Source organism: Vigna umbellata, chromosome 7 (genome assembly GCF_029865625.1).
Source record: "Vigna umbellata cultivar VRB3 chromosome 7, Vumbellata_1.0, whole genome shotgun sequence".
Taxonomy (NCBI): Eukaryota; Viridiplantae; Streptophyta; class Magnoliopsida; order Fabales; family Fabaceae; genus Vigna; species Vigna umbellata.
In genome coordinates this window covers 2,050,465-2,167,964 of record NC_142171.1, presented here as the reverse complement: position 1 = coordinate 2,167,964, position 117,500 = coordinate 2,050,465, and the positions used below count along the sequence as shown (strand labels likewise).

At 34.2% G+C, this 117,500-nt stretch overlaps 7 protein-coding genes across 9 annotated transcripts; 3 read left to right on the top strand and 4 right to left on the bottom strand.

Moving 5' to 3' along the window:
* The first annotated feature begins 2,291 nt into the window (after positions 1-2,291).
* LOC148194937 (uncharacterized) lies at positions 2,292-3,038 on the top strand. Its single transcript, XM_088094402.1, has one exon. It carries the CDS (start codon positions 2,292-2,294, stop codon positions 3,036-3,038), a length of 747 nt encoding a protein of 248 aa, XP_087950528.1.
* Positions 3,039-10,120: 7,082 nt separating this feature from the next.
* Positions 10,121-22,643, bottom strand: LOC148194936 (protein NARROW LEAF 1-like). Its single transcript, XM_088094191.1, has 6 exons — positions 22,364-22,643; positions 20,854-21,357; positions 19,871-20,014; positions 18,605-18,845; positions 16,990-17,490; positions 10,121-10,910 (listed from the first exon to the last, which is right to left on the bottom strand). Exons 2-6 carry the CDS (start codon positions 21,343-21,345, stop codon positions 10,483-10,485), a joined length of 1,806 nt encoding a protein of 601 aa, XP_087950317.1. The 5' UTR covers positions 21,346-21,357; positions 22,364-22,643; the 3' UTR covers positions 10,121-10,482.
* Positions 22,644-47,187: 24,544 nt separating this feature from the next.
* Positions 47,188-56,721, bottom strand: LOC148194935 (uncharacterized). Of its 3 annotated transcripts, none has more exons than XM_088094339.1 (6): positions 56,437-56,721; positions 55,898-56,122; positions 55,625-55,801; positions 55,302-55,526; positions 55,078-55,206; positions 47,188-47,695 (listed from the first exon to the last, which is right to left on the bottom strand). In XM_088094339.1, the coding sequence occupies exons 2-6, from the start codon at positions 56,108-56,110 to the stop codon at positions 47,462-47,464; spliced, it is 978 nt and encodes a 325-aa protein (XP_087950465.1). In that variant the 5' UTR covers positions 56,111-56,122; positions 56,437-56,721; the 3' UTR covers positions 47,188-47,461. The 3 variants fall into 3 exon arrangements, with proteins under 3 accessions (XP_087950465.1, XP_047149863.1, XP_087950466.1); XM_047293907.2 differs by having other exon boundaries at positions 56,481-56,720; XM_088094340.1 differs by lacking the exon at positions 56,437-56,721 and adding an exon at positions 56,306-56,434.
* A 20,604-nt stretch (positions 56,722-77,325) lies between these two features.
* LOC124846260 (TMV resistance protein N-like) lies at positions 77,326-82,759 on the top strand. Its single transcript, XM_047323482.2, has 4 exons — positions 77,326-78,358; positions 78,728-79,820; positions 79,918-80,214; positions 80,292-82,759. Exons 1-4 carry the CDS (start codon positions 77,769-77,771, stop codon positions 82,344-82,346), a joined length of 4,035 nt encoding a protein of 1,344 aa, XP_047179438.2. The 5' UTR covers positions 77,326-77,768; the 3' UTR covers positions 82,347-82,759.
* An 8,785-nt stretch (positions 82,760-91,544) lies between these two features.
* Positions 91,545-95,261, bottom strand: LOC124846259 (uncharacterized protein At4g19900-like). The gene is made up of 5 exons (XM_088093898.1): positions 93,945-95,261; positions 93,708-93,857; positions 93,329-93,463; positions 92,173-92,367; positions 91,545-92,002 (listed from the first exon to the last, which is right to left on the bottom strand). The coding sequence occupies exons 1-5, from the start codon at positions 95,111-95,113 to the stop codon at positions 91,816-91,818; spliced, it is 1,836 nt and encodes a 611-aa protein (XP_087950024.1). The 5' UTR covers positions 95,114-95,261; the 3' UTR covers positions 91,545-91,815.
* Positions 95,262-104,211: 8,950 nt separating this feature from the next.
* On the top strand, positions 104,212-105,364 carry LOC148194934 (uncharacterized). Its single transcript, XM_088094305.1, has one exon. The coding sequence runs from the start codon at positions 104,354-104,356 to the stop codon at positions 105,362-105,364; it is 1,011 nt and encodes a 336-aa protein (XP_087950431.1). The 5' UTR covers positions 104,212-104,353.
* Positions 105,365-107,506: 2,142 nt separating this feature from the next.
* Positions 107,507-112,094, bottom strand: LOC148194933 (uncharacterized). The gene is made up of 6 exons (XM_088095533.1): positions 111,543-112,094; positions 111,276-111,471; positions 109,464-109,642; positions 109,020-109,267; positions 108,506-108,678; positions 107,507-108,015 (listed from the first exon to the last, which is right to left on the bottom strand). Exons 1-6 carry the CDS (start codon positions 112,052-112,054, stop codon positions 107,848-107,850), a joined length of 1,476 nt encoding a protein of 491 aa, XP_087951659.1. The 5' UTR covers positions 112,055-112,094; the 3' UTR covers positions 107,507-107,847.
* Between the last annotated feature and the right edge of the window lie 5,406 nt (positions 112,095-117,500).

Sequence of the window (117,500 nt, the reverse complement as noted above, 5' to 3'; positions counted from 1 at the left end):
ACCCTTGCCTACACCACAAACATACGCCCACACAAAACTGCCATTACACCACCATTCTTTCACTGATGCACGCTCAAATTATTTCTATTTAACTTATTCTATTTCATCCATTTCCAAATTTTCCATTCTACAAATTTTAACTTTAATTCAAGGTTAAATATGTCTTTTGTTCTTCATATTTGTTCGCGAATCTCAAATGGGTTCTTTTTTTTTGTCCCAATTGAATCTAAATACTTATTAATTTGACGCAATAAAGCTCTCTCCATCAGTTTTTGACTGACGCCGTCTAACTGTGATAACGTGATGGAGACATTAATAGCTCATTTATAGTTATTCAATCACGTGGAAATTTAATTTTAAAAAATTAGTTTTTGACATGGATATTTGTATTTACGAATTTTTTTTTACTAAAGTTGCATTAGGGGATTAGGGATTACTATCTGGTGAGTTAAAACTTGGGGAGTAAGTGAAAATTAGGGATTTCATTTCGCAAGAAGAAGAAGTAGACGAAGACAATCACGTGGAGGTGGAGGAACCGAAGTGAAAGTTTACGCCAATTAAGGTTAGTATGATGTGTGCTATCTTTATGCGTTGTGGCCCCGATTTTGTTTCGTTTACGCGGATGTACTGATATTGCGTTCTTTATGTGTTGTGGTCCCGAAATTTCATGTTCTATCTTTATAACATGTGTGTGCTATCTTCTTGGTTTGTTGTTCTGTGATGGGTCACGAATTTGGTATCTTATTGTATGATGGGGCCTGATTTTGCATCTTCAAATGTCTACTATACTGCAAACATTGTGGTCCCAAAATTTCATTTTTCAAATTGTATAGAAGTAGTGGTCCCCTTGTTTGTGTGAGTGTTTTCCTAGTGGGGATGTTAGTTTATTCCCATGTCCCCTTTATGTGTGAGTGTTTCCTTAGTGAGTAAGGAGTGTAATAATAATTTTTCCCCCCATGACGTACAGCTCTTTAAATCTTGTGCTTCATACATAAAATAGCATGGCTGATGAACGTATTAAAGTTTTGGTCCACCATACTGACCATTTTGTTACACAAGATAATGGAAATTTAAAATTTGATGGAGAGATAGCAGAATGGTCTTGTGATCCATACCTATGGAGCTATTTTGGAATATTAGCTTCAGTGAAAGACTTAGGTCATATAGATATAAAAGAACTTTGGTACAGTTTAGGTGTTTCAGTAGTGTCAGATAGGTTAGAATTATTGACTGATGATAAGGGTGTCATGCATATGCTGAATATTGCAAGGATAAATGATGAAATTCATTTGTACGTGGTTCATAATACCATGGAACCAAACATAATAGAAATGATTGATTGGGTTGATGTTGATGTTAATGATGAAGTTCATGTTGCCAAACAAGTGGAGGATGGTAGGGGTGAAGTTGGTAGAGAAATGGAGGAGGGTGAGGGTAAGGTTCAGCCTGAAGTTGGAACACAAATGGAGGAGGTTCAGGGTCATGGTGATGGTGAACAAGTTGGTAGAGAAATGAAGGAGGGTGATGGTGAGGTTCAGCCTGAAGTTGGAACACAAATGGAGGAGGTTCAAGGTCATGGTGATGGTGAACAAGTTGGTAAAGAAATGGAGGAGGGTGATGGTGAACAATTTGGTAGAGAAATGGAGGAGGGTGAGGGTGAGATTCAACTTGAAGTTGGAACACAAATGGAGGAGGTTTAGGGTCATGGTGATGGTGAACAAGTTGATAGGGAAATGGAGGAGGGTGAGGGTGAGGTTCAGCCTGAAGTTGATGTTGCTAAACAGATTGAAAATGGAGACGATGGTGAAGTACATGATGTAGAGGAGGAAGAAGTACATGACGTAGAGGAGGAAGAAGTACATGATGCAGAGGAGGCTGAAGTACATGATGTACATGATTTTGAGCTACAAGATGTACAAGAAGATGAGGATGAGGATGAGGATGAGGGTGGACATGAGGATGACAATGAGGGTGGACATAATGGTGATGATGAGGGTGGACATGATGCTGACGATGAGGATGAGGATGTAGATGATGGTGAATATGAAAATGTAGATGACTCTATTAGTGAAGAAAGTCTAGTTGATGTCAGGGTTGCATGTGACATTGGGACTTCTAAAGGACAACCTTGCAGTCCAGAAGGTGAATGTTCAAGGAGAACTAATAATGATTCCATGGATGATGTTCGTGGCTTGTCTGACATTGAGTAGGTGTTAGATGAGTTGAATAGTGGTCCAGATAGTGAGAACGATGATGCTTCCATTCCCAAAACTTTGTTCCTCACATTTACTATGCCTAAAAGTTTAGGGGAATATAAATGGGAAGTAGGAACCTATTTCATTGAGAAAAAGAAATTCACTGATGCAATTAGGGGGTATGCACTGAGTAATGGTAGAAATTTAAAATTCATTAAGAATGACAAGAAGAGGGTTATTGTAAAATGTTTGGGGTGCAATGGAAAATGCAAATGGTATGCTTATTGTGCCTATATGTGTGGTGGCAAGTCATGGCAGTTAAGAAAAGTGATTGATGATCACACCTCTAGTAGAGATTTCAATGTGAAGTTGATAAGTAGCAAATGGTTGAGTGAAAGGATGGAAAAAACTTTCAGAGAGAACCCTAATATTAAGGTCATGGACATTAGGGACAAACTCAGTAGGAAATGGAATGTAGGAATCTCTAGAAATATGGCTTTTAAGGCAAGATCCATGGCAAAATATAATGTTGAGGGGTCATTCAAAGAACAATTCAGAAGACTCCATGATTATGGTCATGAGCTTCTGCAAAGAAATTCAGGTTCAACAGTCCAAATAAAAGTTGAAAGTCATAATATGGAGTGTATTTTCAAAAGAATTTATGTATGCTTAAAGGTCTGCAAAGATAGCTTCATTAATAGTAGACCCATTATTGGGTTGGATGGATGTTTTTTGAAAGGCAAGTATGGAGGGGAGTTACTAACAGCAGTTGGAAGAGATGGAAATGAACAAATTATGCCCATTGCATATGCTGTTGTTGAGGTAGAAAACAAAGACTCGTGAACTTGGTTCTTGGACCTTCTCATTTAGGACCTTGGTGGGGAAGATGTTTGTTCATCATGCACATTCATTTCAGACCAACAAAAGGTCAATCAGTCAAATGTTAAGTAGAATATATTTCACATATAACTCAACTCACTATAGTCATTTTAAATGTCAGGGTCTTTTGCAAGCTCTTCAAGATCTTCTACCTGGGGTAGACCAAAGATATTGTGTTAGACATTTGTATTCAAACTTCAGAAAGCAATATCCTAGAAAAGACCTTAAATGTCTCATGTGGAGTACAGCAACAGCCACATATCCACAACTATGGGAGTCCGAAATGAGGAAAATTAAAGAGGTCAATGTAGACGTATTTAAATACTTGATTGCAATTCCACTTAGGTATGTATTCATTGTTCCTCATACTTTATATTTACTGATATATTTAGTTTGAATGAATATATTTACTGATATATTCATCTCTCAGGTTTTGGTCAAGATCTAGATTCACCCCTACATCACATTATGACACTCTTGTCAACAACATGTGTGAGGGCTTGAACAGTGTGCTACTTCATACTAGGTCTAAGCTAATTATATCCATGTTAGAAGACATTAGGGTTTACATTATGAAGACATCAAGGTTTTGTCTGCCCTAAGGTTCTCAACAAATTTCAAAAGCAGTCATGGTTAACAAGATATTGGTTACCAAGGTAACTATAATCATACAATTCACTTGGTCTTCACTTTATGTCTACTTTGTTATAGTAACTGTGTTGTCATTTTGTAATTATGGCAAGTGGTCATCAAACCAATTATTTGAAGTCATACACATTTCACAATTTGGGCAGCAATTTCTTGTCAATCTTAACAATAAAGACTGCGGTTGTAGAAAATGGTTAATCAGTGGCATTCCTTGCACTCACGCCATCACTACAATGAAGTTCTTGAATTTAAATGCAGAAGACTACATTGGGCATTGATTTAGGAAGTCTACTTATGAAGAGACCTACAACACCATCATTTATCCTATCAACGGTCAACATATGTGGGAGATTACACCATGTCCAGATGTATTACCCCCAAAGAAAAGGGCAATGCAAGGAAGGCCCAAGAAAAAATGAAGACTACAAGCCTTGGAGTTGAAGAAGAATGACAGTGAATTAAGAAAGGGTGGGAGCAAAAAAACATGTGGTCTCTGCAAAGAAATGGGACACAACAAAAGATCTTGTCCACAACGACCTACAACAACAGAAGTGCCTCCTGACCAACCTTGTCAACCAACTAGAAGTGACAATACCTTCAACACATGTCCCTGCTGACCGACCAACTCAGGAGTCTACTGTGCTTCCTTCTCATCAATGAAGTCTTATTTACTTCCATTTTGAAGACATTGTTGTAAATATCATGTAATCTGTATTGATGAAGGAACAATGTTTTATCAGTTATCTTTTGGTGCAATTTCACTAGGTTGTTATCAGGTTTGTTATGCACTGAGTAAGACAATGTAGTCTGCATAGGTGTAATATGTATCAGGTTTGTTATGCACTTAGTAAGACCATTACGTATTGATGTGGTGATCATTCTTGTATGATGGTTATTGACCATTACGTATGATGTTTTGTGCACTTTCTTTAACTTTATTGTCTCAAATTAGCAAGTATTTGGATTAACAAAGGAAATATAACAAATAAGACAAATAAGACGACAGTATTAAACACTAACAAGTCACCTTTATAAATAAAACAGACAATAACATTCCAAATATCAAATTATATTACATAACCTTCCACTAACAAATCAACCTAGTTTCTTCAACATTGATATCACAATTACATTACAAACACATATAATAACCACCATCCCCGTTAACACCTTCAACCACTTTTTCAGACTAATTGTTTTGTAAACAAGCTATTTTCAGCTTTTCAACATCTTTGTCTTCCATCTTCATCAAACTTCCACCCACTTCTTTATTTCTTCCACTTTCTTCTACAGTGACCACATTTCCTTCATGAATTACATCTTCACTGCACCACTGAAAGAAGTTGCATCCAGAAGAACAATCTTCACTCCCACCATGTCCAAGAAGAAAACACACTTCGTGAACGCAATCTTGACTCCCACCCTCTGGAAGAAGAAGAAAACCACATTAAAAGTCAGATTATTGCATCCACTAAACTTACCTTGAACTTGGGGCATCCCCAAAATCTTTAGCCCTTGTTTTTAGGGTTCTTGCAATGTGGAAGACTGCATTCCGACCACAGAAGCAAGTGGGTTTTACACCCAACCTGCTGACACTGCCACAACTCTGTTGAAACCCCAAACCCAAGCATTTGCAAGAAGAGGATGAAGCAGACATTTGATGAGCTCAAGTATGAACACTTCTTCCACAACTCTACTTCCAGCACTCTTCCTCCCCAGCACGAACAAGTATAAACTTTCGATGTCAAGATTGATTTAAATATTAGGGCTTAGGGCTACCAACATAAAAAATTTAGTTGTCCACGTGGATGTTTCATTATACAAAAGAACACCCATTCAACTTAATCATATTGCCACACATATAAAAGTATTTACAGCTCACCATGTGCAGACAACGTCAGTCGAAAATTAACGGATAGGGCTTTATTGCCTCAAATTAACAAGTATTTGGATTCAATTGGGACAAAAAAAACGAGGACCCAGTTGAGATTTGCGAACAAATATGAGGACCAAAAGTCATATTTAACCTTAATTCAACTAATTTTCATATCATATAAAACATAACCACTAGACCTTTACCTCACTACACTAAACTAGGGTTAATTAAACAATATTGTACCCTAATTATTTTATCCAAAAGACAAGATTCTCATTTAAATCAAAATTTCAAAGACATCTACAAATAGAGTCTTACATTTTCTCCCTCTACAAACAATTTTCCTCCTAAACAATGAGGATTATCTACTCACACAAATATATAGATATATTTAAAACAAACAAAAAATAAGAAAGATATACACTAACATCGCTTTCCGAAGTGTTGCAGCCAGGATTTGAGCAGTGGCCCTCCATGCACAAGATTAACTCTTCCATCACCCACCTAGCATACACATTTTTTTAATCGACACGGTTATTACATCCGGTATCGACAACCGAAACTATTGTCACAGTCCAAAAGTTTGGCTATCAATAGAGTATTCCCTCTACACGATACTTGAGTTTCTAAATTAAAACGTGTGAGTTTGATCCCCCTTGATTTTTCCCGAGTGTGTTATAGTTGTTGTGAGCAGTCTCTCTCCAAGTGTGTTCCATTCATCTCTGCATTCACGTTTGTAAGTGTTTCCTTCTCTCCCTCAGTCATTTTGTTTAATATTTCCTCAATGTTCTTTACTTCATGATCTTCCATTTTTAAGAGTCTTATTTGTTCTCGTTATACTTGTTTGCTTGTTTTTGTTATTACTTTATATTCTTTCATCACTTTGAACTCTTATCTTCTCTTCTTGCTCTTGACATTCATTAAAACGAAATTTTAACTTAAGCAAATCATAAACATAGACTTGTTGGATTTAAATCTAGTAAGATCCCCTACAAGGACCGTAAAACACATTCATTCCTATACATCAAGAATGGACTCCAAAGTTGAACTATAAACAGCAAAAGACTTAAAATAAACTAGTTATATAAACACTCCTTACAACAAAATAATTCTTTCACTTTTGTCTTTTATTATTTTTAGAAGAAGAAAAAATGAATAAAAATTTGACAAACTTGGAGGTTCAATAAAACTAACTTATAAACGCTTAAAGAACAACTTTTCCTTTATGACTAACTATGGAATACGAAGTCCAACCAAACAGCAAGTGCTTCGTAGCCACCAAACTAAGATGTTATGGTGAAATTAGAGATTTCAGTATATATTGTTGTTTTCAAAATTACGGTTATCGCGAAAGACAACTACGTTTGGAGCAAGGTGCTGGTGTCACCTCTATCCCTCCTCTTCCCTCACCACCCTTCAGAAATAGTAAGCTCTTTTTAAATATTTCATTATTATTATTACAATTATTTATTTTTAACATTCTAAATTATTATTTCTCATATTTAAAGATCTCGCATGGGTAGCTTTGTCGATACTAAATTTGGTGACCTTAGATCTATTTCCAATCCCTCACATCTACAAAGAACGAGAGATTGCTCCTCACATTCCTCTCCGTGTGAAAGCTTTATCCACCGAACTTTCCTTACGACTACTTTCCCTTGGAGAATAGTCTCGTTGAGAGACTACGAATGTGATTATCTTTGTTTATTATTATTATTATATGTTATTTTTTCTTATTATTAAAAATGATTGTACTCTTAATTGTCAATTGTGGCCGACATTTCAACATTTTATTTTGTTTTATTTATACAATGCAATTACTATCTATGTTGTTTTAACATTTCATTTTGTTTTATTCATGGGGGCCATTTTCGTACCACGGTTTGGACATCTCGATATACACTTATGAGACTAAGACAATACAAAATTGCATCATTTGAAAAAGATTTGTGTAGTTCCAATGACTTTATTGACTTAGCGTTATAATCACATACCGAATACAAAATCTATCAATTTCAAAATGTATATCTACTTTCAATACTTTCAACAATTTCAAAAAACTATCTTAAAAAAAACTAAAAAATTAAAGAATTTTACTAAACAAAAACACAAAGAGGGCAAATAAGTATGTCAATATATCTTAATGTAATCAAAAGGGTCAACAAATATGATTCATCAAAAATCTCATCGATAAAAACTTTGTTTTAACACTTAAAACATTTGTCGACAAAAACTTTGTTTTAACACTTAAAACATTTGGTAATTATCTGGAGTTCGTAATCAGTTACCAGAGGATGTTTTAACACTTAATCACATTTTAAATCTTTGCTAATGACTTTTTAATTTATTATGCAATATTTTAAAAATTTATTTCGCTTTACACAATTCCGTGAACATTTTACTTAACGATTATAAAAATTATATTAATAATATTTATATAAAACATTTCACTAATACACGAAAAACTAAAACTTAAAAATAATATATAACTCAATAATAATATTACATTATATATTCCTTCTTTGATATAAGTACATTATTTAATATTACATATTTGAAATATACTACTATAATTATAAATAGGAGTGATAAAATGTGTCCATTTTGACTTGAACTATAAAAAATGCCCATAAGAAAATTAGCAACCTAGGCCAGCGAATCAGTTTGTCAAATTTCAATTTTATAATTTCACATTTTTTAATTTTTTTATTTAATATGTATTTTAAAAACATGCCTAATTATATTAATATTTTCTTTAAGTATTTAGTTAATTAATATCTTAATGAAACAAATAAATAATAATAATTACCTTTACCTATTAAAGTATTTTATAATTAATAATAAAAAATTTAATTTATAAGTGTTAATTTAAGTTTAAAAAATAATGTTCAAAAATTATACAAAAAAAGTAATCTTACAATTGTTTTTTCATTTTAATTTTTTAAATAAGAAAAGGAATGATTTGATTAATATAGATTAAAAATAACAATTCATCTCACTATCAGTAAACAAGTTAGAAGATTAAACATGTCTCATCATCATAAGAGTTGGCAGGCTACGGATTGACCTACCATTTTTCATCCCATCATCCATCATCTTTGCATTGTTTTCTTCTTCCTAATCATCATCATCAACAACCTTGTTTTCTCCCTCATATTTTCATCTCTATACTCACAAGAAACGAAGGCATGACATCCATCATCTTCATCTCTACTTTAAAAAACGAGCACACGTCACAAAAATTTCAATCTACAAAAATCACAACAATTAGAAATCTCAATTGCTAAAAATTAGGACAACCAAAAATCACAATCAAAGTCATCACAAATTACTTTGTCAATGTTGAGACTCAACTCCTAATCTCGCTCTCCCTCACATCACATGGTAAGGCCTTCTCTCAAGCTTGCATGATGGTGGCAACTCTCATGGTAATAATAGTTTGCATGATAGTGTTAATGTATGGTAATAATGGTAACTCACAAATAAAATTACAACTTTCTTTTTCAATCTAACATGTTTTTAAATATGCAACCAAAATCAAAAAAATACAAACATGTTTTAAAATTTTTATTTTTCTCATATTAAACAATAAATAAATCATATATTTCAAAAACTAAATCATAATTCTAAGTGATCTCATAAGTTAATCCAACATGTTTAAAAACTCTTTTTTATGTTTTGATTGATAAAGCAACCCAGCCACATTTTTTATCCCGCTCTACTCAGCACGTAATAGGGCAACTCTCTCGTCTCTGTGTTGTGTTGTGGGTGAGAACGAAGAAAAGAAAAATAAAATAAAAATATGTTAAGCAGGTTGCATGTATATTGATAAGTCCAAACATGTAATCCGCCTCCTTTTTTATTGACTGGACCCGACCCGACCCGATCATTCCTCATTACTGATTCAATTACCTATACCTATTCTGTCATAATTTGTGGCTGCTTACAAGGTTAAAACGAGGTCACAGTTTTTTCCTCCATTCCCATAAGTTTTTTTCCTGCACCCTTATATAAATAAACTTTCCATTTTATTCTTTTTAAACTCTGCATCCGAAAATCAAAATCACTTTCAAATTATATAATCCAAAAAAATTTCTTCTAAAGAAAAATAGCTCTTAAACCATACAATTCAAAGATCATTTTTTACTTTCAGATGATAAATCCAAAAAGGACAATGGAAACAAAAATGAGGGTGCAGGAAGAGACAGTCAACGAAATGTGTCTAATGCAAAGTTGCAACCAAACACTCAATTAGTTCTTTGTGAAGCACAAATTCAAAAGACTGAGCTTGCTATTGAGTCCATTACCTGAGAAAATTACTAACCACAAAATGTGAGCACAAAGAAAATTGAACTCGTCCTTAACATCTCCAACAAAAAGATCGCCATAGGAATTCCATGAAGGGCTAGAAATTAAATTTCCCCTTGCATAAATACAATAACTGCATAGTAAAAGGAAAAAAAGAAACAAAACTTACGGCTAACACTATAAACTGAGCATGAGGATAAAACATGATACTAAATAGACCGAAGCTGCTTAACAAGGATATATTTCACATTCCGTTAACTTACAATAGCTGCTTCTCCATCAGGAGTGCTTATAATACAAAGTCTACAAAAGTGGTATAAATCATTCAACACAGAACAAGCTAATTGTCCTCTATAAAATATTATATAACCCACAAGTGAATAATATCACTTTGCTTAAACAAGATTTATAAAAGAGAAAAAAAAGAATAAGAATATCATCCAGAAGTGAACCTTGTTTACCCTTTTCTGCTGAAGCTCCTCCCATGATAGGCACCACATGCTAAGGCCATGCAAATGAGACAGTCGCTTCATCTGGTATATATGCTGCATCTTACTTCATCTTTTAACCTACTACTTACTTTAATTCTTTGATGCAAAAAGAAGGATCTGAGTGCTTTCTTCTCTTCATTTCCGGCTCTCCTAAATGCAAGGAAACAAAATTTTCTTCACCAGGGCCACTCCTAAGTTCAGCTAGACTTTTCAGTTCCATGTCTTCTTTCAGGTAGCTGTGACGTACTGGAGACTTGCCAGCATAACTTGGTATGAATTGGTGTTCTACATTTGGCACTGTTTCAATCTCATTTCTGATATGAAACCCACAGAGCCTTAATGATGGATTGATTCTCTGTGAGGGTTCATCTTCAACTTGAGCATGTGGGATATTCAAGCAAATAGGCTCAAAGCTCTCTTCAAGTTTTTCTTTTATTGTCACAGTTGGAGAGGATTCTGCAACTGTAGAGTCAATTCCAGCAGAGGGACCATTTCTTTGCTCTAGCACCGCAGCTACAAAAATGACATACAAGGAAAGGAAAAGTCAGCTGTAAATGTTCAACAATGAAATAAACCATCATAAGCTAGGATATTTCCACTGACGCTCCAAATCCATTTCTAAAGGTTGGCAAAATGAGCCATGCCTTAAATCCTCTATATATGGCATTCAGTATATATCAGAAGTAGCAAACTTTCAAATTTCATCATATTTTTTCTCATCGGAGCTTGAGATTTTAAGGGGCTTAAAAGTCATTCAGCCATGTGGATGAAAATTAGATATTGTATAATGGGCTGGTAAATTGGACGTTCCATATGATCTGATGGTCTCAATCTGAAGGCTCGCTAAAACAGAGGCCTAATGACCTGCAGCTGGCAGGAGACAATGTGCGGACACAAATGGCTTGGGAGATTCAAAGTTTGGTGTTGTCAATCTGAAGGATCACCAAAACAGCGGCTGAATGGTTAGCAGGAGACATAGTGTGTGCACGCAAATGGCTTGGGAGATCTAATTTGGCAATCATCAGTTAAAAACAATTCTTAGCAAGGGTGTCTAGTGTAACAGACCCAATACTGATTAATGCCAACAAGGAACGTGAGCGGAATAATGTGGAGACAACGCAAATTGGTAAAAGTGATGATCAACAGAAGAATAAACAGCTGGCACAGGACCCAAGGCACATGGGAGTGCGTAAGAGTGAAAGGAAGAGAATAACGAATTCTCTGCTGCAAGATTTTGTAGTACCGTGATAGAAATAGGGCAGCAGTATAGGGAGAGTGGGGGCTGATGTAATTTTTCTCTCTGGTTGTCTTTTCCTTCTTTAGAGGATATTCTCATTCTCTGTTTTTCTGGTTTCTGCATCTGTACTAGCTAATAGCTGATGAGGCCATAGCTTTCCTTCTTATGCATTGTAAGAAATCCATCACCATAGTACCAGTACAGATTACCATCCTGATTTACCCAATTCTCGATAAATAACATCCAGCTGCAAATGTTGGCAGCTAGCAGCAGAAAAGTGAGTGTAAGAAGCCACTAAACCAGATGCCAGGAGGATGAAAGGATGAGGTGCTAAGAACTGAAGATGAAACACAGTGAGTGACTACTAACGAGGAAATGAGGGAAATTGTCAACGACATAAAGTAGAGCTCTAGATTTATAGAACTTGGCTCGGCAGCAAAATAGTAACAGGTCATGGAAGAAAATACTGCTATGAAACCATGTTGAAAATATAAGGTTATAGGTATTGAGGAAAGAACTTGAGAGAATAAAGCTTAGAAAAAATATTCTCTTGCATATTGTAATGTGTTAAAATGTAAATAAAAAATGATGGCATAAACCTTTATTTATACTAATACTAGATCATAATCCTAACTAAATAAGCAAATAAATCAAGAAATATTGAAACTAATCATATGAGATGATGCCACACACACACACTCTCTTGCATACATACACTCACACACACAAACACATATAAACAGGTTTTCTTTATTTGAAATTGAAACATTAAAATTACACGAGTTGAAAAAAATAAAGACATCAGCCTTAATATCTAAATCAAAAAGCCTCCTTGATCTAGAGTTGAAAGTTGAACCAAAAACAGTAAAGAAAACGGAAGTAGTTGTTTTATATCTAATGAAAAAGAACGAATGGGGGGAAAGACAATAGATAGAGAGAGAGAGAGAGAGAAGAAAATTGATTGAAAATCAAATCAGTAACTCGTTAAAGATTCTGCTCATGAGAATCAGATATAAACAGATGTCTGAACTTTGTCCATAAACGAAGTTGCTTGATCTTAGATACTTTTAAAATAACAGCATTATCAAATATAGGAAATGATGTTCGAAATTGAGCACACAGGCTGTTGCTTACAAATATGTTTAAATAAAAAATGCAAAAATTATTTCCACATAATGACCCTTGAAATTGAAAGAATAGAAAAATTGGTTGAAGAATACACAATAACCATGATGAATAAAATTGTGGGCAGGGATGATTCTCTAGGACTGTCACGACACCAACAGACTCATGGAAAATCTTGGGACCTGGAAAACTAGCAGGTTCAAACTGATTTATCTGGGAAAGCCTCAAAGAAAATAAATAATTCTAGCGAATTTGAGGGGCCAAGCTAATCTCTCAAGGAAAGCCATGAGATCAACTGCTTTCTCTCATAATGCCCAATACCAAAGAGGGAAGATTTGAGTAGAGATTTGAGTAGAGAGACAGTAAACCAAACATTGGCAAAAGAAAATAACAGAGCAGGGCAAAACATAGCAGGTTCTAGGATGAGGATGCCAAATAGAAGTCTAAACAGGTCAGGCTTTGGCAGGGCGAAACATGGCCCACATCATCATTATTATTAAACCTGGGTCTGACTTATTTATCTGTTACATGTACTTTTTCTGAAAGCCTCAGTCTGGCCAGTTTAAAAATCTTTCTTGAAAGTGTTAATGGAAAGGCGTACAAACAAGTGAATAAATCTAACTAGGTCAACAAACCTAAAAACACCAATGGGCTTTGTTCTTTTTTTTCTTTTTCTATTTTATAAATTCATACTAGACATCACTATGTATTTTGATATCTCAGTTATGCTGACATCCTAAAACACAACAATCATTTGCCTTCACATGCAAAAATTTATTAATAAACAAAAAATAAATATACAAAAAACATGGAGGGCTAAACCCATATAATAAAAATCAAACAATTCTAAGCATAGGTAGTTGAAAATTATTATGAAAAAAGTCATGTTGTAACCTAGATGACATCCCATCATACCATTCATACAAAATTTGATTTTCTAACCCTATAGTAGCTAGTTTATCCACACAATGATTATTGCTCTGATAAATATGTGAACTTTTAAACTCCACGTTTTTACAGATTTCCAAACATTTCTGCCACTGTCTTTTAAGAGACCATGGGACAACTTGAATAGAGGAATGGGCCTTGTTCCACATAAATATCTTTTATTTTCTAAAAACTAATACTAAAAAAATAAGACAGTCAAAAAGCAATAAGCCATTACATTAAAATTGGGTGGACACACAACATAGATAAGTCCTCACCTTGTCACATTATAAAAAAAGTGAAAAGAAAAAAATCTAAGCTAAAATAATTAAGCAATGAAAAATGTAAAAAAATGAAAAGTTTCAATCACAATCATTGAAAATTTGTAACTATAAGATGAAAAGGTCATTCCCCACTATACCCTATATTCCAGCTCCCACGGGACTTGGATTTTCCCCATACAACCCTTCACCATCCACACTATCAGGCTTAGAGCATGGATAATATAGTAAGTGACACTACCTTTCAACGCCTACACTATCTAGGATGAGTTTTGACATCATCTTCTTAGAATTTGGGTTTTGGAACTAATTGAATCCCATCAAACTGATTTTACTGTCTCATAGTCCCGTTCTCCAAACAAAAACTGAAAATACGGAAATTGATCTTTTCTTTGTCCTGGAGAAGGTTCTGGATATACAGTTCTTTTGTTCAATGTTCCAGCCCAAGATCAGTGGGCCGTTTCCTCAGCTCACTTTCTTTTACCAAGACACAAGGTAAATGTTACTAAAATACTTTCTTCTCATCCCCATTGAGATTTCAGGGGGTGTGTAAGACATGTAATAAATGACATGTAATAGTTTCTGCAAGGAAAAAAGGTATGCTGCTTTGTTTGTATTTGTTAAAATTATGATAGCTATTGTAGTGTACAGCTTACATAAAGGTGTTCTTCAGTGTGTACCTAGATTTGGGTTAAGGAAGATCGGCCGTAGCATTCCTCTGAGATATGCCTGTACAACACACACACATCAGCTGAGTATACAAACTGACTTTTATCATTCAACTTCAAGTCGATATCAAAGCACTGTCACCAGTCAACCACTGTCTGCTGTCTCTGGTCACCGGCTGCCACCGCTGTTCTGTCCAGCAAAAGGTTAGGTATGCCTCAAAGAGCATGACCCAACCCTGGTGTTTGCTTAACCAAAGGCTCCACCACGTGCTTTGTTAGGCCCTCATCAAGCACATATATCTCCAAAGATGTTTGGTTTTACTTGTTTTGTTCATATTATCTCTCTAGGTTTAAACAAACTCTCTACAAAGGCTATTAAATTGTTTTATAGATATTTTTTCCTTCAAAAGAGATACAAATGCTACTGTCCAACTACCAAAAGATACTATCTTATGTTACATTTTTTGAGAACACCCTTTTTCTCATCCTCCATGGAAGCTCATGTGGCCATTCAATAGGTTCTACTTATTCCAAACTTTGGTCCTCCAATAATTTTGGTTTCTTCTACCTCCAACCCTAATGAAAACCAGTCCAACATTATTCCACCACCTTTCCTTACATATCGTCATAGCACACCCAGAGCTCTACCACTACTCTTCCCAAAGTCTCATGATTTAGATCCTTCTCCATCAACTCTTTCACATTACTCCACTTCAAATTGGCCAATTTCTCTTAGAAAGGGTATTTGGCCTACTCGTAATCCATATCCTACTTACAATTTTGATTTATCAGTGTCTCCATCATATTCCACTTTTAGATTTTCTTTATCTGCCACCATTGTCCCAAACATTCATGAGGCACTTGATCATCATGCATGGCAACAAGCTCTACCAAGCAATGGCACATGGGATCTTGTTCCTGCAAAAGAAGACTGTTAATTGTAGATGGGTGTATGTTGTTTAAGTTGAACCTAGTGACGAAGTAGATTGCCTTAAAAGGGTTGGTGACCGAAGGATATACTATAATTTATGGGCTTCACTACTGAGTTGCTTCTCTCCCATGGCCAAGTTCAGCACAATTAGGCTCTTATGTATAATGCTTGCTATTCGCCATTGGTCACTTCAACTTGACACTAAAAATGGTTTCCTTCATGGTGATCTTGAGAAGGAAATTTACATGAAACAACCTACCAAATTTGTTGCTAAGGGGCAGTTTGGTCTTGTCCCAGACTTGATTTGATAAATTCAGTCACACTATGCACGCTTTTGGATTGGAACAAAGTGAGGCAGATCATTCAATTTTTCATTGTTCCACCCCAATGCAGAAGCTAAATATAAATCTATGTCTCTAGCCACTTGTAAACTTGTCCTTGAGAGGCCTAGAATTCAACTTATATGTTTTAACCTTGGTGCTTACAATCTATATGCTCCAGGTTGAGGATGAGTATTAAAATTATGTTTGACTATTATTGTGTAGTGATCGGAAAACATAAAGCTGTTTTTGGGTGTACCTAGCTTTAGGCTAAGGAACATAGGTTGTAGCCTTCCTCTTTGAGATATGCTTGTACTCGTCTTTTATATATACACAAACATACATCAGCTGAGTACATACTCACTGGTTTTTATTATTCTAATTCATGTGTACTGGTGCAGTGGTGTTATGGGAAAGTCACCATTTAATGTCTAGAAATTTCTCAACTCTGGGACAGCAATGGAGTGTTTAAATTTCTGTAATCTGATGTCATTTAATCCTACTTCCATGTATTTCAAATGGATGCTCTGTTAGCTGAGGAAACGAATTTGGAGCCAAGCCATTTGAAACATGCTGGTAAAATGCATGGTGGTGGAGATAAAAACTCAGACAAAATTCAAGCTATAAAGATGACACGGCAGGAGAAACAGTTAATTTGAAAGAAGAAAAAGAATAATGGAGTTAAAATACAACTTATCAGGGAACTCAGAAGTGGAGTAGTGATTGAACAAATTATTCTAATCATGATCCTAACTAATGAAGACCAGAGAAATTTTGTAACAAATCCTGAGATGAGAAAATATGAAAAATAATCATAAAAAATAGTTTAGAATGTTTTAACAGACTATATAAACTTAAGTCTTTTGCTTGGGGTGCCCAAGGAGAAGAAGGTGCTATCCAAGGGTGTGGTCGAGGTTTTGAAGTAACTTTTTGCTTCAAAACCTTCTCATTTGAATATTTCTTCTTGCTATCCAAGGCTGAATTTTATCTTCATTTTCTTTGCCTAGATCATAAAGTCTCAAACAATTGTGAAGTAATAAACACTGGAAAGTGCAGACTTTTAATATTGAGGTAACTGCATTATTAACTGAATGTTAGCAAACCTTGGAGTGCTTCATTTGTAGTAATGAGATCAAGTTCAAGGAGATCAAGAAGTCGACCAAGATCAACTCCACTTGTCCAATTTTCTGGGGGTTGACCAACTTTTAGTTTCAATCGACCCCGATTAGCTGTCCCACCCCAGATAATGCCAACAGGACGTGGCTTCTCCCCATTTTGTCCAGTCAAAAGAATAAGGCTTCCACTGTCACCTTCAAGGTCAAATGTCTGCTGGTTCTCACCAACAACAAGAAAATCAGTGAGAAAACAAATCCCCTTCTCATCATTGTACTCTAGGGCATAGGCCATTATAGTCCCTGTAGTCAAACCAGAACTTCTTCCGACTTTAACCACTTGTCTTCCAATGAGACTGTTGATTGGAGACTGCAAGTCTATGATGTTTACATCACCAATCTCACCTACACCTTTTACAGTTGTAATTACATTGTTCATATTGAAATCCTCTGCAAATGGGATGAAGGCCCCATCAGCTCGCACAAATGTTTCTGCAAGAATACAAAATTGTAATGTGCATGTGCATCAGTCAAGGGTTGGGATCCAACAGAATTCTAAGCCAGAATCATAACCAACAAAATCGAAATGAGAATATCATGAATTTGACAATATAAGAACTTAAAACACTACTAAAGTGAAACATCTCCAGGTAGGGTGAAAGAATTAGATTTAGCATATAATGTAATGTTGGGATGAAAATGAAACCAAAATTACACTATAGGGCTCATCAGATCTCAAGCACAACCAAGACAATAGATCAGTGTAGTCATTACTGTGGAGGAACTGCAGGAAGAACACCATGGATTATTCAGCACATTTTTTTCATGTCGAGCAAAACAATATAATGCCTCACAGAAATAATTAGCAGAAAAACTCCCAACATTACATTTTCTTTCCACCGTAACAGATTTCACTTTTCAAGATAATTCTCTAAACAGAAACATCTCTAACTGTAAAACCATAATTGTTAAAATCTTAGCCTAAGCCTTTCAAATTCTGAGTACAGGTCATTCCCTTAGGAAATTAAGATGTAGCTTTCCTCTATATGGTACTTCTTTACAGTACTCTTTTGCATCTATAACTAAACAGAAACGGGATATAAAGTCTTGGCGTACACATTTTGTATACTCTATTTTACCCTTTGTAACTATTACCGTGTGAACAGTTATTTCTCTCCCACAATCTTATTTTTTTATTTAGTCTTTGTTCTCTCTCGTTTACTTCAGTAATTACACTCCCCAAATAATTCATATCCTCCAGCAGCACACCACAAACCACCCACCTATTTATTAATTAACCTTCAGATTTGTCTTTTATTTTTCATTTATTTTTTAAAGGATACAAAGAGGCACAAAGTTCCTCTTTTTCCCAAGTTAGTAGTTTCTAATAAAATCAAAACACTTTCTAAAGAAACATCTTGTTATGTAAAGAAACTCAACATCATCATGTAAGCAATAGGAACAAAAGTTTAGTTCCTATTATTTGCATTAAAGACGAGTTAGACCCCAAATTTTAAGATGGACAAATAGCTTGACTGAGAACTTCAGCTTGCTGATCATCACCAGTAAAATATTCATGATAATCTCCAAATTAGAACCACATTACCTGGGTTTGTTCCTGCAAAAATTCCATACCAAAGATCATCAGTAATAAATGATGTTGCCCTCTCAACTGCACCAAGATATACACCAGGTCCGAGACTGGGTGGTAATGGATGAAACATCTTCTGGTTTGGATAGTCTAAATCAACAGCCACATGACGATTTGTTAGAAAGCCAACTTCTCGATTTCCAGTTCGGCTTTTGACAATAGCACCCAATGTTCCATATGTCTCTTGGCTTGCAACCTTAAAGGGGAAGAAATTATAAAGGAAGAAAGGGAAATAATTACCAAGACTTCAGATAGATGCCAGCATTACATGGAGGTTCAAGGTAGGTAATGAGGAGAAGAAATCAATATTTGGAAAAAAGAAAAATAAGAACAAATCCAAGAAAAGCAGTATCTGAGCAAGTTAAAAGTACAAAAACAAATGAAGATGAGTTTAGTACAGCATCGTTTCTTTATCTAGTAAAAGAATAAAGCCGTCTGTCAACAGCACAGTATAACCATCAATGCCCTAAATGGAGAATTATTTGTTTGCAACTATGGCTGCTCGGCCATTTTAGCCACCATTTCATACTTAAGAAATGTATCTAAAGAAATTCATTTCTGTGATGAAAACTATTATCTATGTCCATTAAAAACAAGAAATCTGTAACTTCAATTTAGGTGACTTGATAATACAGGTGCATACAACCATAAGGAAAAGCTAGGAACAAGAAAATGCCTTACCCTGAATTGTTAAGAGAAAATCAAGAAATGAAAATTGTCAATTCAGTAATCCCACCAATAATTAAGACAGATTTACAGGTTACCAGACACAAATACTTATTATTGGAATACAGTTAATAATAACAACTTTGCCTTTCATCATTCATATGAATACTTCAATCGTACACGAATAACACATCATCGAGAATTTACCATCATAGACCAATGAATGGGTGGAAACATAAAATAAAATCTATAATACGTATAAAAAAATTAATTTATTGTCATGCCATGATTTGAATCAGGAGGAAATGTCATTTTTTTTAAATAAATGCCAATTATATTAACTGGTACCATTATAATCTATTTGGAAAAGGAAAAAGTGCTAAATATCAAAATATATACTACTTTCAACATAAAAATAAAAGGATAAAGACCATAACAGAAAGGATGATAATCTCTTCTCTAGTATCAAATTAATAAACACGATTTTCCTTTTACTTGAATTTAGTACGAAGAAAATGTAATACAGAGGAAATTGATTCTTCAAAGCAGAAGTACCTGAGAACCTGAGCCAACACATGACTCACTTCTTCTTAAGCCATCAGCAAGCTCCGTATATAATTGTTCTTTGCTGGTTTGTGCAGGTGCGCCGTAATAGGAGAACTCCACAACATCCACATCACACCAAACACCTCCTGGTCCCTGTTTCGAAAATTAAGAAATGACTTCAGCATCATTAAATAGAAAAAGCCTCATTGAAAATTACAACAAACTTTAGAATAATAGTGCTAAAGTTCCATTATTGATTTAACATGGTAACTTTGGAGGAAAATACATTTTATAATAAGTTAGGTTAGCACCAAAAGAAATAAGTATGCTTACTGGTCATCCATAAAATATGTTTAAATAAATTGCCAAAAACTAAAAAGAAAGAACACATTGTAGTTTGGTAGACTATTCTATCAGCATTCGATATCTAAAACATGTAGAAAAATTTTATGTTAATGCAACCAGATTTCCATACACATAATTTGAGAGAAGCTTATTTTTTTATACTAGAAAATTCTTAATCATTTTCTGATAAGAGACCATTGTAGGCCAAAAGTAACTAAATGATATTGATTGTGCTTTATAAGCATGTGGAGAAGCATACTGCTTTTATTAGCCTTAATAACACATTCATTGGGTATCCCAAGAATTTCTGAATAACCAGCACCTGTTTCTTATGTTAAATCATTGTTTATTTGCAACATCATCCTGAAAAGTTAAAAAGAATAGTGAAAAGTTTTAGCAAGCCAACATTTTAAAAATTTCCCATATCTACTAGTATCTATCGTATTTTCTCTTTTTCTCCATTCATAAATCCACAAACCATAGTAGCAGTACGTTACCTATTTGTAAAATACTAAATACATAATACAAAGACAACCAAATTGAAACAACAAAAGTAAAACATCAATAATTTTATTGAAAAGTGTGAGGAGATGCACTAAAGCCATGTAGAAACCTGCAACATAGCCAGAAGAACCAAAATTCCCCACCTCAAGGGCAGCAGGTAGGCACTGAACATGGTTGAGCCATTGCCTGTGAACTTTGTGGGCAACGAAGACAAGAATTGCTGGAATATCAGTCAAAAGACCTCCTCTAATTCGAAATCCAATTGCAGTGCCCAGACTGAACCTGCGTAAGATCTTGCTATGAAATGCCCTAATAGTCATCAATTCAAGCAAGGTAGTAGCCTGCTGTCCTGTTGGCAATCCACCCAAAGTTTCAGGCAGCACACCCTTTTGAAGGTTCCCAAAATAGTTGGCTCTATCTTCTGCTGCATCATTCCAGCGACTCAATGTAGGCCATGAAAAGTAGGCAGCGTTGCTCTCAGAATGCTGGGTACCTCCAGCAAAAGGTTGCAAGTGTGAAGGACTAGATGAAGGGTTAAGATGACCATAGTAGCTCCTTTCCAGGTCCAGAGCGGACTCCTCTGATTGCGTCGATCCAGAATGATGAGCTCTTAAGTCCAATCGGTTCTGATTCATCGGTCAATTCTCCTACATCACACCAAACGTATCTTCAATAAAATTAAAAAATGAAAGACCCGGATCCAATTATTCAAATGAAAAACACCATGACCTTTATACTCAAACTACAAAGTTTTTTCAATTAACAAACCAGTTTCAACATAGGTGGAGAAAATAGTTCAGAGAACATATTTTATACAGGTTTATCTATTGGCTTATACAGCAGAAGAAAATCGTTCACACAAAGTAAACGTCATCAGGATAAAATAAACCTAACAAGTGAAAAATTACTATTTCATGAACATAATATAAACAGCATAAACGGGAATGCCCCAGTACATCTCAACTGGAAACTTCATAAGTTTTCACAAAATATAAGAAAAAAATCAACACACAAGCAAAATACAAACTAAGGGAAATCGAGATCATTAGGCAAGTTCTTCGGTTGTAAAGGCCAGTGCATCTACAGAAATTTATCATGTGAAGACATAAAATATAAGGTCTCAAGTATAACAGTGGTACTCTAGAGTAATCGATTATACATTTTCATTCAAAACATCAACACCTCTTTGGCACACCTCTTTGGCACTACATCAAAATATTGGGACTGCAATCCCCTTAAAGCCAAAGCCATACCAAATCTTCAACTGATGTATTCAAAATGAACCCACCAGAAGAAAAACTATAGGAAACAAGCGACTCATCATGAAGTGAACAAAAGAGAATCCAGAATCTCCACATGCATTAACAGCCTAGAAATCCGAACCCCATCACAAGCTAGATGCTTTCATCGGAATAGAGAAAGAGAAATTAAAACAAAGCAAACAAAGAAAGCCATTCCAAGAAATAGGTACCCAAAATGGAACAATGGCCGAACAGTGTGTGCAATAACAGACCCGTCCCAGAAAGAAAAAAAAAACAAACTCAAATCTTCTCAGCTCAGGCCCAACCAGTGCGAAAACAAAACGCAACCCCTTCTTCGAAAAGGGTTGCGAAAAAGATAGAATTTTTGCAGGCCCAACCAGAGAAAACTCACCGATCAGCAATGTTGGAGCAATGGAAATGGAGTCGAAAAAAAGGAGCTTGAAGGTTTTCATGCCCTAGTACATGTAAATACTGTGTCAATCATCTAGGAGATTAAGATTGCAGAAAAAGGGTATCTCTTGGTCAGAGCAAAGTCCAATAGGGTGCATTAGAATAGTGAGAAGGATTCCCAAGCTTGGCTGTGTCGTGCAGAGTGTGAGAGGGAGGATTGAGAGAGAGAGAGAGAGAGGAGAGAGAAAGAGAAAGAATGGTGATGGTGATGATGATGAAAGAGCACTAGCTAATAGCTATACTTGTGGATTGTCAAAAGCATTAATATATGTGTATGTAGTATCTACCATCTACTATGTTACATGCCAATACAATAAACTATGTATTATTAATATTAATTCTTTTAACCCTTTTCTGGTGTTTATAAATTAATATTTAAAAAGTGTTTGAGCTATGGAGATCCTATTCCCGTCACAGGTAACAATTATGAGTGGGAAATTTTAATGGAGGAGACATGGGCACCCAGGCAATAAGGAAAATAATATATATACATTTATTGGATACAGATGATATGATATTTATGAATTTATTTATGTGGGTGGGGTTTAGGGGGCCATCCTTGTTTGCTCCCCAAAAGTTGCACATCCTTTCAATCTTAATAATTCATTTCTCATCTTTCTATCTATTTACCTATAAACAAAATTCAGCCTACCCAACACACAAGAAGGAAAATTTATATAATTTTTTGTCTATTCCACTCCTTTCTTTCCTCACATGCTCATACCTTCATTTTCTTTGAAAATTTATATAAATGCAAGTTACGTATTCAATAAATATAAAAATATTATGATATGACATTAGCAAGAACTCGTCTTTGTGGTTTATCGTTCACCATCAAGTGTTCTAGAAAACAAGTGCATCTTCGTTGCTGCATAATATAATATACAAGTTAAGTGATTCAAGGCCTTGTAAATCACATACCAATTTATATTAAAAAAATGGTTGGCACGATTTTATCTATTAATCATATCCACTAATTTATTTTTTAGTGTGAACACATTATTATGTTTGGTTAAGAAAGCATGTAATGAATTTTATCTTTCTGTTCCTATATTTTGGAATGAACTCAGTGTTGAAGCTATCCAATATTCATTAGTATCAATTTAACTTATATGATACACGCGGGTAAGCCTCAACCTAATTTTAAATAGAATTAAATATGTTTTTTCTTTTAATTTTTAGTAAAAGTTAAAATTAGTTTTTTTAAAACTTAGGAATAATTTAGTTCTTTTGCTTTCATAATTATATGAGTTTAGTCTTTTTAACCAAATTTTGTTAAATTTATTTGAAGTTTTAAACATGTTTCTTAAATAATATTGAAAAAAAAGTGTCAAACAATGTAAACAATTCAAATGTTATAATGAAGTGTGTTTGAAACGTCAAATAAATTTAACAAAATTTAGTTAAAATGACTAAATCTACACATTTCTAAAATTGAGAGACTAAATTGGGTCAAAGATTTGAAGAGAGACTAATTCTAATTTTTACTTAAAGTTAAGGGATAAAAACATATTTAACCCTTTTAAATAAGTTTTTCTTTTCTTAAAGTCATTTTTAAGGTGAGTTAAGGTCAAGATAAGTGGGTTTGGAATTTTATTAATTTCTAAATACAAGACTTTCAGTCCAAACCAAAGGTTAAGTCAAGTGAATACATACCAAAGTCGAGCTAAGTCAGTATATGACGAAGGTTGAATTGAGTTGGTATGTGCTGAAAATTGAGACGAGTTAACTCAGGCTCAAGATCGAGACAAGTCGTCGAAGTCAAAGGTTAAGATGAGCCGACAGGACCAAAGGATGAGACAAGTCATCCAAGCCGAGGGTTGAAACAAGTAATCCAAGCCGAAGGTTGAAACAAGTAATCCAAGCCAGGGTCGAAATGAGTCGGCCTAGTTGAAGGTCAAGACAAGTCGGCCCGACCAAAGGTTGAGACAAGTACCCTGGTTGGAGGTTGAGAAAAATTGGTCTAGTCAAGGTGAAAGTGAATAATGATCAAAGGTCGAGACAAGTCAACCTAGATTGAAAGTCAAGATGAGTCAGTTCGGGTCAAAGGTCAATATTAGTTTGACTAAACTTAAGGTCGTGTTGATTCAAATCAGACCGAAGGTCGAGCTGCGCGAAAGGTCGGGTCAAGTAGGGTCGAACCAAAGGTCTAGCCTAATCGAGCTAGGGCGAAAGTCAACTTGAATCGACCCAATCCTAAAGTCAAGTTAAGTTAACTCAAGTTGAAGGTTGAAACGAGTTAGTCCAAGTCGAAGGTTGAGATAAGTTGGCCCTGGTCGAAGATCGAGACGAATCTATCCAGGTCAAAGGTTGAGTCAAGTTAGTTTGTGTCAAAGATCGGCTAAAGTAGATCAAATTGAAAGGTCGAGCATAATTGGTCTGAATTGAAGGTCAAGTCAAGTCAACATGGGTTGAAGGTTAAACCAAGTCGAATTAGACCAAGAGTCTAGCCAAAGGGTGTGACAAGTCAATTGTTGAAGAAGGTCGAGTTAAATCAGCTCTAATTGAGAGTGAAACCTAATAAACCTGAGCCAAAAGTCGAGTTGAGCTGACCAAGGTAGAAGTTTAATTCAAACTAGCTCGAGTTGAAGCTCGATTCGAGCAACGACGAATCTTCAAAAATATTATGTAGGAATCAAACTAGATTTATAAATTTTTTGAAGAGATTAAATATGTAAAATATGTTCAAACATAAAACAAATATTTATATATTATTTTATATATGTGAAAAATAGATTTGGGACCCAAAGGCCCCTAAGATTAAACTAAGCTTTGCCATTGTATTCGAATTGGCTTGGTATGAACGTGAAGTCGAGTTTACTCATTCCAAAGGGTTGAGACAAGTTGAACCAAGTCAAAGGTTTGAACAATTTGGCTAAAGCTAAACATCGAGACGGGTTGAAGGGTTCAGCCGAGTCGACCCAAGCCAAAAGTTGAGCCGAATCGACATGAGTCAAAAGTCAAGATAAGTTTATCTGGACCCAAAATCTAAATGAGTCATCCCGGGTTGATGGGTCCAAAGGTCTGGCAAAGTTAGTCTAGGCCAAAGACCAAGATAAGTCAACCCATGTCAAAAATTAAGACGAGTTGGCTTGAGCTTGTGATTACTATAAGTTGGTCAAGACCAAAGGTCAAGACAAGTCTGCCATGATTAAAATTTGGTCGAATTTGACATAATCTGTCATGATTAAAATTTTGTCGAATTCATCCAAGTGATCCCCAATTGAAATTCGACCGAATTTGATTGAGTCAGCCTAGATCGAAATTCGTCTGAATTTGACTTAGTCAGCCATAGTTGAAATTTGATTGAATTTGGCCAAGCTAGCCTCGACCAAAAATTAACCTAATTTGATTGAGTTTGCTACAACCAAACTTTGGTTGAATTCGGGTGAGTAGATCTTAACCTAATTTGGTCGAGTTGACCCCGACCAAATTAAACTGAGTTAACCCCTACTAAATTAGGTCGAGTCAACCTTAACCGAATTTAGCCGAGTCTACCCCGACCAAAATTTGGCAAACTTTAGACAAGTTACCCTCAACCGAAATTTGGCCAAATAGGTCACAATAGAAATTTGGTCGAATTCAACTAGGTCAGCCACAACCAAAATTTGGTCGAATTTAGCTGACTCGACCTCGACCGAAATTTTGCCTAAATAGGCAAAGTCGACCCTCACTTAAATTTGGCCAAATTCGACCGAGTCGATCCCAACTTAATTTGGCTGAATTAGACCTTATCAACTTTGGTGAAAATTCGGTCTATTGACTGAATTTGACCATTGGGTGTTAAAAAATAATTTGACCATTTTCAATGCAATTTAGTGTAGTGTAATTTGGTAGAACAAAGTTAGTTCAATTTGTTTGAAGTAGATTTAATTCAATTTAGTTTGAGCAAACTACATTTTGGTTTACAATAGTTTTTAATAGTTCAATTCAGTGTAATTTATTTTGCATACCCCTAACTAGACATCATAAAAGAAACCAAATATAAAAAACATCAATGTCTACTTTAAACGGTCATCCATACATAAAAAACATTTTCTCCTTCTTTATTAAATACAATTATAAGGTCATCACAAAAAAAAACACAAACAAATGTACTTTACTTGATAATCCATTGACATTAGTGAAGTTAAAATAATACTAAGATAATTCATTTTCATTACTGAAATCAAAATAACACTATAGTTCTCTTAATTATGTAATATAAAGCACAACCTAGGTTATCATTATATTAAGTAAAATTATTTTTAAACATGAGTGTATATAAAATTTATAACTCAAATATTCTTCGTCATAATTGTCATGAACAATCACAAATAATCATTAAATATATGATCATTATTCACATCATAACTCCTATACAACATAAGAATCACAACATCCAACAAATTAAACATCACTCATTTTAAGCAATTGGTATACAAATCTCAACTCCATGAAATCAAGGTAATTTCAATACAACTTGATACCTTTGAAAAGACTTAGATTGAGTATGTCATACCAAAGGCTAACATCTCTCATTCTAAGTGTGTATAGTTATATGCTTTTATTAATGTTGTCAAAATGGGATAAAACTCGCGGGTCAACCTCACCCACCACGGGTTCAGACCGAGTTAGGATTGAAAAAAAATGTAATTTTTTTATACGGACTAATTTTCAACCCGGTCCACTTAGAATCCAATTCACTCCGGTTCAACTCGTAGTGAGGGGTTGACTCAGCAACCCATCTAATTTAATTTAATTATTTATTGCTTTGTGTTTCAGTATTATTAGTTAACACTTTGTTTTATTATATTATGGACGGGAACAGAAAAACATGTTTCAAGAGAGCAAACTATTATAAATTTATCCATTCAAGACTCTAATATTATAAATGGATAAGTGACACAAAAATTATCATTATTAAGAACTTATTTGTTCATTTTTGGTGCTTGCTTTTGGATTATATTTAGATTATATGATACTTTCTTTTATTTTGACTTGTCTTTGGAGTTTAACATCACTTTAAAGTGAAATTTATTTAGATTTAAATTACAAAAAAAATGTAATATTTTTTGGATTTGAAAAAGAAAACTGGTAATTAAGTGAGCTAGTGAGCCAACCTATTTAACCCATTAACTCGTGATAGATCGGGTCAGGTTCAAAAATTTTTAACTTACCAATAAGTGAATCGGGTTGAGTTGGTTCATTAAGTGATCAACTCGTGTGGATCAGATTGGATTACCCGTTTTAATAGCACTAGCTTTTATGTACCCTTCATCTACTATGGTTCTCGTAGACTTTGTATAATCTTTATATGTGTTTAGTTATTTGTGCATGATTCGTCTAATTCTTTAACCAAACTTTGTTTAGGATCTTAGTTTTGAAGACTTTTATATATATATATATATATATATATATATATATATATATATATATATATATATATATATATATATATATATATATATATATATACTGAATAAATTATTATATATCTCCAATATTATTAAAATCATGATTAACATAAGTCAGACTCTAAAATTTAGACATGCATCTACTACACACATACACCCATCCCCCACCCATGCACACATATTAATCCTAAATGTGCATTTACTTAAAAATTTATCACCTTTTTAAATTATACTTTATTAGTTTTTAATTTAATTCTATATAACCATTTTTATTATTATTTTACTCTTTTCTTTTAGTTTTATTTTAATAATCACATTTAAGAAGAATAATTTTTACTACGAAAAAATTTGAACCACGTGAAAAAGAAAATCACATGTCTTTAAAACAAGTTAGAGTTATTAGGATCATATGGACATTGAAGCTATTTTGAACTTAACCTAAAGACAGAATGATGGAGTCATTTTTCCATTCTTATGATGAAAGACTCTAAAAAAATATTGAAATTAGGATTATTTTTTAAGAAAAATTTCTTGAAAAAGAAAATATAAAAAGCAGTCTTGTAATGACCTTAAAAAATAAAAGATTGCTTTTAAAAGAGAAAATCAATTCTCAAGATAGGTTTTACAAGGGACAATAGGTTCTATATATAAATTCATAGGTCCCCTTATACCTAAGCTAATAAAAAATGTAAGACTAAAAATATAAACTTTGCTCATAGTTCAAATATTAAATTTATTTATTTTTTAATAGTTAAATAACTATATAGTAAGTCTTGTTGATTCAATACTGTAAACTTTGTCTATTTACTACTTGTGACAATGCTTGCCAAGAAGTCGTCATTAATCGTATAAAATCTTGTTTATTCCTTATTGAGAATATTGTTGTATCTAAACATCGTTGCTTGACTAATATTCTTTATTTTTTAAAAAAAGAATTGTCTTGGTTTCTTCGTTACCCAAACTCTAGATAATGATATAATTTATCACTTGATCACTCAATATAATACTTAATGAAAAGACTATAAAAAAATAATTAAGATAATATTTTTCTTGCTCAATCAGTCGAACTATGACTTGAGCATTGGATTTATCCATTTGAACTAGATATGTGTGATCAACAATTTCTCTTCCATTTATTATTTCACTTATACATGCTTTCTTCAATTAAACTCAAAACACTTAATGTATTAAGTAACATAATATGTAATCTTAACAATTCAAATACGACGTCAAAAAAAGCTAAGATAGATTTTGTAACAAATTAATAAATTGATTATAAAAGTGTAACTGAACCTTTTAATTTAAAAGGAAAACTAAGCTCCGAATTTGTTTTAACACCACTAAGGAAAATGAGTTTTGGAAGAAGAAAAAAAACATAACGAGTTTCAAACGTAGAAGAAAGAAAATATATTAGTGGATTCAAAAATGTTTAATAAATATAGGGAATATGTAAAAGTGTAAGTTAAAAATATTAAAAGATTAATTAATATGATGTTATTTCATGTATTTAAAACAAAATAAAGAATTGCTAAAGCAAATTTAGTGAAAAAATTAGATAACAAATTTTAGTAATGATTTTTTTTTAAATGGTGTATATTTTTTTTACTACACGGTAGCAAAATTCTCCTTCTTAATTGACAAGTTAAAATAAAACCATCCAGTCGGTGGCTAATTTAATCTGTTTTATATAATGATTATATATTAAAAGTTATAATAATAAAAAATCAATTATAATATGCTTCGTTTTGCGTTCAACTATACAGAATCTGCACCTGTTATTAAATAAAATAAAATATAATGTAGGGTGGTACCACACCAGAAGCTTCTAAAGTAGTTTCTGTGATCTTTACCCAATTTATCATACTTTTTTTTTTACTTACTTCGTCGGCATGTGGCCAAAACACACTTACTAGAATATGTTAAGTGGTGATTTATAAATACTTGTATCATTGTTGAATTTCATTGAGTAAGTTTTATGTTGATCATGGTCGTGTTCTCATAATGATCTTAATACTTTATTTCATCCAGTTTTTAAATTATGTATAATTTATTAAACAACCTCTCTCTCTCTCTCTATATAATCTTAGTTTTTAGTTTTTTTACACATTTTTTTCTTTCTTTTCTAATTATTTTACTTTTTAATATTCAAATTGTAATTTTCTTATCATAACCTTATGGTTATATTCAAATTGTGCATTATTAAGTCAATTAAATAGTTTTATGTCTAACATTTAATTATTTATACTTTTTTAAATATTTTTTATTTATTATCACATGACTGTCAATTTCAAATGTTCAAACGCATATATCTTTCATTTAGTAAATAATATAAAAAAAAAAAATATCTTTATTTTTTCTATATGTTTCTTACTTCTTTTTTCATATGAATAACTTTTATTTTTTGCCAAAACAATTTTTATTATTCCTAACATATGATATCTAAAACAATTCTTAAATTTTTAAGATACTTCTCATCTTATCGGGCTTTTAATTATATATTTATTTTTCTTTATTCAATTTTATTGAATTGAATATCAAAATGTTTTTAAGATGTACGTTTAATATTTTTATTCTTTTTTAATATTTTAATATTTTTTTGGAATATTGTTTTGATAATTTTTATATAATTATTTTTATTTTCTAACTCATTTCATAAGTATGACATTTGATTTACTATAATATAATAAACTAATGTCATTATTTGTCTTGAGTCTTATTTAGTACTATCAACATTGAAGTTCAAAAGATGAAAAATCTATATTAAATATCAATTATTATTAATTTAATCATTGTTGTTATTTTCACAATTTCGTTCAAGTAGTGTATTATAATGTTTATTAGTGTATAAAAAATTTTAATTAAAATTTAGATAAATGAAATAAAGAGAAAAATATTTTCAAACTTGAATATTTACTTTTTTTCATAATTTTTAAAAATTATTTTTTAATTTTATCAGTTATATTTCATTAATGTTTGCAAATTTAATAAATATTTTGGTTTTGAGAAAATTTTATTTGATATTCTACTAATTATTTGAAATGTATTTCAATTATAATTTTTTTATAAATATTTTATATTTAAAAAACAAGAATATATTATTTTAATATTAAATATTTGATAATAAATATCATACTTTCTTTATCGTGATTTTTATCTTTTTATAAAAATAATTAATTGATATTGAACTAATAAGAAAATAGATAAAAAATATAAATATAAGTATATAGATATGAGATAAAAATATTATACCTAATTAATATTAATATAAAAATGCCAATAATTTTCTTTTAGAAATAAATATGGAATAATAAAACATGTCTCCACTCATTATCATTCCTAACCACAATCCATATATTAAATCTTTTACCTATGAGTTTTCTCAACAATATCAATTGTTATGTTTATTTTAATCTAAAGTTTTTTTTCCTTTTATTGATTGTGTGCTCTTTATTGGATTAAGTACATTGTTATGCAAATTGATGCCAATTTTTTTAAATGTATATTTGTATGTACAAGTTAAAGAGTAGGTTTTGTTCGAGTTACGTAGTTTACAAAATTTAAAGTTCTTAAAGTGAAGATTATACATAGCTGTCAAAATAGGTTGTAACCCACGAGTGACTCATTATGTTGAGTTGAGTTTGAAAGAAATATAATTTTTTTAATGCGGGTTAGTTTTTAACCCGAGTTGAACCCGTGGTGAGCTGGATTGACTCACCAACGCACCTAATTTAATTTAATTGTGTTTTAATATTATTAGTTAGCATTTTTTTATTATATTGTAGATGAGATAAAAAAAAGATGTTTCAAGAGAGAAAACTATTATAGATTTATCTATTCAAGACTATAGATGGAGAAGTGATACAAAAATTATCAATATTAAAAACTTATTTGTTCGCTTTTTGTGATTGTTTTTGGATTACGATTAAATTGTATGATATTTTTTTTATTTTGAATTATTTTTTAAGTTTAACATTATTTTAGAGTGAAATTTATTTAGATTTGAATTTTAAAAAAACTATAATTTTTTTATTTTAAAAAAAACTTATAATTAAGAGAGTTAGTGAACCAACCCGTTTAACCCACTAACCCGTGGTAGGTCGAGCCGGGTTCGAATTTTTTAGCTTGTTGATAAGTGAGCCGGGTTAAATTGACTCACTAAATGATCAACCCGTAGTGGGCCGAATTAAGTCAAACGGGTTACCCGTTTTGACAACTCTAGAACTCTAGAGCTATATGGACGTGACTAATAAGTTTATGGAGGTTGAGTCTAAATAAGCAGCTCCGATGAATAGGTTATAGAGATGTCTTAATAATCTTGCATAAAGAGTTTTTTCTCTATATATCTCAACAATTATCACAATTCTCTCTTATTTATCCTACATACATATAATAAGTATTAAAATATAATATAATAGAAAAAAACTAACCATTTTAATTTTATTAATTTTGTTTAAACTTCATTAATGATTAATGTAATTGAATCTTATGTAATAATTGTAACCTATATATTTATTAAAGGAAAAAATAAAATTAATTTCTAAAAAATCACTAAAGATTTTAAATTTATAAAACAATAACAAGAGTAAAATGACTATTCTATAATTACTAAACCAAATATATATTTAAGAGTCTTTACTATTAATAAAATTCAAACAAAAACTTGTGATTTTTTTATTATATTTAAATTAAAATATGTCAATAATTATTATAATGAACTTTTTATTAAATATATATAATTACCAAAATAATAATAATAATAATAATAATAATAATAATAATAATAGTAATAGTAATGATAATAGTAATAATAGATAAAATTATTTAAATTGATGTACACACTTTAGTTAACTTCTTTTCACATAAAAAAATTATTAACTTGATACAATATTTCATAATTTTAAATTGGTATAAAACTAAATACTTTTCTACTTTATTTTTCACCAAAAAAAACCCAATGTTGAGTAAAACATCTACACACTTCTTTTAGGAAAATTACCTAAATTTAATTTAATTTTACAAAATCAATTTACAAAATAAAATTTCTAATTTTATATATATTTTAAAAATAATTATAATATTAAGTTTTATCATATTACTATTTTAAGATAAGAAAAATTAAGTTTAATTTAATTTTATAAAGCAAACTCAATATTGACGTGTTGAAAGGGTCCTTCAAGCCCTTCAAACCAAGTAACTCAAAATGGTTTGATAATAAATATATAAGTGTTTTTTATGATGTTAATTAATGTTTCTTGCTTGATTAAATAGGTTGTGAAACTATGTTACATTCTATATGTTATAAATTCAAAATTTATTTAATGGTGATTTGTACTTAATGCTAAAACTGTCAAAAGTTAGGCCTTATTATTTTAATCGATTAAAAAAATCAGCTAATCAATTAAAACTGTGTGTATATTTTAATCGATTAAAATGGTCTGATGTACACTAGGAAGATTTCTCTCAGTTTTAACTGATTAAGAAAAACATTTAATTGATTAAAATTGTGTGTAAATTTTAATCGATTAAAAAAATAATATAATTGATTAAAATTGACAAATATGTGTTTTTTTAAATATATGTGGTTCATTTCTTTTGCAGGCACGAAAAAAAAAACATTCATAGAGCTATCAATTGAAAAATAAGAACATTGTTTGAGTGAAAATATCAAGAAAGGGTATGAATTCTTAATTCTTTGAAATATTTGCAAGTAGAGTTGTATCAGATTTTGTTTTTCTGTAATTCTTTGTGAATAGTAATTACATTTGTTGTGTAGGCAAAGTTCCTAGTGTGAGTGCGTGAAACATCATCTTTAAGAGTGTGTCCTTGATTCCTCGTGTGAGTATCTGTAGCATCATCCTTAAGATTTTGTATTCTGTAATCTTAACCCTTGGTATTAGTATATTTCTTTCCAACTCAAGTTGTTGGAAGAAAAGTAGACATAAAATCTTGAAGAGTTGAATCAATATAAATCTTTGTGTTGATTTCTTTCATTGTTATTGTCTATTAACTTGTTAAATATTTGAAGAGTTGAAGGGGTAATTGAAAGGAACCTTATACACCATAAAATTTTGACAAAAAGGTAAAGAGAGTTTTAAACCAATTTACCTCCTCTTCTTTGATTGAGATATATTAAATTCACAATTTGACATGACCTTATTTTAATAATTCAAATGTGGTTACTTTTTATTAAACTGACAAGTAATTATTTTTCAAAAAATATTAATTTCAAAATAAGAGAAGAACTGCATTAACTATATTTAAAAAATATGAAGATTAAATTAAGTAAAAAATAACTATAAAATGAATCAAAAGTCTAACTATAAGAACAAAATTACTAACTAATACCTCAATTGTTTCAAAAGAAGAGAGAAGAAAAGAAGGGGAGAAAAAAATTGAGAAAAACATAGTACAAGAAATAATACCATTTTTACAGCATTTTGTTTTCAAATGTTTCTTTTTTTATAATATTTTTTTTTACTTATTTAGCAACCACTATTTATGCAATCTATAACGGTTTGACATAGTTAATTCTACTCACTGTGACATTGTTAAAACATCTAAAATTAATGAAGTTACTTCACATCAAACAATGAAAACTATTTCATAAGAATATATAGTAGAAGAGAAAGTTTAGATATAAGTAAAAGGTTTTTGTCAGAAAAGAATCCTTAATGCGATAGAGTTTTGTAGATAAGAGAAACTTTTCAATACTTGTTTTATATATAATATGTATACAAAAGGATTAGTAGCAAACTTGTAATAATCACGATTAATTTTCTATATCAATTGGAGTCTAACAAGTATAAAAAGCTTGATTTTTTTTTTTTTAAATTCAAAATGATTATAGTAAACTGATTAGTCACTATAACCGATTTAAAAGTTGAAGTTTCAAATCAAAACCTTCTCCTCTCTCTCTTGCGCTCTGGAGTTCTGTCTTGTGACTCTCCTTTATCCTCGTTCTCTCTTGCATTCACATCCTTCATTATTGTCGATAAGACTGTGATGCGTTATCTTTGTTGGCTTTTGGTTGGATGACTTTCTCGTGCTCTAGTTTGGTTTGGTGGTTCAGGTAATGGGTCTCGGGACGATCTCTGGATTGGTGGTGGTTTCGCTTACTATCTCCCTAACAAGGTTGCCAATTGCACCACGTCCTACACCACCACTCTTTGTTTTTTAATTCTTTTTTTCATTTATAAATCTAAAATTGCTTCCCAATTCAAATTTTTAAACCGGTTTCAGGTATAGAAAGTGAAATTCAATACTTTTTTTACCCCTTCATTTTATATTGGTTTAAAAAGTTTCTAACAGGTTTAAAAAAGTTTTCCTGCATTAGTAAATCATTAATACAAATATTTCTTTTTTATAAAAATAAAAAACATAAGATTAGTCAAGTTTTAAATATATTATAAATTTAAATATTTTAAATTAAATAAAAAATTCCATCACCAAATATTTAATTTCTTTTAAATATTATTAACCTTTTGTTTTCTATTCTTTCTTTAATTTGATGCTCACCTTATAAACAGAGATGAAGACTCTCTTTGAACAAAACACAGCATTAGAGAGATACTTTATGAACCAAAGTGGGTTTGTACCTTTAATGGTTTAGGCTTGTGTTTAATAAGAAACATATATTTGTGAAAAACCAAAAATAAACAGAGACACACGGCCACAGATTAAAGCTTTTTATAAGGCAAGAAATATTTTTACGCAGAAAACAAACAAACAAACAACAACCATTTGTCTCTATCTGGATTTCTCTTTCTCCCAGTCCAATCATCCATTATCCTCACATTATCTTCACTATTATTAGTCACATCATGGTTTTCAATTTTCAATCATCAAATCATGATATCTTTCAACTCATGTTAAATTATTAAGGCAAAGACTCAAAAGGGTCTTATTATATATATCTATATATGTAGATTATTAGCACACATGAACATGATCGGCTGTTGTGCTATACCATGGTGGTTGCATTATATGTGAAGAGAGCAAGGGTGTTTTTGGAGAGAGTGAAGCATTATAGTAAAAGTGAGTCATGTTTGAGCTAGATACGGGAACTTTACTAGGTAGGGGACCGAGACAAAGATGGAATAAACCATTGTGGCAGCAAAACAAGATATTCTAGGATATGGGTTTAGGTTTTTTGCATTTGCCATGTATATTTCAAGGTACTACATGTTTATGCACTTGTCTTTATCAAGCTCGATATTATTTAAAACAGATTTTGTATATGGGAAAGGGAAAAAAATAGGTAATTTTAATTTTGTGGAAAAAACTTAAGAAGGCAATAATTTGTGAGGGGTGGGACCCACCACAAATGGAGTCCCTTACGCATGCTATTATGGTCAGCGCACTCTCGTCCAACGCCTCAAGGAGGCACTACCAAAAGCGCAAGCCAATGCTACGACGCAATCCTTTCCTTTTTGGATATGAAGCAAAAGAAAAACACACTCTCTTTCTCTTTTTTCTTTTTATTTTTATTTTTATTTTTATTTTTATTTTTATTTTTATTTTTATTTTTATTTTTATTTTTATTTTTATTTTTATTTTCGTAGGCCACCTCCAACCACTGTATCCTCTTCTCTTAAGGAGAAATTTCAATACTCTAAAAAAAACAATATTAAAGATGAATTTTCTTACAATTCTTAATAATAAGGGTTTATTATCGTATGTTTAATAGTCTCACAATATTTCAAAATTACTAAAGGATAATTTATATATAATTTTTCATCACATAAAAACTTTTTTTAAAGACAAAACTGTGCTGAAATTATTAACTTTTAAAGCAGACAAAATTTTATATATACATCATAGATGTGAAAAATTGTGCCTTTGAGTTATAAAATTGCTTAAATATCAATTCATAATTTTCAATCCAATAATTTTTAGTTGTTAGTTATGAATAACCAACCATATTACGTTATCTATTACTTATTTAAGTTATTCGAATATATGTGATATATTAACAACTACATTTGATCATGTATCGAAGTTATTTAGTGGAAAAATAGGTTTTTATAATGACTTATTATGACGGTGAAAACCACCAATCATAATAAGTTGACCGGTGATATTTTGTATTAAAAAAAGAACCTATTATGACGAAATTATGGACACTAGGCATAACATTGAACGCGTTGGCAAACTAGTAAATAAATGTAAAACGTATTATGACGTATCTGTGAAAACCTATCATAATAAACACTTTTTTATGATTGTTGGTTGAATACCTGTCCTAATACATGAGATTGAGTGACAAATTTTGATAGTGTATCATGACTGGTTTTCGAAAACCTGTCATAATATCTCTTTGAATCTAATTTTCCCATCCTCCTCTACAATTTCAGTCGCGATATTTGATGTTCACTCTCTGAAACTAATTTCTCTTCCCCTTTGTTCTCATTCTCGATTGTTCCTCACTCTTGTTCGTCGCTCGTTTGCTTCATCACTGCCTTCATCCGTAATCCTTAAATCCTCTTCTCCACATTCAACATTTCTGGTGACCAAGCCATCGAACAAGAGTTCGCTGGTCACTGTCGTCGAGTTCGTCGATCACCCTTCTACAACCAATGTGTGTCCCTCCCTTTTTTTCCTCTCACTTCTTTTCCCCTTCTTTCTCTTATTCGTTTTCCCTCTGTAAGGTGTGTCCACATTTTCACCATGTTATGCTAGATATCCCCTCTTGGACTCATATCTTTTCATACAACTGAGTTTAAGCGTGGAAACTATAGAGTATTAGTTTTTTGTTTTAGGGTTTTTCTATATCTTAAATCAATTTTTAGGGTTTTGGATACTATGTTTTCTTTTCTGTGCTTGTTGGGTTCATGCATAATCATTAATTTATACCTTTGGTATTTAATTTGCTTGCATTGTGTGTGTGAGATTATAATTTTATTTCTTAATTCGACGTTTCAGGGATTGAGTAAAATTTGTTTAGTGTTCGTGATTGGAAGTTTACAATTCTTTTTTGACAGTTGCAACTTGGTACATGCGTCATAGCGACTGGTAATCTTATTTACATTTACATTTTGCTATTTCTTTTTTAATTTTGAATCCTCAACATAGTACTTAATGTATTCAATTCCAATACCTTTATTTGTCCCCTGTTTGATAGTAATAGTTATATGGCTTGCTTGATGTGAAGACAACCCTGGGTTTAGAAGAGTTGTAAAAAGTTACATTTAATTTCTTCCCGTGTATGTGTTAGCGTACTACAATTGTCATTTTGTTATAGCACAAGCTTGTGCTTGTCAAGTCGGTCCTATTGAATATATTACTTAGAAGTCACTTTCTAAGTTATCCCTTGGAAAGAGTACTGATTTGTGATTTAGAATCATCAACCACTAAGAAGTTCACAATCAATTCTTTGGAAGTAAACATAGTTATTAACAAGGTCATATCACACATTGTAGCTTTGTTGGGCTAACAATCCAACAATTGAAGGCTTACTTTTAATGTCCATGTTACTGGCTGGACCTATACCTATAGTCATGTAGAATATGTCATTACTGACTTGGCTAACTTCTTCGTATATTAGTTTATGCAAATCATCAACTAGGTAGCTTGATAACGGTAATTCAGGTTCATTTTAGAGAAAAAATCAACTCCCTTTTAGCTTATTACTTGCTTAAATCCTCTCTTTTATCTTGTTTTAATGTTATTTAATATTTTGGGCTACATTGATATAAATTCATCACTAATCCACTTATTTTGTAGCTAATACTATGCTGGAAGAACCTCCACCAATGCAAAGAACTGACCCACCAACAGAAGCAACAAAACAACAAAAAGAGAGAGTTTTAGAATGTTGCCACCGAGTTGCCGTTGGGCTACCGCCGGGCTACCGTCGGGCTACCGTTGAGCGGTGAAAATTCAGAAATTGCTAGAATTTTGCGCCCAGGTGCCCCTCTAGGGGCGCTGAGCGCCATTTGTTGTGGATATTTTGCGCCCGAGCGCCCCTTCAAGGGCGTTAAGTGCCATTTGCTTCGGACACTCGCCTGGATGCCCCATCTAAGGGACTAAGTGTCATCCAAATCTGCAGAGCTCGCGTCGGGCGCTCGTCTAGGGGCTCTAAGCGTCACTTTTGCTGATGTGGCAGTTTGAACTTATTTAAACCTAAAACGCTAAGGGGTTTAGGTCTTTGGTGGTTTGGAGGCGTGATTTCGCTCAGAGGAGAGCTTGAAGGGTTGTTAGGGTTTGTGGGAACACTCCATTCTTCCTCTTTGGGTTCTTCTTCTTCTTCCATTGTCATTTTGTAAGCTTAAAGGATCTCCATGGAAATGAAAAGCCAAACCCATCTTGTTAGGGTTAGTTGTAGCCTTTGAATCTTGTGTAATTGTTGAATGATTTGAATATATATATATATATATATATATATGCCTTTACTATCAATTGTTAGTATTCTTGTTGAATGATTTTGTGGTCATTGATTCTAGGAATGGAAGATGATTCACATGTTGACTTAAGATCCTAGATCATTAATGCAACTTTTGTTTGTTAGGTTTTCTAAGAGATTGTGGTTTAATAAGAAAATCTAGGCTCTTTCACCTAAGGAATTAGGGCCAGAGTGTTTTTGTGGATTGACTTTAGTAAATTAACGGAGAGGAGATGAAATTGGGTATACACAAGAGTGAATTGGTGAAAACTAATCTTTTTGCACTTGCTTGTTAGTTGATATGTTGTTCTTGAGTCTAAATGAGCTTTTCATAGTGCAATTAACTAGTGTTACATGAGTCTCTTGAGAAACGATACTTGGTCTTACCATTTTATATTACTTGAACGATTTGGTACACTTGCCAATGAGTTAACATAGCTGATAGTGTTGCCTGTGTAAATGATGACTCTCCTATGCCATTCTTTTTAGTCTTAAAAGTTCCTGGAGCTATGTCAAGCCTTTTCTCCCCTATACTTATGTCTTCCATGGTGACATAATAAAATATATTGTGGACTTCAAAACAGGTGGAAAAACCTTCAAGATTTGTGTCCTTTGAGCCCTCTAATTGTACCAAACTGTAATATGAATCTGTTGCTTGTTTAGTCAAATAATTTTATATATAAATCATGGATGAATTTAGTAGGTATACCTGTAAACCAAAAAGGCATATTTATATCATGCCTAGCCAAGAGTGTAATGTATACATATCAAGAAGACCAACCTCTTTCTTTGATTTCAAAACTATAGTGATCCATAGAACTCCATTTACCATAGCTACCAGATGCAATACCAGATGTAGTAGCAAGGTAATTTTTTGTAACATACAACACTGATTGTCTTTAAATTCAATTTCTGGTTTAATCTATAATAAGTGAATTTTGTATCAACCATCACTTTTTGATTCTTCGTGTAGTTTGGTGCAATTTTCTAGACCATTGAATTTGGTTTTGATATTTAAATTTGTGCTGTAGCTGTTAGCCTGAAAGGAACCAATTATAAGGTACCCTCTTAGGTGATGGAATCACTTTTCTCTCATGAATAGTGACAATAGAGATCTTCTGATATGCACCATAACCAATCTGATTTAGTGAGCTTGTGAGAGCAACAAAACCACTTACACCTTGCAACTAAGACATTTCAAATTTCTGCATCATAACAACACCTTTCTTTTGCTGAGAAGCCAAAGGTGCTTTCCCTTTTAACTTTTGTTCTTTTACTTTCAATTCCATTGTATAAGAAGGCCTTTAAGTGAAGTGAATTTGGAGAATTGTTAGTGTTCTTCCTTTCACTTACAACATATCCCTAAGTTGCTTTTTACTGTTGAAGTGTCATCACCTACTTGTTTTTGTAGAAAAAGATTGGCCAAGTTTCTCAACTAAGAGGGTAATGAATTGGTTTCCCTTATAGAAAAATTGTTCTTTAAAAATATTTTCAAAATATTTTGATCTTTGTTCGAATGCAATTAATAAAGGGAATAACAATGCAAGAGTAAAGGGAAAGAGAAATTCACACAATGATGTATATTGGTTCGGCCAAGCCTACATCTAGTGTTCTTTCAATCAACCTTAAATTGAAAGAAAATCCACTATAATGATTGAGTTCTTATAAGCAAGATACAAAGACAACTTTCTCAATGTACTCTCCTCACAACTCCAAATCACTTATAGCAAACACACCGAGAAAGAACAATTTGATTCTTCATCACAGTTATGCTTTCTTGAATTGTTCTTGCTAGTAGTCTTGAGGGTAATTGAATGTTTCTACTCACTTTCTTCTTCCTACCTCAATCTTCTAGTTCAAGCTCATATTCCCTAAGCTTTCTAAATAGTGTGACCATTTTCATTGTCGTAAGATCCCTTGATTATGAAATTGCAGTAACCTTTGGCTGCCAACTTCTGTTCAAGCTTTGCAAAATCTTGATGTTTATTTCCTCCTTGTCAAATGTCTTACCAAGAGCCACAAGATGATTTACAATGTGCGTGTTCTGGACTTCATAGATGTTTTCTCCAAGATTTATCCGAAACATTTCATACTCTTAAACTAAGGAGTTTTTTCTGGCTCTTCTCACTTCATGTGTTCCTTCATGAGTAACCTTTAGGACATCCCACATTTCCTTTGCCGAAGTGCAGTTTGATATCTTGAAGAATTCATCCATGGTTAATGCTGATGAAATGACGTTCTTGGCCTTGACCTCATAATGAGCTCTTCTGGTCTCGTCCAGATTCCACTCAGTGAAGTGTTTTTTCACAGTTTTTCCATCAACCACTTTCATAGGCTCATATGGACCATTTACAACTGCATCCCATACACCTTTATCAGCTGATTCCAAAAAAATTTTCATTCAAATTTTCCAAAAAGGATAATTTTCTCCTGCAAACAGAGGTGATCTATTTGTGGAAGCACCTTCACCACATGTTTCAGAAACAAAGGCCATCAGGATCAATTTAATCAATTATACTGAAAACCTAATCAATTAAAGTTCGAGTAACTTTCAAAAAACCAGCTCTAGTGTCAATTGTAGAAAAAGATTGGTCAAGTTTCTCAACCAAGAGGGGGGATGAATTGGTTTCCCTTACAGAAAAAGTGTTCTTAAAATTCTTTTTCAAAATCTTTTGATCTTTCTTGGAATGCAATTAATAAAGAATGAATAACAATGCAAGAGTAAAGGGAAAGAGAAATCCACGCAATGATGTATACTGGTTTGGCCAAACCTACATGTAGTCTTCTTTCAATCAACCTTTGATTGAAAGGAAATCCACTATAATGATTGAGTTCTTACAAGCAAGATATAGAGACAACCTTCTCAATGTACTCTTCTCACAATTCCAAATCACTTATAGCAAACACACCCAGAAAGAACAATCCTTTTTTTGTGCACCCATAGAGAATCCTCTCTCTAAGTCATAAGAACTCCTCTAAGTTTTTCTTCCTGGCCAACAGCAACAAGGAATCAACAATCACTCTTGATTGCAAATGAATATGATCTAGTACAGATAATTTGATGTGCAGATGATCAATATGTGAAGCTCTATCACTTCTTCAAGAATCCTTGATGATTTCTTCCAAATGAAGTATTCTTGATTGTTAGAGAAATAAGACACTCAGCAATAATAACTCAACAAACAATATCAGATATGAAAGTTATGAATCATTAAAGTTGTTGAAAACATAAAGCAATGCATCTATTTATAGATATATCAGTACAGACACATTTTAATTGATTAGCTAAATAATGTAATCGGTTAAGCAATTCCTTCTACTATAGCAGATTTACATTTTTGAGCATTTAACATATTAAGCATAACACATTATTGATTAAGAAATTAATACAAGTCATAACATTTAAAAATATGACCGTTAAGACAATTATGGGTATTCTTGAAAAAGGTTTTCAAACAATACGCATTTTAACTAATTAAAGAAATAACCTAATCAGTTAAGTATCATACTTAAGCAAATATTGAAAACTTTTTCATTCAAATCACATCAATCACACTTAAGCATGTACTAATATATGATGAATCTAACAAATTATGCAAATTGTGTAATCGATTAATTCATACAGATACATAATGTGTGAAGAGTTTTCAACATAAATTCGTTTGAAAATAATGAATGCATGTCACAGATAGTTCAAACACATATACAAATATAAACAATCAACAATTTTTCCATGTGCAAGAAACTATAAAACATTTATGTTGTCATCATAAAAAACTCATATGAGATATGGGTTTAGCTTTCCATAGCTCCCCATATCAACAGTTTTGTAGGAAGCCTTAAAGCTTTGCATAAACGTTATTAAATAACCTTTATAGTGTTGTTGCATTGTAGTTTTCTACAAAGATTAACGTTGTGAAATAAACGTTAAAATGTTACCTCTTTCTTAGTTTCAGTTTATTGCCACAAAACATTAAAAAGGACCGAAGTTTGATAAATTCTAAACGAACAAATGAAGAATATGAGAGAGGAGTAGAACAATTTATTGAATTTGCTACGAGGAATGTTCCAGATAATAATGGAAGATTTTATTGTTCATGTGTTAATTGCTTGAATGAACATAGACTACGCATTGGAGTAATACGGGAGCATGTTTTGTGTGATGGGTTCCTAAAGAGTTACATCAAGTAAACATGACATGGTGAATTAGTAAAAGTGCCAATAGCACATTGTCTGAAAATGTAGGACTTTCTAAGAAGACAAACATTGTTACACCTTCACAACCACAATTGTCTTCTTTATAACAACTTGGTGCAGCGATAGTAACAATGTGAAATAAAATTATTGAAATAGATATGTCTCATGAACTCACATGCAAGATTGCTACCACCACTTTATTTATATGTCACTGCTGTATATATAACGTTAAAGTCAGACATCTTTTAAATCGAGAAAAATAATAAAAGAATATAGAATAATTTGTTACATAATAAAAAGGAAGGATGTTGGAAAATCTTTTATCGGATCCCATGTTTAAAGTGTAATGATTTCAAGTCAGAATTCAAATCCCATTTCTATGTCAGAATTGAATTGTATTTATAGAAAAGTTCTAAAAACTCTTAGAGACTAAAAATATAAAGTACTAGGAGACAACTTTTTTAGGCTAAAAGCTAGAGTACTATAAAATAAATCCCTCACACTAAAAACTTAGAGTACTATAAAAGAAATTCTTTTTTTACTCTAATAAATATTTAATCTTTTAATAAGTGAATATCTTTTAAAAAACAATTTGACGTTTCTACATTAGTATAAATTAACTCATACACAATGTATAATTTGATTACTAATAAGACATCTACATATTTATATTTACATTTACATGTTACAGAAATTATACATATAACAAAAAATTGGTGCTGAATTTTGTTGTGTACAGAGATTTATAGAATCAAGAGCATTATATTATTGTAAAATAAAATTAGTGTATAATTTATCCATCAGAAGAACTGAGGCTGTGAGGAACCCCATCATTTTCATCTTTCAGGTACCACACATTTATTAATGGTCATATTTGCACTATAAATTACCACATACGTGTTCAGACCAGAAGCCTACACATATAGCTACCTAGTCAATCACTAATAATAGCCACAATGTTTCACATATTTTCTTCACCATTTTCTACCATATGAATAAAAATTTACTTTGAAAAATACTTGTGTTTATTATAGAGATGTGAAAATTGGTGTCACATTATGGGCAACATTAAGTTTAGTTAATCCAATATTTTTTTTCTAATTTAGATTAACACAATGCAACTTTTGTCTCTTGCATTTCCTTTTTATTATTAGTACTTTTGTCTAAATTTTAGTTGAAACTATATGAACGATCTCTTATTTTTTTTTTTAATTTTGATGTAGTTTTCTTTTTTATTGTTAAAAAGAGTTAATGTGGTTTTTCACATAAAATTACTATTAACATAGAAAGTGATGTATATTACATATGATATTGTATAAATCTAACTATCAAATAGTCATTTGTTATTAGGTAAGCGATGTCAACACTAATTTACCAGAAAATATCTTATTGATATTTTTAACAAAAATGAAAACTATATTAAAAAAAAAAAGATAACAATTTTTTTTTATTAATTTCTTTTTATTAATTTCTTTTTATTTCCTTCTTAAAAAGGTTGGAACACTTAAGTGTGTGCATGTTTAATATGTTGAAATTTGAATTAAATATACCTTAAATGATTTTATCTCATTACATCTTAATTAGTGTTTGATTCTTTTCATAATAGGTTTTTCAATTATCTATACTTAGAATTGTTTATTACATGAGTTTGGTTTGACTTCCCATATTTTTTTTATCTTTCTTTCTTTATTATTAATAATTTTTTATGGATGTAGATGATGGTTTTGCTTAAATATGTTAGTTTAGTTGAGATGTCAAACTATAAAATAATGTTTACCATGAATTTATATATAAAAAAAATATCTTTCATCTCACACCTGAATTTGTTTACCTTCCTTAACTAACCAATTTGACTTCTTCTATATGTCTGTGTTTATGAAATGAAGATTTTCACAAGACAAATGATGTTTTCTAGACATAATACAAAACTAATATTTATATGATATCATAAAAGAATATTTTCCTTGATTTCGCTAACATGAAATAAATACAATAATATTAGAAAACTAGTTAGATAACAAATAATAATATAAAACATATATTTAGGAAACTAATTATAAACTAAATATATGTTTATCAAAAATATAATAACAAAATATATTTACATATTTTAACGATTTAGATCATTCAAAACTTTATTAGGATTTGATCAGGTTAAATCTAACAAATATTTATTTGTGTTTTATAGTTGTTGAAGACAACCCACAGAGTTATATTTTGATATTTGTATATCTAATAACCCAAATTGACATTCATAAACACTCATAATAATAAAAAAATTATTTAGAAAAAATATATATATTTAATTGACTATTATTAATTTTTTATAATGAAATTATTGTAATTTAATAACATGAAAACGTTGGTTAATATTAAAAATGACTGGATTAACCATTTTTTCTAACAAATTATTGGAACCAACACAAATATGCATAACATGTCCACGAAAATATAAATCAATTTTAGTGTGGCACTTAAATATATGTCACTTTTTATTTCACTCCTTCATAAAGACACTACCTTTTGTTTTTAATATTTATAAGTAAGGTATTCATGTTTTTGTCCCAACAAAAGTTTTATTTTTCATTTTATATTTTGAAAAGAAAGTCATTGTTTTAATCGCTAAATAATCACTTTTTTAAATATCTGGTGAGTTCTTATATATATTGGCATACACTTGTGATGATAGCAATAATATTGAGTTTATAACTATGTATAATCAAAAAAATACATTCGTCAACGATGAATAATAATCGAAGACATTCCTTGAAGAATTGGAAAACTCTACTATCCAGTGAATCATGATAATAAAATTAATCCAATTGCTAAAAATGATGTTTCATCTTTCATATCATTTTCTTTATTTTTCTCCACATCTTCTTTTCGTGTTCCAGGACATCATTTATCACATATTTAAACTATTTTTTTTTCTCTAAACAGGTTAAGAATTTTTATAAACCCTACCCCTTTTGGAACAACTTTATGGAGACTTCATTTAAGGGATTTATAATCACGCTTTACAATCTTGTAGCAATAGCTTAATTCTCACTTTGCTGGCCTAAATATCTTTTACATAAAAGTGAAAATATTTTTTATTTTAATTTAGAGTTTAAGAAGTGAAGAATGAGATATTATGATATTTGATATTGTATTGTATTTTTGCTTTATATATATAATGTATATAAATAAAATAAATTACAAACTTCTTTATACAATATGTCTTTATATTTCGTGAAGCTAAAATTCCCATACTATCATGACTTTAGAGTCTATTAGATTTGAAGTATGCTAATACACTGTTACAAATTATGTCAGAACAGAGCAAACTCATAAACTACAAATTTTCACTCAATTGTAACAAAAAAATTATACAACTTTTTCAGTACAGAAAAGGACAGAAGAAAAATAAGACGAGCGATACAAGGAAGAGAGAAGAGAGTTCCTAACAGCTTAATGCCACTCTTTTCTCTCCCTCTTTCTATGTTTCCATCACATGACCCACATTTTCTCTATTCTCTGTTATCTCTATTATTTGTAAAAAACAAAATTGTACAATTTAATTGCAGATATATAGTATCTGATGTCAGCTGATAATAATAACTAAAACAAGAACTAGTTGATCATATGGTACTCTTTCCAGGTGAATTTCTGTTCTTCAAGTTCTTTCCTAAAGGTTTCTATCACTGTACCTTAGTTTCTCTCACTTTTATCATTTTCTTTTAGATCCAAAGCAGTCTGACCCTACATGAGATCCAACAAGCTAAGTTGTCGAGCTCAAATTTCAACACTAAATACAGGTGATCTTTCCAAACCATTTAATAATAAGACAGTAATACGAATTGTGGGATGTGTCTGGCTACAATTCAAACAGTTTTGACACAAATCAATGAAGCTCGATCACAGAAGAATTCTAACATTAGAGGTATACTCACACACAGAGACCTGTCTCAGTTTATTTTGAAATTACGTTTTTTAACAAAGCATCGTTGTTTCTGCACTTTTTCAACAAAGCTTGGAAGATACAGGAAAATTCTATAAAAATCTTACAATTATACAAAACAACCACCTATGCAGAAAACCTTTCTCTGTCATGAGGAGCAGAATAATCAATATTTGGCCCAACAGGAACAATGCCAAATGGATTGATAGAAGGATGACTTCCATAGTAATGTAACTTGATATGTTGCATGTTCACAGTGCTACTAATGCCAGGAATTTGGAAAATGTCTTTAGTGTAATTGAAAAGATTTGGGTATTCGTGCAGCAGCTTCTTGTTGCACTTGAAGTGAACTGCATAAACCTACAATTATAAGAGAGTTCAATTACTTGAAGAGAGAAGTTTGTATTTTTCTCATCATCTATAGCCACTATAAAACAATGAACTAACTGAGATGATTTGTTTTCATTGGTCTGATTCAGAGTAAAGTACTACACAAAAAACAGGAAAATCAGACTACTCTGAACTATAGAAAATTTATTTCTTCTCTTTATGTTTACATTTGGAAGACGACACTCAGCCACAACTATGTAACATTCCAAGCCCAGGTTAGAAAATTAAGTTTTTAATCTCACGATAGAAATGCAATAAGACTGAAAGGACAAACTCCATATTTATTCAAGAAAAATGGTCATGAAACACAGACTCGCTAACTTGGGCCTACCAGCGATTTGATTTAATTTTGAGTTCTAAAAGGAGGCTTTGCTCATTTGGACGCAAGCTAGGGGTGAAAATCTCAATATTGTCAAATGGCAAAAGCTTTATTTTGGAATATTAGGGGCATTGGGAATAAGAAGTCCTAAGTGGCTCTCAAAAAGATTTGTTCATCTCACTACCAAGTTTTCTGTTTCTTGCTGAACCCTTTGTCAGCACTGATAATTTGAGGTCAACTATTGGAGATATTTGAATTTTTCAGTTGTATACTCAAAATAATAGGGAAATTTCAAATATATGGCGTTTTACTAATAATGTTAAGTTGCTGAGCTGTTTTGGTCAATTTGTGTTGACCCTTTCTTTTGCGGTTAAAGTCACTTATCATATTGCTATCATCTATGCATCTACATATTAATCAAGCGTAGATCCTTGTGGCATGATTTATCTATTCTTATGAGTTCTAATCCTGGTCCTTGATCTTTTATCGGTGATTCAATGTGGTTCGAGGTAGTCATGAGCATAGAGGTTCCAATTTTGTGGCTAGGCTTCCTGTTAAAGAATTTGAAGCTTGGGTAGATGGGAATCATCTGCATCATTTTCCCAGAAGCGTTGGTTCTGCTAGGATGGCAAACACCTTGATGGAGAGCCTGCTGCAATTCGGATTGGATTGCTTCCTGGAATAGTATTTCTTGTAATACTTTAACTAAATATTTTTCTGATCACTTTCCTATTCTTTTTCAGTCAGAATAAAACAAAAGGAATTCTTTTCCTCTTAAAGATTGATCTATGTGGCTGCTACAGCTGATTGTGAGTTGGTTTCTGATGCTTGGAATACTTCCTGGTTTGGCCGTCTCCCATATATGTGTTGAATCAAAAGATGATAAAAGTTAAGAGAAGGCTTCTTGATAGCAGAAATGTCTTTGGCGATGTGACTCACACAGTCACTAATCCTATGAATAATCTGGCTAGGTTTCAAACAAATTTGGATTCTCATGCTAAAAATGATGACTTAATTTTGCAGAAAAAAAAAAATGCTTTGATTGCTTTAGAAAGAGTTTGACATCCAACATGAAATGTGGAGGGAAAAGGCTAGATATACTTGGCATATCGAGGGTGAAAAAAACACTACCCTTTTTCATCGGTCTGCCAAGATTAATCAAGCAATGAAACATACCTCTTCTTTGACAAAACGAGGATAGAGATATCAGTGACAACAACGACTTGGAGGATCATGTTGTTAGTTACTTTTTTGCTATCTTTTTCGGTGATAATGAATATAGTAATAATAATTCAATGAATTGCAAGTTTTAAGTTAAGTGAGATCGGAGAGGGAGAAAAAGATCACAGACTCGAAGGATCTTAGTGATTTTGACTACCATGTTTGATACACCTATGGTTGATTCTTTGAACATCCCTATTGTTCTGCATAACCAGTTGTCAGATAAGGTTTCTGATTTCATACATAATGGTCAGAGGTATGACTTGGATTTCATATGCTCTAGATATCCAGTTCCGGCTAGAGATATTGTCTTTCGAGTAGAGCGTACTCCAGATAGAAGGTATTGGAATGGTTCTTCTGATGTTATACTCACCATGAAGCATGCTTTTGAGCTGGTTTCTGGTCAATCCAATCCTTGGGTTCTGGCTATAAGCTTTGAGATCAGTTCATCCCTCCCTGAAAATCCTTTCTTATTCGGAGGCTTGCTACAAATTGTAACATACTTAAATGTAGTTTGTCTATAGTTTCACGATGCTATCATTGTTTTCATCACACTGAAACTGTTGCTGACTTTTTCTTTTAATGTTATTTCGCAGTGAAATTTCTCATTGGCTTAGTTCTTGCCAACAGTGTCAAATTGACCATCTCAGTCTTCATTCTGTGTAGCAAAGAATCGATGGCTCCTGGAGTAAAGCTGCTATCTTTTTTGTAATTGAATCCATTTGGTATAGCAGTAATTCCATTTGTTTGGATAACCATAAGGTCTTTTATTCAAGCCTGAAGAATCAAGTTTTTTCTAATGTGAACTGGGTTCGTGATCTATGCTCTTATTCTATGAGGTATAACATTAAAGAGTTCAATATTCTCAAGGCTTTTAGTATCTTTATTAAGTTGGGTATTGCTCCTTCTGTCATTCCTGCTTTTTATTTTTCTCCTCCTTGTCATTTGTTGAAGTTCAATATTGAAGGTGCTTCTGATGGGGTTTGTTCCGCGATAAATTTGTTACTTTTGTCGGATCTTTTACTGGTTATCTTGGTGTGAAAGCAGCGACATATGCAGAAGTTTTTAGTGCTATTCGTGCTGCTGAAGTAGCAGTTGAGAACCAACAGGAAAGTGATTCTATGATGGTGGTAAAAGCTTTCTTCAACCAACATAAAGTTACTTTGTATCTTCGTAACTGTTAGAAGAATATGTTGTATAAGCTTAAGAGTGTGAGATTCCTTTCTGTCTCAACATACAATTCCTTGGTCTCTCACATATATTGGGAGGTAGACTATTGAATTGATAAACTTGCTTCTTTTATGGTTAAACGTAGATGTACTAGGTGGTGGAATCGTTTTATTAAGCTTAATTTCTACAGGATTTGTATTTGTTATTATAAAATTTGAATATGCTGCAAATGATTGATATAACTTGGGTTGTCAACATAGTTGGGACTGCAAGTTATGTAAGGATGCTTTTTCATACCTTCTTTGCTTCAGAAAAGAATTGAAAATGCATTGCAGACACGAGAAGAAAAGTTGAATGAAGAGAAAATAACAATCTGAAGGGTGCTCTCCAAGTTCGAACAGAAGGTTCAGGAAGAAGGAAGAGCAACAATGAGAAGAGTGACAAAGCTAACAATGACAAGAAAAACAAAAATAGGGACGAGATTTATCAATAATGACCATACTAAAGATGAACCGCTAATGAGTCAATATTTTATTGACTTCACTTAGCTTATTGTATTACATTTAATTAGGGAATTGTGCTTGGATGTCTATTATTTCTCCAGTTTTGCTAATTGTACTTAATTTGATCAGGAATTCTTATTTTAATTAATTTAAATTATCTGAGGCTAATTATTTTTATTATTAATTGCAGGGAAATTTTTGGAAGTATATTTTGGGATATTAAAGGGTTGCCACATCATTCTCTACTCGCCACATCAGCATTTTATTTTAATTTAAATTGTAATTTTGTTTTTTAGGGCTTTTTGGACTGATTTGCACATTTTGGGCCATTTTTGGCAATTTAGGAGAGGCCCAAAAGTGGGGGCGGATTTTGCATCCTAGGATTTAGTGCCTAGTAGCCCCCTACACACAAGAGAGCTCATTCGTTTTGTAATTTTTGTCTTCCAAACTTGTGGATAGAGAAGAGAGCTCCAATGAGGTTTTTATTTCGTTTTTATGGATTTAACTCATTCTCTTTGCAATTTTAGAGTTCAATTTGTTTATGCACTTAAGTTTGTGTCTTTAATTTGCGTTTACTGTTTAGTTAATTTCAATAACAACTGTCCACATAACCCCCCACTATGTGTTCGATCTAATTCCTGAACCACATTTGGTCCTTAAGAGACAACCTAGGGGTCATTCTCCTAGTATATACTACATTTAATTGCGAATTAATTTGATTCGGGTGTGGCCTTGATCAAATTTGACCCCATTCCCGGGGACCAACAGTTCAATTTTGGGTCTGTTAGTGTGTGTTGTGTTTTATCTTGTGTTGTGAGTGTGCTGTTATGTTTTGTTTATGTGTGTCTTGTGTTTTGTGGTTGTTTTAAGTCAATATTTGGAGAACTGGACATTGTTTGCTATGTTTTCACATAAAACGTGATGATCACGATGAGCGCGTTAATAATGAATAGTGTGTGAATAGTTCCCGATTTCCCTATTATAATTGACGATTTTTGTTTTGGTAGCTAGGAATGTCATTTTTCTTTGAAATTTTTTTGTGCACTTCTTATGGTCCATATTTTGATAGAAAAATCATAGAAGCAGTTTTAGTATTCCTGGTTTGGAGTTACAATTTTTTTGTGAAAACAGGAAGTGTCAAAACTTCAAACTGCGATAACTTTTGCGATAACTTATGCTCACGAAGTCAGAATTGGATGAATTTTCTTTTGATTTTGCATAGAAAAAAATTCTGGATCCATTAACGACTGCCTCATTGACGGCCGATTCTCAGATTTTCAAAAAGAGGCCTTTTTCTATTTATTTTTGATATTTCAAGTTTATTTTTCCATCCTTCCAAACTTTCTTAAATTCGTAAAAATAGTTATCCTTTGAATTTTGCTTTGCCAACTTTTTTGCTATCATTTCATGGTTGTAGGGGGTTGCTCACAATATTTCAACTCATTCTGATAAGTTTTGCATATACTTGCAGTTCTACCCCCTATGTTTGCTTGTGTTGACTAAGTTGACTTTTGCTAATAGAGTTGACTTAGTGTATGACTAGGGGCAATCCTGGCCAACTACCACTCTTTGATCCTGAAATTGATAGGACTTTTCATAGGTTAGCTAGGCATTCTAGGAATTTTTCTTTAGAGTCAGACCCACCATTTGAGTCCATACCATTAGAGTCTCAGCATTCTACTTCTGCATCTACTGTTCCATACTTTGTGCATACTGCATCTGTTGCATCTAATTCTGATTTTTTTATTTTTCATAATGAGAACAATATGGCACAACCTCCACCTCGCGAGAGAGGACTCTTAGGGAAATGGCTGCACCTGGTTTCACTAATGAAAGCTTGTGCATCCAATATCATGGTGAGGACGTGCCATATGTTCTCAAAACTGGACTGATCCATTTGTTGCCCAAGTTTCATGGCCTTGCAGGTGAATGCCCACATAAGCATCTTAAGGAGTTCCACATTGTTTGTTCAACGATGAAGCCTCATGATGTTCTTGAAGATCACATCTTCTTGAAGGCATTCCCTCATTCATTAGAAGGTGTGACAAATGATTGATTGTATTATCTTACGCCTAGATCCATCACAAGCTGGGATAATCTTAAGAGACTGTTTTTGGAGAAATTTTTCCCAACATCCCGGACTACAGCTATAAGAAAAGACATTTCTGGGATTAGGCCTCGGTGGAGAGAGCTTGTCTGAGTACTAGGAAAGATTTAAAAAACTATGTGCAAGTTGCCCTCACCATCAGATATCCGAGCAACTCCTTCTCTAGTATTTTTATGAAGGCTTGAACAACATGGAGAGAAGTATGATTGATGCTGCCAGTGGTGGAGCACTTGGTGACATGACACCTGCTGAAGCCAGACATTTTATTGAGAAGATGACTTCTAACTCCCAAGAGTTAAGTGCGAGAAATGATGTTCTTGTTGTTAGGGGAGTTCATGATGTAGCTACTCATTCTTTATCATCTACAGATAAGAATTAGGAGAGCAAACTTGATGCTCTTGTGAGTTTGGTGACACAACTGGCAAGCAATCAGAGACCAGCACCTCCATCTGCATCTATTGCACGACTGTGTGTTATATGTCCTTCGAGTGATCATTATACAGATGCATGTCCTTCTTTGCAGCAACCTATTGGCCAAGATGCTCCTTAAGCCTATGCTGCAAACATTTACAACAACAGGCAACCACAACAGCTGCTACAATTACGGTTTTGCTCTTCCTTTTTCGTCTTTATTGTTGTTCTCGTTTTGTCCCTTTGCATTCTCGTTTTCAATTTACGTTTTCGGGTGCCCCCATTAATTACGTTTTCTGTTTTTGTTTCTGGTGCGTTTTCTATTTGCAATTTGAAGTACGTTTTGTAGCTGTTGTTTGAGTTACGTTTTAGTGGTGCATTCCCTGTTCCAGCACTAATTTAGTTTTGCATTGTTGTTTGAACTTAGTGTAATGGAAGCCTAGTTCTATTGGGTTGGTGATTAGGGAGATTGCATAGCTTCTATGAGGTTATTGCTGCATAATTGTTTCCGCTGTTATAGCCCAGCACATTGTTGAATCTATTTGTACTGCAATTAAGACATGCTTAGTGCTCTAAATTGTGCCTAATCTCCGCTTAGTTGATTAGGGTCATGGTTGCTTAATATGTGATAGTGCATAGTTGATTGAATGTGTGTTTTATGAAAACTTTTTAATCCTCCATTTTGTTGGATTAATGAATGTTGGATTAGGGATGAGAAGAGTTGTTAATTATAGTTAACTTGGGATTGGACCTTTGCAATCAAACTAACACTAACATGTCTTTAATCTATGTCTTTAATTTGTGTTTACTATTTAGTTAATTTCAATAACAATTGTCCACATAACCCCCCCTACATGTTCGATCTAATTCCTGAACCACATTTGGTCCTTGAGAGACGACCTAGGAGTCATTCTCTTAGTATATACTGCATTTAATTGCTCATTAATTTGATTCGGGTACGGCCTCGATCAACCACACACAAAGAAATTGTTCGTGGAGGTTGAGTGTGGAAAATGTGGTAAACTTGGAAGCATAGAGCACTTAATAGTTCCAAGTGATTCATGGCTGATTTACATTTGCTGCACAAAACACATGACCAATAACCAGAAGCTCTTCACAGTGATAAGAAAACTATTGTTTCCAAACAGAAAATTGGAACTAGTATTTAATTTAATGCAAGGAAAAATGGACTCTGGCTGTAGAAAGCTTGACAATTTCGAAGGGTCATAGGTTAAATTAGACAAACTTAATACAAAGAAGAGTATGTAAGAGAAAATGATATAGAAATCAAGCAATTTGGATCATAAATGCTAGCAAATATAAATATGAAGCAAAATGAGCCAACACAGACTCATGTAGATAATAAGTTGCAACTGGAATAACAAATGATCCTGTTTTTCATGCAAATACTGCATTTCATGATCAATTTGTATCGCTTAAAAGAACAAAGGGTGTGGAAATTAAATTTTATTGCTAGACCGAGGACCAAGTTAATTTGTTTCTTTTCTCTAATTTGTGTTTGCTCTAGTTCTTGTGTTATACTTTGCACAGTACAAGTAACAACAGGAAAACACATGATATTTCCAAATGTCTAAAATAAATATCCACACGTACACTTTACCTCATCAAATCTGATAAGAGTGACAAACAATCGAATGTCTGCTTCAGAGAGTGTGTGGCCACATATATAGCGTTGCTTACTTAATAGATTCTCACATTTGTCCAGAGCTTCAAACAATTGTCTTGAAGCCTGCAGAAAGAAAACACCAGATAAACATTGGCAGTAAGTGCAAACATTAAAGAACCAACAGTTGCTAGAAAAAAAGGTTAAAAATAGCTTCGTACCTCATTGTGTGGTTCTTGCTTCTTTGCAAAACCACACTTGTAAACACCATTATTTATACTATCGTATATCCACGCATTGGTTTCATCAATAAGGGCTTTTAAATCAGCGGGATACAAGTCAACAGAGGGGTTTTCTGCAATATTGTTGAATTCAGTATTAAACATGCGGATTATCTCTGAGCTCTCGTTGTTAACAATTGTCTTGAGTTTCTTATCCCACAACACCTATGCAGATCAAAATTCATCAGTTGGTAAAAAAAAGTTTACCCAGCAAAGCAAATCATAAAAAACATGAAAGAAGACAGAGTATAGTATCTCCATACAGGAACTGTGTACTTTCCAGTGTAGTTAGCACTTGCAATTTCATAAAGCTCCCTAATACTCTTTGCTCCATTCAACCTATCAGGTTCAGCTCCAGGGACCTCTGTTTCTGAATCAGGAAAAACCCACCCCTTATACTCATCTGATTCTTTAGTTCTTTCAAATATGGGTTTGACTGACTGATCATTGAACACGCAGGAAATGAAATCGCATAATGAACTAAGAATGTATTCTTTCCAGTTGAAAAACACTCAGCACGAAGGCTACTAACTAACCGAGAAACTGATGGCTTTGTTAAGTCCTTTGATATTCAAGTAAGCAAGGCACCTGGAAGCCCAAGGGCAAGCATATGATACATAGAGATGATACCTCCCTGATTCCGGTGGAAATGGCGAATTCGGGTCACTTGAAATCCAGTTTCTGAAAGTGGAAGCAGATCTCACAAATGCTCCGGTGTCTGATATCTCATCCATCGAAGATCGTGCCATCCCAACAAGAAGCTAACAGAAGATATTTTACGAACCAATCACAAACAGCAATAAATCTTCAGTGAAGAATAGAGAAAAACAAAATTTAGTTCAACAAGAAATTCGTTGTAATCCATGCATCGAGCCACATAGAAATACGCAAAGGATTCGAAATTCACAAATAAGCATACACCGTAGTAGTAACGATTATCTTACAATTATAATTCTTCAACAAACTAATTTGGTAATCCTGTGTAAGAAAATTCTTGGCAGAGAAAAGAAAGAACAGATAATTTTCATAAGAATCAACAGTTTAGACATAGAAGAATTCGCAGGCTATTGCATACCTAAAATGAAGAGAGCAAACGAGAATTTGGTTGATGAAACGCACCTTGTAGTGGTAGTAGTTGTAACAAAAGTCAGAGAAGGGAAAGGCGCTTTTGAAGCGTGGCGGTGATCTTAGACAACTTTCAATAATAGCTACTGCATTTTAAAACTCATCTTAAAACATTGTATATTACTATTCTACACGAGTGCGCAGAAACTCAAAACAACATAAAAAAAATCAATTCAAATGATTAAACTATAAAAGTATCCACGAAGCAACGTTTTTTGTTTTTGTTTTTTCCTTTGGTTCAAAGCAACCTAGCACGCTGGACGTTACACTGATACCTAAAGTTCAATAAGCTTTTTAAGCCAAACACACACACAATTTTACATTAAAAAATGTCTGATGCAATTAAAAGTTAAATATGTAGAAGTAATAATGAAAAAAAGAATTATATAATTAGAAAAGTTGTAATGTCTCCAATTTTAGCAACTTATAATCGATAAAATAAGATATTATAAAGTTGATTAAACAAATTAAATTATCTCAATGTATAAACAAATGATATTAATACTTTTATCTAAAAGAAATAATTATACTAATAAAATATATATAACTCCGTTGAAGAAAATTACTCGTTGATTATGAAAAATATTATATACGATCACCATTATTCATTATAGAATTTTCAAAGTGTATCCTTCATATACTTACTCTAATAAGATGATCACGGTAAAATAAAAAACACAAGAAAAACAAAAGAGTAAACTAATATGCAAAAAGGGTTTCCTAAGACAATTAAATTATATCAAGTAAAAACATTTATAAAATACAATAACTCATATAAACACACAAAAACAGTTTAGACTCAATTATCTGGATACATGTTTTGATATATGACTTGAGTAGATGTGCACTCGTTATAGTATTTATATTCTACAGAGTCATAAACACAAGGTTTATCACCCTACTACTCACGAGGTTAATCTTTTCAAGCTAAGATCAAAAGTTGAGGCCAAAGACCTCCTACCATTCTCTCCCCCCATCTCATTCATCTCTATATGAGTTGAATGACTAATGATATATCAAGATACATCGTTTCTAAATTTCCATATGTCAAAACATAACTAGGGATCGCAACGGGTCGGGTTGGGCACGGATAGTGCCTACCCGCAACCCGACCCGACAAAAAAAAATTCACCCGCTACCCGACCCGCTACCCGCATGGATACCCGCTTAAAAAATATCCGCGGATATTTTAAAACCCGCGGATACCCGTGGATATCCGCGGACCCGTAAATATTAAAAAAAAATATATTTTAATAAATTATTAAAATAAAATTTAAACAGAATTACAAAAATATATAAAATATAATATAAATTAAATTAAATATAAATATAAATTTAATTTTAATTAAATTTAATCTTTTAAAATATAAATTAATGTTAATTTTAATTAAATTTAACTTAATAAAATATAAATTAAATTTTTTATTTATTTTTTGCGGGTAGCGGGTATTCACGGGTACGGATAGTATAATACCCGCACCCGACCCGTTTATAAGCGGATATTAAAATATCCGCTACCCGCGGGTTGCGGATAGTAAATATCCGCAAGTATCAACTATCCATCGCGGATTTTATCCGCGGATATCCGGGGGCACGGATTTTTTTGCCATCCCTAAACATAACTAAACAACTTCATCACATCGAATTTCTTCTTGAAATTCTCTCAATAACCATACCACACATAAACATACCAAAGATCCTCGTATACATACATTCAATTACTATAATAACAAGAAAAATCAATTATTATACAAATCAATACCAAACAACCAAAAAGAAGAAACCAAAACAATTATATAAAATGTAGCTCAGGGTGGTGCTCAACGCAAAACCTCTCGCACAAAGGTGGTGCTCAGCAATAGTTTTGACACCCAACACCAAACATTTAGCAAAACGTGTTTGGCGCTTAACATCATTCTTCTTGCAATATGTCGTGCTTAATGATATCATCTTGCCACTCAGCATACTGGAACTAAAATTGCTTCAGATTTGTAGTGCAAGATGGCGCTTAGTCCCTATCATCGCTCAACGCCAAAGCAATCACAAAAATGGTTGTTTAGTGGTGAAAAAGGGTGCTCAGAAGTCTGGAACAAAAATACTTTTACACTCATACAACCAGGCTTGCACTTCACAAAACATAAGTATTGCTCAATGTCATATCATATTTGAGCCAACTGATGGTATCGGAGGGGGTATTTTTCGAAGAGTATAGCGCAGCGGAATTAAAACTCAGAGAGTGGAAAGCGTATTCGATCACAATTAAACTTAATTTGGTCCTTTTAGTAAAAATAATTTTCTTTCAGAAAATTAATCAAACAGTTGATATACGTAAAATAAAATGAGTGTAGGGAATAAGAAGATCAACATAGAATTTTTATCCTGGTTCGAATCAAAAGATTCTACGTCCAGTCGTTAATCACTATAAATAGTGATTAACCTTTTTCACTAAAAAATTGTTTAACAGATTACAAGATAATAAACAAGAATAAAATGAATAGAACCACTCTACCAACTTGAAGAGAACCGCTTCAGCAATCGACCAACGATTCACAAGCTTCTCCTTTCACAAGACCAGGCAGAGCACCTTGCTAACTTGAAGAGAGTCTGCTCCGACTATCGAAACACGATACGCGAGCCTCTCCTTTCACAAGACCAAGCAAGGGAACGATGAACAAAAAGCTCTCTAAGAACGTTCCTCTGACACACAGTGTTCTAAGCTTTCTCAGTTCAAAAAAAACGTTACTTTCTAATTTCTCCAAAACAAAATATATAGCCAAGTACACTGAGTGCCAAAGGTCAGCTCCCAACTGCCATGAATAATCGATTATTGTAAGTGATAATCGATTATTCAAGTCCGTTATAGGTTTTCAAAAATGTGATAATCGATTATATGAAGTGATAATCGATTATTCAAGTATGACTTGTGATAATCGATTATTGCTTAATCATAATCGATTATTGTAGTTAAAAATGCAAGTTTACAAGGTTTACAAGAATTTCCTACTACATTTAATTTCTACAAATTGCTTTTAACTAATTCTAATATCTTGTGCAACTAAAACTTCTTGTAGCATCATCAAAACAAATTTCTTCAAGATTTACCAATATTCCTTATTGGTAACAATCTCCCCCTTTTTGATGATGATCAAAAATTCAATTTTAAAAGCAAGTTTGGCTTACCTGCAAAACATCCAAGCTAACAAACAACAACAAGGTTAGCAATACCTGTAATAATTTATACTTCTCCCCTTGTATTATTCTTCTCCCCCTTTTTGATCAGAAGCAAAAAGATCGGATGTTAAAGGCTCCCCCTAAATATGATCTCCCCCTCAATTAATCAAAGGATGCATATAATCAAGAGATCATTTTATTTATGAAAATAAAGATTACATTATAAGAAGACACATAACAGACAGAATTATAACATAGATGAAATGGCAAGTAAACAACAAAACAATCTAACATAGAACCTATATCTAAAACTCAGGACTAGGAGATCTCTCGGGAGGTTGAATGTTGAGATGATTCTCGATGTTAGATAGACGAACATCAAGATCAAGAAATTGATCAACCATGTACTCATCAACAGATCGTTGCCACTCATAAATCTCCTCAAAGTGAGTCTTTTGTGCAAGACTCATATCCTCCAATTGTTTAGATAACCTTGCAAAATGTTCTTCCATAGAAGTTGAGGAAGAGGAGGGTATGTTGGATGGTCCAGCATCAGACGGAGCAGCAGCACTTACTGGGTCAGCCATATGAGTGTCCATGTCATCATCTTCATCTACATCAGGATGATCATCATCTTTGTGAATAAGGACTCTTCCTCTAGTAATGAATCCCATTTGACGAAAGGTTGTATCTCCAATTTCTGATCCCACAGCTTCAATATTTTGAACTAGTTCTCCTTCAACAGGTACACCTTTGAATTCTAAAATCCTAGAGATAAGAAGAGCATAGGGAAGTTGATATGAATGGGATTTCTTGGCTTTTACCATTGTGTCAACAATGAGAGCAGGCCAGTCGATGTGTATGTGATTTAGAATCCCGTACAATAGAAGTAAATCCTGCTCAGAGCATTGAGCATGGTTGGTTGCTCTAGGACATAAAATCCAGACAATCAAGTAGTGGATCATCCTTTCTTCAACTTTAAAACCTCCAACTAGTAATTGCCTTCTATTTGTTTGTCGTTCAGGATGACGTAGGAAGGATTGAAAAGTCATCATCCTGTTGAAATCTTCAAGTCCTAAGTGGACTTTGACAGCATCATCCCAGATGGGAAGTTGAGCAACATTGGTCCATATGTCATCATCTAAAATGATGCGTACTCCCTTGACCTTAGTAGATATTATCCCATCTCGATAGCGCAAGTTGAAGTAGAAGACTCTTATCAGATCAGGATAAATGCAGCCTTTTTGTTCTAACAGATGCGTTAACCCCTGCTCAGCAAAAGTGTTTGGAAATTGAAAGCCATAGAAGCGGAAAAAGTCAAGACGAATAAACTTTACCGCCATGATCTTCCTTTCTTGCCAAGAATTAACAAAGTCTGCGTGTTTCCCTTGATCTGAAATCCATCCATCTATGTTTGCAAGACGTGGTTGAGAAGAAGAGGAGGCTCCAGCTGTTCTGCGACGGTGCCTTCTTGAGTCAGCCATGGAGGAAGAATGGGAAAATGAGATTTTGAGAAGGTGAAGGGAAATGAAGAAGATTTGAGCTCTAGATTTGATTTCAGCAGTATTTGGGTGCAAAGGAGTGTCTAATAATCGATTATGGGGGGCTATTTATAAGAAAAATGGACAAACTAGCTGTTTATGGTCGTTTATAGCCGTTATGGGATGCTCCAACGGCTCTATTTTTGAAACTGTCAGCGTGATAATCGATTATGGCTCGTGATAATCGATTATCAGTTCAATAATTACTGCCCAGAATTGCATGATAATCGATTATGCATAATGATAATCGATTATCTGCTCAAGATTTTCCAGAATTGAAATTTATGCATGAATAATCGATTATAACTTAGTGATAATCGATTATGAAGCGTTAAGTTTACGAAAAGTGCAAAAATTCGCATAGATTTTGATTCTAAGATATGTCTAACACTCCTAACTCTCTTCTAAGTTCATAAAGTAAAGATACCCCCTTAAATATGCAATTCAAATTTAGTTTTTAGCATACTCAATTAACCCACGAAATCAACAACCACTTATCAAACAATTAAGATATCAATGATTAAGCAACCAATTTATAAACTAAAATGAATGCAACAGTAGCTTAAATGGAAATGATCACTGCTGCTACAGGTTTGACATGAAAGCATTTCAGCTAGCACAATCAGTTAAAAAAAAAAAACTTTGACAACACAATTTACAACTTTCAAAACAACAACTATGATTCATGCACTCTCATATCCCAATCTGTTCAACTTCATATATTCAACTATGCATATCAAAACAACATATGCAAAAATTCAACCACAAGAGCTGATTCAGGTGCTATCTTTCAACATTATTTTAAACAAAATAATTTACATCAAAATTATGCAAATTTGATAAGTTCATTTTCTGCACCCAGGCTCTCAATGTATATTATCATAGCTCATTCATTATGCATTTGAACTTAAAAACAAATCTCCACAGAACCAACTTTGAAATAGAAATGACAATTTAATTTTCACATATCTTAATCATCAAAAATTGCTAATGAAAATTTGTCAGCCAACTCATTTAAATGACTTTTTCATAGTTTTTGATGCTTGACAGAGATTACACCAAAGGTAACTTCAAAGTACTCATGAAATTGAATACTAAGCCAGTTAAACACAAATTCTATAGATAATTATCAACAAAGCACTGAAATAACAATGCACATGGCTTTACATGACATGAATGAAATTCAACACATGAATATCTTAAATAAATGAATTTCACTTGATCAAAATGTGTAAACAGACAAGAACACACCACAGGATGAATGAAATAGTGATGAACATATCATTTGCCTAACCAGTAATGAATATAACAGTAACTAAATAATGGAAGATTAAATAAAAACAAGATGTAACATCACAGTTTAAACAACACTTAACTCAAATACTTGGTGCTTGAATGAAGGCTTTTGGATACTACTTGATGGAGTTACATCCTGGTTTGTAGCATCACTTCAAAGAGCATAATACCATAGAGCTCTCTTATCCTTTTGAAAACTTAACCTGCAAAGTAAAAACAATAGAGTTTTGGTCCCCATAATCTCATTTGGGTCCTTTGAGGTTAGAGACAATTTACTTTATAACAGGAATCCAAGCATATTTTCCATTTGGAACATCAAAATGTTTAATTCTACATTTGTTAGAAGTATGTCCCTTTTTCATACAATAAAAACAACAAACATCATGCACCTTATTTTTCACAAAAGTCCCTTTCTCAACCCAAACTCTACGAGTTCTCTTAACTTTAGACTTTTTATGAAGATGCATGTTTATATTTCTAAGATTGCTCTTCCTAAAAACATTTTGAACATGTGAGATAGGCTTGATTTCTTTAGAAAGTAAATTTTCCAATATGTCAATGTCAAACATGTGACTTTTACAAGATAAACACTCAACAGGTGATACAAGAAGGCCTAGCACCATTGGACCTATCACAAGAGGGATGATCAATAAGCTACAAGATGAGTACTCTCCCAAAGGCCAAACCCTCTTTGCTATCTTTGGATGGAAGATTGGAGACCTAGAAGATGCTTTTAAGATGCCAAAGCATGGAGAAGGGTAAAAGTGGACTTTGACACATGGGGTGTGTGCATAGTAGCCTAAGGGGTAGTATTAGCTTATTTTAATTCCACTTATACGCTTATGTAATAAGCCACGTGAATAACATGGCTTCTAGAAAGCTATCACATTTTGCACATGTGGGTAAGGTGGCACTTGATCCGTATTTTGTGGATCTACTTACCTCACATGTATGGCATTGCATGGACTTGAGATTTAGCTATATAATCTCCTGAGATAAGCATGTATTTCACTTTTGGAAATATATAGAAGATGAATTCTGCACTTTGCAAATTTCTCTCATCCGAAAGTCATATCTACTTGCTTGCTCTTCCATTGCTATCTTCTTCCATTGTGGAAGCCGCCTGAGATAGTCTACCATTCCCTCAAGCAAACTTCCATTCCACCTCCCCATAATCACTTCAATCCGCTGCATACAGTTCACTTAGTCCAGCCAAAACAGAGAGCCTTCTCTGCTACAACTTCTCCAGCACTGCACCAAGCTTTCTTGACTGTTTCATGGATTATTCAGTTGCAGCAGAGCTGGTTGCTTCCTCTAGTCTCACGGATCTGCTCCTATGCATCCTCTTTGATGCATCAAGTGGTATCATGAGCCTTGGTTCAAGTTAGAACCGTGAGATAAGTCCAGATTTCTTTCAATTCTTTGCTGTCAAAAATTTCCTGGTTGTTCTTGATGTTCTCTGAAAATTCTGCACTGTTTTCATCAATCATTGCTGTGTCTAGGATCTAATCTTACTTTCATTGGCTACTAGCTGTCTTTGCTTGAGTGTTACTTCATTTTATTCGGCTGTTATTGATTGTTTGAGTCTATTTTACCATTTAAACATCATTTCTGGTTTTGTCTTAAGTCTTGTTAGTTACTTTGCTGTGTTGTTATCAAATCTGGTTTTTCAACCAAGTTTTACCAAAAATCTGAGTTGTTTGAATGTGGCTACACCAAGTAAGAGCAATGAATACTTCAGAAATGAGCTCAGGTGTTTAGATCTACCATTCAAACTCAAAATCTGTGCAGGTTTTTTTTTAAAAAAAATCTGACAGCATTTCAGTTCTGTTTTTGTGCTGCATTGCCACTGTTCTTATGGTCATTTACTGTTCTATTGAACAGCAGTTGGTTGATCCATTGTCTGAACCATTTGGAAGATGAAATGAGTTGATTCCAAATAGTTTGTCATGTGGCAAGAGTGTCCAAGCATTTGGCCGAGATGCATGTGTTTCCTTGAGTAAATTCTGCTTAATTGTGTGTGGTTAGTATTAGATCATTGCTAACCATCATTAACACTGAATTTCTGCATTTGTGCAACTTTCAAATACCATTTCTAACTCCTCTTTGCTGTTTTCAAATCAGAATTACTTTTGAGTCAAAATTTGACCATGCTAGTTGTTAAATTTAGGTGAAATCTGGTACTGCAGTAGTGATTTTCTGTTTTATATAGTTTTGATGCATCCAATTAGTTCCAACAAGTCATCATTCATCATCAAAACATGTTTGAATCATTGGAAAATAACTAGGTGCAGTACTGTTCATTTGGTATATTTTTCTGCATTGAAAAATTGATTCTGCTGAAAACTGTGCTGGTTTATTGTCAAATTCTGCACTGCATTACTTTGCTTGATTCATCACATTTAGATGCAGTAAAAGCCATGGTCCATTTAGAATATCAAGATAACAATTCAAAAGAGATATTACATATGTTAAAAAAGGCACTTAGGACCATTGTATCATCAGTTTCGAAAGTTTGAAGAATAGTAGTGTTGCTGTTAAAATCTGGTGCAGAAATCTGGTGCCACTCATTCAGGCATTTCATCAAACAGTTTTGTCAATTTTCAATGCATAGCCAATCCGTGTGTGATTCTGATTTAAAGTCTTTTCTTGTGTTTAAATCTGATCTAGAACCCTTCTTAGGATCTATTTGAGGTGCCACCGTGTTTGAAAACACTTTCATTGCTTGATTTTCGAATTTTTCTACATTCTGCACACCAACTGTTTGAAAAATTTCCTGGTGTTGCTGTCTTTTGGTTGTGAAAAATTACAGCACTTGAGGTGATATTTTCAGTGATTAATTGGCTTGTTGGGTAGGTGGTTTATACCTCAGGAGGTGTATCACAATTGGAAGCATCAAAGAAGGTTCAATGAAGAGGAGCAAAGACAAGAAGATGGTACTTGGGATGGAAAAACCGTGACAATTCTGCACTTCCAAAATGTGCTGCAGCAAGTGCTGAAACAGCAACCAGCAGAATTGTTGCTGCAGAGTTGTGTTCTTGAGTGATCACTTGCAGCTGAGAGGATTGGTGTGAATTAAGCATAGTTCACTCTTTGTTTTGAGAAGCCAAAGCTGCACACTTCTTTCCCTTAGCCAATTCGTATTTTTTTTTCTTACAATTTACCAAATTTCTTTTGTAATTTCCTTTGGTTTCTTTGGTTGTAATTTCCAAATCCAAGCAAGTGAGGTGCTAGAGTTCACAAGTGCTCTTCCCTCATTTGTAACTAGACTCAAAAGAAGTCTCACTTTAAAATTGGTAGACGGTGAGTGTGTCTTAGATCCAAAGTCTAAGCCTCACCTAGGAGACCTCACTTTGATTGCTTGTCCCATTCTCGGCTAGATAGCGTATATCTTGTGCGAATAGGAAGCTCTCTTAGGGGTCCGAATTTAGAGTTAGGTTGTGTCCTTTCTTGGCTTTGTGTTTTCTTTGTTGTCTTTAAGACTTAAGTGGATTTAAGAGTAATTTTGATCTAAGGACTCTAGTAAGTAACTAGAAGCATATTTGGCAAGGATAAGGCTTGGTACTTAAGCATTCCTAGTGAATCACCTCCCTTACCTGGAATATTGCTTTCAAGTGAAAAGCTCTAGTCTTTACTTCAAGAATAACATTTAAGTCCATCATAATGTCTAGAAGGCATTCTCCTAGGATTAGTGATAGTGAAAAAGAACATTTTTCTCTTCAAACTTTAGTTAATGAATTCAAGGAAATAAGAAGAGAAATGAATGAAGAGAAAGCCAATAGAGAGCTTCAAAATGCTGTTATTCAAGATGAGTTGAGAATGATAAGGAAAAGTAAGTCTAGGGGAAGTCAGAGTGAAAACTCTCAAGAGGGAGGGATGTCTATGAGTCTGGGTGATTATTACCCTCATCAGCCTTCTACTTCTAGAAGGCATAGGAGAAATTCTCATGCACCCCCACCCCCTAAAGAAGTCAATGTGGTGTTGCCTCACTTCCATGGGAAAGACAATGTAGAGGCTTATCTTGATTGGGAGATGAAGGTAGAACAATTGTTTGAATGCCACCAAGTGAGTGAAGAGAGGAAGGTCTCTCTAGCTACCCTAAGCTTTCAAGGGTATGCAATGTATTGGTGGACTGCCTTGGTCCAAGAGAGGCTTAGACATCAAGCCCCTCCCATCCACTATTGGAATGATCTCAAGTCTGCCCTTAGGAGGAGACACATTCCCTCCTACTACAATAGAGAACTCATGGATAAACTCCAAAGGTTACAACAAAGGTCTATGACAGTTGAGGAATATAGACAAAAGATGGAGTTGTATATGATGAGGGCAGGCATAGTAGAAGGTCCAGAAACTACTTTAGCTAGATTTTTAAGTGGGCTCAATTTTGACATAAGAGATAGGGTTGAACTTCTACCTTATAGAGATTTGAATGATCTTGTTCAAATGTGTATAAAGGTAGAACAACAAAACTTGAGAAAATCTTCTTCTAAAAGAATTCAAGTTCAACCTACTTTTGAAAAGAAAATTTTTAAAGAAAAAGAGCCATTTAAACCTCTAGCCAAAATAGAAGAGAGACCCAAGAAAGAGACACCCTCACACACAAGAACAAGTGAAATCAAATGCTTCAAATGTCTAGGAAGGGGTCATGTAGCTACTCAATGTCCTACAAAAAGAAACATTATTTTGAAAGGCAAGGACATTTATAGTAGTGAAAGTGACACCCCAACTAGTACAAGTGAGAGTGAGGAAGAAGAGAGGGAAGAGGAAATATATGCTGATGATGGGCAACTTCTCATGGTGAGAAGGATACTTAGCAACCAACCAAGTCTTGAACACATATCACAAAGAGAGAACATCTTTCACACAAGATGTAAAATTCAAGAAAATCATTGTTCTCTCATTGTTGATAGTGGGTCTTGTTGCAATTGTTGTAGCACAAGGTTGGTTGAGAAGTTGAAACTTGATATTATACCCCATCCAAAACCTTATAAACTTCATTGGCTAAATGAAGATAGGGATATAATAGTCAAGAATCAAGTGAAGTTGGCATTTTCCATTGGGAACTTCAAAGATGAAGTTTTATGTGATATAGTTCCCATGGAAGCATGTCATGTGTTATTGGGGAGACCATGGCAATTTGATCATCAAACTATCCATCATGGTCTAACCAATACCATCACTATCCATCAAAAGGACAAGAAGTTTGTGCTTCATCCTTTGACTCCTACCCAAGTGGCTAAGGATCAAGCACAAATGAAGATTTTAAGAAAGCAAGAACATGATCAAAAGAAAAAGTCAAAAAGAAAGGGAGGTATAGAAACAAGTGTGCCACCTAAGGTCACTCAACATGAAGTCCTTTTAAACAAAAAGACTTTAATCAATACACTTCAAGTTGAGCAACCTTCATATCTTCTTCTTTGTCAAGGGACACTTACATGCACATCTAGTGATTCAAAGACTTCAACTCTTTCTCCATCCATTCAAAAACTTTTGAAAGAATTTGATGATCTATTCCCACAAGAAATTCCAAAAGGGCTTCCACCCATAAGAGGAATTGAACATCAAATTGATTTCATTCCAGGGGCAGTTCTTCCTAATAGGCCAGCCTATAGGACAAATCCCCAAGAAACTAAGGAGATTGAGACACAAGTCCAAGAGTTGCTAGATAAAGGCTTAGTTCAAAAGAGTCTAAGTCCCTGTGCTTGTACCAGTGTTACTTGTACCAAAAAAAGATGGGAAGTGGCGCATGTGTTGTGATTGTAGAGCTATCAACAACATCACAATCAAGTATAGACATCCCATTCCTAGGCTTGATGATATGTTGGATGAATTGCATGGAGCACAAATATTTTCAAAGGTAGATTTAAAAAGTGGCTATCACCAAATAAGAATTAAGGAAGGTGATGAATGGAAAACTGCCTTTAAGACCAAGTTTGGATTATATGAATGGCTAGTTATGCCTTTTGGTCTTACAAATGCTCCAAGCACATTCATGAGACTTATGAATCATGTCCTTAGGGATTGCATTGGGAAGTTTGTAGTTGTTTACTTTGATGACATCTTGGTATATAGTCAAAATTTGCAAACTCATGAAAAACATTTGAGAGTTGTTTTAACAATTCTTAGAACACACAAATTGTTTGCAAACTTTGACAAGTGTACCTTTTGTGTTGATAGTGTCATATTTCTTGGATTTGTGGTCACCAAAAATGGGGTTCATGTGGACCCAGAAAAAATAAAGGCCATCCAAGATTGGCCTCCTCCAAAGAATGTAGGAGAAGTAAGGAGCTTCCATGGGTTGGCAAGCTTTTATAGAAGATTTGTTCCTAACTTCTCTAGTCTTGCTTCACCCCTCAATGAGTTGGTGAAAAAAGATGTTACATTCCATTGGGGGGATAAACAACAAAAGGCTTTTGAGCTACTCAAAGAGAAGCTCACACAAGCACCCATTCTAGCTTTGCCAAATTTTTCCAAAACTTTTGAGCTAGAATGTGATGCTTCAGGATTTGGCATAGGTGCAGTATTATTACAAGAAGGACACCCAATTGCATACTTTAGTGAAAAACTTCATGGTGCCTCTTGTAATTACCCCACCTATGACAAAGAACTCTATGCACTTGTGAGGGCTCTTCAAACTTGGGAACATTATCTTGTTGCCAAGGAGTTTATCATTCATAGTGATCATGAATCACTTAAGTATTTGAAGAGTCAACACAAGTTACAAAAGAGGCATGCTAAGTGGTTGGAATTCATTGAACAATTCACTTATGTTATTAAATACAAGAAAGGAAAATCCAATGTGGTGGCTGATGCTTTGTCAAGAAAAATTAATCTATTAGCCACATTGGGAGCTCAAATTCTTGGATTTAATAACATTCTTGAATTATATTCACAAGATCTTGATTTTGCTCATATCTATGAGGAATGTCTCAATAAACCTCAAGGAGGATTCTATGTGAAAGAAGGATATCTTTTTAAAGAAGGAAAAATTTGCATTCCTCAAGGTTCACATAGAAAACTCCTTGTTAAAGAGACACATGAGGGAGGATTAATGGGACATTTTGGGGTAGAAAAGACCCTTGGCATGTTGAAAGAAAAATTCTTTTGGCCTCACATGAGAAGGGATGTTCAAAGGCATTGCTTTAAGTGTATAACTTGTTTAGAATCTAAATCTAAATCAATGCCTCATGGACTGTATACTCCTTTGAATGTTGCTTCCACCCCTTGGGAAGAGATAAGTATGGATTTTGTGTTAGGTCTTCCCAAAACTTCTAGGGGTTTTGATTCTATCTTTGTGGTGGTAGATAGATTTAGCAAAATGGCTCATTTTATACCTTGCCACAAAGTAGATGATGCAAGCAACATTGCAAAGTTATTCTTTAGAGATGTGGTTAAACTTCATGGGTTACCTAAGGTAATAGTTTCGGATAGAGATACAAAATTTCTTAGTCACTTTTGGCGGACCTTATGGTCTAGATTAGGGACTAAGTTATCTTTTTCTACTACTTGCCATCCTCAAACAGATGGTCAAACTGAAGTAGTCAATAGATCTCTTTCCACTTTACTAAGGGTAGTTCTTAAAGGAAATCACAAATCTTGGGATGAGTACCTGCCTCATGTTGAGTTTGCCTACAATAGAGTAGTTCATGGAACTACTAAATTGTCTCCTTTTGAAGTTGTTTATGGTTTTAATCCTTTGACACCCATGGATTTAATACCCCTTCCAAATTCTATTGATTTTGTTCATCAAGATGGGGTATCTAAATCTAAGTTTATCAAAGAATTACATCACAAGGTTAAAAATCAAATTCAACAACAAAATGAGAAATATGCCAAGCAACACAACAAGGGCAAGAAAGATTTAATCTTCAATGAAGGTGATCTAGTTTGGGTTCATCTTAGAAAGGAAAGATTTCCTCAACTAAGAAAATCCAAACTCAATCCTAGAGGAGATGGACCTTTTAGAGTGATAAGGAGGATAAATAACAATGCATATCAAATTGATCTTCCCCCTGAATATGGTGTTCATGCTACCTTCAATGTATCTGACCTTAAACCTTTTGCAGGTTATGCAAGTGAAGATGACGACCCTATGGATTTGAGGACAAATCCCTCTCAAGAGGGAGTGGATGATACAAGAAGGCCTAGCACCATTGGACCTATCACAAGAGGGATGATCAAGAAGCTACAAGATGAGTACTCTCCCAAAGGCCAAACCCTCTTTGCTATCTTTGGATGGAAGATTGGAGACCTAGAAGATGCTTTTAAGATGCCAAAGCATGGAGAAGGGTAAAAGTGGACTTTGACACATGGGGGGGTGTGCATAGTAGCCTAAGGGGTAGTATTAGCTTATTTTAATTCCACTTATACGCTTATGTAATAAGCCACGTGAATAACATGGCTTCTAGAAAGCTATCACATTTTGCACATGTGGGTAAGGTGGCACTTGATCCGTATTTTGTGGATCTACTTACCTCACATGTATGGCATTGCATGGACTTGAGATTTAGCTATATAATCTCCTGAGATAAGCATGTATTTCACTTTTGGAAATATATAGAAGATGAATTCTGCACTTTACAAATTTCTCTCATCCGAAAGTCATATCTACTTGCTTGCTCTTCCATTGCTATCTTCTTCCATTGTGGAAGCCGCCTGAGATAGTCTACCATTCCCTCAAGCAAACTTCCATTCCACCTCCCCATAATCACTTCAATCCGCTGCATACAGTTCACTTAGTACAGCCAAAACAGAGAGCCTTCTCTGCTACAACTTCTCCAGCACTGCACCAAGCTTTCTTGACTGTTTCATGGATTATTCAATTGCAGCAGAGCTGGTTGCTTCCTCTAGTCTCACGGATCTGCTCCTATGCATCCTCTTTGATGCATCAACAGGTTTTTCATTTGAATTAGATTCAGACAATTTTGTTTCAAGATTACTAACTTTGTTTCTTAATATGACTTCCTCATCTAATGCATTATCATACTTAATTTGCAATTGTTTAAATTCCTTTTTCAAATTTTTATGAGCAACATTCAATTTTTCAGATTCATCAAGCAATTCAAGAAAAGCTTTTTGCAAATCAAATTCACTAGATTCAGAATTAGAACAACTTACTTGGCTTGCAGTGTCATCAACATTAGTTGTCAAACATAAGTTTGTTTCTTCAACAGAATCACTTGAACTACTTGAGTCATTATCAACCCAAGCAATGTGAACCTTCTTTTTCTTGTGAAGTTTCTTTTCTTTTCTTTCTTTACTTCTTTTGTTGCTTGAACAGTCAGCTTTCAGATGGCCTCTTTCACCACATCCATAACATTTGAAACTTGAAGAAGAACCTTGATAGTCCTTCTTTTCCTTCAAGATTTTGCTTTCAGATGATTTATCGTTGGCCATCAAGCATAGATTTTCTTGCTCATTAGAATCGCTTGAGCTTGAGGAGTTTGATGTAGACCATGAGTTCGAACAAGTCAACTTAGCCACATTCAATACTTCATCATGAGTGACTCTTAAAAATTTCCACATTTCCTGAGCACTTTTATAAACAGATACTTTGAAAAAATCATCAATGGTTAGTGCAGATAAAATTATATTTCGAGCCTTAATATCAAATTGGGCTCGTCTATTTTCCTCAACAGTCCAATTAAAATAAGGTTTTTCAGTCTCTACACCATCAACAGTATTCATAGGAATATAAGGGCCATTTTGTACAGCTTCCCAAATACCTCTATCAACAGACCCCATAAAAATCTCCATTCTAACTTTCTAAAAAGCATAGTTATCACCAGTAAACAATGGAGGTCTGTTAATGGAAGCACCCTCAGCATATACATGGTTTTGATTGTGACCAGCCATTTTCGCAAATTTTGAAAAACTATCAAAGCAAGCTCTGATACCAATTGATGGTATCGGAGGGGGTATTTTTCGAAGAGTATAGCGCAGCGGAATTAAAACTCAGAGAGTGGAAAGCGTATTCGATCACAATTAAACTTAATTTGGTCCTTTTAGTAAAAATAATTTTCTTTCAGAAAATTAATCAAACAGTTGATATACGTAAAATAAAATGAGTGTAGGGAATAAGAAGATCAACACAGAATTTTTATCCTGGTTCGAATCAAAAGATTCTACGTCCAGTCGTTAATCACTATAAATAGTGATTAACCTTTTTCACTAAAAAATTGTTTAACAGATTACAAGATAATAAACAAGAATAAAATGAATAGAACCACTCTACCAACTTGAAGAGAACCGCTTCAGCAATCGACCAACGATTCACAAGCTTCTCCTTTCACAAGACCTAGGCAGAGCACCTTGCTAACTTGAAGAGAGTCTGCTCCGACTATCGACACACGATACGCGAGCCTCTCCTTTCACAAGACCAAGCAAGGGAACGATGAACAAAAAAGCTCTCTAAGAACGTTCCTCTGACACACAGTGTTCTAAGCTTTCTCAGTTCAAAAAAAACGTTACTTTCTAATTTCTCCAAAACAAAATATATAGCCAAGTACACTGAGTGCCAAAGGTCAGCTCCCAACTGCCATGAATAATCGATTATTGTAAGTGATAATCGATTATTCAAGTCCGTTATAGGTTTTCAAAAATGTGATAATCGATTATATGAAGTGATAATCGATTATTCAAGTATGACTTGTGATAATCGATTATTGCTTAATCATAATTCGATTATTGTAGTTAAAAATGCAAGTTTACAAGGTTTACAAGAATTTCCTACTACATTTAATTTCTACAAATTGCTTTTAACTAATTCTAATATCTTCTGCAACTAAAACTTCTTGTAGCATCATCAAAACAAATTTCTTCAAGATTTACCAATATTCCTTATTGGTAACACCAACTCCATCTGTGATTTGGGGAAATAGAGACTTGTTCAAATGATCAAATTGGTATTCCTGACTTAGTGTCTGGTTCAAATTAGTTTTCAATGTCACAGTGCATACCAACTTGCTCAAATGGTCAAATCTTCAACTTAAAACCAATTTAGACAAATATAAGCAACACACAACAATATGACACACACATATTACTCAAGAATTCAACCAATAATATCAGCAGTTCTATCAATCTCAGACAAAACAAATATGCAAACACAATCATAGCATCAAAAAATTAAAAACAAAGTAATTAGCTTCCCTTACCTAGAAGATGACCAAACAACTCTAGAAATCCTACAACAACTCCAAAAGCAGAGGACATCAATCTGCTCATATACGAACACAGAACACAATCAGGGTATACTATTAGAACCACTAATCAATATAGTCTTATAAAAGACTCACACCCTATATGCAACCCAAGATAGTTTGCATGCGAAGAAAAATAAAGCAGGCCAAATGGAGGAGTAGAAAACCAACTTACTCTATTTGAGAAACTAATCAGATGGAAGTGGAGAGCTCACATCAAGGATTACTTAGGCGATTTTCGATCTTCAAATAGATGAATAGGCAGTTAAAAAACTTAGAGAAAGGATAAAGAACTCTAAATAAAGTTTTGAGAGATAATGTAATTTAAGATAATAAAACTCGTTTATAACAAAACTATTTATATTAAAACATTCTAATATTAAAATAATCGAATCACACTATTTTTAAACTATTATCACTTTTAATATATGTAGATTTCTAAATCTTTAAAAAAAAATATCATCAATACATGACTTATGTGACATTTTTTTCATCATTTTACTATTTTTATGGACATTTTTGCTTATGTTGGTAAGTGAAAAAAAAAAACACTTTCTCTAGTTTTGCAATAGATACTCACATTTCTTAAACTTTTAAGAGAACAACAATTGTAATGCATGGCTTATGAGACATCTTTTCATCATTTTACTATTTTTTATGGACATTTTTGCTTAGGTTGGCGAGTGAAAAAATAACTCTCTAGTTTTGCAATAGATATTCACATTTCTTAAACTTTTAAGAAAATAACAATTGTATTTCTTATAATTTTTTTTAAAATATTTATCTTTCTTATAGATTTTTTTAAAATTATTTTATTTAAATATGAAATAATAATTAAAAACTTTAATAAAAATTACGAAACTGGAATAATGATTACATATTTTTTGTAGAATAATGATTACATATTTTTTGTTATAAAAGATCAACACATTTAATTATTATATTAACAATATCTAAAATAATTGCATTCTCACTCACTTATAAATTTGCGTATCAAAACTGTATTTATGAGAAAATACTGTTAATATAAAAATAAATAAACACTTATTAAATATCGTATTAAAATTTTTAACTTCTTATTATATGCAATATTGATGATTTTAATACATATATAACCATGTATACAAATATAAGTAAAACATAAATGTGATAAAGAATAAGAAGGGTTAAACACTTAATCATTTATAAGAGCATTTAGAAAAACTTTACAAACAAAAGCAACAAGACAAACTTATTTTTATATTGGTTTACTCTAAATTAAGCTATGTCTAGTTTTCCTTTAAGCACACTTATGAGATTCCACCAATCTTTCAAAAGATTATAATGAGTTTGACTATTTCTGATTTTACAAACTAACTCAACTAGTCAGACGAGTTTCACCACTTTTGGTACTTCACTAGTTCAACTAACTAAGTCGTTTAACTCCATTGAGTTAAACAACAAATTCTTTTAATTCACTTTTGAATATACAAACACAACAAAGGTGTTTTTACAAAACAAGTACATATTATAACTCTCATAGAGAGGATAAATTTTCAATACAAAGAAATTTGAAGATTTGTAATAAAATTTTACTTTTCAAAGAATATGTTAGACGATGAAGGTTTGAGAGAAAATGACACCCTAAATTCAAAACATATTCTTCTTATATTCTCTTCAATCCTCTTTATATAGTCTTCTTCGAAAGTGATTTGTTACTTATATGCATTGACTTTCTTGTAGGTAGGTAACCTTTTGTATGAAGTCAGATGCTATGTACTTTTGCAAATATAGCTTGTAAAGCACTTGAATAAACATTCGTACAATGTCTACCTATCTCTTAACGTTCTTTTGATCCAATGCAAAACTTTTGAAAAAAACTTTGTACTTTTGTGATTAGCACAAATAAAGAGAATACAATACAACATACAAAAGAGTATTATTCGTACATGCATTTGATACATTAAAAGTTATTAAGTGTTTAGACAAGGTAGTTAATTGTACTTATCGTTTAAACAATTTCTACTTTTAGAGTAATGTTGAGCGTTTATGATAAAGTTTATATAATTATAGCGTTTAACATGCTTATCTTATACTATTCATTTTATTAGACATTATTTCTTTAAACATGATTTATTAAACTTCAAAGCAGGAGTTGCTAAATATCTTTTCTTAGAATCTTGTCTTAATACTTAAAACAAAGACTGGTTTAATCTTTAAGAATTATAATTTTTTATTCAAAATGGAAAAGTAAAGATTTATTTTAAAATTAGAGATGAGATCATTTAGGAGAGTTAAGTTGCAAAATTTCTAGTATTATCAATTGATGACAAACCCATTTGTTCTTAAAATTTTCGATGTATAAAACAATGAAAATAAAATATCTTTTTATTAGACCGGTCATCATCTTTTTAACACTCAAGAACAAGAACATGATTTAACATGCTTATCTTATACGGTTCATTTTATTAGACGTTATTTCTTTAAACATGGTTTATTAAACTTTAAACATAGTTTATTAAACTTCAAAGCACGAGTTCTAGACGGTCTTGTCTTATTAGATGATCTTGTTTTAATACTTAAGAAACAAAACTGGTTTAATCTTTAAGAATTATAATATTTTTTATGAGATCATTTAGTATAACATAAAGAGAGAGAGTTAAGTTGCAAATTATCTATTTTATTATAGTTACCTTAAAAGTATTATCAATTATTATTGATTGATGACAAACTCATTTGTTCTCGTTCGTAATTTCCTATGTATAAAACAATGAAAATAAAATATCATCATCTTCTTAACACTCAAGAACAAGAACACTGTTAATCTCGTTTTGTGGGGAAATAGTATGTAAATTCTAACAAATATTTGTCAAAATTGATTCAGCGTATACGAATATGCTTACATAAAATTCAACATGTTTTCTTTAGAAAATCATATTTAATTAACAGTTGTGCATTATTTAGCATGTAAACTAACCCTAATCCAGTTTCATGTTGGAAGACTTCTAAAAGTCTAGTTGCGCGTTAGAGACTAACATCCTTCTCGTAAACGCGTTTTCTACGAGAAATTTGTATATAGTAAGACAGGGACGTGTTCATAATCTTAATTTGGATTTCATACAGAGCTCAATTAACTATTTTTTATAAATTGAAAAATATAAGTATACATCAAGTAAAAAATGACTGAAACTTCAAATATTGTTCTAAGGTCCACAATTATAATCAATTACAAACTATGATCATCCCAACCTCTTGACCCATAGACTGGGGTAAATCATATATCAGCCAATAATAATACTAATAATTCAAGATAATGAAACTAACAAAGTAAATATTTGAGAAACAAAATGATAAAGTAACAAAAGTCGTTCATTTTACATTAAGTAATTTGACGTAATATCATTTTATATTAATCACAAAATCTCAAATTTATTTTAACACTTAAAGACAAATAAAATAACAACATTATACAACAATCGCGTCATCCAATTAGCTGAAAAATTAAATAGTAAGAATGAATTAAAAATATAAACATTTTAACTACTCAATAATTTAAAACATTAATAAAAAATAATTAAGAATATGTAAATTTACAAAGAACTTAAAATTTAATTAAGCCAGATATTTATTACTGTAAGAAAAGTAGTTCAATGAAGTTACACGATAAGGCAAGACTTAAGAGAATAAATCAACTAAACAAAAAGACAAGTCAATGAAGTTTTTATAAATATTTTGTCTTTATACAATGTTTGAAGATTTTTTTTCAGATTTAATTAAATATAAATATTAGAGCGTTTCCAATAATAACAATACAACTGGCAGACTGGAAAATTGGGACTCGGAAAGTGTAGTTTTGTTTCCAAATTGAAATGCTATGGTTGACCTTGACCTAATGGATCTCTTCCATGTTCTGTTAACTGTTTGTACTTTATCAAAATGATGTTTTCTTTTACCATGGACAATGCGGTTTCATAAAACAAAACTCATGCAAAGATCACAAAGACAAGAAGTTAATTGTTGGAAGATAACAACCACAAAACAAGTGCACATAGCAACCTTACCTTGTTCAAACAACGGTCAAAGTTAGTAGCAGTATGCTAGGTAGAGATAGCAAAAGTATCAGCAGACTTAGACAATCATCATGCTCATGTCCACCCAGAATGGTTAAAATTTCAGCTGAGCCTTCATCATCATCTTCTTCTTCTTCTTCTTCTTTCTCTTCTACAGCACGGCTTAAAAGACACGATGTTTTCATCAGTTTTAGAGGTGAGGACACGCGCAACAGCTTCACAAGCCATCTCTATGCAGCCTTTCAGCACAAGAACATCCAAGCCTTCATAGATAACAGGTTTCACAAAGGGGATATGATCTCTTCCTCTATTTTTGAAGCCATCAAACACTCCAACGTTTCTCTTGTTGTTCTCTCCAAGTACTATGCTTCCTCCACGTGGTGCTTGCGTGAACTCGCCAAAATACTTCAACTCAGGAAACGTGGAGGACACATTGTGATACCTGTTTTCTATAAGATTGACCCTTCCCATGTAAGGAAGCAGACAGGAACTTACGGAATGGCGTTTCAAAAATATAAAGAAGATGTCAAACAAAACATGGCCATGTTGCAGAAATGGAAAGCTGCTCTCACTGAAGTGGCAGATATAGTTGGGTGGGAATCAAAGAATTTTAGGTAACAGATATACTTTTTCTTTTAGAAATCTCCCCTTTTGTTTTCTTTCTTGAAACACGGTGATTGATTAAGTTTATATTTAGAGTTACTATGCTAACCAGATAAATCAATAATGTAGGAGTTTGGACAAATAGTGGGGGAGAGTTTTTCAGTAACAGTAACACAGTCCTTCAGTTTTTCAAACGGTAGTATAGAATTTCTCAGATCATAAGTCAAATCAATGTTATGTGAAGATGAATTACATCTTTTCACTTCTAAACATACTGTAAAGCACTTGTTTAACGTAAGTAACTATGTGATTACATTTTGTTTCATGTTGTGATGCACATTTCACCTTATATATGTAAATATTCTTTCTCTGCATATTAGGACGGAGAATGAACTCATTCAGGAAATTGTCAAAGACGTTATGCAAAAACTAAACCATATGTATCCCACTGAAGTAAAAACACTTGTTGGAATTGATCAAAATCTTGCTCCTATTGAATCGTTATTAAGACTAAGGTCAAAAGAAGTTCGCATAATTGGAATTTGGGGAATGGGTGGACTAGGTAAGACAACCATTGCGAGAGCTTTATTTGACAAATTATCATCTCAATTTGAAGCTAGTTGCTTCTTGGCAAATGTAATGGCAGAACATGAAAAGCAAGGACTTGATTATTTGCGCAATAAACTTCTTTCTGAGATATTAGAAGATGTGAATCCCCGTATAAGCACTTCCAAAGTGAGATCTACGTTTGTTATGAAGAGGCTTAGACAGAAAAAGGTTTTGATAGTACTTGATGATGTGGACGATCCAAAGAAACTCGAAGATCTTGCTGCACAACATGATTGCTTGGGATCTGGGAGTAGGGTCATTGTCACTACAAGAGACAAGCATGTCCTTAGCAAAGGGGTAGATGCAATCTATGAGGTTAAGGGATTGTCCCTTGATCATGCTGTTAGGCTTTTTAGTTTAAAGGCCTTTGGGAAAACTTATCCTGAAAGGGGCTTTGAAATGCTGTCTAAACAGGCAGTTGATCATGCAAATGGAAATCCATTGGCTTTAAAAGTTTTAGGTTCAGTTCTCCATTCCAGAAATGAGCAGCAATGGGACAATGCTATGAGAAAATTCAAGAAGGTTCCTAATGCTGAAATTCAGAATGTCTTGAGATGGAGTTATGATGGATTAGATTATGAACAAAAGAACATGTTCCTGGACATTGCATGCTTTTTCCGAGGAGAAAATAAAGAAAATGTTATAAGGTTGCTCGACATTTGTGGTTTCTATGCATATATTGGTATAAAAATCCTTCTAGAAAAAGGTCTTATAACTTTTTCTGATGATGGTGACGTGTGTATGCATGAATTGATACAGGAAATGGGTTGGGAAATTGTTCATCAGGAATCTATCAAAGATCCTGGAAGTCGCAGCCGACTGTGGGATCTTAAAGAAGTCTATGATGTGTTGAAAAATAACAGGGTAAGAAAGATAAACTGACTTACCCTTTTGAAAATGATGCAGATCTGTTTAGGTGTGATACTTTTTATTACCTAACATTGTAACATTTGTTTATCAGGGAACTGAAGCAGTTGAAGGCATAATCTTAGATGTGTCTCAAATAAGAGTCCTGCTGCTGAGCTGTGAGACTTTCTCAAGGATGATAAATATGAGATTTCTCAAATTCTATATGGGGAAGGGTAGAAAATGCAATTTGCATCTTCCTTCAGGTCTCCAATCCTTGCCTAATAAATTAATGTACCTACAATGGGATGGATACCCTTCCAAGTCTCTGCCATCAACTTTTTGTACTGAGAACCTTGTTGTGCTTTCCATGATGGAAAGCCACGTTGAGAAACTTTGGGATGGAACCAAGGTAATTTATTTCACTTTTCAACCGGTCAAGTTGCATGATTGTGCTACTAAAGAACTTTTTACTCTTTGCTGCTGCAGTGTCTTCCAAGCTTGAAAGAGATGAACCTCCATGCCAGCAAAAAGTTAACTAATCTCCCAGATTTATCTCAGGCACCAAATCTTGAAACTATAGATGTTTCTAATTGCACAAGTCTGCTTCATGTTCCCTTATCCATCCAATATGTCAAGAAGCTTCTTCTGTTTAACTTGGAATCCTGCAAGAGTCTCAAGAGTCTTCCAAGAAACATTCACTTATCTTCTCTTGAAATGTTCATTCTCAGACGCTGTTCTAGTCTTGATGAGTTTTCATTGACTTCGGAGAACATGACACGCCTAGACTTGAGAGAAACAAAAATAGCAGATTTCCCAGAGTCTGTTTGGCAGCATCTGAACAAGCTTGTTTACTTGAATCTGGAATCCTGCAACAAACTCAAGAGTCTTACAAGCAAGATTCACTTAAAATCTCTTCAAAGACTCAATCTGAGAGATTGTTCAATTCTCGAAGAGTTTTCTGTGACTTCGGAGAGCATGGAATACTTGAATTTGAGAGGCACGTCAATAAGAGAATTGCCAACATCAGTTTGGCGCAATAACAAGCTTTATACTTTGGTTCTTCATTCCTGTAAAAAACTGGTGAACTTTCCTGAAAGACCAAAAGTTGAGGATTTACCTCTCGTATCCTCCTCTGAAAGGCCAAATATGGATGAACTGTGGACTTTGTCATCTTTAGCAGATTTATCACTAAAAGGAAGCACTGTTGAGAATTTACCTGCAAGCATCAAAGATCTTCCTAGTCTAAAAAAACTTACCTTGACTGAGTGCAAGAAACTGCGGTCATTACCAAGCCTTCCACCATCCTTGGAAGACTTATCCTTAGATGAAAGTAATATTGTGTGCTTACCTGTAAGTATCAAAGATCTTTCTCATTTGAGAAAACTTGCCCTAATTAACCACAAGAAGCTTTTGACTCCACAGGATCTTCCACCATCTTTGAAAGCTCCATTACTCACTGAAAGTAAAGTTGATCCACACCTTGTGAGCATGAAAGGTCTTTCTCAACTACAGATGTTTCCTCAGGTTAAGTGGAAAATGTTTCATTCTCTACCAGAGCTTCCACCATTCTTGGAAGAATTTTCACTAAGTGAAAGCAATATTAAGTTCATACCTGAAAGCATTAAAAATCTTTCACATATGAGGAAACTAGCCTTCACAAAGTGCACGAGGCTGCAGTATTTACCAGAGCTTCCACCAAATTTGGAAGATTTGTTTGTAAGTGGATGTGACATTGAAAGCTTGCCAACAAGCATCAGAGATCTAGTTCACTTGCGAAAGATCACCTTAATTGAGTGCAAGAAGCTCAAGGCTCTACCAGAGCTTCCACAGTGCCTGCAATCATTGTGTGCAGCTGACTGCACATCACTTAAGATTGTTCGAAGTACAAAGAATATCTTAATAGAAGATAGGTATACATTCTATTGGAATTGCATAAACTTAGACCAAAAGTCGCGCAACAACATCATTGCAGATGCACCCTTTGAGGCAGCTTTTACTTCTTTGAAAGAAAGAACACCTCTTGGTCCTCTTATTTCTATTTGTTTGCCAGGAACTGAAATCCCAGACTGGTTCAGCCACCAATCAACAAATTCTTCACTGGACATGGAAATTCCTCTTGAGTGGTTCGTTGACTCGATGTTCTTAGGATTTGCTCTGTGCCTTGTAATTGGTGGTTTCCAACGGAACAGTAATGAAGGGTATGATCCAGATATCAATTGTTATCACTTTGTAAAATCTGCCTCCTACTCTGACCCCAGTGTTCCCTTTCTTGGACATTGCACAACTGTAATGCAGGTCCCAAGAGGTTTTAATTCAGATCATATATTTATATGCTACTATCCCTCTTTTAATGCCTCCATATTACAAGATTTCAAGGATTTAAGCTTGTACTATGATGCCAATGACTTAAGACTCAGAGTAATCTTTAAATTCAAGGGTCCATCTCAAAGGTTGGACATTGTTAAGAAGTGCGGGGTCAGACCTCTTTTGATCGCAAATACTGAAAGGCTTCACATAGAAAGTGAACTGCAACCTGAATAGAAGGGAGTATGAAAGTGTAACTAGGATTGTCAAGAGATATATTAACTGAGATGAGAAAGAACCAGGGGAATAACCTGAAGCGAACCAAAGCAAAGGTTTTATTTAAATCCAGTGGTCGCTGAGCTGAGAAAAAGAGTACATCTTGAAACCATAGGTAGGTAACTCTAAAATCTGCTGGAAACCTTGTTTTTCATGCATCCATTAGTACCTTAAAGTTTCAATCTGATACCATTGCAGCTCCTGATATGAGGGAAGAAAAAAATAAAAAAGTACCACTTAAAACCTTTTTCTATTTGTTATCGCCATTCATAATGTGTCACAAATGAATGAATGATATTGTGAATGATAATGGCCTGATAACTGTTAGGTTAAACTTAAATCTAATAAGATTAAATGAGTTATTCATTTGTTTAGGAGTTTTGTTATTTTAAAGTGCAAGAGTCGGATGTAATGGTTATTAGACAATAATAGAAAATAAATAGTGTCTTAATGGTGAGTTTATGGTTTTGCAGATGAAAAGTCAATATGTGATTCTATACATTGTAAGCATATGATCAACACATAGTGTAGAAAAACATCATAAGCATATTCAGAAATATGTAAGTGTCATTTTCTAACAAATTGGCATTAGAACTGAGAGAGCTTGAGTGTCCGAGTGAGAAAAAGATAGTGAGAGATGGTCAACTTAGCAAATAGTGTGTATTTGCCTCAATTGACAAAGAAAGTCAACTTTGGCAATTTAAGTGTGAAGATGAGAGCTTTTCTAAGATCCCAAGACGTGTAGGTTGTTGTTGCGAATGACTACGAAGAGCTCACGGAAGATGTAGAGCAAACAGTGGCCCAAGTTGTCGCATTAAAAAAATCACGAGTGAAGGATCAATCAGCCTTGTACATATTGTACCGAGTTATTGATGAATCTGGCTTTAAGAAGATAGTGAATGCTAAATCTTCAAGAGAAGCGTGACAGATTCTTGAGAAAGTTTACAAAGGTGATAATAGTGTAAAACAAGTTAGACTTCAAACTCTCATGGGCGAGTTTGAGAGTCTGAGAATGGAGAGTAGAGAAAGAGTGGTTGAGTATATATCTCGAGTGGAGGCGGTAGCGAATCAACTCGGAAGAAATAGGGAGGAGGTGTCTGTGAGTCGTATTATGGAGAAGATCCTAAGGTCACTGACTAAGGGCTTCGAGAATATTGTGTGTTCAATTAAGAAGTCCAAGGACTTGACCATGCTCTCAGTTGAAGAGCTTGTTGGGTCTTTGGAGGCACATGAGTAGTAGAGGAGAACGTTGTTTGAGCCACTTGATCAGGTACTTCTGTTAGGACATGGAGAGTCTATGAGAGGAGGAAAGGGAAACAGAACACTTAACTGCTAATTAGTTAAGTGAGGGGGTGGGAAATGGCCTATATATTAAAACCCCCTTTAATGTTCAGGAGTTAGTTGAGTAGTTGTATATGTTGACCGGTCTTAGCACCAGGTGGAGGGGGTTAAGCTCCTACGATACAGTGTATTCTTGATTCCTTGTTGTGAATATCATTCATACTATTCTTTCTTTACAAGTTCTTGATTGTTTGTGTTTGGGAGAGAGAGAGCTTGTTAGGAATTCTTTCCCGAATCCCTAACAAAGTGGTCCGACCTGCCGGATACGTTCGAAGGAGAATGAAAGCGATGGAGGGAAGAGTGCAAGCGGTTGAAGGGAAGATGGAACATCTTGAATTGGCAGTAGAAGGATTGAAGGCGGAGACCACAACAAATCGTCAAGAATCGATAGCAATGCGCAAGGACATCCAAGAACTGATAAGGGTGATGGGGGTGCGCAACAAGCAAACCGAGGGGGTTCCGATGGGAGTCAACGATCTGTAAACAATAATGATGCAAACCAGCGCGTTGATAATGGGGACAGAAATGGTGAGGGGGAACGATCGGGGAATTTACCTAATTAGAGACGAAGGGTGGAATTACCCATTTTCGAGGGACCCGACCCCTTGAATTGGATCAGCAGGGTGGAGAAATTTTTTGAAATTCAAAAGGTAGCAGAGGAGGAGAAGATTGAACTGGCGCATATTAGCATGGAGGGAAGCACCGAATATTGGTTCATGTTTTGGAAGGATAAGGCAAGTAACCGAACCTGGGAGGGACTCACGGAGGCGTTGTTGATCCGTTTCGAGAGTCGTCACCGAGGCGGAATTTTTGAAAGAATGGTGGCGATCAGACAAACGTCCACTGTAGAGGAGTACGTGAGGGAGTTTGAAGTGTTAGCCGGACAGACGAAGGAGTTTTCCAATAATCAGTTGCTGGGTTATTTTTTGGCGGGACTGCGCGAGGAGTTGAGGTGTAAACTGAGGCCCCATGACCCACGTGATCTGATGACGGCGGTGAGAATCGTGCGCGGCGTTGAGGAGGCGCTTCGTGGCCTGGGTTTGCTGGGGTGGTCTGGGGCCAAGAACCTGCCTTTATGGGGGCGATCCACCAACGACGGAGCAGTGGTGGCAAGAACCGAGGCGCAAAGAAGCACCCTGGGGAGGGCCGTTACGGCAGAGAGTGTTGGGTCGGTAAGACAGGATGGAGCATCGAGGAATGGACCGGAGAGAAGTAGCGGTTTCGGCGGAGGAGACAATCGGGGACAAAACTTTCGTAACCTGCCATACCTAGAATTTTTAATGCGGAGAGAGGAGGGGAAGTGCTTCCGCTGTGGAGGGCCTTTCAGTCCTGGCCATCAGTGCTCGGAAAAGAGTTTAAGAGTGGTGCTGCTCGCGGAAGATGAAGAAGAAGATACGAAGGGGATTGGGACTAAAACGGAGGCTCCATGCATGGAGCTTTCAGCATTCTCTGCCGGAGGGCTGACTCAACCTAAGACGCTAAAACTGCAGGGCAGAGTCGGGGAAGAAACGTCTTAGTACTGGTTAACAGTGGTGCCAGTCATAATTTCATAAGCAAGCGATTGGTGGAGGAGTTGAAGCTCGAGCAGGACGACACCCTACCCTACCAGGTGAGCTTGAGAGACGGCCACAAGAAGGGGACCCGAGGATGTTGTCCAAAGGTGAAAATAGGCATGGGTGGAGTTGAAATCGAAGAAAGATTTTACCTCTTCGAGTTAGGAGGAGTTGACATGATCTTAGGGGTCGAATGGCTGGCCAAGCTTGGGGAAGTCACACTCAACTGGCGAGATTCAACCATGGCGTTGAAGCATGCCGGGGAAAGGGTGGTCATTAAGGGCGATCCGGCGTTGGAGAGGAGGGCGGTCGAACCGGAAAAATTATTGAAGTTGAGCGAGATAGACGCGTGGGCCTTGGTGTGGAGTGTGGAGGGTGAGCTGGGAGAGGAAGAAGAAATTACAAAAGAACAGAAGGAGGAGTTAGAGGTAATTATAGGACATTATACAGGGGTATTTCGGGAACCCAAGGGCTTGCCACCTAATAGAAAGGAGGAGCATCAAATTATCTTAGGATGGACCTCAAGGCCGGTTACCACCAGATTAGGATGGGCGAAGCAGATGTTCATTCGGCCTACGAATTTTTGGTGATGTCATTCGGCTTCACCAATGCCCCCGCCACTTTCCAAAACGCCATGAATGATTTATTCAGGCCATACTTACGGAGGTTCATGCTCATCTTCTTTAACGACATCCTCATCTATAGCATGACGTGGGCGGAACATATGGAACATGTGAAGCAAGTGTTGGACCGACTGCAACAAAAGGACTGGGTGGCAAACACGAAGAAGAGTGAGTTCGGGAAGAGGTCAATCCGATATCTGGGGCACGTCATCACGGAGGAAGGGGTCAAGATGGATAAAGAAAAGGTAGGGGTGGTCGTCGCATAGGGAGAACCCAAAACACTGAAGGCATTACGGGGGTTTTTGGGTTTGACAGGGTATTATCGAAGGTTCGTCCGGAACTATGGTAAAATAGCGAAAGTCCTTACAGAGATGTTGAAAAAGGGAAAGTTTGTGTGGATCGAGGCTGCCAGGGAAGCAATGGAAAGGTTGAAGGAAGCTGTGACGACGGCGTCGGTGCTAGCATTGCCGGATTTTACGCAGTCGTTCTCGGTGGAGTGTGACGCGTCTGGTGGAGGAATTGGGGTGGTGTTGTCGCAGGGAAGAAGACCGATAGCTTATTACAGCAAAGCATTATCGGGTGCGAATATGGGGAAATCAAATATACGAAAAAGAGCTCATGGCGGTGGCGATGGCAGTGCAACAATGGCGACCCTACTTGCTGGGGTGGAAGTTCGTGGTGTATACAGACCAGAAGAGCTTACGGTTCTTGCTGGAACAAAGAGTGACAACGCAGGCCCAACAGCACTGGATAGCCAAGTTGCTTGGCTATGACTTCGACATAGTATACCGAATGGGGGCCACGAACAGGGTCGCCGATGCGTTATCACGTAGAGAAGAGGAAGAGCGGGTAGAAGAGGGTGACCCAAACGGAGAAGAGGTGAAGGCTGAATTAAGGGGGATAGTGCGACCTTACTGGCGTGATTTCCAAGAGGTAGTAAGGGAAGTAGAGGAAGACTCCGAATTGCAGAAGATCAAGGAGGACATTACCAAGGACCCGAACAAGCACCCTGCGTATACGATGGAGAACGGGCATCTACATTACAAAGGCCGACTGGTCCTAGCAGCTAAATCGGAATGGATCCCAAAATTGCTCGCTGAATTTCATAATGGATCCCAAAATGGCATTCGTGGGTATACCGAATTGAAACTAGCAATAGGAACAAAGCAAGTGGAGAAAGAATTGCCATCTGACTTACAAGTAAATGGACCCACATGTTGGCCAAGCAGGGTGATCACTAGACGGGTTCAGCAACATGAAGGAAGCCCACGCGAGCAAGTATTAATTGAGTGGCAGAATGGAGGAATGAAGAACGCTACATGGGAAGATCGGGTGGTGATGCAGGAGCAGTTTCCCGACTTTAACCTTGGGGACAAGGTTAATCTTCAAGGAGGGAGTGATGTTAGGACGTGGAGAGTCTATGAGAGGAGGAAAGGGAAACATAACACTTAACTGCTAAGTGAGGGGGCGGGAAAGGGCCTATATATTAGAACCCCCTTTAATGTTCAGGAGTTAGTTGAGTAGTTATATGTGTTAACCGGTCTTAACACCAGGTGGAGGGGGTTAAGCTCCTACGATACAATGTACTCTTGATTCCTTGTTGTGAATACCATTCATACTATTCTTTCTTTACAAGTTCTTGATTGTTTGTGTTTGGGAGAGAGAGCGCTTGTTAGGAATTCTTTCCCGAATCCCTAACAACTTCAGACAACACTTGACCTAAAGGGAGGAGCTCGGAACACTCGAGCTTGAGATGGTCCTGGAGGAAGAGGTCGTGGACAAGGAGGTTGTGGCCAAAGTGATGGTGGAAGTGATTATGAAGATGATAAGGAGCAAACCGGTAATCAAAACTGGTGTGGCCGTGGAAAAAGGAGACACCGAGGAGGTTGTTCAAGTAAGTCTAATGTTGAATGCTATAAATGTGATAAGCATGACAAACGAGTGCAGATCGGTCAAATGTTATTGTTATGGTAAGATGGTCATATAGAAAAATATTGTCGAGATGAAAGAAAGGAGGAAAAAAATCTCCTTACTGAGAAAGCTGATGAAAAAAATTGGAATTCTCTGGATGCCAAGAAGCCCGAAGAGGTCGGCCAAGCAATTGGGGAGCCCGAAAAATGAAGGAAGGAGCCTAACAACTGGCATTAGCCTGGCATGTGAGAACAGGAGCTCGACAAATGTGATTAAGAGGTTGGCAAGAGAAAATAGGAGCTCAACAAGTGGAAACAGGAGTTCGTTAATTGGTGATGGAAGCACGAAAGAGTGTCTACATAACTTGATGTTAGATGAGTTTAGCTCAATTGATCATAAGATAAGGGTCAAGGAGGAAGTGAAGAGCTCGGTGGATAAGCCTGCAGACACCACGATGGAGAGCCTGAACAAGAAATTGAAGAAATTGGAAAGCTCGGATTGGCGTCTACTCTACTCGGTAGAAAGCTTGGAGGAGTTAGTGAAGGCGATGGATTGGAGACCAAGTAGCTTGGTGGATGGTGAGGACAACAGGGTCAAGGAGATGAACCTCTACTTCGACATACTCCTTGGAGAGAAGGATTGTGAGGTTGAAGATCCCCTAAACGTGAACTCAAATGCTTGTTGTGCGATTTCTGAATGAGACGAAGCTTCGAGAAGAAGCGGAGAAGCTTATGTTGGAAGGTGAAAAAATGTTGTTGCAAAAACAAAGAGACATCTCGGAGTTGAAGACGGAGCGAGAGTTGCCGCTAAAAAGCTCTCTCTTACATAGGATGAAAATGGAATTGGTTTTTCCGTTGGTGATACTTGTGGTGATATTGGGCAAACTTGTAGTGATTTAGGGAAGTTGGAAAGTAAAGTGAAAACAACAGTTTTCATGTCCCCAAGTTTGGGCTTGGACCGGGATCGATTACCAATAAATATGATCATGGTATTGATTTTCCTATAGGTTTTATAACACTAAAGATTTTCAACGTTGAAGTAGTTGATAAAATAGGGAGCCCAATGCCTCTCCATGGAACTTATCTACATCACTAGGTTGTTGGAAAATACTATGAAGCAAAACATGTGACAACACACATGGTACGATGGTCAGCGATTTATTCATCCACTAGAGAAATTCTCTGTTTTGGATTTTGTTGATAAAGAAAATATTGAGCATATTTTGCCAATAAAGCCTCTGTCAATAGAATGCACCCTTCTCAAGCTTGTAGAGGAAGTCAAAGGTTTGAGAGAGTTGACTGCTACGCTATATACAATTAATGAATTTGTGGTGGATTTGGAACATAATCATTATCGGTCTTTCTAAGGTTTGACTTGTTTAATGCAAATCTCAACTAGGATTGAAGATTTTGTTATAAACACTTTGAAGGTTCATAGTCATGTTAGGCCACACCTGAGGAAAGTCAAGGACCCAACCAAGAAGGTCATGCATGGAGCAAATCGAGATATTTTGTGGCTGCAACGGGATTTTGGCATTTATGTTTGTGATATATTTGATATTGGCCAAACTTCTAGAAAGGAATAAACTCAGTGTGGATGGATATAATTGAAAAGTTTGGATGAAAGACAAACATTTAAGTTTAAGAGAGAATTTGAGAATTTTGTTAAGTTAAACTTAAATGTAATAAGATTAAATGAGTTATTTATTTGTTTAGAAGTTTTGTCAGTTTTAGAGAACAATAAAGTGTAAAAAAAAACACCATAAACATAATCAGAAATATATATATATATATATATATATATATATATATATATATATATATATATATATATATATATATATATATATATATATATATATATATATATATATATATATATATATATATGGGTTTGCTAACGCGCGTACGTCTGTTTTTCAGTTGGTACATTTTAGCAATGTGTACCGGATTTTAGTAGACAAAAATACCCTTATATATTATGGATTCCAAGTTTTAAGGTTAAGGGTATTTTAATAATTTTCATTCTCAAAACTTAAAAAAAAAAAAAGAAACCCCCCAAACCCTTACTCACCTCTCTCATTCCTCTCAATCCTTTCTCTTTCATCTCTCTCACTCCAACTTTTTCTCTGTCATTCCTACCTGTAGTCATTGACATATTCACCTTCAAGGCAAAGGTTCACTCAAGATCTCTTCAATTTCACCATCTTCACTAACCTCTCTAATTTATCACCTGTATTTGTTGAATCATCATCTTTAAAAAAAACTCTCCAGGCCAATTACCAATTCTTTCAGATGTCATTATGCTTGTGAAAATTAGATAAAATTATATACGACAAAAATTATAAAATGAAAATTCATTATAAAGTCATTTTTTGTAAGAAATTATTTAATAACTGAGTGTTTCTGATTTTTTTTCCAGGCCAATTACCAATTCCTTTGATGTCATTATGCTTGTGAAAATTAGATAAAATTAGATAAGACAAAAATTATAAAATAAAAACTCATTATAAAATCATTTTTTGTAAGAAATTGTTTAACAGCGAGTATTTCTGATTTTTTTCTAGGTCAATTACCAATTCCTTTATGCTTGTGAAAATTGGATAAAATTAGATAAGACAAAAATTATAAGATGAAAACTCATTATAAAATCATTTTTTTGTAAGATTGTTTAACAGCAAGTGTTTCTGATTTTTTTCAATTGGGGCTAGAGTAGGGATGATGAGAAAAGATTGGAGTGAGAAAGAGGAAAGAAAAAGAGTTGAGAGGAATGAGAGAGGTGAATAAGGGTTTGGGGGTTTCTTTTTTTTTTTTAGTTTTGAGAATGAAAATTATTAAAATACCATTAACCTTAAAACTTAGAATCCATTATATATAAGGATATTTTTGTCTACTAAAACCCGATACACATTGCTAAAATGTACCAACTGAAAAACAGGCGTACGCACGTTAGCAAAACCCATATATATATATATATATATATATATATATATATATATATATATATATATATATATATATATATATATATAAAAGTGAATAGTTTTCTAACAATAACATGAAAAAAAATAAAAGAACTACCCATTTTTGACTAGTTAATTATTTTTAAAAAAAAATATTTTCTAACAAAAAAGCCCTTGGAAATGTCAAGTAATTATTATTTTAAGTTTTCATATGCCAAATGTAAAGCTGAATGAACAGGTAATTTTTCAGGAGAACTTTATCCACGTGTCTCAATTCTTGCAGAGGTCCAAAACAGTTAGTCTGTTACAAAGTAATGTCATCAGATGTACAAGGATATTCTGGCGTTCCTAATGAGGAAAATACATTTTCTATTTCCTTTTAAATGGATGAAATCTTCAGTGCGTTCTACGTTACAGCAATGAGTAATCTGACATTTTGAAGGTGCATAGATAAATATGAAGGACTATGCTGAACCCATAATCATCGTTTTGGCGCAAATTAACCTGTGATGAAATTTCAAACTTAAAGACCTAATAATTCATTCAAGTAACGTTAACCATTACTCGATCGATTTAATGACTCAATAGTGTTAAATAATGCTAATTGGACATTTTATTATCAAACAAATTTCACTATACTCTCGCTTAAAAAATTTGCCCATTCTCTTTTTTATGTAGAACTCACGTGAAATCACCTAATGATAGAGTTTCTCTTCAAACAAGTAATAGCTAAAGATAGTTCCAATGTCTTGAATCGTAAAGCGCAATATCACATCAAGAAATTAATAATTTATTAAAAAATTAAGAAATGATAAATAACATGTTCTCACAGCCTATAAACTCAGATACTAATACATTATCATTATATTTTGCTTTACAAAATTTTCTGTATATCTTACCTATCTTTTAGTCGTGGACTTCCCAGTGATTCACTAACATACAATAAAATTGTACAACTGCATGAACAAGACCCTGCCGATATTTTCTGGACTGTAATCTGAATGGAATCTCGAGACAAAATTGGTGGAAGTTGATGACAATCATAGTAATTCCAGGCATCGGATACATGCATGATTAAAAAGTCTAGACACAAGGCTATCTGGTTCAGGGACGAGAGAAAATGTCAGGCTGTTCCAGAAATGGAATGTCAATGAATTGTGCAGGATATTTTCAAGCAGCATATCTTGTTGAGCTTTATCAGTCTCTGTTGTCGGTGCAATGAAGTATCTGTTTACAGTTTAATTAGGGTAAGGTACTCAAGCACAAAAAGTAAACAAAAAATCAAGGCAGTATTACTCTCCAAATTAGACTCTAGCAAAAGAACTGGCTAGTGAAAAATGCAAACACGTGTATTTCTATTACTCGATACTAATCAATAGAGGCAAATGTCAATTTACCTTGATATGTTCTGAGAACCAACAGGGAAGAAAACATAAGAGGGTTCTACTTTCAACTTCAAGTCCTTGACAGATTTATTCTCCTCTATCAAATATTTCTGTGCAACCCTTGTCAACAGATCAGCACCATTCCCTCTCAGACTGGTATCATCGTACGTCATATAGAACTCTTCTAAGCACTCCTTTATGAACAAACTGCGTATCGAACGGTCAACCTTAAAGTTCAATATGATTACAAAAGGAAAGAGAAATACATTTAATTCAGAATGTCTATAGATTAATCAAAAATTTAGTCATGACATTTGAAATGTATGCATATTTGTAATGAAATTTGTGGTAGTACCTAAAAGTTCAAGATATCCCGAATAAGGATTCGGAACACAAGACTTACACCTTCCATTCATCCCCGTATTTATGATAATAAACAGAATTCTACTTTAGGGAGCTAGTTAAAGGAGGCTAAATAGAAGTGGACTACCAACTGCACGCACTTGCAGCATTGGTTGATTGGAATCAGTGAGCCCAAGTGAGCCTTTCCAAAGCCAGGAGCGAAGTTAAGACTTCAGCAACAAGATAACCTAATTCAATAAATAAGGGGAAACAAGGGTATAGAGGACATTAAGGGCATTGTATTTCATGTGAAGGGGAAACACTTCTGTTTCATTCTTCGGCTCATTTTCAGTAAAATAATCCTTGTTTTCTCTATTTCGATAGGGAATTCCTACCCATGCTTATGTACTGAAGGAAACAGAAGTGTTCCAATCACAAAGAAAGGGCACTCAAAAATAAAAGAGGCAGCGAACAAAAGACAAAGTTGTGCTTCTCCAAATGACAGTTATGGTGGCATCAACAAAATTGAACAAGATAGAAACGTTCACATGTCATGATTTCTCATACTCAAGCATAATTGTCACATTCTCAAGAAATTCTCATTCGGAATAACCAACTAAACACATAAGAGTATCCAACTACAACCAACTCTTATCCCGTTGAGACGCAAGAGAACAAACAACACCACAACTCTTGAATTAACGTAGGCAGTCCATGACAGAATAAGGACACTTATGAGATTACCCTCACTTCAGTAGCATCCTTGAAAATCATTTATTTAGAAAATGAAAATATTCTGCAAATATAGAGAGCATGGAAACAATACCTGTGCCTTTGAAAAGCCATCACAGCACCATTCAAAGCACTTCCAGCACCACGATCCTCCATACCAACACAATTATTAAGAAGAGAAATTGGCTTCAAAACAATGATATCTGAGTCCAGATAGATCCCACCATACCTGATAAAACAATAAAAAAAAAACAAAAAAACATTGCCATCATTGATCCTTACTCTTATTTCCCACAAAAAAAAAAAAACATCCGAAACAGTCAGCTCACAGCCTAGTCCAAATATATATATATAGACACACATAGCAAAACTGAACTGAACACTCTCAGCAAGTCGAATACTTCACCAAATTATTATACAAATATAAGCATATAGCAAACCACCTAATAGCCAAGACAACCATGAAAACCTACTTGTACAGAGCAGCTAGGCGGATAAGCTCACTGTAATGAGTGGAATAGAACTCTGTCTTCTTCCATTCAAACCACACAGAAGCAAAAATGTGAGCAGGCGTATCCTTCAGCAACTCGTCGAGATTTGGCATAGCAACAGCAACTTTGTAACTGGTAAAAGTAAGTCCTTAAAATTAAAAAACACGGTAACTTGCACGGCAAGGAAGCAAAAGCTAGACCAAGAGAGGCAACAATTACCCATCCTTAACAAAGCTCTCTTTGAAGAAATCAAGCTCAACCGTCTCAGAGAACACAACAACACAAGCAGCAGGGTGATGAAAGAGCAAACTCTCGAGGCCACGCTGGTGCCGGACAGTGTACGTCCAAGGAGGCGAATTCCACACCATAAACACCCTGGTAACACATTTCCCCACCCTGAAAAACGCATCCATGAAGTCGTTGAATGGCAATCGCAACCGCAACCCAGGATAGTACCCCCAAGTATCCCCATCCGCATATATATGATCCTTCCTAGGCTGAACCCCAGCACCAATGACATTTGCATCCTTCTGAATGCTTGATTCACCACCATTGGCACCCGAATTCATAACTTCCTGAATAATCCCATGTTCATTATTATTGTTGTTAGTGATGGTGTTATGGTTCAAAGTTTTGCGTTCTGCGCCAACTTTGGTGACTGGAGTGGGTAGCACATTGATGTTAAGTGGAACCTTCTTGTTACTAGGGAAGGGGACTTTCTTGAACTCGTGGATCCACCACTTTTGGACAGTTCGGTCGCCCCTGGTGAGCCCGGTGGTGCCGACAGCGTCGGGATCCTGAAGCAAGGGGTTGTTCAGGGGGTTCAACAAATCGAAGTTGGATCTGAACATTCTATCTTTCCTGAGAAACACGCTTTTCTTGTCGAACCAGTCGCCCCAGCCGTCCCTGAGGGGAGAGTTTTTGAGTAGCAGCGCGTCCTCGATTGTGGTGACGCGGGTGGCCATGTTCCTGACAGCGTCATCGACGGGGACGTCATCCGAGGCGAAGGCGGTCTTGGAGGGGTCGTGGTCAGAGAAGGATCGGAGGGGTAAGTCGTCGTCGGTGCGCGATTGGCGGAGGGAGGGAGGGGAGAGGAAGGACCGGCGAATGGAGGCAGTAAGGGGGTCGAAGTAGTAACGGGGAGAAGGGTTGAGGCGGAGAGAAGGAGGGTCTAGGGTTTCGTCCACGAAGTCGACCTCGTCGATGGGGTCATCGGCGGCGGAGAGGTCGGCGGAGTGGGAGAAGGAGGGGCGGGGGAGATGGTCGGAGTGAGGGTGGGAGCGGGATAGGCGGGAGTAGAGGAGGGAGACGGAGAGGAGGAGGAGCAGGGCGGAGATGACGGCGCAGAGGTAGGCGCCGTAAGGGGAGCGCCGCCGAGATCGTAGCATTTGACTCAATTCCACGATCTATGTGAAATGCGAAGGATAAAGCACATTGTTGTTTGAGTCTATTGCAGTCTAAATATCTTCACTCTCGTCTTTGAAAACGAGAAATCACGTTTAATTATTTGGACAGTCTTATACAGATTGACGATACCAATCTGGGTTTTTCACGTACAGGGTTAATCACTTCATATTTTATTAGTTCAACGTCGTTTTTTGTTTTTTTCTAACTCATACTATGAACTTTTAAATTTTGTCTCAGGATTTTCATTTTTTTAATTTTATCTTACATTTTTATTATAAATTGGTTATAGTGTGACGCTATTTGATGTTAATGTTTCAATGTCTATCTTTTTTTTTCTGTCAACAAGTTTAGTTGAAATGATAGAATGTCATTTATTATTTGCACCACATATTATTATAATAACAATTTTATCATTCGAAATAGTAATTATATTGACTGTTTTTTAATGAAAATAAAATATTAATAACATTCAAAAGTAGAATTTGAAAAAAAAAAGTATATTTTATTGTTTGAGTTATAATATATCTAAACATTTGATTGCATAAAAAATCTCTATATATAAATCAAAATTCTATGTTTAATTTTTTTTTTACTTTAGTTTTGCCTCACATTACTTTATTTAAATTGAGTTGAAGTCATGCCAAAATGATAAAAATTTTGTATATAAGCTCAAATCATTAGATAATTACATGACTTGGATTAAAAATTAATTATTGAACAAAGCAAAATTGGCCATGGCACAACTTTAATCATGCAGATGAAATGAATAAGTTGTAATATTATAACAAGATTTCACTATACAAATCAAATGAAAAATCCGTAGTATTATAAGACGATTTTAGTGTTAATAAGATTGTGCTTAAGTCGTGTTATATTGGTATGAGTTTTTTAATAGGAAGTCGTTTGGAATTACAACGGTTAAATAAAAATTAAATATTTTTGTAGTTATATAATTCAGTAAAAAAATAAATTATAGAAAGTAAATCTGAAATATAAATACTAAAACATGTTTATGATAATTTGTTCATTACAAAGTGGTGAAAAAGGTATTTAAGAGATGACGTTACGTGAAGATATCTTTTTCATTGTCATTTAGATTTTATTTAAGGAGACTGAAGTGGATCTTTGACATCATTATCTTCCTGTTCTTTCTCTTTGGTTAATATCTTGTGGCATTTGTGGCCGCATTGTAAGATGATAATATGACACGAAGGATGTGGAATGATATGCAAATGGAAGTGTTGATGATGAAGTTGCAAATAGATTTTGTGTATAACTAGGAAAAATATATGATTAGGAAGGAAAAAATGTTGTATGTGTAGGGAACTTGTTGGAATGAAGTTTGTGAGAAGACATTTGTTGTCGGGCATCTATGTATGAGGAAAAAAGGTGATTGTTGAAAACTAGACTGACCAGATGACTAGTAGTGAGGTTGTTGAGATTATGAAGAAGACCATACATGTTGATAAGTACTTTGTGGTGGAGGTTGGGTAGATTCCCCTGGTGTGTTATACTGTAATAATAAAAGGCAATTAAGATGAAAGAAAATACCAAAAAGTTGTTAAAGGCAGGTGACTAACATAATTGTTAAATGATTGTGGAGGTGAGATATAACAGATAACATGGTTAATATACCATTACATGTATGTTGTTGTGTTACACAAATGGGCATTGATATCCATGTGGTATGGTTAAAATACTTACAATTGAACTCTTTTGAGTTGAGGAATCTAGGAGCGGTAGTCTAGTACCAAGAGTGGTGTGATACTCAAAGGAAATCTCGACATGGTGTCGAGTACCAGGAATGGTGTTAATACTTAGAGGAAATCTCAGCGAGGTAACTGAGTACCAAGAGTGGTGTTAATACTTATTTGTAATCGTGTGAAGATTATAGTGGAACCATCTGTGAAGGAGACTAGACGTAGCTTAGTTGGAGGGAACTAGTATAAAATCTCTTGTGTTATTTTCTCTTCTCTTTACTAAACGATCCTCTTCAAAAACCTGCAGTTGAGCTTTATATTTCAAAATACAAGAACTTCCAAGCTAAACGATCATTTTTCTTTAAAGGAAGTTCTTACAAAACATTATAGTAGAAACATTTTGAGTAGCACGACAACCTTATCAAAGTATATCAATATATTTTAAGTCGAGCATCTAAGTTTTCAAAAGAATAATTCACACGCTTGATAATGTGCTATATTATAATGGTTGCGAAAAACGTTTTCCGAAAACACTATTCAACCCCCTTCTGATGTTTTTCAAGTACTTCAGACAAACACATTACATACGGATTTATCCGTAGGTAATTATCTACGAATAAATTTGTAAGTAATGTTACCTACAATCATTTTACCTATAGAGATTTTTGTTCGTGAGTAAACTATAGATTATATTGTGTTACCTGCAGAGATTTTACCTTACCTATGAATTTTTGTTGTAGGTAATGAGCTTTTTTTTAGTGAAAAATAAAAATTGTTGTACACATCCATCTTATCGTACTCAAGTATAATATTCTATATGTATTAATGTATTTAAAAAAATACAAAGATTTCAGCTTTTTTACTATTGTGGTGAAATTCAAATTGGAAATTACGAAAGTGGTGCAATTTAAAAAAAAAATCCACCCAAGGCAAGTCATGCAAAGTTGGGACAACTTATTGATCAAGAAGTCATGCCATTCATACACGACTTCAATTAAATTAAGTTGAAGTCGTGACATACTATGACAACTTTAATGTACAAATAGATGTACTCAAAACTTCACACAATTTTGATTACAGTTAATCATTCTACAAAGCAAAAGTCGTGACAACATGGCACAACTTCAATAATTTTATTTATAATATAAAAGTCATAGTAATAATGACACGACTTCAGTGTATTGTTAATAATATAGAAGGCGTAGTATGTTTTCACAACTTCAATTTCATGGAGATTCACAATGGTTATTATTAAGATATTTGTATGTACGGTTGGATTATTCAATGTTGTACTAATTTGCTTTATTGTGAGACTTGGACGTATGGTAATTATTGACCTTCTTTTTACTAGATAATATAAGGGGAAAAAAGGAAAAATAAAAATTATCAACTAAACAATGAAGTCGTGTCATTATTCTACAACTTTTATATTATAGATAAAATTATTAAACTCGTATAATGTTGACATGATGTTGCTTCACATAATGTTTGACTTTAATCAAAATTGTGTGAAGTTTTGACGACTTCTACTTATATACCAAAGTATGTGCCATGATTCCAATTCAATTTAATTGAAATCATGCTTTAATAACACGACTTCTTCATCGTGAAATCACCCTGTAACTTGCCTTTGGAATTTTTTAAGGGTGTGTTCCTTTGGACGGAATTTACTATTTACGTTGATTGGGAAGGATGGATTTGCAAAAGTGGTGGTGTTCTCATGGGCTGATTTGCGTGGATTTGCGACGATGGAAGGGAGAGGATTTTGGTCGAAACACTGTGCATCTCATCTCAGCTAAATTGCGACGATTTGCGCTGATTTAGGGGAGAAAGACTCGTATGCCCCTATAAGTAGCAGTACGAAGTACCAGTACAAACACTGTAGCTGCATACATCTTTCCAAACATAAACGTGGTTATTTCGTTATTCGATTCCCATTTATAATTAATCGATTCCAACCATAATAAAATAAAAAAAACTATCATCTCACACTGTTGTTTCACGAGAAGAAGTAAGCTATGTACCCTTTGACAAAAACAGTGGATTCTGGATGTGCATGTGATGACCCGGTGTGCAGGCATGCGTTTATTTGCTTTTGATAGTGCTTTTCAGCCCATTTGCAGTGGCCAGATTCTCTACTTGATAGAACCATTCACTGCCATGTAGAGAGTTCTGTGCCAAAGCTGTTTGAATTATATTACAATGCTTTGACCATCCAGAGCATTAATAAGAAGCTGGTTGGTGGATAAGTTGGGTGTGTGTATTAAGTCATGTGTGTGTTTACATAGAGACATCGAACATCTGAAGATACGGAACTGGAAAGCAACTTTGCGCGAGTGTGTGTGGTTAAGTGGTGCATTCAGAGTGACCAGCTGGGGAGTAGATATAGGTAATGCTTGTTTTGGATTTTGTTGTGGTTGTTGCAGGTAGAAGCTGTGTGATGTAGTTGAACAGGAAGACAGTTGGAGGACGAAGACGGTTGTTGTTGATGATGAGGAAGCGGATGAACATGAGAAATGAAGGAAGGACCACTGGTTGAAGAAGTTATGGAAGAAGCCACTACAATATTGAAGAAGGGGGTATCCAGACCATGGTCGCAGGTAATCGGTTACAAGTTCCGTAACCGGTTACTCAGAAGACGGTAGTATTCGGTTACACATCCCGTAACCGGTTACAGCTTCAATGGCATTTGGCAAATGATGCGTATTCGGTTACACATCTCGTAACCGGTTAAAGGTTGAACATGAACTAAGATTTTCGGTTGGTGCATGTGGTGAGACCGTTGTGGTGGCGTCGTCTCCAGTTGGGCAGGATTTGGTGTCTGTATTATTTGTAGTTGGATAGGTGCACCGTTGAAAATCTGCAGCGACCTCACCTTGCTGCATGACAGCGTTGGTGGCTATGGGGTTGACGACTACGGCGCACATCATGGAGGTGGTGTCTGAGCACTAAGAATGGAGGCATACTCATAAGCAGCGAAGAAGGGGAGGAGGGAGATGAGGGAGATGTAGATGCACACAGGAGGCCGAGAGTAATAGCCAGTTAAAGACTATGGTATTTTTTGAATTGAGGTTAACCAATTATTTGTGTTGCAGGTTTATGTAAGCTGAAGATGCATTTGGTGAGGTATTGGTAAGCTACGGAGGTGCTTGATTTGGTAAGGTAGAGATATTGTTAGTGTTCACATGTGCACAGAACACAGCCATTCCATTTTTTAATAAGTTTGCTCATTTTTAAGGTTGTTGTTTGACAGTTTCCCTAGCGACAACAACACTAGATTTGCAGAAGTATTACAGAAAGGTTGGCCAAGTTTGATGATTTTCCAAGCACGAATTTGATCAGTTCTCAGTCCAACAAACTCCTTCTTACTTCTCAAAGTAGTAAGTGAAAAGGTGACATCATAACAGAGAGGCTAAGGAAGGAGGGATAAAAACCTGTTCATTGTATATTTTTAGTTTGTAGTAGTTGTGTTAAACACAATGTTGTTATTGGTGGAAAGATGTGTATCTTACTAACTAACTTGGTGTTATTGTATTGAAGATCATATTTGAGGTCCAAAAACCTTGGTGGGTGTCGGCTGATAATTTGGGTACCAAAACGTGGTTAAGTTTCGTAATTTATTGAGTTAAAACAGTGGATACACTGACTTGAAGGTAAATGTAAGACAAATTTATGTTTTTTATTTTACCCATTATATTATATAATATATGGATGTCCTTTATTTAACAGGTTGCATTACGATTATCCAATCATTATATTTCAATATTGACACTTGAAAGTAGTATCATTTGGGATGTTACTCTGAAGACATATTCAATCTTGGCTGAAGTCTTCCTTTAAAATTTTCTTCAAAGCTTCACAACTTTCTTGAATAGGTATGATACATATGATGCGGTGTTATTATGAATTAATGTGGTTTATTTAATGAATAAATATAATGTTTTTAATTAATTATTATATGAATGTATAAATATTGTTAAATAGGATATCATTTGTTGAGTACATGAATTCAATGATGTTCATGATTTTAGTTTTTTTAATGTATAAAGTTGTTAATCTTTGCTTTAACAGGGTGACACTTTGAAGTTTATTATTTGAAGGGTTGAAATTGGTGGAGAAATTATCAGTATTGAAGGATCATATTAATTGTTGAGAATCATTCTTCATTGCATCAAACATAAGGCTTCAAGAGGTATTTTTTAATCACTGTTGGAAGTAAATATTTTTAATGAATATATGATTGCATGTTATTTTACTTGTATTTTTTTAAAAGTTATTATGTTAATATAGATACCTTTTATATTTTTGTATTGTTTTAATGTATTATGTTTATATAATGTATAAAATTTATTTATTGTAGTGATGTTGATGTATAAAATTATTTCTACATATTAAGATATGATATACGAATGTTTAAATGAATGAATTATGTGTAATGAACATATGAATGCATGATTTTGTTAATTGTAATTAATTTTGTTTAAGAACATATAGATGGAAGAAAATATAGATTTATCATATTTGGATGGTGAAGATATAGATGACGATGTGGTCGGTGTAGACTTCAATATTCTTGCAATGATACGTCAACAATTACAAATAACTACTTCACTAGGTGCATTGACAATGTTATGCATTGTTGCACACGTATTGAATATCTTGAATATGTACACGAGTCAATCGAGTAGTGTAAGGAATTACCTACCAGACAGAGACCGTCGAAGGGAGCAATTAATGTCATATCTTGTGCATACTAATCGGTGCCGCGACATTATAAGGATGGGTCCAGAGGCATTTATTACTCTTTGTGACACCGTAAGATCAACTGGGTTAGTGAAGGACGGAATTCGGTCCACAGTTGAGCAACAAGTTGCTCAATTTCTTCATATAATAGGGCATAATGTTAAGAATCGAAGTGTCGCATTTTTCTTTCATCGATCGGGTTCGACGGTTAGCAGACACTTTCACAATGTATTGGATGCTATCTTAAGTTTGGAATCTGAATTTCTAATTCAACCCTCAGGAAATGAGGTTCATCCATATGTCTTGAACAATGGTCGATTTTACCCCTACTTTAAGGTACTCATGAAAAATATTTGTACATGTTCTTTCATAAATGGATGATAAGAAATTGTTTAGTGTTATGATGACTTGATATTTTTATGTTTAGGATTGTTTAGGGGCCATAGACGGTACTCATGTTCGTGTTAACGTTCCAACAAGTGATGCTCCGAGATTTCGAGGAAGAAAAGATTGGCCAACTCAAAATGTGTTTGCGGCGTGTGATTTTGACATGAAATTCACATACGTTCTTGCTGGGTGGGAAGGCACTGCATCTGATTCAAGAATTTTAAAAAATGCTATTGAACGAGATGATCCGTTGGTCATCCCTGAAGGTCAGTGTGTACATTGTGATGTTCACTGTTTTCTGAAGTATTGACTAATCATGAGTATATGTGGAAATTTGTAGGAAAATATTACTTAGGTGATGCTGGATTTATGTTGAAAAGCACAGTGTTGACTCCATATAGAGGCGTCAGATATCACCTTAAAGAATATACACATAGAGGACCACAAAATGCACGCGAGTTGTTTAATCATCGACATTCATCGTTGAGAAATGTTATAGAAAGAACTTTTGGTGTGTTGAAGAAACGATTCCCTATCATTGCAAGTGGCACTGAACCACACTATGGATTGCAGACAATGACAGACATAATATTAGCTTGTTGTATCTTACATAACTTCCTTCGTGGTGTTGATCATGATGACTCGTTACTTGATGAAGTTGACAATGAGTTGAATGAAAGGGAAGATCATAATGTTTCATTCTCTCAAGTTAGAGAAGAGGACCATAGGATTGGTAGTAGTATCAGGGATTCTATAGCTGATCATATGTGGCAAGAGTATCAATACTCATAGTTATTGTATTTTATTGTGTTGTAATAGTATTTGGTGTTATGTGTATGACAAGAACAGAATATTAATAATGTTTAATGTTAACTTGTTACTATTTTGTGCATGAAATAGGTTAAATGAACAGAGGTAAGGCAGTTGCGAGTCAGTCTTCTGCTCCGACTAGAGAGTTCATGAAGTGGACAGAGGACATGGATGCACGTCTTCTACACTGTATGATTGACGAATCACGAATCGGTAATAGGGTTGACGGAAGCTGGACAACCCAAGCCTATAGTAACATAGTTGATCATCTTAATAGTGCTGGGTATGTCGCCATAACAAAAAATAATGTTAAAAATCGTCAGAAAGTCTTGAAAGATAAATGGCGTGAGGTACATGATTTGTTTTCTGGATTGAGTGGATTTGCGTGGAACCCGGTTAGTATGACATTTCATGCTGAGGACGAAGTTTGGATGGACCTGATTCAGGTATTTGTAAACGATTACCTAACATTTTGTCAATTCGTTATTATAGTTAATATGAAGCTTTTTTGTTTAATCAGTCGAGGCCAGCTGCGGCAAAGTGGAGAGTCACTAGCATAAAACATTACGATTTGATGGTGGAGTTATGGGCAGCTGACCGAGCTACCGGGAGTGGTGTTCGAACTGCTCGTCAGGCACGTCGACAGCGGGTTGGTTCTCGTGTCAGTGTTGACTTGAATCAAAATGTTGAGTACATCCCAGAACAGCCTCAGTGGGCGGACTATAGAGACCCAACTCCACCATCACCTCCGCCATCTGTCGATGAATATAGTCCAGGCCAAACTCAATTTGTGCCTTCCGTCCCATCCGCTGGAACTTCATCTTCACGGGGCTCGAAAAGGAAGGCATCTATGGTCGATGTTATTGATTCTCAGTTTGATAAGTTGACCACCAGCCTGGATGGTTTCGCAAATGTCCTTAGCTCATCAAATGTTCATTTTGGTGTGATCTCTGATGCAGCCGTGCGTCAAGTGTCAGCAATGGAAGATAGAAATCAAATACTCCGGCGCAACCCGAATTACACATATACAGAGGCGGACATTTATGAAATGTTGACTTCTATGAACATCGCTGACGAGAATTTGCTGGACCAATGTTATGATTTCTTATGCGGAAACCCCACATGTACAAAGAGGTTGATGGGACTGCCACCACATAAGCGGTGGAATAAATTATGGAAAATGATATCGGGCGGTGACTGTTAGGATTCTTCATGACACACTTACTTCTATTAGTATTAAATGAAATTCTGTATCGGTAATTTAGTTATGAATTATTATATTTGTATGGTTGTTGTCATTTTGTAGTTCTGTTAATGGTTACGATGTATGACATTTGTTCTTATGTGTTGTTATGCATTGTTATTATGAAATATAAGTAATATCTTATCATGTACTTTCTTCTTATTTTAATGAAATGATTTGTTGAAGACATTATCAGATGGCCTCATCATCAACAAAAAGGCAAAGAAAAAGCCGTAAGGGAAAAGAAACTCTTACTGAGGCAGAAGATGCACCCCTTGTAAGACCATCTGTAGAGGAGCAATTAGATCAGCGTCGTTTTTTTCACACACAGTCATCAAATGGAAAACTATGCAGCTGATTTCTGTACAAGGACTATAGTTCCTCCCAAGATAATGAATTATGATTCATTTACCGGTTCAGGCTTATTTTTCCAGCAGCATCTTCTATTTCAAGGGTTGAGCCAATTTCTTACATTACAGGGACCCTACTATCCGGATCTAATAAAGGTCTTTTATTCAAATCTGAAGATATCATCAAATGGATATATGCTGAGTGAGGTAAACAAGAGAAAAATTAGATTCAAACCTACTGATTGGTTGAATGTAGCCAACTTGAAGTACGACGGTCAGAAATTGTGTTATTCAAATCTCCCACAGGACTTTCCATATGACCGAGACATGGCATTAGCTACTATGATCATACCAGATTTGCAGGGTGGTCAAGGTGTTTTAACGGTTGGTTGTTTGAATATCAATGATAGGCTTCTGCATTACATTATTGTGCATATGTTGACTCCACGACCAGGGAATTTTGCTAGGTTATTGCATGAAGATATTTTTATGATATGGGTGCTTAAAAATAATATAGCAATCAATTGGCCTCATCACATCATGCAGCATATGCTTAAATGCAAGGCCAGTGACACACCCCTCTCATACGGTGTCCTTATCACACAGATCATGCTATATTGTGGAGTTCACGTCGATGCCGATGCCAGCACTCATATAGGGTCCCGACATCACTTTTCTATCAATTCTTTGAAGAGGATGAAAATTATTAATGTCAACGGTGTTTGGCAACACGATCTGGATGATGAAGAAGAAGAAGACCAAGCAGACCCTCATCACCACACTGTGCAGCCTCCTGTACCTCTATCTAATGCTAACATGATCACTCAAATGTGGGAAGGAGTACAAGACTTGAGACAAAGAATGCAGGGTATGGAACAAATGCAGGTGCGGGTTCAACGTATTGAAGATAACTTGGCAAACCTTTCCCTAGACATGAACCGCCAATTTGCTAACCTGAATCAAAATGTGAACTCGATTCTTCACCATTTAGATGATTAAGTTCATTATATTTCCGATAATATATTCCATGACTTCAATGTTTTTATTTTCGTTTGTATGTGACTTTGAAATCTTAAATTATGTTACAATTTCCCTAAACATTTTAAAATATATTAATTTTATTACATTATAACTTTTATAATTTTTAAACAATATTTTTAACAATTATTCATAATTTTTTTCTCTTTATAAACATTTTTACAATTAAATATAACATTACACCATCACATTTTATAATACTTTTATAAGTAAGGGCAATTTGGTAATCTATATTTTCTACCAATTAAACTAATTTTTAAAATCTATCACATCAATCAAATCCTACACTAATTCTCATAAACTTTCCTTCCAAATCCACTCTCAATTAACCTCAAATCCACTCAAAAAGACAACAAAAAAATTACCCTCAAATCCACTCAAATCCACTCCCCCAAATCATCTCCCTCAAATACCTTCAAAAGAACACACCCTAAAAGAATTACATCACTTTCATAATTTTCAAATTGCTAAAACAAAAACCAAATATTTCACTAAACAACTTTAGAAGGTTATATCAAAAGGAAAACATGTTATACCAATTACTTTTAAACACATAATATTACTAAATGAGATTAACACACTGAGTGGTAAAATAAAATAAAATAAAGAATTTATCACTAATATATTTTATAACTTAATAATTCAAAAGTAATATGTAAATCATATTTCAAATTTAAGGACTTGTAAAATTCATGAAATTAGTAATATTTATTTTTATGTGAAATTTTTTCTTTAATTTGTATGTTATCATTCTATTACTTTAATCTTGAGCTTAAACAATCTTAAAATTCTCCATTTCATCTGTCATGAATTCTTGATAAATAAAATAAAATAAAAGTAAATCCTCTTAAAGTCATTTAGTGACGAACACTTGAATACCTTTTAAGTGATATATTTTAAACATGTATATTTGAGAACTTTTTCTCTCAAACAACTAATAAAATAATTATCAAACTAAAAGTCTATGTATACATGGTATTGTATATTAGGAAACCATGATTTTAGAAAGAAAAAAAAAAATTGAAGGAACCAGGATTTGGTAACCCATGACACTAGATTGTTCCTAGGTCGCATATCATACCGTAAAGAGGAGAAATATGGAGATAGAAGAATCAGTTAGCTATTGAGAAAACAATTTGATGGAACTTGAAGAGGAAGATGACAAGGAGCTCCAATTTCTTTCAACTCTATTTGTAGTAAGGAGCTCCAATTTCTCTCACCTATCTTTCACTCGAAATGAGAAAATAAAACAACTTTGGACTATTATACTTAACTTGCAATGCTTAATTTTTGGAGAAAATTCCAAATTAAGTCAATTGTTAAAATCTCCTTTATCACCGCCTTCATTTCACTAACTGAATTTTAAAGGGTTAAATGAACTAAAAAAGTTCAAGAAAATTTGAGAGTTGGAGGAACTATGCAGAAAAACTTTCAAATTGATTTTCTTCATAATTTTTCTGAGCAAAAACGAAAAAAGACTAAGAAATTGTTTCTACTAAAACAATTTTGAATCTAAGTCTAAAAGAAACTAAGTTGTTTCTTTTTTTTCTACCTAATAGTATAAATCACAGTTTAGGATTTATAACTAACATATCTCCTTATCTTCATTGTTTTGTTTGAAAAAAAAATATAATGTGGTGCAAATAGTGTTATTTCTCTTTAGTTATTTTTTACAGCAGCTCTTTCTTTCAATTTTCCATATTCAATGGTGAGACCCTAATAAGATGTGAGTGGACTGCAGTCATTGTTTTTGTTTAAAGGAAAAAAAAAACAGTAAGATGCAAATAGTGCTGTTTACCCTTTACTAGGGTTTGAGTTTTTTTTTTTAACATTCCTTATTTGATGATGAAATTCAAACAAGATAAAAGAAATTAGAAAAACATGAGTTATAACATGTGACTTAACTAATAGTTTATCGTTTAATGAATGCAATTAATAAAATTTTACAAAAACATACAAACTGTAAAGAAATTGTACTTTAGAGAATCATATTGAATAGCAGTTTTACATAGAATTCTCCAGAATTAGCATTAAAACACGATAAGAATAAACAAATAATTCGAGTATATTGCGAAACCAATCAACTCCAAGGAGCAGACCATATGTATCAATTGAATTGTTTTGTTCATTCATGTCTTTCGAGTAGTTCCAAGAAACTATCAACTCAGGTGGAGGAAAACGTATTTCATTTCTATTCCTGTTTCTAGGATAAACCACTTTGTGACATGATACAATATAAGTATCGAACAGAGAAAAATAACAATAAACAAAGTGAAATTACAGAAAAGAGAAAAAGAAAGGTGCATTAGTTCAATCGAAGCAACCTAGAGAAATCTAAAATGTATCAGCGATGCTTCATGGTGGGTAGCCATTCCTTTGTGCGTGGCATTGCATGAAATAGAAGACCAAAAGCTTTCATGGAGAACCATCTTCCATTCTTCTCATTAGGTAAAAGGATAGAAGTTTGAAAACAACAAACTACCAAGAAATATATATGCTATAGAGTATGCCCATATCACGTATCCCCATCTATAGTATTTTGTAGGATATGCCATTATGTACGCTGCAAACCAATAAAGAGGAGGGCTCGCTGACAAGAAACGAGTAGCCACCTGTTAAATCTCAATCACCAAAAGTTCCCATTAGTAACAGAAAATGGAGGATGGAAAATGCAGGATGCCTGTAAATACTTTTCTTGTAGTCAAATACTATTTAAAAAACTTCCCCATAAGAACTTTTAAGAGAAAATAGAAAAAACAAAAGTTTATCTAAAGAATCAAATTAGTCTGTACATGAGCTAATTTGTAAAAGTTCATTCGTAATCTTTCTGAACCTTTATTTTTTTAACTCGTAAATAAACTAATTTTAACTTGCGGAAAAAATCATTTCATTTTTTTTTCTTTTTCTCTTCTATAAGTCCTTGTAGAGAGATGTATGTTGCAACAAGTTCATGTCGATTTTCGTTGCCCCATTTTCCCTGGTTACCAAGTTTAGAACATTTAAGAGGACAAGGTCTTAAAATATGATCATTAGCTAAAGTTCAAGTTTATACGGGTTAGTTCTCTTAATATGAAAGACAAAAACATGATAGTTGACACTAACCTGTACATGCATGACAAGGAAAGCAGTACATGCCATGAATCCCAAGTGTAACACGAATGGGAGCACAGATGCAGACAAGTATCCTGGCCATGCTTCTGCTGACTCGGATTCTGTGGGAACAGTGGCAAAGTCTCCCTTGATCACATTCTTTCTTCTCCTAAGATTTAAGTGTTCTGTTGAAGGAGTGAGTAATGTTACGGTTGCGAAAGTAAGATATAAAGCCTGATTAAATATTCAAAGTCACAAGATTATGTAGCATGCTTATATGCTGTACAGAGCAATGGATGAAGCAATTAAGTATAGCTTGTAGTTCTGTACATATACAGCAGAAAGGAATGACCAGAACACCAGATAAACAACAAAATGGCCAAACCGCATGTGAGAGAATGAAAAGGATACACCACCATATAAAAACTGTCAACGCAGATGATTAAATTGTTATACCCAATTTAGTGAATCACTTCAAAGTGTGCAAAGTAATTACGAAACACAATTGTAAATTTGAGAATCGTACCTTCTACCCTAACAGAGGAGGATTTCCCCACACTATCAGCTTCTTTGGACCTTGAGAGATCACCTGACGAAAACACAAATCCACAGCTCTTTTCTTCCATTGGAGCTAAAAAACCCAATGAGAAAAAGTTCTGAGGCCTTGACTTGGCATAATGGACAATCGAGCACAGTGCCAGAGACAGTATTGGGGATGCAAGAAGAAAGTTAGGCAATTGTTTCAGCCGAAAATATCTCAAGAAACCTACACCCCTGGACAATCAGAACTTAACAATGATCAACTGGAAAACTGAATATTTAAACATCCAAATTCTAACATTATACACTACAAAGAAAATACATCATAATAGGTTGCATAGAGCCATAGAATAGAGTATAATATTCAGCCAATAGCATAGGATTAGCAAAATAAATCAACATAAATTTTGGAACTTAATAGTGAACATACCAATAATGACTTTGAATGTAGCCGTAAAGTAACGGTATCCTTGCCTTGCACCAGGGCCTTATTTCATCATGAGAACGACCAACACACATATTGTAATAGCCATAAGCCTGGAAAGCTAAAAATGGAGCAAAAATACATGCAGTGCGTAAAGCTCCAACAAAAATAATCTGCAAAGCTAACTGGAAAAATGACCAAGAATCAATCCATTATTCCAGTTTATATTTCAAGCTAGCAATGATTGAAAACCTTTTTCTTTTCAGTTGAAATGGAAATCAATCCTAAAACACCCTAACTACTTGAGCAACGTCTATACCTCAGTTTACAAAGGTTTCTTTAGCACTGATAGAATGGTGGTGAAGGGTAGGGATCCAAAGCAATAGCACAGAAAGAAAACGGATTTCATTAAAGGATCCTTTATCCATATCAGGCAATAGAAAATTATGTGCAACTCGTGGCAATTCAAGACTGCCTAGAAACTCTCCCAGTAAAAACTACAAACAACTTCCCTTCCCTCTCCCTCTCAGACCAACGTCCAACTTATTCTAACACTGACAGAGAAGTTAACTATAGCTACTCGGACTTCTCTGAGCTAGAACTTTATTTGTATCCCAGTGAGTTATAACTACTTAACACTGTTAGTTACTATATTTATTTCTATTCTTCTGTCTTCGCACATGCATTTTCCTAATGAGGGTCCTTGCATCAAGGACATAGTTAAGAAACAAATTAAGCAAGTTAAGAAAATTATTAGTTCGGGTTACACACTTTTCTAGTTTATGACTTATCACATGAAATATCCACAACTACAAAATTCCCTCAATTTTTTTTTTGTAGCATACAATAGCACACCCCTACCACTTTTTATCCTCAATCTTCCACACCGAATACCATAACCATCTCTAGTCATTTATTTAAATGACATTACACATATTGAAGAAACCATATATTTCTTCAGGCTAGCAGCCAAGTTCATTGAATTCACCTCTCTTTCTCCATCTAACATCAGCAACCACATTCCTAATTTTGCAAATTATTAACATGGTTGATTCAAATTCCCAGACATGGAAAACAGTTGCATCGTTAATCAATACAAAGACAGTCATGCGAGACTGAATGCAAATGACATTTTCCACTCAGACTTCCAAATCATTTATCAAGGTTCCTATTTTTGGATAAACTTCCTGGCAAACAATTACAGAAAAAGAAAATAAAAAAGGTAAAATGAATGGAATCGCTCCTATGGGTTAAAATCAATTTACGCATATCAAGAAGTTATTATGACACAGATCTGACATGTGAATGAGATACTACGATACAGTTATTCTAAATAATATGTAGGATAGAGTATTATTTAAAATACACATCTAAACAAGTATACAAACTTATAAAACATGATTGTAAGCAATTCTGCAAACCTAAATTAAGAAATACCTCTTAACATTACTAAAAACAAAATCATCACAAATTTCTTTCTACCATCTACAAGTAGGATTAACCATTGTGAACCACATTCGTTTCTTGACATCATCCATAAAGGGGGAAACAAAATCCATTTTTGGTTCATCAAAAGACAATGCTTCTACATTTCCAACTAAACATGTTTTCTATGTCTCAAGTTGTATTGGATTTTCATAAGAAAAATAAATAAATAAATAAATTCAAGGCCCCAATGCTACGCCTATACTAATGGTATAATAATCAGACAGCGGCAAGTCTAGTAAAACAAAGCATACAGATTTACGAAAAAAAGTTTATCCAAAAGAGTGGGAAGGAAAAGAGTAAAAGGAGAATGTAGGAGGGGGAGGAACTAACAAGAAGACGCTTCTGGCGAAACAGGGCGTGATAAGAGCGATGCATGGTATGAAAACAGAGATAGCCAGCATTAAGCACGCCATTGGACCTTGCACAACCGGAGAGCGCGAAGAAAAGAACGGCCAAATTGTTTCGGCCGCAGACGAAGTGATACATCCCTCCAAAACACACAAGAGCGTACAAACTCTCGGAGTATCTGCCATCTCAGGAGAAATCAAACACAGAGGCAAGAAATCCATAAAGAGGTGCGAGAAAAAGAAGATTTACATGGAGGAGTAAAAGACAGAGGCGGGGTTGAAGCAGAACAAAAGAGTAGCCCTTAACGCAGTGTCGGGGTCCTTCAATAGGGTTAAGGAGAGTCTGTAGAAGTAGAGAGCGGCGAGAACGAAGGCGAGGTTGTTGATGAGGTAGGCGGAGATAACGAAGAGGGGTGTTTGGGTGGGGAGGAAGGAGACGAGGGAAAGAGAGAGAGGAAGAAGAGGGAGGAAGGCGAAGGATTGTTCGTACTCGTAGCCGCACTGAACGATGCGGAGGAAGTAGACGGAGTCCCAGACGACGGCGTTTTGGAGAGGGGAGGAGAGTGTGGCGTTGGGGGTGGAGAGGCACGGAGGGTTTAACGCTGCAGATGTGTCATAGGGTGAGAGAAGAGTGCGGAAGAAGACGATTAGGGCGAGGAGGAGGAGTCTGGAACATATTGCAGATTTTAGTACCAAGTGGTGGTGGTGACGGTGGTGCTCTGCTGTTGTTTCCGCCATTTTTGAATAGGGATCACCTCGCATTGCATACACCACTGTCCCTATTTTTAGGAATCTATGGTTTAGAAAGATGATTAATTAGACACTTCTATAATATAATCACTCACCAACTTCCACTAAATACTGAGTAATAAAATAATATACTAAATTTAATACAGTTAACTATCTTTTAAATATTGTTTATTCTTTCGGTTTGTATATGTCCGTACTTTTAAAATATGACTTCACTTTCTAAAATTAAAAATTCAATTTAATTGTTTTATTTTATTATTTTAAAAATATTAAACTCGTGTTTATATTTTAACTTTCAAATGATGAAATGAAGTTATGTTTTAAAACTGTATAATTATGTTGAAAATATAATTATCTATTTTTTTCTATACACTTATATATTACAATATGTTTTATAATGGGCCGGACTTTTATACATATTATCTTCATGGGTGTTGCTCCCTCCACCATCCCAAGTGTTCTTGCACCTTTTCACTATTTTTTTTATTTCAAAAATGTTCTACACATTTCCACTATATTCAATAATCTTTCTTTTTCTCTCTCCGTATTAATGGAGCATTCACATGGCTCAGATTGCAAAATTTTATTTATACTTTTCCTTAAATAAGTTTGATTCAATCTTATTTTTACTGTTCAATATTTTTTTTCTTCAAATTATTTAATAAATGGTAAAATTTTATTCTAAATTTCTAGAAAAATGTTTATATATATATGTGTTTTTTACATTTAATATCTATAATTTTTAACATTATATTATGTTTTAACTTACCGACATGTTTGACTCAAATAACTTGAATAAAGTATTTAATTATTAGATAAATAATATAAAAATATTATTAAATACTTAAAAAATAAAATAAAAGTTATTTGTTAAAGATTTGGAATTTATTTAGTTCTTTCGTCATTATAAAGTTAGTATATAATAATAATACTTTATTATAAAGTTCGTCATTATAAAGTTAGTATATATTATTTACTATTAATATTATTATGTTTATTATTTTGTATTTGCATCTAACTTTTAAGTTTATAAAATTGAAGTGGTAGAAGCACTAATATTGAAATTTCCTCTGAATTTTATATTTTGCAATATATCACAAGTTAAAATCTAAGTCATATGAATACCCCATTAATGCAGAGAGAGAAAGAGAAAGATTATTGAGGATAGTGAGAAAGTGTAGGGTATTTTTGGAATAAAAGAAAATAGTGGGGAGGTGTAGAGTATTTTTGGAATGAAAGAAAATAGTGGAGAGGTGCAGAAGCACTTGGGGTGGTGGAGGAAGCAACACCCTAACTTCATTAATTCGATATAGTAAACTTTAACTATCAACACAAAACTAACAAATTCTCTTTTATTATATATTTACATGCTAAACAAATTAGTAGTAATTACATATTTAATTATTCTCAATTTTCTTTTTAGACTACTAGACAATTCTCATTTCAATGGTTTAGTCATAATGTTCGAATACTTATTCTAATTTTTGCAATTCACAAAATCAAGCATACCATTTTTACTAAGATCTCTTTCTAGAAAAAAATCTTACATATATATATATATATATATATATATATATATATAATATGTAATTTTAAGTTTTATTTGTAATTTTATTTTTTTTAATTAAATATAAAAAATAATAAATATAATCTTCTCAATTCAATTTTTTTTGCCTGTTTTTAAGTTGTTTATATAGCTTAAAACGTTAGAGTTGAAATATCACTCTAAAACATTATTTAACATTTAAACAATGTCAGAATCACTAAAATACACGCACGTGCCATTTTAGTGGGTTCCATGTGTCAAGCGAAGGGCTCGACACTCAGCTAGTGGAGGGCAGGTGTTGGCAGATGAGCGGACGTCCGTTTTGACGTGGGAAGCAAAATTTGGGTTTTCAAAAAATCTACTCCACTCTCTGCATGCACCCTCTTTCCAAATTTCTAAAGAATCTCATTCTCTCCTCCTTCTCTCTACATTCCCTTCATCTTCTCTCTAAGAACACACTCACTTTCTCTTCTCCGATCACCATTCAGGCACCGCAGAAGCACTTCCAACGTCAAGAGCTTCCAGTTAAACCGTTCTGTTTGTGAAGCTGAACTGGTAAGTCCTTCCTTTTTCAGTCGTGCGTTTTTTGGACATGCAAACCAAGTTATGGTTTCATGTGTTGATTACTCTTCTAAAAATTTGAGGTTCTGATGGTATTTTGATTTTTACTTGGATTAGTTTGGGAAAGTTGTTGAGCGTTGAGGGTAGAAGGACTGATTGTGGTGTGAACCCTATTTTGTATCTGTGAGCGTTCAACTGCGTTAAGAGGTAAGGGAAGCTTATATGATTTAATTTGTATGATGTTTGATTTGCATATACGTTCGTTGAATTGATGAATTAATATGAAGTATGATTTTTGATATGTTTGACTATATGAAGTATGATTATTTGCTATGTTATGGGTGTTTGATCTTATGAAAATAAATGTTGAGAAATGAGTTGAGATAAATCATTTTGAAGTATGAAACTTCCCTAAGATAATGTGTGTTCGTTACTGAATGGTCTTTGACCGTTCGGTTTTTATAGAGGACTCGTTTAGAACTGGATTCTTTCATTTGGAAAGAATTTATGTTGAGGACGAGCGTCTTCGTCTAGTACAATTTGTGTACAGGCGTTCCACCAAGGATATCCTTTCCTTGGTATTTTAAAATAAAATTAAATATATCTGTGTTCGTTCGTTCTTGAACATTAGTCCAATAATATCCTATATTCACCCAACGTTAGTACTATTCTGTGCTAGGTCTTTCACCAAGCGCTCGTATCATTTAGTGCTAGGTCTTTCACCAAGGGTTCGTACTATTTAGTGTTGGGTCTTACACCAAGCGCTCATTCTCTTTTCTATAAATTACCTTGATGAAAATAGCGTTCGTCTAAATTCAATATTATACTTTTTCTACCATGTTCGGTCTTTGACTGACATTCGGTTTCCAAATGTTAAAATCAAATAAGCTAAGTATTTATAGGCGTTCGGTTTCTTCATGTGATTATTTGAGGTACTAGCCTTTGAACGTTTTGAAGTGTCTGACCCCATTGGGTTCGACCTAGAGCCTTAGTACCTGGTCTGGGTTTTTCGTTGTTCGATTTGAGCTCTCAGGAGTCAATTCATTTAATTGGCTTACTTTGTAAATAACATTCGTTCTATTTGTCCTTGTAATATATGATTGTACTCTGGTTCTTCTCAGCTCGATAGTAAACCCTCTCGGTCTAAATCTTTTCTGGAACTAGAGACCTCTCGGTCTCACTCCAAGGGTTCGGTCTCATTCTGAGTTCAGGGTGAGCGTTCGGTATTTTGTATCTTAAGCGATTTTAGTTAAAATGGAAGTTTGAAAATGGAAGATGATGAAATATGATTCATATGAAATGTATTGGAATTTTGGACGAGTGTTCCGGGGAGGAATAGCTCATGAATGTATATGGAAATTTGGTAAAGTATGAATGTGGGCATGCTAAGCTAGCGGTTCATCCTGATGTTCCGTGATTACTCGTCCTCACGTAGAGGAGGGTAAGTCATGTGTGGGAACGGCAGGAGGTCCTAGTCCTTATGGTTAATTTGGACAAATAGGACTAACCTCGGGTGGCAGCTGTTGAGGGTATCTCAGTTACTACATCACCCGGGTGCACGAACGTCGTAGCTACACAGAATTCATACAGTCCGGACAGTCAGTCTAGTATTAGGCTTTGCATGAGCGAGTGATGAATTATCTTGTTTGGTTTTGATTGTGTGAAAAATATGTTTGTACATGAATTAAATTACATAAGTTTACCCTATGTTTCCTGTCTTGTCTGTTTTGTACGTTCGGTTGTCTTTCTGTTGCAATGGTCATCCATGTGGATGTGAGCAGAAGGGGGACGAGCTGCTGGAGGAAGCGTTGGAAGAAGATAATTTAGTAGAAGTAGAAATTAAGACTGAGCAGTATGACCGTTCAATCAGTAGTATAGTCTGATAGTAAGGTGATCGCTCGATCACCTTTTCCCCTTTGCTTTTGTATGACCGTTCGATATGGGCTTTTGTAAACCGTTCGGTCAGAATGGCTTATCTTGTATAGTTTAAGTTTTAGTTCCTTCTGTAAGGCCGTTCGGCCATAAACATACTCCTCTTTTAATGTAAGACTGATCTGTAATATTACTTAACATGATTATTCTCTTATATAGTTTAGACTATATTTTTGGGATGTTACAAACAAAATTAACAATTTTGGATTAAGATGAATATATCCATTCATATTTAAAATTTAGGAATCAAAATATATTAAATTTTAAAACATTGATGAATTTTAATTTCACATCCAAGTTTAAAAACTACAAATATATTTAACTTTAAAAAGTAATGATTCATGTAATAAATATCAAATATTTGATGAATATTAGTGAAGAAAAAGAAATAAAAGATGAGAAGTTTTAGAGAAAAATAAATAAAAAAGGAGGAGTTGGGAAAAAATAAATAAAAAGGAAGAGATGAGGGAAAAGAAATTCAAGAAAAAAAATATAAGGAAAGGAAAAAGAAAGAAGAATTGAAAAAAAAAAGTTACCAACGAACACGAAAAAAAATAATAATTTAGATGATATTTTTTTATGATTGTATATGTATTTTTATTTTGTTCCTTCAATGACATCATGAAGATTTTTTTAAATGATGAGGACTATTCTTAACTTTAATGAATTTTGCACTTAATTAGGATTCAAAGATAATTCATAATACAAATGAAATTATATGAACAAACATACACAAAAAAAAATGAGATTTAAAAAATGATAATATCAATTATTGACCTTAAAAACTTACAAAATTAGGAAATATAAATTATGACCTACAAACCTTTAATTAGATAAACAAGACATAAAATAAAATTAGACGGAACAAATAATGAGGTAAGTCTTGAATATTGCCACAAAACATAAAAAAAATTAGGTTTAATACCTATTTTGGTCCCTCTTTTGGGAGGGTTTGTTCAAAGTGGTCCTTCCTTTTTTCAAAAATTCACTTTAGTCCTACCTTTCGCAAAAACTGTTTAAGTTGGTCCTTTTTGGTAACGGCGTTAAGTTCACTAACGGTAGAACTGCCAGGTGTGCAATGTTTGATCATGTGGCATTATAATTTGTTTTAAAAAATAATTAATAATGACGTGTAAATAGGGTAAAATAAAAAAATAGTGTATATTCCACCAGCATCAAGGCTTCGATACTCCTCTGCTTGCACCCAGAAAACACTATAGAAAATGGTAGCAGAATCAAATGCATTTCCAGAATGAACAGACCCAAATCACAAATCCCATGCCGATAGGTTTAAAGCTTATCTTTTGAAACAACTCATATCCCTCATCTTCCACCATCACCCAAATCAACCACCGCCGAAAGAAAATCAAACAACAAATCAATTTCTGAAGCAAAACGCCTTACCATCACAACCTGAGA

What these genes read in the sequence shown, in the direction of transcription:
- LOC148194934 (XM_088094305.1), top strand. Translation starts at nt 104,354, where the DNA reads ATGGAAAACTATGCAGCTGATTTCTGTACAAGGACTATAGTTCCTCCC.
- LOC148194937 (XM_088094402.1), top strand. Translation starts at nt 2,292, where the DNA reads ATGCCTAAAAGTTTAGGGGAATATAAATGGGAAGTAGGAACCTATTTC.
- LOC148194933 (XM_088095533.1), bottom strand. Translation starts at nt 112,054, where the DNA reads ATGCGAGGTGATCCCTATTCAAAAATGGCGGAAACAACAGCAGAGCAC. An exon ending in TCTGTCTTTTACTCCTCCAT is followed by an intron (nt 111,472 to 111,542) that starts GTAAATCTTCTT and finishes CTGAGATGGCAG; the next exon opens with ATACTCCGAGAGTTTGTACG. An exon ending in TCCTTGTCATGCATGTACAG is followed by an intron (nt 108,016 to 108,505) that starts GTTAGTGTCAAC and finishes GAGATTTAACAG; the next exon opens with GTGGCTACTCGTTTCTTGTC.
- LOC148194935 (XM_088094339.1), bottom strand. Translation starts at nt 56,110, where the DNA reads ATGGCACGATCTTCGATGGATGAGATATCAGACACCGGAGCATTTGTG. An exon ending in ACAAAGCCATCAGTTTCTCG is followed by an intron (nt 55,802 to 55,897) that starts GTTAGTTAGTAG and finishes TTCAATGATCAG; the next exon opens with TCAGTCAAACCCATATTTGA. An exon ending in CTGGAAAGTACACAGTTCCT is followed by an intron (nt 55,527 to 55,624) that starts GTATGGAGATAC and finishes TGATCTGCATAG; the next exon opens with GTGTTGTGGGATAAGAAACT.
- LOC148194936 (XM_088094191.1), bottom strand. Translation starts at nt 21,345, where the DNA reads ATGAATCAGAACCGATTGGACTTAAGAGCTCATCATTCTGGATCGACG. An exon ending in GTGTTGGCTCAGGTTCTCAG is followed by an intron (nt 18,846 to 19,870) that starts GTACTTCTGCTT and finishes TTCCCCTTTAAG; the next exon opens with GTTGCAAGCCAAGAGACATA. An exon ending in TTTTGCAGGAACAAACCCAG is followed by an intron (nt 17,491 to 18,604) that starts GTAATGTGGTTC and finishes GTATTCTTGCAG; the next exon opens with AAACATTTGTGCGAGCTGAT.
- LOC124846260 (XM_047323482.2), top strand. Translation starts at nt 77,769, where the DNA reads ATGCTAGGTAGAGATAGCAAAAGTATCAGCAGACTTAGACAATCATCA. An exon ending in TGGGAATCAAAGAATTTTAG is followed by an intron (nt 78,359 to 78,727) that starts GTAACAGATATA and finishes TCTGCATATTAG; the next exon opens with GACGGAGAATGAACTCATTC. An exon ending in ATGTGTTGAAAAATAACAGG is followed by an intron (nt 79,821 to 79,917) that starts GTAAGAAAGATA and finishes TTTGTTTATCAG; the next exon opens with GGAACTGAAGCAGTTGAAGG.
- LOC124846259 (XM_088093898.1), bottom strand. Translation starts at nt 95,113, where the DNA reads ATGCTACGATCTCGGCGGCGCTCCCCTTACGGCGCCTACCTCTGCGCC. An exon ending in GAGAGCTTTGTTAAGGATGG is followed by an intron (nt 93,858 to 93,944) that starts GTAATTGTTGCC and finishes TACTTTTACCAG; the next exon opens with TTACAAAGTTGCTGTTGCTA. An exon ending in GGTTCTCAGAACATATCAAG is followed by an intron (nt 92,003 to 92,172) that starts GTAAATTGACAT and finishes AACTGTAAACAG; the next exon opens with ATACTTCATTGCACCGACAA.